Source organism: Macaca thibetana, chromosome 2 (assembly GCF_024542745.1).
Source record: "Macaca thibetana thibetana isolate TM-01 chromosome 2, ASM2454274v1, whole genome shotgun sequence".
In the NCBI taxonomy this organism is placed as follows: Eukaryota; Metazoa; Chordata; class Mammalia; order Primates; family Cercopithecidae; genus Macaca; species Macaca thibetana.
Window position 1 is genome coordinate 76819993 of NC_065579.1, and position 144179 is coordinate 76964171.

Sequence of the window (144179 nt, forward strand, 5' to 3'; positions counted from 1 at the left end):
CTATAAGAAGCAACTCCTCACTTATCCAAGTTTTATCATGAGATTGCAGCAATTCATTCACATCTTCGGGCTCCACTTTCAATTCTAGTTCTCTTGCTATTTTTACCAGATTTGCAGTTACTTCCTCCTTGAAAGTCTTGAACTTCTGAAAATTATCCATGAGGGTTTGAATCAACTTTTTCCAAACTCTTGTTAATGTTAATATTTTAGCCCCTTCCCATGAATCACAAATGTTCTTATTGGCATGCAGAATGATGAATTCTTTCCAGAAGGTTTTCAATTTACTTTTTCCAGATCCATCAGACAAATCACTATCTATGACACCCCCATAGCCTTATGAATTATACTTTTTAAATAATGAGACTTGGCCAGGGGCAGTGGCTTATGCCTGTAATCCCTATATTTTGGAGGCCAAGGTAGGAGGATCACTTAAGCCAAAGAATTAGAGAACATCCTGGGCAACATAGTGAGACCCTGTCTACACAAAAATAATAAAATGCAACAAATAGTAAGACTTGAAAGTTGAAATTAGTTCGTGATCCATGGGCTGCAAAATGGATATTGTGCGAGCAGACATGGAAACGTTAACCTTGTGCATCCCCATCAGAGCTCGTAAGTGTCTAGGGCATTGTCAATTAACAACAATATTTTGAAGGAATTTTTGTCTGAGAGTTAGGTCTTAGTAGTAGGCTTTACATATTCTGTAAACCATGCTGTCAACAAACGTGTTGTCATTCAGGTTTTCTTATTCCATTTATAGAGCACAAATAGAGTAGATTCAGCATAATTCTTAAAGGCCCTAGGCTTTTTGGAAGTTAACTGAGCATTGGGTTTGACTTAAAGTCACCAGCTGCATTAGCCTCTAGCAAGAGAGTCCATCTGTCCTTTGAAGCTTTGAAGCCAAGCATTGACTTCTCCTCTCTAGCTATGAAAGTCCTAGATGGCATCTTTTTCCAATAGAAGTCAGTTTCATATATGTTGAAAGTCTGTTATTTAGTGTAGCCACCTTTATTCATGATCTTAGCTAGATCTTCTGGGTAACTTGCTGCAGCTTTTACATCACCGCTTGCTGCTTCACTTTGCACTTTTATGTTAAAGAGATTGTTTCTTTTTTTAGCCTCATGAACCAACCTCTACTAGTTTCCAATTTTTCTTCTGCAGCTTCCCCGTCTGCCTCAGCCTGCATAGGATGAAGAGAGCTAGGACCTTGCTCTGGATTAGGCTTTGGCTTAAGGGAATGTTGTGGCAGGTTTGATCTTCTCTTCATACCATTAAAACTTTCTCCATATCAGCAATAAAGTTGTTTTCCTTTTTTTTTTTTTTTTTAATAATTTGTGTATTCACTGGCCTAACACTAAATTTCCTTTAAGAACTTTTCCTTTGTATTGACAACTTAGTTAACTGGCACAAGAGGACTAGCTTTTGGACTGTCTCAGCTTTCAACATGACTTCTTCATTAAGCTTAATCATTTCTAGCTTTTGATTTAAAGTAAGAGACATGTGACTCTTTTTTTTTTTTTTTTCACTTGAACACTTAGAGATCATTGTAGGGTTATTAATGAAGCTAATTTCTAAACCTATTCTTTTTTTTTTTTTTTTATTTTTTTGAGACGGAGTCCCGCGCTGTCACCCAGGCTGGAGTGCAGTGGCCGGATCTCAGCTCACTGCAAGCTCCGCCGCCCGGGTTCACGCCATTCTCCTGCCTCCGCCTCCCGAGTAGCTGGGACTACAGGCGCCCGCCACCTCGGCCGGCTAGTTTTTTTGTATTTTTTAGTAGAGACGGGGTTTCGCCGTGTTAACCAGGATGGTCTCGATCTCCTGACCTCGTGATCCGCCCGTCTCGGCCTCCCAAAGTGCTGGGATTACAGGCTTGAGCCACCGCGCCCGGCCCAATGAAGCTAATTTCAATATTGTTATATCTCATGGAATAGGGAGGCCTGAAAGAGGAAGAGAGGAAGGGAATGATCAGTGGAGGAATCAGAACACACACAACTTTCATCAGTTAAGTTTACTGTCTCATAATGGTACAGTTTGTGCAGTTCCAAAACACAATAGTAACATCAGAAATCAATCATCATAGACCACTGATTATAGACTACCATAACAGATATAATCATTTCAAACAGTTGGAAATATTGCAAGAATTACCAAAATGGGATAAAGAAACACAAAGTGAATACATGGTATTGAGAAAATGTCCTCAGTAGACTTGCTGAATGCAGGGTTGCCACAGACCTTCCATTTGTAAAACATGCAGTATCTGCAAAGTGCAATGAAGCAGAATGCAAAAAAAAATGAGGTATTCTTGTATTTAGATAGGATAACCAGGGAGAAAACATAGAAAGACTTTTTGTTCTTTGGCAACATGTAAGTTGATTTTTATATAATCATTTTTGTTCTAAAGAGGTTATCATCAATGCATATGTAAACATATTTCATATTCATGCTTAAATGAATATTTAAAAGGAAATAGTGGGACTTGTATATTGTGTTACCAAAATTTTTCTCAAATGCAAGTAAGCACTTTGATTTCAATTTAGTATTTTACTTTTACTTTTTAAAAAAGAGTGGGTAATGTTATGTACCAGTAAGTGATTGATAAATGACAGAATGTCCCACTCTATACTTGGAAATAGGGTCAAGGGCATAGCTGCACAGCGGTGTCAGGGGAGGCCACAGATCAGCCTCCAAAATGAGCATTACATTGAAGAAATTGTTCCTATGATCCAGAAATCTTAGTGAATATGATAGAAAATATTATAGTTGTATGTCACTTAACAATAGGGATACATCCTGAGAAATGTGTCATTAGGTGATTTCATTATTGTGCAAATATTATACATTTTCTTACACAAGTCTAGGTGGTATAGCCTCCTGCATACCTGGGCTGGATGGCACAGCCTATTGCTCCTAGACTCTAAACCTGTACAGCATGTTACTATACTGAACACTGTAGGCAGTTGTAAGACAATGGTAAGTATTTGTGTATTTAAACATAGAACATGTACAGTAAAATATGGTATAAAAGATTAAAAATGGTATACCTGCATAGGGCACTTACTGTGAATGGAGCATACAGGACCAGAAGTTGTTCTGGGTGAGTCAGTGAGTGGATGGTAAGTGAGTGTGAAGGCCTCAAACCTAACTGTACACTAATATAGCCTTTATAAACATGTACACTTAGGTGACACTAAATGTATAGAAAATATTTTTATTTAATAATAAGTAAAGCTTAATTTACTATAACCCTCTTATTCTATAAACTTTTAGATTATCTTAAAGTTTTTGACTCATAATAGCACTTAAAGCAAACACATTGTACAACCATACAACAAAAGTGTGTTCTTTCTTGATATCCTTACTCTATAAGCTCTATTTAAAACTTTTTTATTTTCTATTGTATTTTACATTAAACATTTTTGTTACAAAGTAAGGCACAGAGGCATACATTAGCCTAGGCCTATACAGAATCAGATCAAGACGTCAGGAAGCAATTATAATCTTACGAGACCACTGTTGTATATGTGGAGTGTCAATGACCAAAGTGTTGTATTTCTTTATAATGTAGTATTTTTCTGTTAAGTTGCATAAACAATAAATTTTCAAGCAAAATGTTGGTGATTTCAGAAAAAAAGTGAACTGGTCATTGGTTTAAATTGAGGGACATCACTGCTAGGGACTGAATAAAATCAATTTTTTGAAAAAATAATTTACTTTCTCCATGAAGAGAAATAATTAAAAGCAGACATGAGAAATAAGTTGGATAATAAAATTTATAATGAAAAGATTACTTTGATTTCCCTCAGCTTTTCTTAAGGATGAGTTTTCAAAATGCAAACTGAAAATAGAAGTGATTTTGAATTTTGTTTGTGGAATCCATCTTTTACATACTCAAAATATCTATTTTGGTCTCTAATAATTAAAGGAAATCATATTGATTGCATGGATTGCTGTAAGATCTCAACAGTCATTTAGACTTGGTGTACTTGGCTGCAGTTCTTTATGCATGGGATGTTTTTTAAGTAACAGTCATCATGATCTTAACTTCTTTTTCCTCAGTTCCTTTTGAAGTTCAATTATGAATTTTATTCCCCTTCCACCACCAAGGAATTCTAACCTTCAGTTTTATGTTCTCTTTATAGTCACACATTTCTAGGTATGTTTGGAGTTCTTTTTTGATATCTTTTTAATTTCTGGACCACATCAGTTTTATTCTGACAGATGCAGTCTCTAAAATAAGCTGTGTGATGCACTCAAACCTAAAATAAACCATTATTTCAGGGTTAGGTGCGTCATACCTGCAAATAACCTCATTTATCTAGAGAAATGTATTTAATGCTTATTGTATAAATACCAGTGTTTCAGTGTGATCTATAATACCATCTGTCACTTCTTTTTGTCCAATACATAATTCAATCCCTTTTTCCAGTTTTTGAGAGGGGGAGCTCTTGCATATATCTATACATACTGTGACAAGAACGCAGGCATATTATGAAAACATATTAAATATTAGCCAAGATAAAATTTTAATGCAAGTTGAATGAAGTGCTATCTTTGTTGCTAAGATATGCATTAAAGTAAGCTTATATCATTGGCATCTTTCACGAACTTCATTTAAAGTATATTTTAAACACAATGTTCTGGAAAATAGGAGAGTAACTGCTATTTCTATTAGAGGACTTGTGTCTGGTTATGACACAGAATGCTCTATTGCAGAAAGAGAGGAAAATAAAAACATAAAGTGGTAGCATGTTGCTGAAAAAGCAGCATTTTTTTTTTTCCTCGCAGCTTGCCTGAAAAACTTTCTGCCTGGATTAGAATAGAGCCTTAGATTGATATTTGTAGGGATGCAGATCCACAATATATGTCAGAAAAAATTTAGATTATCGAATATTTGTTGAGTGAATATGAGGTGCTTGACATGATGACAGGTTGAGGACTCTGAAAAAGATCAGACTCCAGGTGTTCATCTTCTAATGAGGAGAGAGACACAACAAGGACTGTTACGGAGGACTAGGGTCAGTGCCCTAGCGGAAGAGATCCTGGAGGCCACTGAGAGATGTGCCTAATGCAGCTGCTAGAAAGGAGGTTCCCGGGAAAGCTTTCCAAGGAGGTTTTACTAGCATTCCATTTTGAAGAATGAGTAGGAGTTAATTGTTTAGGTTGTTTTTGAATTGCTTATCTTCTAAGTAGTTTTAAGAAGAATGATATTTTGAAATTATCTTGTCACACACAATTCTGTAGGTTTGATCAAAGAAGACAGTTCATATTTCTCCTCTTTCCATCGAATATACATGCATTCACACTCACAAGTTTGTTTTTTTAAATGTGTGGCTTTACCATCAGATTTATTGGTAAAACTATATTGATGTGTATGTATGTGTGAGAATAGATGGAAGGGATTATATATTAGATCATCACTTCAAGGTAAATATAATTTACCTTCTAGGTCGGTCGCGGTGGCTCACGCCTGTAATCCCAACACTTTGGGAGGCAGAGGCGGGCGGATTCAGAGGTGGAGGCAGGAGGATCATGAGGTCAAGAGATCAAGACCACCCTGGCCAACATGGTGAAAACCCGTCTCTACTAAAAATACAAAAATTAGCTGGGCGTGGTGGCAGGCGCCTGTAGTCCCAGCTACTCGGGAGACTGAGGCAGGAGAATTGCTTGAACCTGGGAGGCGGAGGTTGCAGTGAGCCTAGATCAAGCCTCTGCACTGCAGCCTGGCGACAGAGTGATACTCCATCTCAAAAATGAAAAATAAAAAATGAAAAAATACAATTTACTTTCTAAAGCATAATCATATGTTTTTTTCTTTCATATATATATATATATATATATTTACTTATTTATTTTGAGACCAGATCTTGCTCTGTGGACCAGGCTGGAGTTCAGTGGTGCAATCATGGCTCACCGTAAACTTGAACTCCTGGGCACAAAAATCCTCCTTCCTCAGCTTTCCAAATAGGTGGGATTACATGTGTGTGCCACCATGCTGGACTAGTTTTTCTTTTTCCTTTTTGGAAGAGATGAGGTCTCACTGTGTTTCCCAGACTATTAGTGCACTTCTGGCTTCAAGCAGTACTCCTTCCTTGCTTCCCAAAGTGCAGGAATTATAGGTGTGAGTCACCATGCCCTGACCCTAGAGCATAATTACATATTTCTCATCACACATTGTCTCTAAACACAAAGAACACATGCTCTTAAACATGATCCAGAAACAGGCAATTCTACTGGCTGTATATCTGTATTTATTTTGAACACATGATCTCATTATATGGCAGATTCTTCATTGTATCAAACATCCCTAAAGTGGAATGAAGAAAATGAATGCTTGCGTGCTCCACAGGGTATTTTCTAGGGGAGAAATAACTTTATATTCTAGCTTGGAAACATTTCTGTTCTACAGTTTTGGAGAGAAGGTAATTGATACCTTTGCACACGTATCTTTTTGTCTGATAATGGGAAACATATTTTATAAATATTCATGTTGCTATAAACCAGATTGGTTTTAGATGGAATAGGCAAGACCTAACTTTGGATATTAATTTAATTTCATCACACATAGAAGAAAGTACCTTAAGAGATTGTTTTAATAAAGATGGTACATAATCCTAGAGGAAAAGACCCCTTTAGTGAGCTGTATGATTGTCTTCTTTGAGAAGGGCCTCTGGCTGGTTAGTAGATATAGGCAAAGATCTATGACTAGTGACTACACTTTCTCCCATTTATTCCAGAAGGACTTTCTATTGATTCTTCTAAGATCTATCTTTCTAAGCTCTAAGTAAGCCAACGTGATCACCTTAGGCTATAATGTTCAATACTTTTCTTCATGGTGTTTTATTTATTTTGCTTATTTATATTATGATACACTTCACACTTACACAAATACTTTTTTAAAGACTTCTTTTCTGCATCACTATGCAGTCTAACAAAGAAAGCATTAAAAATACAGATGAAGCTCTTTCATGCATGGTACAATAATTTCATTGCATTAGATCATGCCTCAAAGTAACTACTATTTTTAATTTGCTGTTTAACCTCCTATATATTTTCATACTTTTCCCACTTAAATGTGTATTGCTAAATAATATATAATATCATTTTGCATATTTTAGTAATATACTATATGTACATATGTCTGTATGTGTATATATATATCCTGGCAACTTACTTTTTTTTTTTTTTTACCTAACATTGTGTTTTTGATTATTTTTCCCATATTGATAAATGCAGTTCTACTTTATTTTCATTGCTGTATAATATTCCATTGCATGACTTTACCACAGTTTGTCCATTCTCACATCAATAGACTTCGTTTTCTAGTTTTTCTATTGCAAACAAAGCTACTATGAACATTTTTGTATTTGTCCCCTTATGTATGTACATAAGACTTTTCTAGGTCATATATAACATAACAGTGAAATTGTTAGTTTTGGAACTATGTGGTTTTAAAATTTTATAAAATGTTGGCTGATCAACCTCTAAAATCTCATATAACAATTTACACTTCCACCAGCAGTCTCCACACTATCATCAACTCTTGGTAAGACTTTTTTACTTTTTGTCAGTCTTGAGGGTTTAAAATGCTATATCAGTTATGAGTTGCTTTACCTGGTAGAATCCAAGAGAGAAGAAGTTGTGCAAGTTTTGTGCCAAGTTCTGTCTTAAGAAGACCTGGCATATTTGACTTTTTTTTTTTTTTGAAATTTATTTATTATTATTATACTTTAAGTTGTAGGGTACATGTGCATAACGTGCAGGTTTGTTACATATGTATACTTGTGCCATGTTGGTGTGCTGCACCCATCAACTCGTCATTTACATCAGGTTTTGTACTTGAGAGTCCTGAGCCACCATGGAAGAAACCACTGCTAGACAGACCATGTAAAGAAGTCACATAGTGGGCTGACACCCAGAATCACTTAAAGAGGTACAGCAGGCCAGCTATGTCAGCATCCTAACTGATCCAGCCCTCGTTAACCCAGCAGAAGATTGCAGCCACATGAATGACGACTGACAATACCAGCAAAAGGCTCAGCTGAGCCCAGCTCACATTGCATATTCCTGAGCAAATAAAATGATTGCTGTTTTTAAGCTAGCTCCTAAATTTTGGAGTATTTTTTAAACATAGGAATCAATACCTGAAACATTAATTAAAAACATATCTTGATGGACAGGTTTTTCTTTAATTTTAATGTTGTCATATGGATCAATTTATTTTTCCCTATAGCTTGTAGTTTTTGTCTTGTGTACAAAAACTTTCCAACTCAAAGATTATTAGGATATTCTAATAAGTGTTTTAAATTTTTACCTTTCACATGTTGGTCTTTGATGCAACAGGAATGTGTAATGCATATGGTATGAAGTGGAGCCCATTTTTTTTTCCTAGATGGCTAATCAATTTCCCTAGGACTATTAATGATATAATTCATTCATTCTTCATTGTCTTGCAATGGCACTTTGTGGCGTTTTTAAGTATACTGGGGTCTTCTTTGAGCTTCTTTAGTTCCACTAGTTTATTGGTCTATTCTTGTGCCAAGACCAAATACAATGTTAATTTTAGGTTTAAAATAATCTAGATATCTGTTAGGAAACTTCTCTCTAACACTACTTTTTACTTATTCTGACTTCTGTTTGTTTTTGGTATCCTGGCCCTTAATACTTTTATGTACATTTTGAAATAAGCTTAAGTTACAAAAAATAAAACTGTTAGGTTTGACTGCAATTGCACTTAATTTATAGCTTAATTGAGGAGAAATTGCATCTTCACTATAGTCTGCCTTTCTATTAATAAACATAGTATATACATCTATTTATGTGGATCTTTTTAAATAACTTCAAATTTTGATTTTTTTTCTTTTACCAAGTTCTTGCATATGGTTTGTTAATGTTATTGCTAGGTACCCTACATTTTTGTGGCAACTGTAATTATTTTCTCTGAAGTCAGCTTTAATAATATAAATTAATATAATATAACCAGAACCTATCATGTGTGTAATTTGATGAGTTTTGAAAAAGTATCACTCACATAATCACCACCACAGTCAAGATAAAGAATTATTATTATTATTATTATTATTATTTGAGGTGGAGTCTCGCTCTGTCTCCCAGGCTGGAGTGCAGTGGCCTGATCTCAGCTCACTGCAAGCTCTGCCTCCCAGGTTCATGCCATTCTCCTGCCTCAGCCTCCCGAGTAGCTGGGACCACAGGCACCTGCCACCACGCCTGGCTACTTTTTTGTATTTTCAGTAGAGATGGGGTTTCACCGTAGCCAGAATGGTCTTGATCTCCTGACCTCGTGATCCACCTGCCTCAGCCTCCCAAAGTGCTGGGATTACAGGCATGAGCCACCGCACCTGGCCAATAATTTTTATTATTAAGAACAATTACCCATGGGTAATCAATGATATGTCTTCTGTAAGAATAGATCAAATTTTTTTCCAATGTTTTATACAAACAGAATCATATCGTATACATTGTTTATGTCTCACTTCTGTCACACAGCATAATGTTTTGTGAGATTTAATCATGATTTTGTATATATCAATAATTTGATTCTAGTTCTTTCCAAATTATTTGTCTATTCAACTGCTCATGAAAACTTCAGTTATTTCCAGGTTTAGGCTATTATCTTTTAAAATGCTGTAAACACTTATGCACAAGTCTTTAGATTAACTACATTTTCATCTTTTTGGGGTACATATATAGTAGTGGAATAGTAATGTGACATGTGAAATATATGCTTAGCATTTTAAGAAACTCCAGAACTGTTTTTCAAAGTGGCTGTACAATTTTTCATTTCCACCAGCAAAAGATGAGGCTTTTTGCTCTATAACTTCAACAATGTGTAAAGTTGTTAGTGTTTTGAATTTTAGTCGTTTTTATATGTATTTGTTGATATCAAAATGTGGTTTTAATGTCCATTTTTGTATTTCTAGTGATGTAAAGCATCTTTCCATGTGCTTATTGCCTCTGTGTGTATGTTGTCCTATGAAATTCTTATAAAACTTGTTTTTACTTAAAAAATTGGGTTGTGTGTCTCTTATAGTTCAGATCTACAAGCCCTTGATATATTCTGGATAAAAGTCTCTTGTTAGACATGTAAATCACAAATATTTTTTTTCAAGTCAGTAGTCTATCTTTAGGTATTCTTAAGCACCTTTTTAAACATAGATTTTTAAAATTTTAGTAAACTCCAATAAACTTTTTAAACTTAGATTTTCTGATTTTTGTGTCCTAGCTAAGATATATTTGCCTATCCCAAATATTTTACTGTTTTCATTTAGAAAAAAATGCTATTTGTATTTTTATAATTTTCTAGAAGTCTTTTGGTGTTAAATTTGATATTTAAGTCTATTAATCATTCAAGTTAATTTTTATGTATGGTATGAGATAAGGGTTAGTGTTCATTATTTTCCATATAGATATCCAATTTGTTTTAGTCCAATTGTTGAAATGACTGTCAAATTATTTTGACATCTTTGTCAAAAATTCATTGAGCATATATGTTTGGATTTATTTCTGAACTTTCTATTCTTTTCTATAATTCTATCTCAATCAAAATGCCAGTTTTACATTATCTTGATTATTGTACCATTATAGTTAATTTTAAATACAAGTAATATACAATTCTCCAGCTTTGTTTTTCTTTTTCAAAATTGTTTGGGCTTTTTTATGTCCTTGGTATTTTTCAAAAATTAGGATCAGGTTGTCAATTAAAAAAATTTGATGGGATTTTGATTGGTAATGCTTTGAATCTGTAGATCAACTGGAAGAGAATTGAAATACTGACATTTTTGAGACTTCTAATTCATGAAATACACTACATTTTCCAATTTATTTAGTTTTCCTTTCCCTCATAAATTTTTTGCAAATGTCTTGCTAAATATAACCCTAAATGTTTTCTGGTTGGCAAGGTATTATAAATAATACGTTTTAAAAGTCAAGTTCCAATTGTTTGTGCTGGAATGTAGAACAACTGATATTTGTCTATTTGTTAAAGCCACTTATAATTTTCCATAGTTTTTAAAAGTTCCATTAGAATTTACTACATACATTAATACTATAAGTAAAAACAATTTTTTTTTCCCTTCAGGATGTGTATCTTTTCATTAACTTTTGAATGAAGCAAGGAGAACTAAGATCCTTTTCTTGTACTGCAGATTGAAGGAAGCATATGTATTTTTCAACCTGAACTATATGTTAGTTGCAGTATTTAACAGATGTTCATTATCAGGTTGATGAAATTACTTTTAATCATAGTTTGATGAGATTTTATGGAACTTACTGTTTTACTTGTAAGTCATAATTTCTTGCTTCTTGGCGTTCTTGTTTTTTTTTATTGGTTGCTAGTAATTGCGATTTTATGCTGTGGAGTACTTGGATTTTGTAATCTTTCTTTAAAGATTGTTAGACATTTTCTGAAAGACAGTTTAATTATTATAGATTAATGTGATCTTTTCAAGGCTTATCTTTAAACATCAATAGGGTAGATATTGACTAGTTTTTAGGGCTAATTTAGTTCCTGTACTAATGTGTGGCTCTCTGAGTCTCTACTCTGCCCTGGTGATCATCAAGAACCATCCGCTTCAGTTGGTCAGAAGTTCAAATGGCTCCCTTCCCGGTGTGACCGCTTGGAATTATGCAGTTATACATATAATCCTGGTCACTCTTAGCCTCATGCAGTTTTACTGTATACATGTACAGTTTAGTATTTAGCAACAGATTCAAGGGATTCATATGCAGATTTTTGGAGCTCTTTTTTGGAATTGTTTCTCCATCTCTGGAACTTTGCCTTGCAACTTCTATCTACCTTAGACTCCCTAAACTCAAATATTTTTCTCTTTGATCAGTGAGACTGCCATGCTCTGTTTGTGATGCTTCTCATTCCACCATAGTCCAGACTGTGCCTTCTGGAGGAAAGCTATGGTGTTTGTAAGGCTCATTTCCTTCATTTTCTCTTACAGGGATCACAGCTTAATACTGTATACTTTGCAATATCTGAAAACAGGTGTTTGATCTATTTTTTCGATTTTCTAGTTGTTTACAGTAAGCAGTTATTTTAGAAATTGTTACTTCATCATAGTTGGAAGCAGAGGTCTTACTGTTACTTTTTAAAACTCATGTTTTACAGCTGTGGGAATATAAAAATACAATTGAGTTTTTAATATTTATCTTCTATCCAATAGTCTTATTGAATTCCTTTTATTGATTGTAATAATTTGCCTGTACATCTATTCAATATTTTATGAATACTGCAATTTTTCTGTGAAAATTACAGTTCAAATTTTTCCTTTCAAAATCTCATACACTTTAGTTCTTGTTCTTGTCATCCTAGACTGACAAGACAAGTCAGATAATGACAAATAAAAGCATTAATGATAGACATCCATTTCTTAATTTTTAAAGGCAATGTTGCTAGAAATTCAACATTAATTAAGGAAATCATTGTATGTCTTTGTCAGATAATCTGTGTTTTTTATTAATGTGTTTAGTTGCAGGTAATGGAAAGTGTGACAAGAGTCTAGTGTCTCAAACACATAAAAGCTTACTTTTCTCATGTGAAATAAGTCTATATATAGGCCTTTCTTAATGTTCCCCAAATGGCTGCTGGAGATCCCGCTACCCAGAGCAGTAACTGGAAAAATTCCCTTTGAAAACTGGCACAAGACAGGGATGCCCTCTCTCACCACTCCTATTCAACATAGTGTTGGAAGTTCTGGCTAGGGCAATTAGGCAAGAGAAAGAAATCAAGGGTATTCAGTTAGGAAAAGAAGAAGTCAAATTGTCCCTGTTTGCAGATGACATGATTGTATATTTAGAAAACACCATTGTCTCAGCCCAAAATCTCCTTCAGCTGATAAGCAACTTCAGCAAAGTCTCAGGATACAAAATTAATGTGCAAAAATCACAAGCATTCTTATACACCAGTAACAGACAAACAGAGAGCCAAATCATGAATGAACTTCCATTCACAATTGCCTCAAAGAGAATAAAATACCTAGGAATCCAACTTACAAGGGATGTAAAGGACCTCTTCAAGGAGAACTACAAACCACTGCTCAGTGAAATAAAAGAGGACACAAACAAATGGAAGAACATACCATGCTCATGGATAGGAAGAATCAATATCGTGAAAATGGCCATACTGCCCAAGGTAATTTATAGATTCAATGCCATCCCCATCAAGCTACCAATGAGTTTCTTCACAGAATTGGAAAAAACTGCTTTAAAGTTCATATGGAACCAAAAAAGAGCCTGCATCTCCAAGACAATCCTAAGTCAAAAGAACAAAGCTGGAGGCATCACGCCACCTGACTTCAAACTATACTACAAGGCTACAGTAACCAAAAGAGCATGGTACTGGTACCAAAACAGAGATATAGACCAATGGAACAGAACAGAGTCCTCAGAAATAATACCACACATCTGCAGCCATCTGATCTTTGACAAACCTGAGAGAAACAAGAAATGGAGAAAGGATTCCCTATTTAATAAATGGTGCTGGGAAAATAGGCTAGCCATAAGTAGAAAGCTGAAACTGGATCCTTTCCTTACTCCTTATACGAAAATTAATTCAAGATGGATTAGAGACTTAAATGTTAGACCTAATACCATAAAAATCCTAGAGGAAAACCTAGGTAGTACCATTCAGGACATAGGCATGGGCAAAGACTTCATGTCTAAAACACCAAAAGCAACGGCAGCAAAAGCCAAAATTGACAAATGGGATCTCATTAAACTAAAGAGCTTCTGCACAGCAAAAGAAACTACCATCAGAGTGAACAGGCAACCTACAGAATGGGAGAAAATTTTTGCAATCTACTCATCTGACAAAGGGCTAATATCCAGAACCTACAAAGAACTCAAACAAATTTACAAGAAAAAAACAAACAACCCCATCAAAAAGTGGGCAAAGGATATGAACAGACATTTCTCAAAAGAAGACATTCATACAGCCAACAGACACATGAAAAAATGCTCATCATCACTGGCCATCAGAGAAATGCAAATCAAAACCACAATGAGATACCATCTCACACCAGTTAGAATGGCGATCATTAAAAAGTCAGGAAACAACAGGTGCTGGAGAGGATGTGGAGAAATAGGAACACTTTTACACTGTTGGTGGGATTGTAAACTAGTTCAACCATTATGGAAAACAGTATGGCGATTCCTCAAGGATCTAGAACTAGACGTACCATATGACCCAGCCATCCCATTACTGGGTATATACCCAAAGGATTATAAATTATGCTGCTATAAAGACACATGCACACGTATGTTTATTGCGGCACTATTCACAATAGCAAAGACTTGGAATCAACCCAAATGTCCATCAGTGACAGATTGGATTAAGAAAATGTGGCACATATACACCATGGAATACTATGCAGCCATCAAAAAGGATGAGTTTGTGTCCTTTGTAGGGACATGGATGCAGCTGGAAACCATCATTCTTAGCAAACTATCACAAGAACAGGAAACCAAACACCGCATGTTCTCACTCATAGGTGGGAACTGAACAATGAGATCACTTGGACACAGGAAGGGGAACATCACACACCGGGGCCTATCATGGGGGAGGGGGGAGGGGGGAGGGATTGCATTCGGAGTTACACCTGATGTAAATGACGAGTTGATGGGTGCAGCACAGCAACATGGCACAAGTATACATATGTAACAAACCTGCACGTTATGCACATGTACCCTACAACTTAAAGTATAATAATAATAATTAAAAAAAAAAAAAAGAAAAAAAATTGTGAAAGAGACCATCTCCTAATGCTCAGAGTCATCACGAATTCTCAGAAAATGAATAAAATTCTGCCCTGTGGGAAGATATGCCCAAAAGGGTAGCAGAATGGTATTAACTTTCCAAGGCCAATTACTTCTTAACAATCTCTTAAAGGATATGAAAAAGTTCTATTTTTCATGGAATGCCCAGTAATTGCTTATCCAGCTGGTAGCAGATGCAAACTTCATCTCAGGAGGAAAGTTTAACATACAAATTTGTGAAGACCTGATAAAGAGTGAAAAGAACTCTCAGGAGTCTCAGGAAATGAATCAGCTCATGCCTGTGATGAAGACAGAACTGAGACGTGATCACTATACCTGAGGTCTAATACATCTACCTTCAAACATAAAACTGTGTACTGTATACAAGTATACAAATAAAAGGGCAATACAGGTACACCTCAAAAAAAAAAAAAAAAAAAAAAAAAAGAAAAGTTGGGAAAGTAAGCCATAAGCTTTTCAACTACATAATGAAAAAAAGTATTGGGAAAGGGATTGGAAATGAGTGTTAGATTTACCAAACCATAAAGCCTCCATAGTTCATTATGTTTCAGTTAAGAAAAATCTCTCCTATTTCTAGTTTGCTAAGGAATCTTTTATGACTCTTAAATTAGAGTTAATTGTATAGATGTCGTTATTTCTGCATGTACCAAAATTATGCTCTTTCTTCTTTACTCTATTAATGTAATGTTTTACAGTATTAGAGCTTTTTATATTGCATCATCCCTACACTCCTACAATATATCAAATCTGGTCATGATTTACTTATTAAATACATTGCAGATTTCAATTTGTGGATATGCATCTTTAGACTTTGTCGATTTGTAGTAGGCTGTGTTCATGCCTACTGTGGATGCAAAAATGCATTAAGAAACACAATGCAGTAATGGCACAAAATTGTGTCATTGTACTATAGAAAAGAATTGCATTATACAATTGTAGATAGACCTTTAAAGGCTAGTGTGACCCCTCTTTTTTCCTAATGCAGAAATAGAAGTATGCCAGTGGCTTGGGCTCCTCTGATGTGGTGAGTTTCTTACTCTGCCCTCTCTGCGTTGAAAACCAAGCTTAACAAGCACCTCTCTGAGGAACTAAGCAGGAAGTACAAAGCTGTATCCACTTTCTCAGTCTTTATATTTTTTGCGTTTTAGTTGTTTACTGCTTTAACATAAATTTGAAATGAAGGTCACCATGAATTCGATTTCAGTCATCATTCTTGGCAGCATTTGAATTTAGATCAAACTTTTCTAGTCTGGCCTTACTCTGTATCAAAGTGAAATTAACTTATAATTGTTTCTTATACTGTCATTCTCTGATTTTGACTTAAACTTATATTAATCTTATACAATTACTTGAGATTTTTTCTTTCTTTTACTTTTTTTTTTTGAAATTTGGAATAAGTTGCCAGTAAAACTATGCGGGTTTGTCCTTTTGTTACTTTTCTTTCTGTTTTGGTGGGTTGGAAAGTAGATTTTTATTTACTGAATAATCTCTTTAATGATCATAGTTGGTTTTAGGAATTTTCTCTTTCTTCTTAAGTTATTTTTGGTAAGTTATATTTTTCTAAAAAATAATTTATTTCTTTAAGTTTTCAAATGTTGTGGCCTAAATGTATTTTATAGTGTTATTTTATTTGTATGTCTTTGCTATAATTCTACCTTTATAGTTCTTAAATTTATTATGGGTTTTTATTACATTTTTCTTGATCAATCCTAAAATAACTTTGCTCCTTTTAGTTGTTTTTTCAAAAACCAGTGTTTTAGGTTTATTGATTCTTTTCTTGTTTTTTTCATTTCTTTGAATTTGCCTTTTTTCTTCATTATTGTCTTCTTTCAATGTTCTTTGGATTTATTTATCTTTTTCTAGCTTCCCAAGATGAATACTGTGATGGTCTTTGATTTATTGCCTCTAAGCTCCAAATTCACACTTTAAAAAAAGAGAAAAGGAGTTGGCCTTATAAATATTTCTTTTTTGCCTACTGAGACATCTTAAGGGACATTGAACGAGAAAGATTTTTCTTCCTGCTTCTGGAGAGGGTTGCTCATCGACTCCTATAGAATATGCCTTTTTATCCACTACGTGGCCTGCACGGAATCTTCAATGCTAGGTGCTAATAGGGATCAGCTTTATACAGTGTTTGGCTACTGTGTGCTTTTTGCAGCCATTGACTTAAGCAGCAGCAACACAGTCCAAAGTCTTACATAGCATGGGCTAGAGCTTTGGTCAAGATCCCTACGCCCTGCATCCTCCCCTCAGTCTCACATGCACCAAGCTTGGGGCCCCAGTGGATTGGCCATTTAATGGGATTGCTTCCCAATCTTCATTCCTAAAAGCTGTCCCAGAATCACTCGGCCCATACTGTACAAAGGAAGAACGCTAGGTTCCTGTAGAGGAAGGCTTCTCCAGCTCCTGGTTTCACTAGCAACCATTGCAGTGACTTCCTCCTTCCCTCCACTCTCTAGTCTCCCTACTCACTCACTCTTCATTTCAGTACTGCCCAAAACCCCACTCTTCCCTAATGCTTCTCAGTGCCTATTTGTCATTCTAGCTTGTTTGTGTCTTGAAGGTTTATTTTCATCCTGATACAAACACAGCACTATTCTTCATATTCCCAGTGATGCCTCAATTCTATCTGGTATCTGCCCACAGCTTTAACTTCTCTGCACTCCAGAGAGTTGTTCCTGCTTGTCTAGCCACTGAGGACCAGCTTTGGTTTAGCAATCCAGCAAAATCTTTCCTTAACTAACTGAACCACAACCATATTTTCCTCTACAAGGTTTGAACGATCTTTTCAAATTTATCTTTCCTTGGACACTCTCTCTCAGGTCTTGGATCAATTTCCATTAGAGTTCTCTGTCTATCATTATGGCAACTCTTCTATCATAATCAATAATTCTTTATGTCAAAATGATTTCAAACTTCCCCTGATTTCTTTCTCCTGATTAGATTCAGCCTATATAAATACCAACTAAGTTTCAGTGTTTTTTCTAATAAAAACATTTAAGGCTATTAATTCCTGTCTAGTAGTAAATTGTTATATATGATAAGACTTCTGCTAATGTTAGTGTTCTGTAACAAGAATTAGCTCATATAAGATTGGTCAATAAGAGAATAATGATTACATAATGCCTATATTGTTTTGGTTCATACATTTTTTAAGAAAACCAACATGTTAATATTACATCTTACCAAAAGTAATAGCAGTAAAATGGAAAGTGCACTAGAATAGAATGTGGACTAATAATGCTGGATACTGCCAGCTGTGGGTGAACACTGTGCTGTAAATGATATTTATTCATTCCATGGCCTTCTCTTTGGCTTAATTTAGTCATGTGCTTTCTCATGAAATTGCTATTGTGGTTTTTTTTTCCCCTTATTTTTGTGCATTTCACCCTTCCTGTAATTCAGCACGCTCTAAGCTTTCTAACCTAACCTTATGTTCGGGGAGATTTTAGAAAATGAAGTTTTATATTTACTATAGTGTTAATTTATTAAAGAGTAAACATGTATTTTTAATTATGCTATTGTTTTACTGGGATTGCTATTATTTTTAGTAGTGCTCTAGTTACAAAGTTGTGTAGATTTTAGGTGTTGTACTCTAGACCTATCCTTCCAATATACCCTCTTATTTTCAGTGGGGAGTTTTGCAGAATCAAGGTTTCGTAGGAGATATCCATATCATATTACACAGAAGGCCCATATTTTCATTCTCTTTCAAGTTCCAATCTTTCCTAATTTCCTTTTGCATGATGAGTAATGCTAAAACATGTTATTTTAAAACACAAAAAAAGTCATGTGAGCACAGCAAGGTGGCAGCAGCCTAAAAGTCAAGAGGAGGCCTCAGAATAAAACTTATCTTTCTGACACTTTGATCTTGGACTTCTCAGCCTGCAGTTTTTTGAGAAATAAACTTCTGTTTTTTAAGCCACCTAGTCTGTGGCATTATGTTATAGCAGCCTGAACAGACTAATAGAGCAAGCTTGTTAATTTGTTCAAATCTTTATTGATTTTATATATATTCATAAAATAGCTGAGCTCTCAGTTAACAAAAAAAAAATGTGTATTGAACTTTCACAAATGATTTGTGGATTTGGCTTCTGTAAAATTTGATCAAGTTTTGCATTAATAGTTGTGAGAGATACTATCAAGTACATACATATTTAGAATTGTAATAGATTCTTGGGGAAATGCACCTTTTAAGATTATGAAGTAAATATCTTCATGCAAATGCTTTTGACCTCATAATCCATTTTGTAAGACATCTTTAAAGTCACACCAGCTTACTTTTTCCAGTAATTTTCTTGTATATGATATTCAACATCTTAATCGCATTCTACCTTCCATCGAATTTTACAATTTTGTGTGTACATCTTGTAGGCAATTTTATTTTAAAAATCCTTTATTGCAGTTTCTGTACATACTGTCAACCCTGATACATTGTGAGTCTTCTATTTGTCCTACTCTTTCTGTGAGTTGTTTTTCTATTCTATCTTTTGATATTTCAAGTTTTATTTTGTTTTCATTTCATTTTCCTACCTTACAGGTTTTCAAATTTATATACTTTCTTTATAATTTTTAATGACGGTCCTTAAAATTTTAACATGTATGCATATGACACTTAACAAACTCTAAAATTAAACAGCATATTTAAGGGCATCTAATAGCACACCAAAAACATAGAACACTTCATTTCTAGTTTCTTCCCGTCTTATATGTTACCGGTGTCAGCTTTTAGTTCCATCTAACTTTGTAAGTCTTAGAGTAAGTCATGTTTTTATTACTTTTTCATTCAATTTATTGTTGTATATATGCACCATTGCCACATTTTTCTCACCTTTATTTTTGTAATTTCAGCCCTAATTCAATTTCTATCATTGTGAAATATTTTCTTTAGATGTTTCACCAGATATAAAACTCTAGGTTGATTGTTATTTTCACTCAATACCTTCAGATGTCATTCAGGTCTTCTCTTTTTCTTGCATCTTGTGAAGTTTGCCTTTGGCTTACCTGTCTTTTTTTTTTTTTTGTAGGTTATCTATCTTTCACTTAGCACTACTAGGATTTGCTGCTTCTCTTTGGTATATTCAAGTATATCATACTATGTCCAGGTTTTTATTTATTTTTGCTTATTCCAGTCATGTGTTTTCTGAACAGGTGATTCATAACTTATCATTTCTAGGAAAAAATTCTAACTCATTATCACTTCTAATTTTGCCTCTTACCCATTCTTTGTATTTACTCTTACTTTAACATCACTTAGATATACGTTGGGTCTTACTCTATTTTCCTGATCTCTCACTTTTGTTTATATTTTCCATCTCTTTATTTTGTATTCTTTATTCCAGTTAAACTCTTCAGATCTACATTCCAGCTTATTTATCTATTTACCTACGTCTACTCTTCTGCTTAATCTATTGATTGAATTTTTAAGTTGGATGGTAATTTGGTTTCTGAAATTTCTATTGTGTTGTTTTCCTTCAATTCTGCCACATATTATTTAATGGTAAGCTATTACCAATGGTAATAATTTACAATAATAAAGAATTTAAAATAATATATTAAAAATAATTTAAAATATTAAAAATAAAATAATAAAATAGTTTAAATTCTTTATACATCTTAAATATACTTATTTATTATAAAACTGATAATTTTATTATATATTTTTAGAGGTCTATGTCGGCTATTTGTTGGCTCTGTAGGTTCTCATTTATAATGGCCTATTTCCTCATGAGTTATGTAATTTTGAAGGTGAGTTTATTTTTGGTGAGATATTATCTATGAGAATCCTCTGATGTTTTCTCTCTTTTTGGAAATATATTTTTAAAGGCAGAATTAATTTTTACCAACATGGGATTTCTTTATGTTATGAGGTTATCTGGATCATGTGACTCAAATTCATGTCCGTGTAAAAGGAAATAATCATTTTCTCCTATCTCTGTTAAGTCCGTTAAACCTAAGCCTACTGGTTAGTGAAATCAGCTAATTTAGCTTCCATTCTTGTTGCTACCTTTAGAATCTTCCTTACTCCCTTATCCCCTTACCCCTAACGTTTTGTTTGTTTGTTTTTGTTATTTTTTCCTCCTACTTGAATTGCATTGATTTATTATGTGCTCAGTTATAAATTTAAAGGATGGTTGTTATATTAGATCCAACATATCTAGATTTTTATATTAGAAGTTCTTTCAGGTTACTTAGTTCATTATGTTTTTTAAGCCACTCTGCTATTTTATTTTAAAATAGATCTGACACTTAGATCTGACTTGAAATATTGGGTTCACTCTGCTATTTAAGTATTCTAAAAATGATGGGGCGTCCCTTCAGCTCCTCTACCCTCTGTTCAATTATTAAGAGTTACTTTTACTCAGTAATGAAAATCAGTCTTTGTCTAAATTTTCTAGCTAAGAAATTTCTTAAATGAGAACTTTGTTTTCTCTGTGTTAGACTGCTAGCTTCATCTGGCAGAAGGCATGTCTTTTCTTCTTCTTCTTTAAATTCACCTTTGTTATTATGTACCCGGCAAAATACTGGAACATAATAAGCACTGAATAAGTGTTTCTTGAATGGAAGAATAAGTGAATCTCTCTGTTACAGAGCTTTCAGAACTGGAGGATCTTGCTTTTAAGATGGACACCAGCAAGAGATTTTTTTTCAGTGAAGCTGAAAGGAGGAGAGTTGACAGTGACATGGTCATAATAAGTCTCTGGATATTATGACTATAATAGATTAATGATTTGGGAAAAGGCAGAGAAAGTTCTGCATATTGTTTTGAATTAGTCTGGGGATTTTATTCATAAAACATACAAGGTGTAAACCATTCATTGGTCATGAACCAAGTGGTGCAATTGAAAGAACATGACTGTTAGAATCAAACAGACTTTGCAAAATCACAATGTTAATTTATTACCACAAAATAAATTATTTTATTTTGCTCCAGGAGAACTCTACTGTAGAAAAACCATCTTAAACATCATATAGAATATCTTCTGTCTTCATAGATTTCTCATGAAGATTGTTTTGAATGAATAATTCTTATTTTTATCCTTACTTTGAAAAAAAATACTTATTTTTATTCCAGTTCAGAGTATACCACACTTTCTATACTGAGTTAGAAAACTGAATAGGAAGAATCAGCAGAGCTATCATTGTACCTCCATAATCAGGTAGGATTCTTTTGTTGGCAAGAGAGAAGAAAAAGTTGATTAAGCCAAAAGGGAATGTATTGTCTAATGTAACTGAACCACACTTAGATCTGGCTTGAAATATTGTGTTCACACAATGTCACTGGGGCCAAGTTCTCTCCATTTATTGGTACTACTTAGCTCTGTTATTATACTACTTTTGACTTAATTCTGTGGCATGCTGTTTCATCTTCACCACAAAATGGCTGCTATGCTGCCATTACTTACATTTTTCATAACTTCAGGCCAAAGGGTAAAAAACGCAAATCTCTTGCAGTAGCTTTTATAAAATCTTGAGATTATTTCTAGTTGGCTTAACTTAGGTCACATTCTCACTCAATCATAAGAATTAAGGAAATATGATACCCTGATTGGATTAGTACTAAGTCATGTGCTCTAGTCCAAAGATGGAGACAGAATTGACTCTTACAGGAGAACATAAACTGAGTGGTAAAGATGAAAATGTAGAAAGATTTTGGTATCTGGAAACAACATATTTCTATTACTAGCTGTGTTACTCTGTTTTCACACTGCTATAAAGATACTACCTGAAACTGGGTAATCTATTTATTTTAAATTTTGAAGAAATTTAATTTCCTTAATCATTCTGCTATACCTGACTATATGGAAAAATAGTGCATTTTCTCAAAGGTTATAACTCCTATCTTAGAGAAATTTTTATTTTTGCTTATGTATTTAAAAAAAATTCCTGGTCTAGTTTCTATGCAGTTGAGCGGTTTTGAGTGAGTTTCTTAATCCTGAGTTCTAGTTTGATTTCACTGTGGTCTGAGAGGCAGTTTGTTATCATTTCTGTTCTTTTACATTTGCTGAGTACTGCTTTACTTCAAACTACGTGGTCAATTTTAGAGTAAGTGTGATGTGGTGCTAAGAAGAACAACCTGCTCCTGAATGACTACTGGGTACATAACGAGATGAAGGCAGAAATAAAGATGTTCTTTGAAACCAATGAGAACAAAGATACAACATATCATAATCTCTGGGACACATTTAAAGCAGTGTGTAGAGGGAAATTTATAGCACTAAATGCCCACAAGAGAAAGCAGGAAAGATCTAAAATTGACACCCTAACATCACAATTAAAAGAACTAGAGAAGCAAGAGCAAACACATTCAAAAGCTAGCAGAAGGCAAGAAATAACTAAGATCAGAACAGAACTGAAGGAGTTAGAGACACAAAAAAACCTTCAAAAAATCAATGAATCCAGGAGCTGTTTTTTTGAAAAAAATCAACAAAATTGATACACAATAGCAAGACTAATAAAGAAGCAAACAGAGAAGAATCAAACAGATGCAATAAAATATGATAAAGGGGATATCACCACCAATCCCACAGAAATACAGACTACCATCAGAGAATACGATAAGCACCTCCACACAAATAAACTAGAAAATCTAGAAGAAATGGATAAATTCCTGGACACATACACCCTCCCAAGACTAAACCAGGAAGAAGTTGAATCTCTGAACAGACCAATAACAGGCTCTGAAATTGAGGCAATAATTAATAGCTTACCAATCAAAAAAAGATCAGATGGATTCACAGCTGAATTCTATCAGAGATACAAGGAGGAGCTGATACCATTCCTTCTGAAACTATTCCAATCAATAGAAAAAGAGGGAATCCTCTAACTCATTTTATGAGGCCAACATCATCCTGATACCAAAGCCTGGCAGAGACACAACCAAAAAAGAGAATTTTAGACCAATATCCCTGAAGAACATTGATGCAAAATCCTCAGTAAAATACTGGCAAACCGAATCCAGCAGCACATTAAAAAGCTTATCCAACATGATCAAGTGGGCTTCATCCGTGGGATACAAGCTTGGTTCAACATATGCAAATCAATAAATATAATCCATCATATAAACAGAACCAAAGACAAAAAACCACATGATTATCTCAATAAATGCAGAAAAGCCCTTTGATAAAATTCAACAGCCCTTCATGCCAGAAACTCTCAATAAATTCGGTGTTAATGGAACATATCTCAAAATAATAAGAGCTATTTATGACAAACCCACAGCCAATATCATACTGAATGGGCAAAAACTGGAAGCATTTCCTTTGAAAACTGGCACAAGACAGGGATGCCCTCTCTCACCACTCCTATTCAACATAGTGTTGGAAGTTCTGGCTAGGGCAATCAGGCAAGAGAAAGAAATAAAGGGTATTCAGTTGGGAAAAGAAGAAGTCAAATTGTCCCTGTTTGCAGATGACATGATTGTATATTTAGAAAACACCATTGTCTCAGTCCAAATCTCCTTAAGCTGATAAGAAACTCCAGCAAAGTCTCAGAATACAAAATCAATGTGCAAAAATCCCAAGCATTCTTATACATTCTTATAACAGACAAACAGAGAGCCAAATCCTGAGTGAACTCCCATTCACAATTGCTTCAAAGAGAATAAAATACCTGGGAATTCAGCTTACAAGCGATATGAAGGACCTCTTCAAGGAGAACTACAAACCACTGCTCAATGAAATAAAGGAGGACACAAACAAATGGAAGAACATACCATGCTCATGGATAGGAAGAATCAATATTGTGAAAATGGCCATACTGCCCAAGGTAATTTATAGATTCAATGCCATCCCCATCAAGCTACCAATGACTTTCTTCACAGAATTGGAAAAAACTACTTTAAAGTTCATATGGAACCAAAAAAGAGCCTGCATTGCTAAGACAATCCTATGCTGAAAGAACAAACCTGGAGGCATCATGCTACCTGACTTCAAACTATACTACAAGGCTACAGTAACCAAAAGAGCATGGTACTTGTACCAAAACAGAGATATAGACCAATGGAACAGAACAGAGTCCTCAGAAATAATACCACACATCTGCAGCCATCTGATCTTTGACAAACCTGAGAGAAACAAGAAATGGGGAAAGGATTACCTCCTTAATAAATGGTGCTAGGAAAACTGGCTAGCCATATGTAGAAAGCTGAAACTGGATCCCTTCCTTACACCTTATACAAAAATTAATTCAAGGTGGATTAAAGACTTAATTAAATGTTAGACCTAACACCATGAAAACCCCAGAAGAAAACCTAGGTAATACCATTCAGGACATATGCTTGGGCAAGGACTTCATGTCTAAAACACCAAAAGCAATGGTAACAAAAGCCAAAATTGACAAATGAGATCTAATTAAACTAAAGAGCTTCTGCACAGCAAAAGAAACTACCATCAGAGTGAACAGGCAACCTACAGAATGGGGAAAAAAATTTGCAACCTACTCATCTGATAAAGGACTAATATCCAGAACCTACAAAGAACTCAAACAAATTTACATGAAAAAAGCAAACAACCCCATCAAAAAGTGGGCAAAGGATATGAACAGACACTTCTCAAAAGAAGACATTTATGCAGCCAACAGACACATGAAGAAATGCTCATCATCACTGGCCATCAGAGAAATGCAAATCAAAACCACGATGAGATACCATTTCACACCAGTTAGAATGACAATCATTAAAAAGTCAGGAAACAACAGGTGCTGGAGAGGATGTGGAGAAATGGGAACACTTTTACACTGTTGGTGGGACTGTAAACTAGTTCAACCATCGTGGAAAACAGTGTGGCGATTCCTCAAGGCTCTAGAACTAGAAATACAAAAACAAACACTGCATGTTCTCAATCATAGGTGGGAATTGCACAATGAGAACACTTGGTCACAGGAAGGGGAACATCACACACTGGGGCCTGTTGTGGGGTGGGGGGCAGAAGGAGGGATAGCATTAGGAGATATACCTAATGTAAATGATGAGTTAATGGGTGCAGTGCACCAACATAGCATATGTACACATATGTAACAAACCAGCACATTGTGCACATGTACCCTATAACTTAAAGTATAATTTAAAAAAATTCTTGGTCTAATAATTCCAAAATCTCTGCTATAGCTCAGTCTGATCCTTTTTCCTTTTGTATTTCAATGGTTTAGGGGGAAGGAGTGGCATTTGGTTACGTGAATTAGTTCTTTACTAGTAATTTCTTAGACTTTGGTGCCCCGATCATCCAAGCGGTGTACACTGTACCCAATGTGTAATCTTTTATCCCTCACCTACCTACCACCCTTTCCCCCAAATCCCCAAAGTCCATTGTATCATTCTTATGCTCTTGCCTCCTCATAGCTTAGCCCCCAATTTTGAGTGAGAACGTATGATGTTTGGTTTGCCATTCTTGAGTTACTTCACTTAGAATAATGGTTTCCAATTCCATCCAGGTTGCTGCAAATGCCATTATGTTGTTCCTTTTTATGGCTGAGTAGTATTCCATGGTGTGTGTGTGTGTGTGTAACCCATTTTCTTTATCCACTCAATTGATGGGCATTTGGGCTGGTTCTATGTTTTTGCATTTGTGAATTGTGCTACTATAAACATGTGTGTGCAAGTATATTTTTTGTATAATGACTTATTTTCCTTTGGGTGGCTACCAAGGAGTGGGGTTGTTGGACTAAATGGTAGATCCACTTTTAGTTATTTAAGGAATTTCCATACTGTTTTCCATTGTGGTTGTACTAGTTTACATTCCACCAATAGTGTAAAAGTGTTCCCTTTTCACTGTATCAATGCCAACATCTTTTATTTTTTGATTTTTTTTATTATAGCCATCTTGCAGGAGTGAGGTGGTATTGCATTGTGGTTTTGATATATATTTACCTAATAATTAGTGATGTTGAATATTTTTTCATGTGTTTGTTGGTCATTTGTATATCTTCTTTTAAGAATTGTCTATTCATGTCCTTAGCCTACTTTTCAATGGTACTGTTTTTTTTCTTCTTGGTGATTTGTTTGAGTTATTTGTAGACTCTGATAGGATACTCAGCATTTCAAGCAACAAGACTTAATGAAGACAGCATGAGGCCAACTGAATATGCATCTTCTCTCTCCTCTCCCCTCCCCCCACTTTTTTGTAGTTTACTTGAAAGGCAAACAAAAATCTTTCATTGTGTCAATGTTACATAAAAATCTTTTTCAAAAGGGAAAACCAAATTTCGTGTTTGCATTAGTGCATCTTTAATAATAACACTTCATTTTCATAAAATTTTAGAAATCTGTTCGATTTTAATTCATTTGACCATAATGTAAGATTTTCATAAACCTTTTAGAACCCTTTACAATTTTCTGTTAAACAGCAGATGAGTTTTCTAAGAAAACCCTGTTATTCAGACACGTGGGCCCAGATTCTGGTCCCGCATCAGTGTGCTTTTATTTAAATGTTTAACCTACAGAAAAAAGAAACTAAATAATCCCCTTCCAATCTTAGCCAACTTGCTTATACCCACAGACTTCATTTTTTTACAAGATCAAACCGTCAAAACACTTTTCAACTTGCTTAAACTTTCAGTTTTGTCCCGTTACTCTTTCAGGTTAAGACAATCTTTAAAACCCTCTGAATTAGGCAAAATTACATTCCCTTTAACAAAAACCATATTCCCATGCCTTCTTACAATCACCTACCAAAACCATATTCTACTTTCTCTCTATACTTTGCAATCTTGCATGTAAAACTGTTTCTCTACTAGTCTCAATTACATGTTAAAATGGTCACTCTTAGCAACTTTTATTTTGGTGAAAAACTTGATAAGTTAGCAATTTTAATTATGTACTAGGTTTGGAGCCTAGTACATCAGACAGAAGTGCAGATAAGGTCTGACTTTTTCCAGCATAACCAGGGATCATGGCTAACTCCACATATCCCCAGGCCTTATCTAGAATCTAATGCTACAATGTAGGTAAATTAAACAATTTTCAAAAGTCAAAGAAGCAGTTTATGACCTTAAAACACATAGAAATCTGATATCTGGCCTTAATTCAGACCAAATGTCTAAATTTTGAAGATGTTTTTGTTTTACCAATAGGCTTTAAAACTGTCTTTATTCCCAAAAGATTACTAAAGTCATGTGAACAAACAGGCATTAAAGTTTCTATTTTTCTGCTGAAATATGATTTAAGTGCTTATCTTTCCAAGACAATTAATCAGAGCTCTTTTATATATAAACACCACACAGACAATACATATAAATACACAGACAGACAGAAGATCCAGTAGTTGTGAGATTTTTCATTTGAATGTTTCTTAATTGCATTACTGGCTTCAGGGTGGAGCCCTTGGAGGAACAGGGCCAGGAAAGCTTGCAGTTTCTAGGACCTAATAAGCAGGCACAGCTGGAAGGCAAAAACAGATCCCCCAAATTAAGGGTGTCATTTAATGATGACTCCTGGATCTTGCAAAACGGGAGGAATATTATGGGAGAAGATAGTGTAATGCTTCTATGGTGCATTTCATTGCAAGGCATCCCAAAGCCAATCAGCCCATTTTGTAATCAGACAATCTCCCATGGGGGTCTCACCTCTCAATGGGTGGTGGGGATGTTTCCATGTCTTCCGGGTGGCCAAGAGCATACTTCTCTAATCCAACCAAGCAAAGAGCCAAGTATTCCTCCATAACTGCCATTAGCCATCCCTTAAAGTGTATTTCCTATTTCCTACCTAGTTGTTACACACCAAGGCTAAAAGTTCTCCCATAATGCAAAATTATTTCTGATATCCCCCAAAAGTTAAAGAAGTCAGCTAACACAGTGTGAAACAGAACAAAGCCTTAGATTTTAGAGGGTTTTTTTTTCTCTCATTACCTGGGGTTCCATGAGGAAAACAGAGGTTTTTTTTTTTCCTAAAATGGGGTTTATGGCACCTTCTCTGCTTTTCCCCAGGAGTCCCAGGCTGTTAGAGTTTATCTTAAGTTCTCTCATGTTGACATGAAGAGTGGCAAGAAGACTAAATGGAGAAAAACAATTCAGTCAACTGAAAAGAAAAATCTTTTCTTTCCTTCAGAAAAATAAGATCCAAGAAGAGAAAAAACATAAAGGTCTTTTAAATATGTATACAACTTGGATATCTTATTTTAATTAAGCTGATTTTAACCACAGTGCTTTTTTTTCTTAAAAATTTCTTATTGCCAGACTCTAGCCAGAACAGCCAATATTTCTGGCTTTTGAATTCTGCCACAGAAAACCCTCCACATAAAATTAATAAGTTTTAACTAAGGTTATAACTTAACCATGGATGCTAAGGTGTCTCAAAGAGTTGTTAAGTAGTTTCTTTCTTCTTTATCTTTTCTTTCTTTCTTTTCTTTTTCCTCTTCTTCTTCTTTTTTTTTTTTTTTTTTTAACAAGAATTAGAATCTCTTCAAAGGTTAGAAAGAGGAAGGAGAAAGGAAAATAAAGACAGGAAATCAGAAGTGGACAATGAGGGAAAAGAATCAATACATGGCAAAAAATTACTCAAATAGCAAACTAGAAAGTACTCACTCCCTAAGCCAAGAATTGAACCTAGGCTACCATTGTCAAAAGACAAAGTCTTAGCTACTAAGTTACAGCATTGAGCAGTTTCTATTGCTCTTCTGAGAAGTAGCCTAGAAGCCAATTTCGAGCTTGCAAAGGCTCTTAAAAGCTCAAGATAATTTTTAGGGATAACTATGACATGAACCCCCAAATTTCTGTCCTTTGGATGACAGAAACCAAGGGAAAATATCCCCACATGTCCACAAGCTTAATTTCTTAAGGACACAAAATAAGACAGAATTTCATCCGGTATTGGTTTCAGGGACCTGTAGCAAAGTTTGTAACTGACCAGCCTGCTGAGCTGGCTTCAGCAGGCTTATAGGGATTCTAAATCCACATTCTATCCTGTGACACTCCTCTCTCCATTACAGAATGACACAAAAAGACAAATTCTTAGTACAAATCACACCAGATTTGCTACAGCTTAAGACCAGTCTCACAAATCCTTTCTTCTATTAATCAAATGCTTGCAAAGGAGACAAATAGTGATGTTTGCCATTTACACATGCGTACACAAATAGAGAGTGTGAGACACCAGAAACTTGGTTGGTAAGAATTTTTTACCCTTTTTGCTAACATACACGGTTTCCAGGTTCCCTTTTTCTGCAGCTTCCAGAAGAATGGAGTGGCTTTTGATGGCATTGCTTGCTGCGCCATAGCTGTGGGGTCAAGCCACTTTACAAAGAAAGTCACCCTTATCTGTTTTATGGAACTATAGGTAAAATATTTCAATTTTGCAAGATGCTCTCAGCAGGCTGCATGGGGAACCAAATTAACATTTTCCATCCCAGCCAAAGCAAAATACACATAATAAAACAGACATTAATCACCTCATTCAGCAACCAATACTGATCCAGCAAGGCTCAAACTTTCTTCTATTGGTCCCTGTTGTCTTTGATCCATTCCAAGTAGGGAGGGATGACCTCCAACCGGTAATTCAATGGGTGGTCTCTGGGCAAGATGAAGAGTGAATACGTACCCCAAATCAGCCCTGCTGAGCTTTCTTCGGGGGTCACCCAATGTGACCAGAAAAATAAGGAGGGTTCTTTGAGTTAGGCCTCCTAGACTTCCATCAGCAATTCCTTCTGACACACGCAAAGACAAGATGGACAGAAAGCCTTCCAAATCAAGATCCCTAACCAAGAACTCCAAAAGTACCCTTTCAAACTATCTTCCTATTCTCCATCTAAGAAATCTCCCCAAAATCATACTGATTGGAGACAAGTCTCCCAAACCAAGACTCTTTCTACTAATTAGGGAGAGTCAATCAAAACTCCCAAAGGAGCTGAACCAAGACAGAGACCCTGCAGAGAGGCTACAGACAGGCACCCCGCCATGGGACTACAGAAAAACTGAGACCCCTGAAGGAGTCAAACCAATTGGGAGCAGAAAGGAGGCATTGGCAGCACCTAGGATACTCACCAAACTAGACACCTCATAATGGGGCTATACCTACAGACACTCCATGACTGGAATACAGACAGACACCCTATTTTAGGGCTATAGTTCCAGCACCCTATGACAGGGCTAGTTATGGGATGTCTCCCCAGGACTCTTTCTCTATTGCAATTAAATTCATGCACATTGGATTGGCAGCACCCCACCAGTAGAGACAGTACCAGAGTCAGCCTCCAGTCCAAGAGAACTATGTGGCCACTTGGGTTGGCCTCTGGATCCATTGCTGGAGGGGAGCTACTAAATCACAGGCAGGTAGCCACAGGGGCAATCCCAGATGAGCCCCCAAATTTGTAACCACCTAATGGGTTCATCTTGCCTACTGCCTGGACAGAGCCAGTTTATCAAGACAGAGGAATTGCAATAGAGAAATAGTAACTGTGAAAGAGAAAGAGTAATTCTCTATCTCTCATGTGTGAGGAAGACTTGAGTTTTATTATTACTCAAATCAGTCTCCAAACTGGGTAATTTATTAAAAAAAAAAAAAAAAAAAAAATGTTTAATTGGCTCACAGTTCTGCATGGCTGGGGAGGCCTCTGAAAACTTACAATCATGATAGAAGGTGGAGGAGAAGCAAGTTTCTTCACAAGGCAGCAACAGAATGAGGGCATGCAGGGGAAACTGCCACTTTTAAAACCATGAGATCTCATGAGACGTCCCTCACTATCACTGGAAGAGCATGGGGAAAACCACCCCCATGATCCAATCCCCTCCCACCCACTCCCTCCCTCAACACATGGGAATTACAGTCTGAGATGAGATTTGGTTGGGGACACAGAGGCAAATATCACTACCTGACCAATTGACTGCTCCACATCTACTATACATCTATTTCTCTTAATCTATGTCACAAATGTTTATGTATATATTAGATGTCCCAACTCTGTCCAGAAAGGGAGACAAGTGAACTCTTAGTTAATGGTAAAGTCAAGATCTCTGGATGATGTGTAAGTCATCTTAGTCAATTCCAATTTTAGATCCTCCTAGTTTTCTATGTATGGATAATTGATATATGTATCTATTCTCCAAACAATATAAAATTAAGAAAAAAGAACAAGACTACTGCAATAAAATTGGGACTGGAAGACAAAATATAGGGATTATTACAGGGTTATATGATATGTAGTGTTCTTCTAGGAAGGAATCACAAGGAATCACTGCCCTGGGAAAGGACTGCATTACTGGGTCAGCTAGTTTGGGCAGTCTCCAGGTCTATTCATCCATGGTCTTCTATTGCTGCATTTGAGGCAATTATTGGGCATGCTCTAAGTAGACAGAGGTCATAAATGAGAACCTTTCAACCCATTTTGTAACCTTTCTGATACTTCATCATATAGCTCACGTGACCGTTTCCCTCTATTTGACTTCAAGCTCTTTGAGGGGAGAGACTATGTTTTGCTTACCATTTGTTTCCAGCAGAAAGTACTGCCATGGTTATAAAATTAACACTTAATAAATATGGAAAGAATCAATTAGTGAATGGACTGATAAACTGATTAACAGAACTAGACAGTCTCCAGGGAAATGACCTGGTACTTTCAGAAAAATAATTATCTAAATGAGAATAATAGTAGGCCAAAATAATTATTTATTTTATGCAATACGAAGTTTGTTATGTTTTATTTCACATCAGATTGAATTTTCTTGTGGGATAACTATGTTTATTAAATAGAAAAACCTTGCAGAAGAGTCTAAATCAGATTCCTATATAAAAAATATTGACAATTTTTAACTACTTCTTTGGAAATATATGTACTTTTTATTCCCAAGTCAATCAAACATCTGAAATCATATAAAGATTTAATCACCTACACCTCCATGGGGCTATTAAATTTAGTTGGTGTTTTTGAAATCACTTTTTCTCCCTTGATTGTAATAATTTGCAAAGCAATTGCCCATTTATAAATTCTATTATATATATTGCTTATTTATTTTTTATTCTTTCTACAAATGCCAGAGCAAACTGAATAAGATAGTTATCTTCTTCATTATTTTAATATCTCTAAACCTGAGAGAGGAGGCTGGATGTTGGCAAGAATGGCCTCTGGACAATGGCCAATTTAATCTGGTCCTCTCTGGACTTGTTAACAATTACAAGACCCACTAGGATATCACTAAAGTTCTGGAAATATTTATAAATCTTTTGTGTAACTGATTTCATAACTTTTATTATTTTTTGAGTAATTCCTTGCCTTTGAAACAAACTTTATTCTAAAGTGGTGTTTCACAAACTTCAGTAGTTTATGAATTATCTTCATGGTTTTGCAAAATTCTGAAGACCATCATGTCTTTATTTTTTTAAACCCAATTCACATTTTTACTTAAATATTATTTAAGAAATATGTTTCTTATTACCAAAATGTGAAAACATTTTTTTATAGATATCTTCTTTCATAAACAGACTGTAATCACAAATTCAATATAAGCAAATAAAAATCATTAAACCATAACTAGGTATTTGTATTAGTACATTCTTGCATTGCTGAAAAGAAATACCTGAGACTGGGTAATTTACAAAGGAAAGAGCTTTAATTGGCTAATGGTTCTGCAGGTTGTACAGGAAGCACAGCAGCATCTGCTTCTAGGGAGACCTCAGGAAGCTTCTAATCATGGCAGAAAGCAACAGGGGAGCAAGCATGTTACCTGGCAAAAGCAGGAGCAAAGAGTGGGGGACAGTGTGACACAGTTTTATACCACCAGATCTCATGATAACCCACTCACTATTATGAGGACAGCACCAAGGGATGGTGTTAAACCATTCACGATAACTCCACCCCCATGAGCCAATCATCACCCACCAGGCCCCACCTCAAACATTAGGGATTACATTTCAACATGAGATTTGGATGGGAACACACATCTAAACATGTAACTCCATTTCTGGCCCCTCCCAAACCTAATGTTCTTCTCATATTTCAAAATACAATCATGCTTTCCAGTAATTCCCCCAAATCTTAATTCATTCCAGTGTTAACTCAAAAACACAAAGCCAAGTCTTAGCCAAGACAAGGTCAATTCTTTCTTCCCATGAGCCTGTAAAATAAAAAAAACAAGTTAGTTACTTCTAAGATACAACGGGAGTACAAACAGGTAAACATTCCCATTCCAAAAGGAAGAAATTGGGCAAAAAAAGGGCTACAGGACCCATGCAAGTTCAAAACCCAGCAAGGCAGTCATTAAATCTTAAGGCCCCCAAACAATCCCACTTGACTCCATGTCCCACATCCAGGCCACTCTGATGCAAGGTGTGGGCTCCCAAGGCCTTGGGCATCTCTGCTCCTGTGGCGTTGCAGGGTTCAATCCCTGCAACTGCTCTCATGAACTGGCATTGGGTGCCTGCAGCTTTTCCAGGAACAGAGTACAAGCTGCTGGTGGAGCCACCATTCTGGGGTCTTGTGGATGGTGGCCCTCTTCTCACAACTCCACTAGGAAGTAATGCACTGGGGACTTTGTGTGGGACTTCCAACCCCACATTTCTCCTGTCCACACTGCCCTAGTAGAGGTTCTTCATGAGGGCTCTGACCCTGCAGCAGGCTTCTGCCTGGACATCCAGGCTTTTCTATACATCCTCTGAAATCTAGGCAGAGGCTCCCAAGCCTCAACTCCTGTACTCTGTGCACTCACAGACTTAACACCATGAGGAAACCACCAAGGCTTACAGCTTGTACCCTCTGAAGCAGCTGTTCAAACTATACATGAGCCCTTTTAAGCAGTGACCAGAGCTACAGTGACCAGGATATGTGGAGAAGTGCCCCAAGGCTGTGTGGGGCAGCAGATCCCTGGGCCTGGCTCATGAAACCATCTTTTCCTCTTAGGGCCCTGGGTCTGTAATGGGAGGAGCTGCCTCAAAGTTCTCCAAAATGCCTTTAAAGCCTTCCCTGCCTCTCCCATTGTCTTAGCTATCAGCACTTGGCTTCTTTTTAGTTATGCAAATATCTCTAGCAAGTGGTTGCTCCACAGCCTACTTGAATTCCCCTCCCAAAAACCTTTTTTTTTTCTCTGCCACATGGCCAGGTTGCAAATTTTCTGAACCTTTATGCTCTGCAACCCTTTTAAATATAAGTTCCACCTTTAAGTAATTTATTTGCTCCTGCATATGAGTGTAGGATGTTAGAAGCATCCAGACCCATCTTGAACACTTTGCTACTTAAAAATTTCTTCTGCCAGATATCTTAGGTCATCACTCTCAAGTTCAAACTTCCACAGATCCCTGGGGCACGGACACAATGTAGTCAAGTTCTTTTCTAATGCATAACAGAAGTGGCCTTTGCTCTAGTTTCCAATACATTCCTCATTTCTATCTGAGACACCATCAGCGTTGCCTTCACTGTCCATATCAAATATCAGCATTTGGTCAGAACCATTCAACCAGTCTCAAAGAAATTTCAAACTTTCCTAATCTTCTTTGTTTTCTTCTGAGACCTCCAAACTCTTCCAACCTCTGCCCATTACCCAGTTCTAAAGTCACTTCTACATTTTCAGGAATCTTTATAGTGATTCCACAATCCTCAGTACTCATTTTCTGTATTAGTTCATTCTTGCATTGCTAAAATAAAATATGTGAGACTGAATAAATTGTAAAGAGGTTAAATTGACTCATGGTTTCACAGGCTATACAGCAAACAGCAACATCTGCTTCTGGCAAGGCGTCAGGAAGCTTCCAATCATGGCAGAAGGCAAAGGGGGAGCGGGCACATCACATGACAAAAGGAGGAGCGAGAGAGAGTGGGGAGTTGCCACACACTTTTAAACAACCAGCTCTCACAATAACTCACTCGCTATCATGAGGACAGCATCAGGGGATGATGTTAAACCATTTGTTGAAATGTGCCCACATGATTCAATTACCTCCCACCAGGCCCTACCTTCAACATTGCGGGTTACATTTCAACATGAGATTAGGGCAGGGAAACACATCCAAACTGTATCAGTATTGTTTACTGCTAAAGTATAGGAGCTTGAGATCAATTAAAAAATAAAGATTAGCTCATGTTAGACGGATGTTAAATAATATTTAGCTTTATTTTTTATTTTATTTATTTATTTTTTTGAGACGGAGTCTCGCTCTGTCACCCAGGCTGGAGTGCAGTGGCCGGATCTCAGCTCACTGCAAGCTCCGCCTCCCGGGTTCACGCCATTCTCCTGCCTCTCAGCCTCCCGAGTAGCTGGGACTACAGGCGCCCGCCACCGTGCCCGGCTAATTTTTTGTATTTTTAGTAGAGACAGGGTTTCACTATGGTCTCGATCTCCTGACCTCGTGATCCGCCCACCTCAGCCTCCCAAAGTGCTGGGATTACAGGCGTGAGCCACCGCGCCCGGCCAATATTTAGCTTTAAATTGAAACTTCCTCTTTGACATTGTTGGGCTTGAAAGAAAAGAAAAGAAAGTTCTCACTATCAAATTAATGTTATTTTTTACCATGCCCTTTGATATGGTTTGGATCTGTGAACCCACACAAATCTCATGTTTAATTGCAATCCCCAGTGTTGGAGGGGAGACCTGGTCAGAGGTGATTGAATCATAGGGGCAGTTTCTCATGAATGATTAAGCACCATCCCCTAGGTGATATTTTCAAGATAGTGAGTGAGTGAGTGAGTGAGTGAGTGAGTGAGTGATTGTGAGATCTGGCTGTTTAAAAGTGTGTAGCACCTCCCCCATCTCTCTTCCTCCTGCGCTAGTCATGTAAAGTGTTTAACTCCCGCTTTGCCTTCTGCCTTGCTTGAAAGTTTCCTGAGGCCCCCCCCAGAAACCTCTTTTCTTTATAAATTACCCGATCTCAGGTATTTCTTTATAGCAATATGAGAATGGACCAATACATCCTGTTATCAAATATCATGTCCAATGTTACCTAAAGCCCTTTCTAATGCCAATATCGTTCCTGTTTCCAAATTTTGGGAAATAGCATTCTAAAGAGGTATTTTTGTATACATTGTACACTTAAAAAATTGTATGCGTATGTGTGTATGTATGTACGTGTGTGTGTGTATATATACACATTGTGTTTGTACCATAGGGATGTAAGACATCTAAAGCTTATAGCTTGTATAAATGTAAAAATATTCTTTCAGAGTTAGACCAACACCCTCAAATAAAATGTTATGTAAACTATATTTTGTATAAATATGTTCCTCAGCTTTCTGACTTAACTGATTTGTTTTTACTGAAATAACTTTATAGTCTCATATCAGGAATAATAGGATTTTCTCATTTTCTTATTATCAAAAAAAAAAAAACATAACAAATGCTGGTGGCGGAGAAAAGAAATCTCTTTTACAATGTTAGTGGAAATGTAAATTACTACAGCCATTGTGGAAAACAGTATATAGTTTTCTTTAAAAATTAAAAATAGAACTGTCATACAATCTAGCAATTTCATTATTGAGTATTTGTTTCAAAGGACAGAAAAAATATATATCTGAGGGATATATGCACCCCTGTGTTTATTGCAACACTATTCACAATAGCCAAGATACGGAATCAACCTAAGTGTCCATGAAGTGATGAATGGAGAAACGAAGTATGATCTATATAATAATGGAGTACTATTTGGACGTAAAAAAAGAATGAAATCTTGTCATTTGCAGTAACTTTGATGGAACTGGAGGCCATTATGTTAAATGGAATAAGGAAGGCACAGAAAGACAAATATTGCATATTCTCACTCATAGATGGGAGCTAAACAATTTGATCTCATGGAGATAGAGAGTAGAATGATGGTTGCTAGAGGCTAAAAAGGGTAGTGGGGAGCAGGGGATAAAGGGGGGATGGTTAATGAGCACAAAAATAGAGTTAGATAGAAGGAGCAAGATCCAGTCTTTGGTAGCATAATAGAGAGACTACAGTTACTACATAATAGAGAGACTACAATACATTACAATAATGTATTATATATTTCCAAATAGCTAAAAGAGATTTCAAATGTTCCCAATACAAATAAATGATAAATGTTCGAGGTGATGAATATCCTAAATACCCTCATTTAATCATTGCACCCTTTATGAATGTATCAAAACATCAAATGTTCTTTATAAATATATACAATTATTTGTATCAATAAAAAGTGAAAAATAAAAAGGAAAGATTTCCCCATGTTCAATTGAGACAACAAACTTTAAGTTAATTCTGATTTTTGTTTTATTAACTTCCGCCCCTGGGCCTCTCCTTTATTTTCTTCTTCCCCTTTGACTCAGACCCTAATGTATTCTCCATTTAACTGTCAGAGTGATCTTTTATGAAATCAGATAAAAATCTTGGCTCTGCTTTAAAACTTTCCATGAGTTTCCTGTGCAGATCAGAATAATATTCCACTTGAAGCTCTTCCATGGTTGGGCTTCTTCTTATCTCCACTGAGTCTCCTCTGGCTCACAAGTGTAGTCACAATAGCTTCTGTTTTGTTTTTCATACATGCCAGGCTTTTTCCTGCTTTAGATCTTTTCCACTTACTGGTTTTTTTTCCCCCTGGAATTCTCTTCCTCTGAGGTTTTACTTAGCTGATTCTTTATCTTCCTCAAGTCTTGAGTTAAATGTCTTTTAGGTTGTCCCTGTACATCCTTTTTAAGTGGATCATCCCCTTATGTGGTATTCTCTATCTATTTCCTCCTTATGCTTAGTAGGTTGGGATTATATATGTGTCTTGTTTATTTTCTACTTCCCTATAAGACTCTAAGTTCTATGAGGGCAAGGCTTATGGTTATTTGCATGCACTTTCTCAATATTACCCTTGGGGTATAGAAGTACTCAGTAAATATACATACACACACACACACACACACACACACACACACACGTATATACAGATATAGATATAATAAATGAATCCTCTTCAAAGCGTTGTTTTATTTATTTCATTGGTTTCCCTGATTATAAACTCAGTTAATAAGCTTTTAAATAATTAATTTGTTAAAATGGGAGTGCGTGCCGTGTTTAGCATTCAGAAAGATTTGAGTAAGCAATTGAATAAACAACTTCCCCTAGTTTGTAATAAACCTTAAAACCTTGCAGTGACTGAGCATAAGGGGCACCATAAGCAACAAAGAGAGATGAATTTGTAGCATTAAAGGCAAGCCAGCAATACTGTTTTAAATCTTCTTTTCATGACCTTCTTATAATTATGAATCCCTAAGAAGAAATTCAGCTGCTTTCTATGTCTGAAAGTCTGCTTAACTATGCTTAATTCTTTTGCTTTGGCTCATCTCCAAACTCTGTAACTTTCTTTGCCTAACTAGAATTGCATTTGGACTTTGGGAGGAAACAGTTATTGTTATACATTTGTAGGTGTGAGCACCAGCTGCTTGTGGAAATTCCAATTCATTATACATTTAATTTTATAAAAGAATAAGCAAAACTTGGAATGTATGACTTTAGTCCTTACAGTTGAAACTTAACTGTACTATTGATTTATTGTGGAAATATTATACAATTGGCCAAAATTTTGATGTGTCCATTACTTCATTAATAAAGTAAACACATTCACTTATTCTTTCTTTTTTTTTTGAAAAGGAGTTTTGCTCTCGTTGCCCAGGCTGGAGTGCAGTGGCACAATCTCGGCTCACTGCAACCTCTGCCTCCCAGGTTCAAGTGATTCTCCTTCCTCAGCCTCCCAAGTAGCTCGGATTACAGGCATGCACCACCATGCCAGGCTAATTTTTATATTTTTAGCAGAGATGGGGTTTCACCATGTTGGTCAGGCTAGTCTCGAACTCCTGACCTCAGGTGATCCACCTGCCTCGGCTTCCCAAAGTTTTGGGATTACAGGCATGAGCCACTGCACCTGGCCTCATTTATTCTTATCCAGTTTCCACAGGGGCCTTACTTAATATTTCTGAAAACCATCTCCAAATACACATAATAAATATTTTTGTAGAACACATACATACACACTGGAGACTTTTTCCACATTTTGCATTTACAATTGTGGCACATACTGCCAGCTGACCACAGATAATTTCTTCATCCCTTCCATAGTGTGGAGTTGTTGCTGGACAATGGCTACCCACTTAAGGACTATTATTTCCCAGCCTCTCCATGTTGCATCCAGGTAGACCCTGTGACCAATGGATGTCTACATTACCTCTAGGAGAAGGTAAGCTTGTGATATGTAATCCTCAGTGTTCTCTTCCCTCAGGACTGCTGGTTGGATAACACTGATGTGTCTTTGCTCGAGCCAAACAATGTAATATGGGGTTCCTGAATCACAGCCTGAGAACAAGATGCTCTGGAGAACAACCCACCAGGAACATCCGCTTTGGACTTCACGTAAATGAGAAATACACTTTCATTTTGTTATGCAACTAAGATTCTAAAGTTTGTCTGCTACAACAGTTGCAATATTTACTCTGATGAATGTAATATAAATTTACCAAATAAACTCTGTAAATATATAAGTGTAATGTATCTGCATACATTATTACAGAGCTAGTTTAGCACTCATTTTACACATGAGAAACCTGAAGAAAAAGAGACCTTGAAGAGTTAAGCAAACTCACTCAGATTATAAAATACATTACTTAACAGCTAAACTAATTCTAGTGTTTACTCCATTATAGCAGGAGTGGACACAGTATGGCCCTCAGGCCAAATCTTGTCCACGGCCTATTATTTAGAAAAAATAAATGTTTACTGGAACACAGTCACAATCATTCATTTACATATTGTAAGACTGCCTTTTTTGCAACAATAGCAGAGTTAAGTAGTTGCAACAGAGGTCATATGAACAGTAAAGCTTAAAATATTTACGGTCTGGATCTTTACTAAAAAAGGTGGCTGACCCATGCATTGTACTATATGCCCATGGACTCTCAATTCTGAATACAGGACATAATAAAAAGGTAGGCTCTAATTTTATATTGTAATCACCTGGTGGGTTCTTGCCTGCTGTACAAATAAAACCAATTCACTGAGACTGTGGTATTGCAATAAAGAAAGAATTAAGTAATGCTAGATTAGCCATGCAGAAGAAAGAGTTATTACTTCAGTCTCTTTGAAGGCTTGGAGGTTTGGGTTTTTGAAGGATGGTGTGATGAGTAGGGAAGTAGGGAATGAGCACTGCTGATTAGTTGGGGATGCAATCACATGGTTGTAGAACAGTCCTCATGTGCTGAGTCCACCTTTGGGTGGGGACCACAGAAGAATTGAGTTGTGAATCATAGTCCAGATGTGATCAGTCAATTGCCAGAATGCAAACATTTGAAAAGCATCTTGAAATATCAATCTTAGGTTCTACAATGGTCATGTTATATATAGGAAAAACTGGAGAAGTCACAAATCTTATGATCTTTGGCCACATGTCTCTTATCAGTTAGGGATTGTAGAAACTATGCCTACATTTTAGCAGAGTTCAGGCCCATCCCATAATCCTAATCTCATGGCCTTTTATTAGTTTTCAACCTTTTAACAAGAACGGGGGTAGCTTTCGGGGGGGATTATTACCATCTTTGCTTCCAGGTTAAACTAAAAACTGAATTCCTCCCATGTTTAGCTGGGCCTATGCCCAGAAATGAGCAAAGACGGTCAGACTGTGAGGCTAGAACAAGATGGAATCAGCCATGTTAGATTTCTCTCACTGTCATAATCTTTGCAAAGGTAGTTTTTGTATCCCTCCTATTTTAGTGGAAACAATCCTTCAATTTTATGTTTTCTTCTCACTTTCTCTACTTTGTGCGCTAACCTCCTTCTTAACTAATATTTGGAAATAGTATGATGGATCCAACTTCCTCTTATGCTTCTGATATTATCTAAGATAGGGTCCTATGAGGCAGAACTTTAAAATGAAATGGTAAAAGACTAAGATATGCTTTCCCATCTGTCCTTCATTGCCGTCCCAATGCTGAGACTGAGCACATGCTAATTAGTGCATTCCCTTAGACTCTACCCAAAGGCCTCTAATAAAATGCCCAGGAAAACAAGATCCTGACATTTCTATTAAACTCAGAAAAGGTTTTTTCTTTTTCCAGTTCTTTCTGTCTACAAAGATTCCATCTTTCTCTACAGGGGTGTTTCTCTACATTTTTTATACATTGTCACTCAAGACATATGATCATGTTTGCATTGATAAAGTAGGCCTGTAGGCACTGTCGAATTCCCAATTTACATATAAACAATTCCAGCACTTTCTCTCTCACTTTTCAAAAACACATCAGACTGCAAGAAAGAGGTCATTTATTATAGAACTAACCTTAAATCCATTATAAGTTATTTTTTAAACATTACATTAAAACATTGATAATTAAACTATCATTAATCAAAAGTAGTTGCTGTATCTCTCATAGCTGGTTCTGACAAACAAGCTTACTGTATTACTAACATGAAGATAACTGATTCTATATGAGAAGGAAGAATTTGAGAGGCTCATAAGAAATTCTGTTTGTTTCCTCATTGTAAGTTGCAGTAAAAATTGATTTAAGCAGATAAAACTCAAAGAAAGCAAAACACCTCAGATAGTCCTTTTTGGTTTATTTTAGAAAAAGTGAAATAGGAAAAAAGAAACTGTTTCTAATTAGATCTGAGAGGGAACAAACCCAGATCATAATTCAAAGATAATGCTATCAGAAATCTTACATTCATTTTTTTTTTTTTTTTTTTTTTTTTTTGAGACGGAGTCTCGCTGTGTCTCCCAGGCTGGAGTGCAGTGGCGTGATGGCTCACTGCAAGCTCCGCCTCCGGGGTTCACGCCATTCTCCCGCCTCAGCCTCCCAAGTAGCTGAGACTACAGGTGCCCGCCACCACGCCCGGCTAGTTTTTTGTATTTTTAGTAGAGACGGGGTTTCACCATGTTAGCCAGGATAGTCTCGATCTCCTGACCTCGTGATCCACCCGCCTCGGCCTCCCAAAGTGCTGGGATTACAGGCTTGAGCCACCGCGCCCGGCCAAACAAAAGGGATATGTGGCAAATGGCTACTGATGTGTTTTTAAGGCCCTATTACACCAGACACCCTCAGTTTGTAGCAATCATGCCTTTCAACTTTTCTTCCTCAACTCTAACTCTCACAACTTTTGCATTAACTTAAAGCTGATAAACTCTTTGTTCTAACTGCCTATTAAGCAGAGATAGAGTTGGAATGGAAATTTCTAATCCAGCTGCAGCAAACATGGGATGTGTTCCTGGCATTTTTAGAAAAATCAATAACTGTAGTTTCTAGAGAATTCTTGTTATACACAGTACATACTTCTTATAATTTATTCTATAATATTGGTATATTATGGGTTAAATTTATTTCTCTGGTTGACCCCCGAGTATGGCACCATGGAAATCATTGTGAGTCTGACAAACAGCCACCTGCAAAATATATTTTAGAATACAACTCACTGCAAGTTAGAAATTGCCTCGACATTTTTGTTTCATAAAGAAAACTTGTTTTGCAAAGTGGTGAAGACTGGGTAGTCAGTCTTGGATGCAATCCAAGTGCATTTATTTGCTGACATAATGGCAACTACCATAACAAAAGCCTTTTATAGGTAGTTTCTTCTATAAATTAGTCCTAAGTTGTGGCATTAGTGAGAAAAACACTCTTCGTTTTATCAGTTTTAATATGAATTCAAAAATTTAGAACCACATGCACATCATGGCAAATGCTCCTAATGATGAAGCTAATTGTCTCTGCAATACATTTTACTATTTTATTTTATTCAAAAGCTTTTTCTTGGGTCCATCAAAGACATCTAAAATTATGCACTCTTATGCATGTCATGATATTGGCAGTATATCATTCTTTATTAAGTTTTTATCTTTATTTTGACAACTAGTTTTAAATATTGGCCAAGTGATGACTTTTGCAATTAATGTGAAACAGTTGCTGTGAGATTTTTTAATTTGACAAGCTCATGTCTAAAATGTTAATAACTTTTCCAGATAGTGGAAAGTAAATAAAATTGTATGCTATCATAAGAAGTATTCATATGTGGATAGTGACACAAGGGGATAATTTTTTTTTTTTAAATTTATTTATTATTATTATACTTTAAGTTGTAGGGTACATGTGCATAACGTGCAGGTTTGTTACATATGTATACTTGTGCCATGTTGGTGTGCTGCACCCATCAACTCATCATTTACATCAGGTATAACTCCCAATGCAATCCCTCCCCCCTCCCCCCTCCCCATGAAAGGCCCCTGTGTGTGACGTTCCCCTTCCCGAGTCCAAGTGATCTTATTGTTCAGTTCCCACCTATGAGTGAGAACATGCGGTGCTTGGTTTTCTGTTCTTGTGATAGTTTGCTATGAATGATGGTTTCCAGCTGCATCCATGTCCCTACAAAGGACGCAAACTCATCCTTTTTGATGGCTGCATAGTATTCCATGGTGTATATGTGCCACATTTTCTTAATGCAATCTGTCACTGATGGACATTTGGGTTGATTCCAAGTCTTTGCTATTGTGAATAGTGCTGCAATAAACATACGTGTGCATGTGTCTTTATAGCAGCATAATTTATAATCCTTTGGGTATATACCCAGTAATGGGATGGCTGGGTCATATGGTACGTCTAGTTCTAGATCCTTGAGGAATCGCCATACTGTTTTCCATAATGGTTGAACTAGTTTACAATCCCACCAACAGTGTAAAAGTGTTCCTATTTCTCCACATCCTCTCCAGCACCTGTTGTTTCCTGACTTTTGAATGATCGCCATTCTAACTGGTGTGAGATGGTATCTCATTGTGGTTTTGATTTGCATTTCTCTGATGGCCAGTGATGATGAGCATTTTTTCATGTGTCTGTTGGCTGTATGAATGTCTTCTTTTGAGAAATGTCTGTTCATATCCTTTGCCCACTTTTTGATGGGGTTGTTTGTTTTTTTCTTGTAAATTTGTTTGAGTTCTTTGTAGGTTCTGGATATTAGCCCTTTGTCAGATGAGTAGGTGCAGTCTTAAGGTAGATAGGGGAATATCAGAGTAGTGTCTGTTCCAGCATCTTCTGACCTTTAAGGGTCTTTAATTTAAAACAATCATCATACTACGGTGCCATATTTAGGAGTGAGGTTCCCTGGTCTCCTTCAATTGTATATTTCTATCTATTGGTTTTTTGGGGACTATAAAAAAGGAGTGTATATCTAAATACCTTGTTCATGTTGTGCTTAATAGCAATTCTATATCAGTTAGATTTCTTCTTTCTTCTTCCACTTTTTACCTTCAGCATCTTTCTAAGTCAACATGTGATTCAAGCAAAAAAGTCATCCTGGAAGATTTTAATTAATTAAATTTATATTGTATAGGTTACTTTGTATGTTCACGTACACTCTCCTAATTTATCTTCTTACTGATGTAATGAGGTTAGCTGAGGAATCAGAGAAGGTACCAACCAAAATGGGTGCACACTCGCGTGCACATATGCACACACACACATAAACACATACAAACACACACATTTAGACATGTTGGTGTGCTCTAGATAGTTATTATCCAATTTTTATAGATAAAAAAACTGGGGTCCCAAAATTGAAGTTACTTACAAAAGCTGACATGTCCCTTCTCTTAACACCCTGTTTTTCACCTGTTTAACTCCTGTTTGTTCTGTTTGTCCTTCAAGGGTCACTCATGACAGTTTCTTCCCCTTTCCTGTCACTACCACCTCTGCCAGCCTGGGTGAGGTACCCCTTGTCTGTGCTCCCATTGTTTTCTGTATATCTTTATCATAGCCATTATCACACTGTGAACACTTGTCCTCCTATTCACTGTATACTCCTTTATGAAAAAGAACATTATTTATTCATGGTCTTTTTGCACAGTGTTTTATATGCAATATGTTAAAAATTGCCTGTTGAATGAAAGAACAAAAATGAATGGTGACTGGGAAATTGAAATTATTCAGCAGCATGTGTTTAAAAATCTAAGGATTCTTTAGATGGAAAGAACCAGGGTCTATTAATTTTTGTTTGTGGAGTAAGAGGTGTGTGTGTGTGTGTATGTGTGCAAACATGTATGTAAAGACAAAGACTACTGTTTCATTATTGATGTTACCAAACAAGGCTTGGATCTGTGTGCCTGGTACACAAAAAAAGGCAAACACACCAGGATTTTCAGCAAAAGAAAGTGAGTCATTTATTGTAGGTCACAAAGCAAGGAAGATGGGCAGCTAATGCTGAAGATCTGAACTCCCCAATGACTTTCAAGCAATGGTTCTTAAGACAAGAGTACATTTTAAGAAAGCAGAAGTTACAGGCAAAATCATAAATCAACATAAAGAGTATATACATTTGCTTGGCCCAAAAAGATGGGATGTCTTGAAGTAGGGGCTCACAAGTCATAGGCGAATTTAGAGATTTGTTTTTAATTTGCAATAGGCTAAAGAAGCAATGCTTTGTTTAAAAGCTTGGGGTTCAACAGAAAGGAATATTAAGGTTTAGCCTGTGTGCAAGATGCTCCCCAGGACCCCCAGGAAGAAATTTAGGGCAAAGAAAGGTGATCAGATACTAGTTCTTAGTTTTCTCTTATCTGAGGTCTGTGCGACAATGTTTGGCGTTTTTCTTTCTTCTTCTTTTTTTTTTTTTTTGAGATGAAGTCTCACTCTGTCGCCCAGGCTGGAGTGCAGTGGCATGATCTCAGCTCACTGCAACCTCTGCCTCCCAGATTCAAGTGATTCTCCTCCCTCAGCCTCCTCAGTAGCTGGGATTACAGGCACCTGCCACCATGCCCAGCTACTTTTTGTATTTTTAGTAGAGATGGGGTTTCACCATGTTGGTCAGGCTGGTCTCGAGCTCCTGACTTTGTGATCTGCCTGCCTCAGCCTCCCAAAGTGCTGGGATTACAAACATGAGCCACCATGCCAGACTGTTTGGCATTTGTCATTTGGGGAGTCCAGATTTCCGAAAAACAACTCAAGTCCATATGTTCAGATGTAATCTTTTAGTTTTCAGGGGCAACCAAAACACCATGTGACTCTGACTTGCTTGGGAGGCTATTGTTGTAGTTATTGCATCTTCTTGGTTATCAGGTTGTTCATTTATTTTTGCTAACTAGGTGCCTAGAATTTTTTTAAAGGGACTTGCAATACGTATTATTTAGATTTTATGCTTGGGGAGAGGTCCCAGCAGGCCCCTAAGAGGGGTCTTTGCCCTATCTCATTGATACGGGAAACTGTATCAATTCTTTATAGTACTTCTAAGCTAGTTTAATAGGTGTATACAGAATATGTCATGCTAAAATAGACATTGTGTAGGAACCAAGGCCTTTGGCCCTGTGAAGTTTCCCTGAAAAATCAATTAACCAAAGACTGATTAATTAAAGAAAAGGCATAAAAACTTACTTACTGTGTACACACAGGAGGCTTCAGAATGAAGACTCAACTTCCCAAGGAGATACAGAAGCTTATATGCCATCTCGAGGTTACAGAAAGAATAGGGGCTTGGATTTTCACAAAACCGGTTATGGGAAGTGGGAGAAGAGGTATTCTCTTGAGGGACAATAAATGATTATTAGAAAGAATGAATGGATAGAGAACAGAGGTTAAATGATAAACAGTTCTCTTTGGAAACTGAATAACCTTGTGAGACATTATGTTGTAAGAGTTTGGTCAGGTATGATTACATTCTTTGTCTTGCCTCTGCCATAGATAATGAGATTACAGGGAGGAGGAAAAAAGATTGTTCTCCTTGGTGGGCAGAGACTTAAGGCAGATAGCGGAACTTCAGACAACCACCTTACCCTATGCTTTGGGAGAAACAGTAGGAACAGTAGGAACATGTCAAGGGGACCTTGAGGCTTCTTCAATTTTTCTGAGCAACAACAATTATAATCCTTGAAGTAAAATAAAAGTCACAAAAATGTTATTTGTGGAAAGGGGAAGAGTCAAACTTATCCTTTTGCTCTTCTAATGGTGCTTGACAAGAATGAATCATAGTAACAGCAAGGTAGGCTCATTCTTCCTAAGCCATCAACAGAAAGGTGGCTTCTTCCTCTTCCACAAGCGATTTTGCTTCAAAGAAGACAGGAAGGGAGTGGCTTTTTATATGGATATGGGGAAACTTTGATAAATGAATCTGATTCTAAGTGTGGGGAAGGGAGAAAAGTAGAGGAAGGTTAAGTTCATATCCAAAATGACTCCTTATTTTTCTTGCGTTTCTGTAGGCACTTCTAGAGAGAGAGCTGGGCACTCTGTGGAGTTTTTTTTTACATGACCTGAGGCCTTACTGTAGTGGCACGGTTATACGGGTGAGAATCACAATAGACTATATTTGCATTCATTCTGGGGACAGCTTTGAATTCACCCACACGTTATAATAAGTAGAACATTTGCCCACAGATTTCACGTTGCTCTAGTGTCTTAATGATCTTCCCCCAGTGCCTGTGATAGACTTAAACATAATAGAAGCCAATTTTGACTCGAATTCAATGTTCTCTGTAGGAGAGGATGACTGAAGTTTAATTATAATTCCTTTATACCAAATGTGTGTGCATTCTCCAGCATTTGATGGGATTCCTCCAAAATTTCCATCTCAAAATCAGCCCATCAGTAGAACAGTCACATGCTGCCCAGTTAATTATAATGGAATGTGATGGTTTGGGGCTGTATTCCAAACAGAGCACCATGACATCTATAAAAACAAGCTTCTGGAAAGCTAATAAGACAAGGGCCTTTGTGCTATTTCAAATGTTTTTATTTTGTTTTGTTTTTTTCTCCTTACGTAAATATGCCAAAGATGGACTAACAAAAAATGTTGCTTGTGTAGTTTTTGTTACATATGTAGGCCATTTCATTGCCCCTCATCTTCTCTGTCTACGTACAGCTAGGAATAAAACTCACAGTTCTTATAAGACACAGAAGTTTAAAACATATTTTAGCACATGGTGCATTTAAAACGTATTCATTGTTACTTTTAAAAATTAAATTTTCCCAATATAAGTACCTTTTAGAAGAGTGCATAATGGACTGTGTAGTAAAGGCAATAATCAGTCTTCATGTTTATTTTGTGCCTCCTAAGTCACAGACCTGAATAATAGATGCTAAATAGAAAACCGTATTTCATAGATTAAATTGATACTTTGTGGATTACTATGTATGTTTCATATACATGTATGTGGAAGGGGATGGTTGAAGCTGTATTCCCCAAATAATACAACACAGGGACTTCAACAGAGAAGGCAGGAGAAGTATCAGTCTGAATAGACACTATAACAAATGTTGCTGGGCAACTTCCAGAGATGCAGCAAGGAAGGAAACACTTTTAAAGCACTAGGAATATTATAATATTATAAAATGAGCAAAAGTATATTTGTGATCTGGTACAGGTAGAATACAAACATATGAAAATATTTTGATGAGCCACTTGGAGCTGAAGGTGAGATTGCAAGAGATGGGCGTGATAGCAATAGATAATCCATACACTGCCTCTAAGGAAAGTGGGCCTGGTTAGCCAAAGAGGTTTTATTTTCTTTAATGAATGATGATTTGAGACTTTTTCACCAAAGCTGTATTTTTCAGGGAAATAGAAGGCAAACTAAGCATTACTGTTAGAGTAGGCAGACAGACATGAGCAGGAAAGGGAGCTCCCAGGGAACGAGGCTCTAGAAAGTCTTGCATCCCAGAGACCACCTCGAACATGCATGCTAACTGAGCAGAGAGGAAGGGAAATACCTATGCAGAACAGAACACTCCTTAAGACACCCAGTAATTATTCTGTGATTGAGCTGTCAGAATATAGCTAGCTATATGCTGATAAGAAGGGACAAGGGACAAAAGGAAAATTCCTGAAATATGTACAGGTACAATAAGTACAGATTTGACCACTATATGACCTTCCTGGGGTGGCAGTAATTAGCAACACTACCATTAGGTATGATTCATATTGATCATCAGTCCCCACACATGCACATCTACTGACAGCAAGGGAGAATCCAACAAACCTGGGCAGGAACTAGAGGATAACAAAGGCAGAAACTTAAGACAGAAGCAGGAAACAAGAAAAAGGCAGAGACTTAAGGCAGAGGTGGGAACTTAAAGAAAAAGTCTAACATAATAAAAACTTCAACACAGAACTCTCAGGACTGTTCCTAGCCATGTGAGCCTGATCCTCTCTTGGAGTGTACCTTTATTTCCTTAATAAACCTTTTTGGCTCCTTTACTAGTCTCTTGACTGAATTATTTCCTTCAAGAAGACAAGAAGCAAGGATCTTTCACTTCCTGGTAACACTAAGAAAGTGCTCTTTCCTCTATATCCCTTTCTATCATTGTGCTCAGCATTATTTCCAAATAAGTGTTAAAATACCTAAATCATTCAAGTTTGTTGGGGTTCAATATTATGCACTGGACTTACATGCTCACAAGCACATTTTTCTACCCCAGTGTATGCAACAGTTTCAGCCAATTAAGGACTTAGGTTCTAGTTGCAAAGTGACACAGAATCAAATTATTTTCTCTTCAAATGAGTGTGCTTGTATAAAGAGATTCAGAATCAGAATTGTAAATAAATCCAACAGAAACCTTAATATCCTCTTCTACTTCTGTACAGCTATTACAGGCACAGTCTGGTGAATTGTTGCCTTGGCTTATTAGTTTCAAAAGGCTTAAAAAATCTAATCTGAGATTCCTTATGAAAAGGTTCTAGCAAAGCCAATTTAAAAGGAGCCTATATGGGCAATCACTATTTTCGCTGAACTTTATGCAAATAATCAGACTAAGTATCATAAGTCTAGAACTTATTTCACCAATAAATTGGTCTTACTCTGATTTCTCTTTTGGTAAAAAAGGGACATGTGAGACAGAAGAAAAGTAGGTTTCAGAAGACAACTATACTACACCTGTTGTTAAATTGTAGCCCTGACCATTGTTTTTGAGTTTTCATTATTTTCTTACAATTTGGACTGAATCCTGAATTATTTCCTGCCATAGCAAGTCTATAAAGAAGGGTCTCAGTGTAATTATAGTTTTTAGTTGACTTCTCAAAGGAATAGGTTTTTATCTGTCATTGTTTTATTTCTTCCAAGAAAACAAAAATTGTGAAATTTTGTAGACTAGAGATGATTAAAAAATGATAACTGTTAAAAAATTCAGTGACTGTGGACTATTGAAGAATGAGACTCCCCAGAACTGAGGGATGAAAAGTATCTATTACTCTAATCTCAGCAGAGGGTGATCATCAATGCTTCTATGGGAAGATTTTTTAACCAACACAGGGTCATGAAAAAGAAAACTAGCTCAGAACAATCTGAGAGTTATGTGAGATATCCAAAATTTATCAGACCCAGAGAAACATGAGTATGGGACTTTAGTTATGCCCTCTACACTCATGCCTGGGGACAATTGTTTAAAAACATTTCATTCCTAACTAGTTGCCTCAGCCATTATCTTTATATTTCCAGAATTTGTGATACAAAGAATAATGTATAGCCAATCAATAGCTTGTTGTTTTAATGTAAATTCTTAGTAAACAATGTAGGAACTGCCTCTTCCTTTCCTTTAAAAATCCACTTGTCTAGGCCAGGGTCCAAAAGAGTTTTTCTCAGGTTTTCTTCTAGGATTTTCATAGTTTCAGGTTTTACATTTAGGTCTTTAATTCATCTTGAGTTAATTTTTAAGTTAATTTTTATGTTAATTTTTATGTATTGTGAGAGGTGTGGGTTCAGTTTCATTCTTCTGCATGTGGCTATCCAATTTTCCCAGCACCATTTATTGAATAGGGTGCCACTTCCCCAGTGTATATTTTTATTGACTTTGTTAAAAATCAGTTGGTTGTAGGTATGCGACTTTATGTCTGGGTTCTCTATTTTGTTCCGTTCATCTATGTGTCTACTTTTATATTAGTATCATCTGGTTTGGGTTACTGTAGCCTTGTAATGTAATTTGAAGTCAGGTAATGTGATGCCTCCAGCTTTGTTCTTTTTGCTGAGAACTGCTTTGGCTATTTAGGCTCTTTTTGGTTCTATATGAATTTTAGAAATGCTTTTTCTAATTCTGTAAAAAATGACATTCGTAATTTGACAGAGATTGCATTGAATCTTAGATTGCTTTGGGCAATATGGTCATTTTAATGATATTGATTCTTCCAATCATGAGCATGGGATTCTTTTTTTTTAATTTGTGTCATCTATGATTTCTTTATTCAGTGTTTTATAGGTCTTATAGAGACCGTTCACCTTCTTGGTTAAATATATTCCTAGGCATTTTACTTTTTTGGTAGCTTTGTAAATTGCCTTCTTGATTTGGTCCTCAGCTAGATTATTATTGGTGCATAAAAATGCTACTGATTTCTGATGTTAATTTTATATCATGAAACTTTACTGAATTCATTTATCAAATCTGAGAGTTTTTTGGTGGAGTCTTTAGGGTTTTCTAGATATGGGATCATATTGTCAATGAACAGAGAAAATTTGACTTTCTTTTTCCAATTTGGATGTTTCTTTTTTTCTTTTGCTTGATTTCTCTGGTCAGGACTCTGAACAAGAGTGGAGAAAATAGGCATCCTTCTTTTGTTCCAATTCTTAGGGGGAATGCTTTCAGCTTTTTCCATTAAGCATAATGTTGGCTGTGGGTTTGTCATATATGGTGTTTATTATGTTGAGGCATGTTCCTTCTATGCCTAGTTTCTTGAGGATTTTTATCATGAAGAAATGCTGAATTTTATTGAATGCTTTTTCTGCATCTGTTGAGAAGATCATACAGTTTTTATGCCTCATTCTGTTTACGTTATGTGTCATGCTTATTGATTTGTGTATGTTGAGCCATCCTTGTATACCTGGGATAAATCCCACCTGATCATAGTGTGTTATCTTTTTGATGTTCCATTGAATTATGTTTGCTAATATTTTGTTGAGGATTTTTGCATTCTCAAAAGTAAAAACAACAAAAATAGACAAATGAGACTTAATTAAATGAAAACCTTCTGCACAGCATAAGAAATAATCAACAGAGTAAACAGACAGTCTACATAATGGGAAAAAGTATTTGCAATTGATGCATCCAACAAGGGCTAATATACAGAATTCACAAGGAAGTCAAACAACTTAACAGGAAAAGAACAAATAACCCCATTAAGAACAAGCAAAGAACATAAACAGACATTTTTCAGAAGGAGACATACAATCGGCCAACAAATGCATGAAAAGTGCTTAACATCAATAAACATCAGAGAAATGCAAATTAAAACCAAAATTTGAGCCATCTTACACCAGTCAGAATGGCTATCATTAAAAAGTCTAAAAATAACAGATGTTGGTAAGGATGTGCAGAAAAGGGAATGCTTATACAGTGTTGACGGGAATGTAAATTAGTATAACATTTATGGAGAATACTGAAAGATTCTTCCCAGGGCCTGAAAGCTTGAAGGGATGAGTAATTCCTCCATTCTTAGGGCCCAGTCCCAAGGTTCAAGGCTACTTGTGCCAGCAGCATGTGCCAGCAAGATAGCAGAAGCAGGAAGTGAGCTGGCCAGAAGACACCTACTCTTGCCGGAAGACATGTACCCCTGAAGATTGAGAAAGAGGCCTTCTGCGTACTAAGTAGCAGTCACGTCAGACTGGGACACTTCCTGTTTACAGGAGACCACCCTAAAACCCCTACTCCCTCCTCATTTGGTGCTGGCTCCATTTTAGGCCTCAGCCCCCCTGCACCCAGGTGCTCATTAAAACAACGTGTTGCTGGGCTGGGGGTGTTGGCTCATGCCTGTAATCTCAGCACTTTGGGAGGCCAAGGCAGGAGGATCATGAGGTCAGGAGATTGAGACCATCCTGGCTAACACGGTGAAACATCATCTCTACTAAAAATACAAAAAATAGCCAGGCATGGTGGCACACACCTGTAATCCCAGCTACTCAGGAGGCTGAGGCAGGAGAATTACCTGAACCCTGGAGGCGGAGGTTGCAGTGAGTTGAGATCATGACACTGCACTCCAGCCTGAGAGACAGAGTGAGACTCTTGTCCCCCTCTCCAAAAAAAAAATGTTGCTCCACACTGCCTCATGTTGTCTGTTTGTGCACTCGTGGGGTTTGAACCTATATGACAACCTTACATCTGGTGCAGAAACCCAGGAGGGGCTCAGGTCTGCATCCCCTGTGGACCTACCCCTCCATCCTGTAGAGCAGGCCACAGCAGCCAGACAATGGAAGCTCCTCAGCCTCCAGTCGCTTTTTTGTGCATGCACATGGGTCACTGATCTCGCCTACTGGTAAGTTTCCCAGGAACCCCGTTAACAGGGAAAAATCCACATGGCCTCCCTTGGTTTCTCGTGTGAAAATCCAACGTTGGTTCAAGAAGGCTCCAGCATGTGCCAGGCACTTGCTAATCATCTGGTCTTAGGGGGACGCCTCTAAGCCATTGATCCCATTCCAGGAACGAAAAAGACAGCAGTGACAATCACTCCTTTTATCATCTCCCTCCGGCGTCCAGGATGGTCTCGGTTTCCCTGTTCTCCTGAGTCTACCCTACCATTATGGGAAATTCCCAGTCTTCCATTCCAAAGGACAGCCTTCTAGGCTGCCTCATAAAAACCTGCAAACCTGCAAACCTTAGGCTTCAGGCAAGATATCCACCCTAAGCGCTTTGTCTGTTTTTGCAATTCAGTCTGGCCACAATACAAATTGGATAATGGGTCCAAATGGCCCGCAAATGGAACATTCGACTTTACAATTTTAACGGACTTAAGCAATTATTGCTGATGAATGGAGAAATGGGGAGAAACTCCTTATGTCCAGGCTTTTTGTAGTCAGATCACAGCCCAACCTCTGCAATTCTTGCTCACCTGTTCTAATCATTCCCCTGCATTCTCGCCGCCCTGATCGCCTTTCTCCTCCCAACCCTACCTACCTTTTTTTCCTCCTTGGATCCAGTAGACTGCTGTCCAGCCCTCCCAGCCCCTACATCTCCCTCTCAACTGTCTTCCTTAACCCCCCAAGCCTTCTCTTTATCTTCTCAGCTGCCATCTTCTCAGCCGTCTTCCCAGTTGCTATCTTCTCAGTTGCCATCTTTCCAGCCGCCATCTTCCCAGTCAGCAGTATCCATCTCTTTTCCTACACTGTCCTCTCCTCAGGACAATTCTAATATTGTCTGTACCCATTCTCCTCCCCCACCACCCTCTCCTGTGGCTTGTAAACCCATCCCACCACCTTACACCCCTATCTATCCTCCACTGCTTGTTAACCCCTCTTCCCCCATCAAACCCTCAGCAGCAACCACTTCTGGCTTCTTCTCTCCCACCCATACTCTTTCATGCGCCATCTTTGGCCCATGCCCCACCCTTACTTTCAGCACCCGTGCTAGAGTGCCCCCTTCAGGAAGTAGCAGGAGTTGAAGGTATTGTTAGAGTTCATATTCCCTTCTCCCTCATTTACCTCTCTCAAATTAACAAAAGATTCAGTTCATATCCAGAAGACCCTACCTCTTATATTAGGGAGTTTCAGTACCTTACCCAGTCTTATGAACTAACCTGGCATGACCTCTATGTTATCCTGTCTTCCACCCTCATCCCAGAAGACCAGGATTGTATCTGGACTCTAGCTCAGGCACATGCTGACATAATTCATCACCAAACTCCTGCCCAGCCTACTGGCACAGAGGCTGTCCCCAACCAGGACCGCCACTGGGATTATCAAGACAGGGCCTCTGGATGCCACCTTGAGACCACATGATTGTGTATCTCCTTGCAGGACTCAAAAAGGGTGCCCATAAAGCAGTAAACGATGAAAAACTTTCAGAAATCATTCAAGGTCCTGACAAAAACCCAGCCCTTTTTCTCTCTCATTTAACTGAAGTCTTTATAAAGTATACCAACCTAGACCCAGCCAGCTCAGAAGGAACCACTATCTTAAACCTTTGGTTCATCTTCCAACTCACCCCCGATATCTGGCGCAAGCTTCAGATGCTTGACAACAGCCCTCAAACCCCACAACGAGACCTTCTTAATTTAGCCTTCAAAGTCTTTAACAATCATGATGATGAAAGTAAAAGGCAAAAACAGGCAGAGTTTCAAATGCTTGCCTCCGCCATCAGGGGCCCTGCAGGCCCATGGGGCCGCAGCTCCACACAGAAGCCTCCTAGCAATCCACCTCCACCTGGCACCTGTTTCAAGTGTGGCAATGAAGGCCACTGGTCCAGACAATGCCCAAACCAAGGTAAGCCCATCAGGCCATGACCCCCTCTGTGGAGAACCCCACTGGAAGTCAGACTGTGAGTGGCCCCCTCAAGGACTGCCCCCATCCCTTCCTGAGCTGGCCAAAACTTCCTACTTGGATCTCATCGGACTTGCTGCTGAAGACTGATGGTGCCCTGGGATGGATGCCCCAGCAACTACTATCTCTTCATCCGAGCCAAGGGTAACTCTGATGGTGGCAGGTAGGCCAGTATACTTTTTAATTAATACCAGGGAAAACTACTCTACTTTACCTAATTTTTCGGGACCCATCCTGTCCTCCCAAGTCTCTGTTGTGGGAATTGATGGACAAGTCTCCTAACCCCGAGCCACCCCTCTAGTTTTCTGCTCCCTTCACACCTTTTCCTTCACTCACTCTTTCTTAGTCCTGCCCTCATTACCAACTCCACTCCTAGGCAGAGACATCCTTTCAAAACTCCAAACTATTCTCCACTTCCATGTTCCCCATAGTACCCTACGCATCAACCCAGACCCCTCCAGGCATCTAACTTTCTTCTACTCCTCCAACCTCCCACCTTAAAACATGCAACTTTTCCTTATCCCCCATCCATAGTTAACCCCACTGTTTAGGGTACTTTCACACCCTCAGTCGCAGAACACCACACCCCCATCTGCATTAACCTTAAAGAGCCCACCCAGTTCCTATCACAGAAGCAGTATCCCATCCCCCAAGCTGCTCTCACAGACCTAAAGCCTATCATTTTTCGCCTCCCTGCCAGTCACCTACTCTGCCCAACAAACTCCCCTTTTAACATACCGGTTCTACATGTTAAAAAGCCAGATGGAACTTACTTAGTCCAGGACCTCAGGCTCATTAACCAAACTATACTCCCAGTATGTCAGTGGTTCCTAACCCATATACTTTCCTTTCCACAATTCCCTCCAGTACCACCCGTTATTCTATTCTAAACCTAAAGGATGCTTTTTTTTTCACAATTCCTTTACACCCTGATTCTAAAGACCTCCTTGTCTTTACATGGGAAAACTCTGATACCCACCTTTCACGTTAGCTCACCTGGTGTGTACTACCTCAAGGTTTCAGAGACAGCTCCCACCCTTTTGGGAAGGCCCTTGCTCATGACCTCTGTACCTTATCCCTAAAACTGTCCACTCTCCTTCAATATGTTGATGATTTGCTCCTGTGTAGCCCCTCTGAAAGAGACTGCAACACCCATACTGTCTCTCTTTTAAATTTCTTGGCAGAATGGGGGTATTGGATCTCCCCTAAGAAAGCACAAATATTCACTCCCTCAGTCACCTCAGTCCCCTATCTAGGCCTAGCTCTTACCCCGCAAACCCAAGGGCACACAACCAACCACATATCCCTCCTCCAGTCCCTCCTGCCTCTTCAAACTAAACAAGAAATTCTCTTTTTAAGCTCTGGGTTCCCTCCTTCGCTCTACTTGCCGAACCATTATACGAAGCTGCTAAAGGCCCTCTCTGTGAGCCTTTAAAACCTGCACAGCCCATTACCCAACTTTTCTATCTACTCCAAAAGGCTCTCATCTCAGCCCCCCTCCTCACTCTCTCAGGCCTCACCAAACCTTTCTCTCTATATACCTACAAATGGCATGGAGTGGCACTAGGTGTTCTAACCCAGTGTAAGGGACCCATCCTCCAGGTTGTTGCCTACTTCTCTAAAGAGCTGGAAGCCACAGTTCTTGGATGGCCTGCCAGGCTCTGAGCATTGGCAGCAGCTGCTGTCTTCACCCTTGAAGCCTAAAACTATCTCTGCATGACAACCTAGCAGTTTATTCAACCCATAACATCAAAGACATGCTAACTCACCACAGTGTACTAAGTCTCTTCTCTGCCCCATGGTTCCTCCAGCTGTATACTCTATTCATAGAAATTCCCCACACCACCATGCTAACCAGCTCCTGTCTAAACCCAGCCATGCTCTTACGTGAAGCTACAACCACCCAAGACCCTACACACTTCTGTGTGAACACTGTTCAAACCTTTCTTATACATTTTCCAAACCTAACCTTCCAGATGTCTCCTTTACTTGTTTGTAGATGGCAGGTCCATCCTACATCAAGGACACTGACATGCTGGCTATGCTATAGTGTCACTCCCCCACACTATTGAAGCCAATATGCTCCTCCTAGGCACCACCTCCAAAAAAGCTGAACTCACTGCCCTCACTTGAGCTCTCACTTTAGCAGCCAGACAACAGATCAACATATATTCAAATTCTCATTATGCATTCCATGTAGTGCACTCACACTCATCCATCCTGAAAGAACGGGGTTTCCTAACTGCAAAAGACACTCGTGTCATAAATGGCTCTCTCATTAGCAAGCTCCTTCAAACTGCCAGGCTCCCACAGAAAGTTGCCATCATTCATTGCAGGGACCACCAAACCCCAGACCATTCTATATTGGCTGGAAATGCACTAGCAGATCAGGTAGCCAAACAAGTAGCCCTACAACCCATGCAAGGCCAGTTTCTGTCTCTGTCCTTGTTCTCTCTGCTTTACTCCTCAGAAGAAAAGGAGGACTTCCGAGCCCAAAACCTTTAAAGGCAGGGACCATGTTATGTCAAGGAATGGTGCTTCATTCTTCCTCACTCTCAAACGATCTCTATCCTCCAAAGCCTTCACAACTCTTTCCATGTCAGTTACAAATCTCTCCTGCAACTTCTCTGTCCTATTCTCACTTGTCCTCACTTTTCCAGCCATTTTTTCGAGAAATTACCCAGTCCTGCTCTATCTGCCACTCAGTGTCACCCCAGGGCTTCCTCCAGCTTCAGCCTTTTCCTACCCACCAAGCCCAAGGCCAGGTACCTGTGCAAGATTGGCAAGTAGATTTCACTTCCACACTGCCCGATAAACAGCTCTGCTGTCTTCTAGTCTTTGTCTGTACTTTCTTCGGGTCGGTAGAAGCATTCCCAACAACTTCAGAAGGTGCAAATATCCTCACACAAACTCTCATCATGCATATAATTCCCCATTTTGGACTCCCAGCATCCATCATGTCCAATAAAGGGACCACCTTTATCAGCCAAATTACCCAAGGCGTCTCTACATCCTTAGGGATAAAATGGGTTTTCCACACACCCTACAGACCTCAGTCTTCAGGCAAAGTTGAACAAATTAACTCTCTCTTTAAAGCACAACTCACCAAGCTGGCTGGCTCTAGAAACCCGTCAGTCATGGACAAAACGTCTCCTTTTCACCCTCATAAGACTCCGTGCAACACCAAAAGCACGGTCTTTTTATAGTCCCTTTAAAATCATGTATGGCTGAACTTTTGTCTTAGGGCCTCCACCCTTACCAGACTCCGAGCCACTCGGGAATTACCTCCCCTCCTTAATCCAGACACGGTCTTTCATTTGTGAAGCAGCAAATGAGGCCATGCCTCTCCTTGTCGACACCTCCTTGTCCTCTCAACATAACTGTCTTGCAGGCACAGACTTGTTTATCTGCCAACCCGACCCTCACCAAAAACTACAACCAAAGTGGACAGGTCCCTACACTGTGATACTTAGCACGCCAACTGCAGTGAGAGTCCACGGACTCCCCAACTGGGTCCATTGCACCAGGGGTCAAGCTCACCCCCAAGGCTACTACTTCCTCCAAAACATGAACAGCAGGCAACACCCTCGGAGTCCCTGCATATAATAACCTAAACAAAGAAAAATGATCCTTAAAGGTAGGAGGAAGCCAAAGATGGCAAGAGGACAAATGGCCTCTGCAATGGATCATTGAATATTACGGTCCTGTCTCTTGGGCTGAGGATGGTTCATGGGGTTATCACCTTCCTATAAATATGCTAAATAGAATAATTAGACTACAGGCTGTTCTAGAGATAATCACTAACCAAACCACCTTAGCCCTGGAAATGCTCACACAACAACAAAACCAAATGCGTGCAGCAATTTTATCAAAACAGGCTAGCACTAGGCTGCTTATTAGCAGAAGAGGGTGGGGCCTGTGTCAAGTTTAGTATCTCCAATTGTTGTCTTAACATAGATAATAACGGAGAAGCAGTACTGGAAATCGCTTCAAACATCAGAAAAGTAGCCCATATACCAGTCCAAATCTGGAAGGGATGGGACCCAACAAACCTTCTAGGATGGGGGTTCTTTAATTTAGGAGAATTTAAAACCCTGGTAAGGATGGTAATTTTCATCATTGGGTTCCTTCTATTTCTCCCCTGTATTATTCCACTAATAACAAAAGTCATTAAAACTCTTGTTGAAACTACGGTTAACTGCCAGACAATCCAGACGATGCTCCTACTACAGTGACACAATGAATACCAACCCATCTCTCAAGAATACCCCCCAAAATTAAAGTTTTCTTCTTCCAAGGTACCCACATCACCCCTATGTCACGTCCGAAGTAGTTATTAAGAAAGTCGCCCCTTTTCCCTTTTTTCTATAACCAAATAGACAGGAGTGGAAGATTCTCCCCAGGGCTGAAAGCTTGAAGGGATGAGTAACTCCTCCCTTCTCAGACTCAGTCCCAATGTGCAAGGCCACTTGTGCCAGCAAGACAGCAGAAGCAGGAAGAGAGCCGGCCGGAAGACACCTACTCTTGCCGGAAGACACGTACCCCTGAAGATTGAGAAAGAGGCTGTCTGGGTACTGTTTAGCAGTCACGTCAGACTGGGACACTTCCTGTTTACAGGAGACCTTAAAACCCCTGCCCTGTCCTCATTTGGTGCTGACGTCATTTTAGGCCTCAGCCCATCTGCACTCAGGTGCTCATTAAAATAGCATGTTGCTCCACACTGCCTCATGTTTTCTGTTGGCACACTCTCGGGGTTTGAACCTATACAAGAACCTTACAAATACTATGGAGATTTCTCTAATAAATGAAAAATAGAATTAATAATCAATTCAGAAATCTCACTACTGGGTATATATTCAAAGAGAAAGAAATCATTATATCAAAAACATACCTGCAGTCATGTATTTATCACAGCACTATTCACAATAGCAAAGATGCGGAATCAACCTAGTTGTCTATCAATCAAGGACTGGGTGAAGAAGATGTAATACATATTTATACCATTTATACTGCTCAGCCATAGAAAAGAATGAAATCATGTATTTTGCAGCTACATGGAGGAAATGCAGGCCATTATCCTAAGTGAAATAACTCAGAAAGAGAAAGTCAAAAACCTTATGTTCTTACTTATAAGTGGGAACTAAACAATGGGTAGGCATGCACATGCAGAGTGAAGTACTAGACACTGGAAATTACAGATAGGGTGGGATGGGAGTGAGAGTTGGAAAGCTACTTATGGGGTACAATGTTCACTCTTTGGTTGATGGGCACAGAAAAAGGCCAGACTTCACCACTATGCAGTACGTGCATGTAGGAAACCTGCACTTGTACTCCCTAAATATACAAAAATAAAAGATAAAATAAAATGTATTGGTAAACATCAATGAAAATTTTAAAACAGAAAAACAAATACAAAATAATAACAATTTACTTGTAACTTCTGCTTATCAAAAAACTTGAATTTTCGCTGCTTGGTTGTAAATCTCAAACATTACCCAAATAAATTCTAATTTTTTAAGTTTGCTTCAGTTTTTTCCTTTAGGTCAACAGGTAGCAAGCAGCTAAGGATACCACTCCAACCCAAATAAATTCTCTAATTTTTTAAGTTTGTTTCAGTTTTTTCCTTTATGTCAACAGGTAGCAAGCAGCTAAGGTTACCACTCCAATGAAACTAGTTCTGTATGAGTATAATTAGAACACGGGTATGAGGATAACAACAAAACAAAATCTAATGATGCAAAAGTGAGGATTATTGATAGAAATGATTTAATGATTATATGTTGGAGATGTTGGATAGGTGTGCAGGTCAAATTACTTAGAAGGCTCATGGCAGTTTTCAGATATAGTAAAATCCCAAGTTCACCCTATGATTGAGTTTTTCTAAATTTTTGCTTTGTGAATGTTTATGACTTTGTCAACTCTATATGCTGAAATTATAATAAAAATCTTAATTTTAATGGAGATGTGGTGTATTTGTATAATCCTTTACATTTTATATAAAATAAACTATATATTGAAATATGTACATATACACAATACATACTTATGTGGGATTTAAAGTGGTATAATATGAGAGCTTTTTGTGTGTGTGTGTGAGATGGTGTTATTTTTTATTTTGAATTTTTCTTCACCCCACAGTACCATGAAGAGATAATGTAATATCCTTTCCTGGTTTTATTTGTTTATTTATTTTTTTGTTATAATTTAAGTTCTAGGGTGCATGTGCACAACGTGCAGGTTTGCTACATATGTATACATGTGCCATGTTGGTGTGCTGCACTCATTAACTCGTCATTTACATTACGTATATCTCTTAATGCTATCCCTCCCCCCTTCCCTCTTCTCCCTCCCCACAATAGGCCCCGGTGTGTGATGTTCCCCTTCCTGTGTCCAAGTGATCTCATTGTTCAATTCCCACCTATGAGTGAGAACATGCAGTGTTTCGTTTTCTGTTCTTGCGATAGTTTGCTGAGAATGATGGTTTCCAGCTGCATCCATGTCCCTACAAAGGACACAAACTCATCATTTTTTATAGCTGCATAGTATTCCATGGTGTATATGTGTCACATTCTCTTAATCCAATCTGTCACTGATGGACATTTGGGTTGATTCCAAGTCTTTGCTATTGTGAATAGTGCTGCAATAAACATACGTGTGCATGTGCCTTTATAGTAGTATGATTTAGTATCCTTTGGGTATATACCCAGTAATGGGATTGGGTCAAATGGTATTTCTAGTTCTAGATCCTTGAGGGCAATGGTTGAACTAGTTTACAGTCCCATCAACAGTGTAAAAGTTTTCCTATTTTCCTTCATGTTGTTTCCTGACTTTTTAATGTTGGCTGTGAGATGATTGTGGTTTTGATTTGCATTTTCTTTTGAGATTTTTTCATGTGTCTGTTGGCTGTATGAGTGTCTTCTTTTGAGAAGTGTCTGTTCATACCCTTTGCTCACTTTTTGATGGGGTTATTTGCTTTTTTCTTGTAAATTTGTTTGAGTTCTTTGTAGGTTCTGGATATTAGCCTTCTGTCAGATAAGCAGATTGCAAAAATTTTCTCCCATTCTGTAGGTTGCCTGTTCACTCTGATGGTAGTTTCTTTTGCTGTGCAGAGGCTCTTTGCTTTAATTAGATCCCATTTGTCAATTTTGGCTTTTGTTAGCATTGCTTTTGGTGTTGTAGATATGAAGTCCTTGCCCATGCCTATGTCCTGAATGGTATTACCCAGGTTTTCTTCTGGGGTTTTTATGGTTTTAGGTCTAACATTTAAGTCTCTAATCCATCTTGAATTTCACATAAGAAGTAAGGAAAGGATCCAGTTTCTGCCTTCTACTTATGGCTAGCCAATTTTCCCAGCACCATTTATTAAAGAGGTAATCCTTTCCCCATTTCTTGTTTTTGTCAGGTTTGTCAAAGATCAGATGGTTTTAGATGTGTGGTATTATTTCTGAGGGCTCTGTTCTGTTCCATTGGTCTATATCTCTGTTTTGGTACAAGTACCATGCTGTTTTGGTTACTGTAGCCTTATAGTATAGTTTGAAGTCAGGTAGTGTGATGCCTCCAGCTTTGCTCTTTTGGCTTAGCATTGTCTTGGCAATGCGGGGTCTTTTTTGGTTCCATATGAACTTTAAAGCAGTTTTTTCCAATTCTGTGAAGAAACTCATTGGTAGCTTAATGGGGATGGCATTGAATCTATAAATTACCTTGGGCAGTATGGCCATTTTCACAATATTGATTCTTTCTATCCATGAGCATGGTATGTTCTTCAACTTGTTTGTGTCCTCTTTTATTTCACTGAGCAGTGGTTTGTGGTTCTCCTTGAAGAGGTCCTTTACATCCCTTGTAATTTGAATTCCTAGGTATTTTATTCTCTTTGAAGCAATTGTGAATGGAAGTTCACTCAGGATTTGGCTCTCTGTTTGTCTGTTGCTGGTGTATAAGCATGCTTGTGATTTTTGCACATTGATTTTGTATCCTGAGACTGCTGAAGTTGCTTATCAGCTTAAGGAGATTTTGGGCTGAGATGATGGGGTTTTTAAAATATACAGTCATGTCATTTGAAAACAGGGGCAATTTTACTTCTTCTTTTCCTAACTGAATACCCTTTACTTCTTTCTCTTGCCCGTTTCCCCTAGCCAGAACTTCCAACACTATGTTGAATAGGAGTGGTGAGAGAGGGCATCCCTGTCTTGTGCCAGTTTTCAAAGGGAATGCTTCCAGTTTTGGCCCATTCAGTATGATATTGGCTGTGGGTTTGTCATAAATAGCTCTCACTATTTTGAGATAGATCCCATTAATACAGAATTTATTGAGAGTTTTTAGCAAGAAGGGCTGTTGAATTTTGTCAAAGGTCTTTTCTGCATCTATTGAGATAATCATGTGGTTTTTGTCTTTGGTTCTGTTTATATGCTGGATTATGTTTGTCGATTTCTGTATGTTGAACCAGCCTTGCATTCCAGGTTTGAAGCCCACTTGATCATGGTGGATAAACTTTTTGATGTGTTGCTGGATTCAGTTTGCAGTATTTTATTGAGGATTTTTGCATCGATGTTTATCAAGGATATTGGTCTAAAATCTCTTTTTTTGTTGTGTCTCTGCCAGGCTTTGTTATCAGGATGATGTTGGCCTCATAAAATGATTTAGGGAGGATTCTCTCTTTTTCTATTCATTGGAATAGTTTCAGAAGGAATGGTACCAGCTGCTCCTTGTACCTCTGGTAGAATTCATCTGTGAACCTGTCTGGCCCTGGAGTTTTTTTGGTTGGTAAGCTATTAATTATTGCCTCAATTTCAGAGCCTACTATTGGTCTATTTGGGGATTCAACTTCTTCCTGGTTTAGTCTTGGGAGAGTGTAAGTGTCCAGGAAATTATCCATTTCAGAAAACTAGGTTTTCTAGTTTATTTGCGTAGAGGTGTTTATACTATTCACTGATGGTAGTTTGTATTTCTGTGGGGTAGGTGGTGATATCCCCTTTATCATGTTTTATTGCATCTGTTTGATTCTTCACTGTTTGCTTCTTTATTAGTCTTGCTAGCGGTCTATCCATTTTGTTGATCTTTTCAAAAAACCAACTCCTGCATTCATTGATTTTTTGGAGGGTTTTTTGTGTCTCTATCTCCTTCAGGTCTGCTCTGATCTTAGTTATTTCTTGCCTTCTGCTAGCTTTTGAATGTGTTTGCTCTTGCTTCTCTAGTTCTTTAAATTGTGATGTTAGGGTGTCAGTTTTAGATCTTTCCTGCTTTCTCTTGTGGGCATTTAGTGCTATAAATTTCCCTCTACACACTGCTTTAAATGTGTCCCAGAGATTCTGGTATGTTGTATCTTTGTTCTCATTGGTTTCAAAGAACATCTTTATTTCTGCCTTCATTTCGTTATGTACCCAGTAGTCATTCAGGAGCAGGTTATTCAGTTTCCATGTGGTTGAGCGGTTTTGATTGATTTTCTTAGTCCTGAGTTCTAGTTTGATTGCACTGTGGTCTGAGAGACAGTTTGTTATAATTTCTGTTATTTTATATTTGCTGAGTGCTTTACTTCCAACTATGTGGTCAATTTTGGAATAAGTGTGATGTGGTGCTGAGAAGAATGTGTATTCTGTTGATTTGGGTGGAGAGTTCTGTAGATGTCTATTAGATCTGCTTAGTGCAGAGTTGAGTTCAATTCCTGGATATCCTTGTTAACTTTCTCTTATGTAATGGTCTTCTTTGTCTCTTTTGATCTTTGATGGTTTAAAGTCTGTTTTATCAGAGAGACTAGGATTGCAAACCCTGCTTTTTTTTTTTTTTTTCCATTTGCTTAGTAGATCTTCCTCCATCCCTTCATTTTGAGCCTATGTGTGTCTGTGCATGTGAAATGAGTTTCCTGAATACAGCAAACTGATTGGTCTTGACTCTTTATCCAATTTGCCAGTCTGTGTCTTTTAATTGGACCATTTAATCCATTTACATTTAAGGTTAATATTGTTATGTGTGAACTTGATCCTGTCATTATATCAGCTGGTTATTTTGCTTGCTAGTTGATGCAGTTTTTTCCTAGCATCAATGGTCTTTACATTTTGGCATGTTTTTGCAATGGCTGGTACCATTTGTTCCTTTCCATGGTTAGTGCTTCCTTCAGGGTCTCTTGTAGGGCAGGCCTAGTGGTGTGACTGTAAAGGATTTTAAAATCTCTAAGCATTTGCTTGTCTGTAAAGGATTTTTTTCTCCTTCACGTATGAAACTTAGTTTGGCTGCCTTATATGGGGAAGTTCTCCTGGATGATATCCTGCAGAATGTTTTCCACCTTGGTTCCATTTTCCCTGTCGCTTTCAGGCACACCAATCAGACGTAGATTTGGTCTTTTCACATAATCCCATATTTCTTGGAGGCTTTGTTCATTTCTTTTTCCTCCTTTTTCTGTACACTTCTCTTCTCACTTCATTTCATTCATTTGATCTTCAGTCACTGATATTCTTTCTTCCAGTTGATCAACAAGGTTTTTAATTTCTTTGTGCTGGGTATGTAGTTCCTCCTTTAGTTGCTCTGGAATCTTCGTCTCAGGGGTGTACCCAGCTGTGTGAGGTGTGAGGTGTCAGTCTGCACCTCAGTTGAAAATGCAGAAATCACCTGTCTTCTGTGTCACTCACGCCGGGACCTGGAGGCTGGAGCTTTTCCTATTCCGCCATCTTCATGGGAGAGCTTTAAAAAATGGATTGCACACTGGCAAATGCATATATTAAATTTTGGCCCTTGTTTTACAAGGTACTCTATTTTTTTCAAGAAATAACCTTAAATTTGATCTGCCAATTTGTATATAGGAAAATTATATAATATATTCATATTAAACAGAATTCATTGATTATATTAAATAATTGCAAATGTAGATAGAAACATGTAGGTTCATTGTGTTATACTTTAAGTACTTTTCCAGAATGCTCACATTTAGTTTACAGTTCACACTGTTGCAGTTATAGTTAATGAAGTAATAAAATAATATGCAAATGTCTTCACATTTTCACCTATGTATATGAAAAAAAATTGATTGAGTAATAACTTTTAGGAAAGATATCTAGAAACACCACGTGTAACTTGTACTTGCATTTGTGTTTTTCCTTATTTGTTTTTTTAATTTCATTCCCATGTGAGATGAATGAAAGGATTTCCCTGAAAAGAGCAGGTATACAGGAGAGCATAAAGGGCTTATACAACTAAATGCTTCACCCCTTGACCTGCCATTTTCATCATTAAAGACTTATTCCTTTGGGTCTCGAAGATTTAAACTACAAGGGAAACTTATTGAAATGCAAATATTCCTGGGAGAAATAACATCTTAAAATGTAATCTGCTGATTTTTTAAGCAATTAGTTAACTGCAGGTGAGAGAAGAAGAGAAGCACAGAATAGACGTTACAGGTAGAAGGTGAGAACAATGGACAGAAGAAAAGAATGCTAGAGGCACCAAATGTAAAATATACCCAAATTTTATTTAAGGTCAATCATCTCGTTTAAAAATTTTAGATTTTTCCTAATATGTGAAAACTGCAAATTACAAAGGCTAGCATATAATTGTATATATGTCCATTACCTGGTATTCTCATTATGAAACGTTTGCCATTCAAGTGAATACTAAAAGGGTTTTCTTATTATGAAAACTTTCAGATACTAAAAGTATTAATTTCTTGAGAATTTTTTTGGTAACCTGTGTCTTATGCCTCTGTACCCTGGCTTAGAATTTCTTCAGCCTAAAATATAATTGAACATCCAGCTTTGAGGAAAAAGCACAAAAAAGGGGAGCTTTAGGGAACTGGAAAGTGCAGCAGAGATAATGGAGTAGAAGGAGCTGGGGAAAGTAACTTTACAAATTTGTTTATGATCCCCTGGGCTCAAAAGCATGCCAAAGACTTTGAGAACTGATCTCATGGAGAGAGTATTGTTAGTCCCAGACAGGCAACTGAGTGGTATTCACATAGGATAGTTTTTAATAGCATTGCAATGACGTTAAACCTGAACTGATATTAAAATCACAGCACACACATGAAGGATCTGAACATAATCGTATTAATTGCCAACCCAATTGAAAATGTCAACATTTCCCCTGTTTAACAAGATATAAACAAGACACAAGGGCTCAAACAAAATATTGAAAATGTCTAAGATAGAGTACAAAGTTACTCAGCATTTGAAGAATCAGGAATATCTTAGCTCACAATGAAAAAGGCTATAAACAGATGCCAACTGTAACACAAAACAGATTTTGAAATTATTTGACAAAAAATGTAAAGGACCTATTATCAAAATGAATGCTGCACCAAGTAATTGTGAGCACTCTGGAAATAAGTGGATAGGTAGAAAATCTCAACAGATAAATAGAAAATATAAAGAAAAACTCAATGAAAAATTTAGATCTAAAATATATAATAACTGAAAATAAAAACTTAACAGTAGAATGGAAATAACAGTGAGGCTAGTGAATTTGAAGATAGATTAATAAATATTATCTATATTTCTAATTAATTCAAGGTCAAAAAAGTCTCAAGAAAAATAAGAAAAAAATTTGGACTAAGTGAAAATGAAAATACAATATATTAAAACTTGTTGGATGCAGCCAAATCAGTGTTTAGGGGGAAATTTATAGCATTCAGTACTTAATCCTAAAACAAAATCTCAAATCAATACTGTAGATTTCCACATTAAGAAACTGAAGACAAACGACAACAACCAAATAAAACCAGTTTAGCAAAAGGAAGGAGATAATAAAGAATAGAAATAAAATTTAAATCAATAAAAATATAGAAAGTTAAAATATAGTCATTGGAAAGTCAGTAAAATTGGTGCAACTTCATCAAGACTGCAGAATAATAAAAAAGGGGAAGATACAAATGACAGCATCAGAAATAAAAGAGGTAGATGGCCAGTTGCAGTGGCTCACACCTGTAATCTCAGCACTTTGGGAGGTCAAGGCTGGAGAATCACTTGATCCCAGGAGTTCAAGACCACTTCCAGCAATATCATGAGACCCAGTCTTCACAATAAAATAAAATAAAATAAAATAAAATAAAATAAAATAATAAAAAATAATAGGCAGAGCACGATGGCTCACGCCTGTAATCCCAGCACTTTGGGAGGCCAAGGCAGGAGGATCACAAGGTCAGGAGATTGAGATCATCCTGGCTAACACGGTGAAACCCCGACTCTATTAAAAATACAAAAAAAATTAGTCAGGTATGGTGGCAGGCACCTGTAGTCCCAGCTACTTGGGGGGCTGAGGCAGGAGAATGGCGTGAACCTGGGGGGCAGAACTTGCAGTGAGCCCAGATTGCACCACTGCACTCCAGCCTGGGTGACAGAGTGAGATTCCGTCTCAGAAAAAAAAAAAAAAAAAAAAAAAAAGGAAGAAACCAATGCAGTGAGTCATACACAATTTAAAATTTATTCCTCTCTTATTTGCCAGCAGAACATGTAAGCATTTTCTCTCCATGTCATCCAGGGACCCAGGTTCTCTTTTTCTTCTTGTTCGACGGTTCTCTAGGGTTTTGGAACGGCCATTTTCTGCTGGTAAGATTTTGGAGACTAGGGATTTGCTTTAGGGCTTATTTAAAGGTAAAACACACACACACACACACAGACACACACACACGCGCGCGCACACACACACACACACACAGGTTTTGGTAGGCCAGGCTGTGTTTCTTTTGAAAGTGTAATCCCTTCAGAACCTCTTTGCTTCTAGTAAATTTCATATTAGTGCCCCAAACCAAAGATTCAATCTAGACAGATTTTTAAGCCTTTCAACTCACATTTATTAAATGATCTCCACAAAATTAACTTAGCTAACCAACTCCTTTTGTTAAAGATGATACCTAAAAGTTATATATATATAAATTCTAACATCCCTCAACATGGTGACATCTAACTCTAAAGAAGCTGGGACACATATTCTCTAGTAAGGTGCTTGCATGTCAGATAAATATGGGAATTTCTACATCACTAAAAGGAAGAAGGAGAGAATTTTTATCAGGATACAGAAGTCTCTGCCACAGTCCCCACCTGATTCTTGAGTTTTTCTCCACCTGATTGCAGTAGGAATAGAAGTGCAAGATCTCAGAAAGGAATGGCTGCCCCTATTCAGACAGGTTGCAGAATGCCTGACCCTCCAGTTCCCAGAGGGAGGTTCCTGAACCCTAAGCATGGCAAGGGAGTAGCAGAGCCAGAAGACATCAATGGACTGTTCTGGCTTTGACTGTGAGCATTTAACAGCAAACACTATGGAGTAAAGTATGGAGGGCTCGATGGGAATAAATACCTTAAAATGACTGCTACTGAAACCCAGCTGGGAGTGATCTAATCAAATTTAGGTTAATTTTTTAAATTAACAATTATAAAATTGAATAGGGCTGAAAAGTTGACTTTTGGCTTTTTCTTTTCTTTTGCTGTGACTGCTTAAAATTCTACTCAATCATCAACTACCCCTACACTGAAAATTAAGAATATAATGTTATAATTCTATCCCTTTTTCTATACTCTCCTCAATTTTTTTTTTTATCAAGCTTTTCACCATTTTCCCTCTTTTTAAAAATTTCCCCCATGTGTTCTCTAAGAAAGATTTTGTGATCCTAAGGCTTGTGAGCTCACAATTAGAATTAAGATTAACTTTGCTGTTTTTGGATCATGATATACTCTTCTCAGCCATTAACCCTGAACCTCTTAGTGTTAAACTCTGATGACTCTAATGTTGCATATACTTAAAATATGTTCAGCTCTGGAGAGGTCTTTGAGAGCTCCCCATAGGCTATCAACTAGGCTTAAGAGGGAGATTCATTTCATGAGGAATGATGCTGCCTACAACCTAGGAAACCCTAATAAATATTTGCTGACTACATAATGGGAGCTACATATGTATTTATGAGATTGATTAACTATTATTTTACTTTCCTGACTTTAATGAGGGCTTGTTTGTACAAGGCCTCATTCTATCAATAAGTGCTTTACATGCTTTGACGTATTTAACCTTCAAAACAATCAAACAAACTAGGTGTTATCATTTTCTTCATTTTCCTAATGAAGCAGAGAGAGATTATGTAATTAACCTCAGGTCACAAGTGGCAGACCTGGGATTCAATCCAGCAGTCTGACTCGAGTCTGTACAGTTAACCATGACATTCACCCAAAGAACTCTACAAACACAAAATCTATACTCTTTAAGAAAAAATAAAAGACAATTCTGTTATAACATATTTTGCAGAGTATTCTACCATATCAGGCAAATAGTTCAACATTTATTCTATAGTGTGGCATTTGTTAAGTTACTAGTCTCACAACAGACTATTAAATGTATGCATTTGTATTGAGGGACAATTAAAGAACTGACTTGTGTAGGGAATTTTTATTCCTTTTGGAAAATCCTTTGTTAAAAGACCTCTAAGTGATTGATTTTTTAATTTGCATAACACAGATTTACAAAATAAATTGGGTTAATTTTCAGGTGTGAAAACCCTCTGGGAATTGGTGGTTTTTCTTGGTGTAGCAAATATCTTGATCACAGAGACTAACATTTCAAATAACATCCCTGCTTTCACAATCATGGGGCCTTATTTTATAAAGCCAATAGGATGTAATTACATTAGAGGTATTATTTTTAAAAATACCAACAAAATTAATTTATGCTTCAGAGGGCTATGGGGAATTTCACATTTATGTGTATCCACACACAGAACTTTAAACAGTAGTATGAAACCATTCTAAATGTTGGATACTACCCAAACCTTACAAAATGATAGTAAGAACTAGTTTTGACACATATTTTAAGAAATCCAACAAAGAAAGCATTCCACCTTTGCCTTTGTAATCCAGCCTTTAGAGCTTTTTACTAGATACTGTATAAGCCCTTATGGAATGCATTTTAGATCCTGCATTAGTTTTTTATTGCTGTGATAACAAATTCCCACACATTTGGTGACTTAAAACAACACAAACATATCTTAGAGATTTAGGGATCAAAGTTTAAAATCAGACTGACTTGGGCAGGACTGGTTGGCAGGTCTGGTTTTTTTCCAGAGGTTTTAAGGAAAATTCGTTCTTTGCTTCTTCCAGCTTCTACAGGCTACCAGTATTCTTTGATTCATGGCTTCGTTACTCCAACCTCTGCTTCCATCACTGACTTTTCTCGCTTGGAGCCTCTTGCCTCCCTGCTATATGGACCCTTGTGATTATGTTGAGCACGCTAAGATAATCCAGAATAATCTCCTCATCTCAAGATCCTTAATTTAATCACATCAACAAAATGTATTCTGCCATATAAAGAAACACATTCACAGGCTCTAGAGATTAGAATGTTGACACCTTTGCCAGATCATTATTTTGTCTACCACAACAAATGCTAACTATTTTTTGTATTTTATTATATGCTATTATATGCTACCCTCATTTTATCCAATCCTTCATTTTTATCTGTTGAATAGTACTATTTTAAGTAACATAAAAACAATATTTTTGAAATATAAATTAATTAGTTAAAGCAGTCCATCTATTTGTGCATAATTATTATGGTCTGGTAAGTTTACTGGGTGTCGTCCACTTTACTGTCTTGTCATCCTGAAACCATTTTCTACAGCCAAGAGTTGGATTAATTGCCTCTTTATAATTTTAAAAACAGTAGAAAACACTTATCTTTAGTTGTTTTGCATTCATCTCTTTCACTCTCTCTTCTTTTGTTTTAAGATATGGGGTCTCCCTCTGTTCTCCAGACTGGAGTGCAGTGTTACAGTCATAGCTCACTGAAGCCTTGAACTCCTAGTCTCAAGAACTCCTCTTGCCTGAGCCTCCTCAGTAGCTGGGACAACAGGCAATAGCCACTGTTCCCACCTAAACAAATATTATTATTATTATTATTCTTTGTAGAGATAGGTCTCTCTATGTTGCTCAGGCTGGTCTCAAACTCCTGGACTCTAGACATTTCCCCTGTCTCAGCCTCCCAAGTAGCTGGGATTATAGGCGCGGGCACTGCCTCTGGTTCATCTCTTCTTTTCTAGAGACTTTATGTTTATACATTTAGTTAATTTTATCAAGACTTCTTAGTTAATATATTGATTTTAAATGCATATAAGAAAGCAATGTCTTTAAAAGCTGCCAGAGAGAAAATGTAACATACACTTCAGAGCTAAATAAAAAGTAGGTTTTAAAAGATGTCAACAAATACATTTCCAAAATGACAGAATGGTTTGAGGCTGTGGGATAACAAATCTGGGTTGAATAACAAATGGCAGAGGCATTGTGTTGGTGCTCGTATCAGGGGTGAGTGTGACTCTAGGTTCATGTCATTTGTAAGTCCATTAGTGAAACTTTAAGATTTTCTTTAAATTCCCAAAAACCTACATAGAAAAAGAACAAGTAGTTTTGTTAGTTTACAGTGGATCATCCTATGATAACAATTAATGCTTCATAAAGAGACACTGTGGTACAGATTAGGAGCAGGATCTTGTTTCTTGTTTTGTCAAGGAAGAAATTTTTACAAAAATAAAGGAATTGGCTGTTCTTACAATGTTTAGCTGCTGAAGGTATTTTTATTTGTTTTGGGAGGTGGTGATGGTGTGAATTTTAAGAGATCTTTCTGAGAAGAATAAAAGGATGTGACTATAATTACCAAGCGAGTGGAAGGATACCTGATACATTAGTGAGCCTTTGAACACTACTTTATATCCATTGGGCTGAGAAATGAACAGTTTGGAAAAAGCCTGAGAAAATGCAAGATTTTAGTTCAGCAAATGTTGAAATGATATCAGAAATAATTGGATAATGCATGAAATTATGAACTGTTTACCTGACGTTTAAGCATATGGTAATACACATGGTGGGTGAAGAGTCTAGATTTTGATTAAATTAATAACTTTTTGGTGTTCCCCCATCTGTTTTCTCATTATACCTAAAACAATCACTCTAAAAAGAATTTACTGAGTGTTTATCATGTGTCAGACACTCTGCCAGTGCCTAAGTCAACTAAAATAATAACCTGCCTTTCTGGGGTTTATAATAAATTAGAAAAAGACAGATGTATAAATGAATAACTGCTGTTTCAGGTTAAAATGGGTTGAAATTCCACCCTAGAATTTTCCCCCTTCCTCTACACCTCACAATATGGAACATGTAAACTGCAACAACAGCAACAAAAATAATCAACAGAAACCAAATAAGGAAATTAGCATAAACTAGTGCAATAACTGAAAACTGGCCCTGATGAAAGAAAAGAAGATTCTGGAGTGGAACAGGAAGACTTAATATAGCCTTAAATAATAAAGGTAAACCAACAAAATGCTATATTGTGGATTTTCACTAATGCCCCCAAAGTTGGGAAAAAGCAAATAAGTGGATATCTGCATCTTTTTATTCTTCTTACTGGAAAGCCATAAAAACAACAGTTGGAAAGAAATAAGTAAAATTGAGAGACTGGGCTTGACTGGATATTTCTTAAGAAAATGAAGTCTCCACAGCTGCATAACCAGTTGGAGGAATAATCCAAAGTACAGGATACTCTCTGACCTGAGTAGATGGAGTGAGTTCTAGGATAGTGTATTTAACAAAATCTGAGAGAAGATAAAGTCCAAGCATTCCGACAAGAGTACAAAGTTACCTCAACTGACCTTTATTCTCCTCTCCCCTCAGACTGCAAAATTTTAGATGGAATAAGAACCATCCAGTAGAGAAGGCTACCTAGTTGATACCAACAAGTTGATACACAACAGATTGAGAATTACTGGTCTCAGGAAAAGAAAATGTAATCGCCCCCCAAGCCACCCTACCGAACCCAAACACAGCCAAGGTATTAATCTCACAAATGAGAAAACTCAGGGAAACTTATCCATTCCTGAATCAAAAGAAAGATAATAGAGAGGCAAAAATTTGGAAAATCTTCTGTGCACCCATTAACATACAGAACTACTGCTGGGAGAGGCCACAAAATTACTGACCTGTGAGCTTCCAAAAGATAATGGTTATGAAAGACAAAGACTAAGAATCTGTTAACATTTAAAGAAGAATAAAATTCCATAACAACCGAATTAAATGAAGGATCCTAGATTGCCCTGGAACAGAAAAAGACATTGGTGAGATAATTGATGAAATCTGAATGAAGTCTTAACTATTGCATCAATGTTAATTTTCTCATTTTGATAATTGCACTGTGCTTACATAAGAAAGCATCTCTGCTTTTCGGATGTATACACTGAAAAATTTAGAAGTAAAGGGAGCTTATGTTTGCATGAGGGCTTACTCTCACGTATTTCAGAAAAAAACTAGAGAGATAAAATTATTTTTAAAAAAAGTATAGTAAAATGTGACATTTGAAGAATCTATATAATAGGGTAAATTGGAATTCCTGGTACTTCTTTGTAGGTCTGAAATTATATCAAAATAAAAGTTAAAAAAGAAAAGTAAATATTAAAACTTGGACAATATTAAATTAATAATATAATTTAAAAAATAGATAGGTAGGTCAAGCGTGGTGGCTTACACATTGATCCCAGTACTTTGAGAGGCTGTAGTGAGAGGACGACTTGAGGCCAGGAGTCTGAGACCAGCCTAGGCAACATAGTGAGACCCCATCCCTACAAAAAATAGAAAAAGAAAGGTAGAGTGGAAAAATAGATTGAAGTATAAAGATATTGAGGTCTTCATATTCCATAGCAGGAAGATAAAGCCATTTAAAATTTAAATGTACTTGTGAAAGAACCAGTCTGAGTCCAGTGTCTTAATGCTTTTTGTAAACTTGTTTTGTAAATGTAGAAGTCTTTTAAATGAAATTATTCTCATCTTGAGGAACAACTCACTGGAAGTTAAGTAGTTCCTTCAGGTGTTCTTTAGCTTCTTTTCTTCTGTTAAAATCACGTAAATAATATGTAAAATATGATCCCATTTTAATTAAATGTCAGCCTACTTAGCTTCCTCATCCTATCTAGATATGTACTTTGTATGATAGGGCTCATTTCCATGTAATAAAATTTTGAATTTTTTTAAAACATTCATCTCCATGATGTTCAGCACTATTTGAAATATTTACAATAAGTAGAATTTATTTTTACACAAAAGCAATTTTCTTTAAAAAAGATTAAAAACAAAAAGATTAAAACAAATAAATTAAAAATTCAAATGTGATGAATTGTGGATGAAAGGAATATAGATGCTTGTTATTTGCTTCTTTATATATTGTGTAGTTAAAATTTATCATATTTTAAATAAACTAGTTATTAATAAATACATAATACAATTTTACAGACATTGCCTTGGAAGGATGTAGAGGACTACGTGCTCACAAACAGGGTGTTCCCCATAAGTCCTGCTCTCGCAAACGAAGCAGGGCGTTCCCGACAAGTCCTGCTCTTGCAAACGAAGCAGGGCGTTCCCAATAAGTCCTGCTCTTGCAAACGAAGCAGGGCGTTGGGGGCCTGTTTATATGTAAACATCTTGAAAATCCAGAAAGTCAGGGAAAGGTCAGAAAAACAACGATGTGTCTTGTGACTTGTCAACATTCCACAAACGACTGTATAAAATAAAGTGGAGCGCGCCATTCGGGGCGGCCGCCATGTTTGTCTTGTCTTGTGTTGTCTTGTGTGTTCATTCCTTTGTTTAGGAAACACGCGGACCCCAACAGAAGGATGTGTAGTGTCTAGTACAGTGTGATAAGTTACTGCACAATTCTTTTTTTTTCCTCCTTCATAGGTTATTCGAGAACAATAACCTATGTTATTGTTTGGTTATGTGTTACTTTATGTGTTTGGTTATATAAGTAAGCTCTTTAGTGGTGATGTGTGAGATTTTGGTGTACCCATCACCTGAGCAGTATGCACTGCACTCTATTTGTAGTTTTTCATCCCTCACCCCCTTTCTTTCCTTTCCCCCTGAGTCCCCAAAATCCATTGTGTCATTCTTATGCCTTTGCATTCTCATAGCTTAGCTCCCACTTATGAGTGAGAACATACAATATTTGGTTTTCTACTCCTGAGTTCCTTCACTTAGAATATTAGTCTCTAATCTCACATCCAGGTTACTGGGAATGCCATTAATTTACTCCTTTTTATGACTGAGTAGTATTCCATCATATGCATATACATATATATATATATATATGTAAACACACATACACACACCACGATTTCTTTATCCACTTGTTGATTGATGAGCATATGGGTTGGTTCCACATGTGTGTAATTATGAATAGTACTGCTATAAACATGTATGCAAGTATCTTTTTCATATAATGACTTTTCCTCTGGGTATCTATCCAGTAGTGGGATTGCTGGATCAAATGGTAATTCTACTTCTAGTTCTTTAAGGAATCTCTACACTGTTTCTTATAGTGGTTGTTCTAGTTTATGTTCCTTCCCACCAGCAGTGTAGAAGTGTTTCCTGTTCACTGCATCCACACCAACATCTACTATTTTTTGATTATGGCCATTCTACCAGGTGTAGGCTAGTATAGCATTGTGGTTTTCATTTGCATTTCCCTGATCATTAGTGATGTTGAGCATTTTTTCATATGTTTGTTGATCATTTGTATATCTTCTTTTGAGAACTGTCTATTCATGACCTTAGACCACTTTTTGATGGAATTGTTTGTTTTTTTTCTGATTGATTTGTTTGAGTTCATTGTAGATTCTGGATATTAGTCCTTTGTCATACGTAGAGATTGTGAAGATATGTTTCCACTCTGTGGGTTGCCTGTTTACTCTGCTGACAGTTCCTTTTGCCATGCAAAAATGCCTTAGTTTAATTAAGTCCCAACACTTTATCCTCTTTTTGAAGGCATTTGCTTTTGGGTTCTCAGTCATGAAATCCTTTCTTAAGTCAATGTCTAGAAGGGTTTTTCCAATGTTATTTTCTAGAATTTTTATAGTTTCATGTCTTAGATTTAAGTTCTTAATCCATCTTGAGTTAATTTTTGTATAATGTGAGAGATGAGGATCCAGTTTCATTCTTCTATGTGTGGCTAGCCAATTATTCCAGCACCATTTGTTGAATAGGATGTCCTTTCCCATTTTAAATTTTTGTTTGCTTTGTCAAAGATCAGTTGGATGTAGGTATTTGGGTTTATTTCTGGGTTGTCTATTCTGTTCCATTGGTCTCTGCACCTATTTTTATACCTTTACCATGCTGTTTGGGTGACTATGGCCTTATAGTATAGTTTGAAATCAAGTAATGTGATGCCTCCAGATTTGTTCTTCTTGGTTAGTCTTGCTTTTTTTTTTTTTTTTTTTTTTTTTTTTTGCTCCATATGAATTTTAGAATTCTTTTTTTCTAATTCCTTGAAGAATGATAGTGGTATTTTGATGAGAATTGCATTGAATTTGTAGATTGCTTTTGGCAGTGTGTTCATTTTCACAATGTTGATTCTACCCATCCATGAGCATGGGATGTGTTTCCATTTGTTTGTGTCTTTTATGATTTCTTTCAGTAGTGTTTTGTGGTTTTCCTTGTAGAGATCTTTCACCTCCTTGGTTATATATATTCCTAAGTATTTTATTTTATTTTTTGCAGCTATTGTAAAAGGGCTTGAGTTTTCTATTTGATTCTCAGTTCAGTTGCTGTTGGCATATAGAAGGACTACTGATTTGTGTACATTAATTTTATATCTGGAAACTTTGCTGAATTCTTTTTATCAGTCCTAGGAGCTTTCTGGAAGAGTCTTTAGGGTTTTCTAGGTAAATAATCATATCATCAGCAAACAGTGACAGTTTGACTTTCTATTTACCAATTTGGATGCTCTTTCTTTCTCTTGTCTGATTGCTCTGGCTAGGACTTCCAGTACTATGTTGAAGAGGGGTGGTGACAGTGGGCATCCTTGTCTTGCTCTAGTTCTGAGAGGGAATGCTTTCAACTTTTCTCCATTCAGTATTATATTGGCTGTGGGTTTGTAATAGATGGCTTTTATTGTGTTGAGGTATATCCCTTCTATGCCAATTTCGCTGAGAGTTTTAATCATAAAGGGATGCTGGGTTTTGTCAATGCTTTTTCCGCATCTATTGAAATGATCATGTGATTTCTGTTTTTAATTCTGTTTATGTGATGTATCACATTTATTCACTTGCATATGTTAAACCATCCCTGCATCCTGTGTAATGAAGCCCACTTGATCATGGTAAATTATCTTTTTATATGTTGTTGGATTGGATTAGCTAGTATTTTGTTAAGGATTTTAACATCTATGTTCATTAGCGATATTAGTCTGTAGTTTTCCTTTTTGGTTATGTCCTTTCCTGGTTTGGGTATTAGGGTGACACTAGCTTCATAGAACGATTTAGGGAGAGTTCACTTTTTCTCTATCTTGTGGAATAGTGCTGTTAGGGTTGGTACCAATTCTCTTTGACTGTCTAGTAGAATTCTGCTGTGAATCCATTTGGTCCTGAACTTTTTGTTGTAGGTAATTTTTTAATTACCATACAACCTCACTGACCGTTATTGGTCTGTTCAGGGTAACTAATTCTTCCTGATTTAAGCTAGGAGGGTTGTAGCTTTCCAGGAATTTATTCATCTCTTCTAGATTTTCTAGTTTATAAGTGTAAAGGTGTTCATGGTAGCCTTGAATGATCTTTTTTATTTCTATGGTGTCAGTTGTAATATCTCCTGTTTCATTTCTTATTGAACTTATTTAGATTTTCTCTCTTCTTTTCTTGGTTAATCTTGTTAATGGTCTGTCAGTTGTATTTACCTTGTGAAAGAACCAGCTTTTTGTTTTATTCATCTTTTGTATCTTTTTGTTTCAATTTCATTTAGTTCTTTTCTAATCTTGGTTATTTCCTTTCTTCTGCTGGGTTTGGGTTTGGTTTGTTCTTGTTTCTCTAGTTCCTTGAGGTATGACCTTAGATTGTTTGTGCTCTCTCAGACTTTTTGATGATGTAGGCATTTAGGGCTATGAACTTTCCTCTTAGCACACCGCCTTTGCTGTGTCCCAAAGGTTTTGATAGGTTGCGTCACTTATTGCCATTCAGTTCAAAGAATTTTTTAATTTCCATCTTGCTTTCATTTTTGACCCAATGATCATTCATGAGCAGGTTATTTAATTTCCATGTATTTGCCTGGTTTTATAGGTTCCTTATGGAGTTGATTTCCAGTTTTATTCCACTGTGGTCTGAGAGAGTGCTTGATAAAATGTCAGTTTTCTTGAATTTGTTGAGGCTCATCCTGTGGCCTATCATATGGTCTATCTTGCAGAAAGTTCCATGTGCTGTTGAATAGAATGTATATTCTGTGGTTGTTGGATAGAAAGTTCTGTATATATCTGTTAACTCCATTTGTTCCTGGGCACAGTTTAAATTCATTGTTTGTTTGTTGACTTTCTGGGTTGATGACCTGTCTAGTGCTGTCAGTGGAGTATTAAAGTCCCCCACTATTATTGTGTTGCTGTCTATCTCATATCTTAGGTCTATTAGTAATTGTTTTATACATTTGGAAATTCCAGTGTTAGGTGCATACATATTTAGCATTGTGATATTTTCCTGTTGGACAAGCCTTTTATCATTATATAATGTCCCTCTTTATTTTTTTGTTTACTGCTATTGCTTTAAAGCTTGTTTTGTCTGATATAAAAATAGCTACTCCTGCTCACTTTTGGTGTCCATTTACCTGAAATGTATTCCACTCCTTTACCTTAAGTTTCTGTGAGTCCTTATGTTTTAGGTGAGTCTCTTGAATGCAGGAGATGGTTAGTGATTTCTTATCCATTCTGCAATTCTGTGTATTATAAGTGGACCATTTAGGCCATTTACATTCAATGTTAGTATTGACAGTTGAGGTACAATTCAATTCATCCTACTATTTGTTGCTTGTATACCTTGGTTTTTTGTTTTCCTTTTTTTAAATTGTATTTAAATTGTTTTATAGGTCCGGTGACATTTATGCTTTAAAGGGGTTCGTTTTAATGTATTGGCACGATTTGTTTCAAGATTTAGAACTCCTTTTAGCAGTTCTTGTAGTGGTGGCTTGGTAGTGGTGGATTCTCTCAGTATTTGTTTGTCTGAAAAAGACTGCATCTTTTCTTTATATATTAAGCTTAGTTTCACTGGATACAAAATTCTTAGTTGATAATTGTTTTGTTTGAAGAGGGTGAAGATAGGACCCCAATCCCTTCTAGCTTGTAGGGTTTCTGCTGAGAAATCTGCTGTTAGTCTGATAGGTTTTCTTTTATAGGTTACCTGGTGCTTTTGTCCCACAGCTCTTAAGATTCTTTCCTTTCTCTTAACTTTAGATAACATGATGATAGTGTGCTGAGGTGATGATCTTTTTGTGATGAATTTCCCAGGTGTTCTTTGTGCTTCTTGTATTTGGATGTCTAGGTCTCTAGCAAGGCCAGGGAAGTTTTTCTCGATTATTCCCCCAAATATGTTTTCTAAACTTACAGATTTCTCTTCTTTCTCAGTAATACCAAACATTTTTAGGTTTGGTCATTTAACATAATCCTAGAATTCTTGGAGGCTTTGTTCATATTTTCTTATTTTTTTTTCTTTGTCTTTGTTGGACTGGGTTAATTTGAAGACTTTGTCTTCAACCTCTGAATTTCTTTCTTCCATTTGTTTAATTCTATTGCTGAGACTTTGCAGGGCATTTTGCATTTCTATAAGTGTGTCCATTGTTTCCTGAAATTTTGATTGTTTTTTATTTATGCTATCTATTTCCTTGAACAGTTCTACCTTCACTTCTTGTATCATTTTTTGGATTTTCTTACATTGGGCTTTGCCTTTCTCTTGTGCCTCTGTGTTTAGCTTAATACCTAACCTCCCGAATTATTTTTCAGGTAAATCAGGGATTTCTTCTTGGTTTGGGTTCATTGCTAGTGAGCCGGTATGATTTTTTGGAGGTGCTAGATAACATTGTTTTGTCACATTACCAGAGTTGAATTTCTGGTTCCTCCTCATTTGGGTAGGCTCTGTCAGAGGGAAAGGTCTAGGACTGCAGGTTGTTCAGATTCTTTTGTCCCATGGGATGTTCCCTTGGTGTCATACTCTCCCCATTTTCCCACGGTTGTGGCTTCCTGAGAGCTAAACTGTAGTGCTTGCTATCTCTATACTGGATCTCACCACCCAGCAAGTCTCTCCAGCTCCGGGCTGGTACTGGAGGTTGTCTGCATAGAGTCCTGTGATGTGAACTGTCTGTGCATCTCTCAGCCATGGATACCAGCACCTGTTCTGGTGGAGGTGGCAGAGGGGTGAAATGAACTCTGTGAGGTTCTTAGCTTTCATGGTTTAATGCCCTATTTTTGTGTTGGTTGGCCTCCTGCCTGGAGGTGGCACTTTCCAGAGAACATCAGCTGTGGTAGTATGGGGAGGAACAGGCAGTGGGCAGGTCCCTAGAACTCCCAAGAGTATCTGCCCTTTGTCGTCAGTTACCAGGCTGGGTGGGGAAAGACCACTGGGTGAGGGCAGAGCTAGGCATGACTAAGCTCAGATTCTCCTTGGGTAGGTCTTACTGAGGCTGTTGTGGGAGATGGGGGTGAGGTTCCCAGGTCAATGGAGTTATGTTCCTAGGAAGATTATGACTGTCTCTACTGTGTCATGCAGGTTGTCAGGGGGAAAGCTGGCAGTCACAGGCCTCACCCAGCTCCCATGCAATCCGAAGGGTCAGTCTCACTCTCACCATGCCACCCCCAACAGCATCAAATCTATTTCCAGGTAGTGGGTGAGCAGGGCTGACAATTTGCCCCAGGCTACCTGCCTTCCAGCTGCAAAAGCAAATATGGCTTTCCTTCTTCCCCCACCTGTGGAGTCTGCACACTGGATTCACGCCCTCCCCCAAGTTCTGGCCAGGAGACTTCTCAGTCAGTTCAAATTGTTACAAAGTTCACCAGGAAACTGCCTTTGCCCTTTGGCCTTTTCTCAGACCCTCTGGCCGCCCTCTCAAAGGACCCCTGTGAGGTCAGGCAAAACCCGCTTGATAGGGAACACAGAGAGCTCCCAGGACTTTTCCTGCTCCTTCTTCTAACCCCTGTATTTCTCTCAGCCCTCCAAACGGACTCAGCTCCAGGTAAGGTCAAAATTTTCTCCTGTAATCTAGGCCTTCAGTTTTCCCAGTGGGTGTATGGGTTCAGCAATGGATGCTCTCCCTTTCCCACTTCCACAGTATGGGTACTCACAGTATTTGGGGTGTCTCCTGGGTCCTGCAGTAGCAATAGCCTTCCTTCAGGGGGTCTGTGAGCCTTCTCAGGTTTTCTGATTTATTCCTACAGTTGCTCTGGAGCAAAAATTCAAGATATGAGCCTCCACACGCTGCTCTGCCCATCTGAGTGGGAGATGCAATCTAGTCCTGCATCCTGTCCGCCAAGATCCCTGAAACCTCAGCACTGCACAATTCTAATTGAGGGGCCAGGAAACACTTCCAATAGATGGTGATCTCTTAGCTAAGCCTTGCAACATGAGAGGTGATGGGTGGGTGGAGGTAAGAGGGCATGGAGAATAGAGAAAGAAACCTGTGAGTGAAAGACATTCTCTTGAAGTAACCTCATGTGCAAGCAGTGGGCTGGTTCACTGATTGTATTGGGGTGTAAGAATGTGTAAAAGTGGAGGCAGGTTAAACTGGTGGCTGGGAGGGTGGTACAAAGGAATTGATGAAAATAGAAAATTAGAAACGGGACTCTGGAGGCCTTGGTATGCCATATTAAAAGGTACAGACATTGTTCCACAGGCTAATGTGTTTATGATCAGGATTTTCTAGAAGAAAACTGCAGCTGGAGAGGCCTCAGGAGATCAGTGGAGATGAGGACAGGCAGAGGGGTAAGCAAGGCTCCAATGCCTTATCCAGCTTCAACAGGAGTAACTCCAAACTTATCTATGTGGCATACTGAAGTTATATTTTAAGAATGGTTTTAGATCAACATGCTCCAGAATCCATACCCCCATGACCTCTAAGCTCTTGGGATAATTGAGACAGGCGGTATTTGGTTTTAGGTTTCTTAGAATATATTATAGAACAGATTATATTCCCTGTGCCATGTTGTCGCAGGGCTAAATCTGACATGAAGAGAGTTTTTAACAAACATTTTGAAAGTGTTACACTATAACATTATTTTATGTCAATTCCATTTTCCTCTTACCACACTATTTCAGTCACTTGCATCAAAATAAAAGGAGAGATATCACTTAGGTGGTGGACAGAATCTTACGAGAGTACGATAGTGGGAATATTCTGCTGATTCAGCCACCTTTACTTTTTGTCCTGAGAGCTTTGATATTCCAAATATGTTGTTTTCAAACTCCTCATTGTCCCTTGGTAATTTTTAGAAAAAACTTAAATATGTGTGCCAGATATATGAATATATGTCCTCATCTTTCCTTAATTAGTATGGGAGGAAAGGAACAAAGGAAGAAACTGATTTTTGCTGTTATCTGGCCATTCCAAGCTATTTGGACTTTGGTAGCATGGAGGAAGAGTAGCAGATCTGACATTTATGTCTGATTTTATACCAATTCCACTTTAGAATTAGGCCCTAAAAGATTATTAATATTTTAGTAGTTTCCTGACAACTTCTTTCCCTTTTCCCTCAATATGTGAACACCACATTTTATGACCATGAAAAATCAAAGAAGGACTTTTCAGTAGAGAAGAAACAGGACCAGATTTGTATTTTAGAATCATTATTCTGGCAGAATTGAGGAAGGTTTCTATGTTTTACAGAAATGATACTAAAGGCACAAAACACATTGCAACAAGATAATGAAAGCCTGAAATGGAAAAGCCTCTTCAGAAACATTTGCCAAATAAATGAACGAATAGGTGGGCAAATGAAAGCCTGAACTGAGGCAATGGGAAAGCAATATATTCAGATGCAAGGCTGCAAGGTACAACAAAGAGGCAGGCTACAGGGGCACACAGACTGGATAGTGAAAGAAAGACATGGGAGGGATCTGGGTAACCCCTAGGTTTCTGGCCAGGGTCACAGGACAATATGATTTTATATATACATTTAAGATAGGTAAATAGAGGAGGAAGGGAAAGAAAGGTGACAAATTCTGTTCTTGCTAAGTTGCTTTTGAAGCCTGGGGCATGGGGTATCTAGGTAGTGGTGTTTAGTAGACTCTGGGGAGATAATTGAAAGAGCCATCTGGACTGAAAAAAAATATCTAGGACTTACAAGAATAGAACGGATAATTGAAGCCAATTATAGAGAAAGAAATTGCCCAGGGATAATGCGTAGTGAGAAGAGGAGAAAAGAATGCCAAAGAACACCAATTTTAAGGAGAGGATGAGGAGTCAACAGAGACTGAGCAGAGAGGCAGCAAATTCTACTCCACCCTTATCACTGTGTTTTCTTGTGCATGCATCTGTCTTCCTTTTGAGATTATGTCCTTTAAAGGGGCATTTCGGATTTTATTCCAAAAATCTAAAATAGTACATGATAAATACATTGTGGTTGCCTAAGTTAAACGTATATTTTCAATATAATACACATATTTTGATAACTTTATACAAGCTATTTTCCTACGTAATTGGTGGACATACACATTTATAACTTTATAAAGTTATCCAATTTTGTGCAACACTGCAGTAATTATAGTTATTACCCTTAAATAATTACGGCTAGAGAAATTCTAGCCTAACAGGGCTGAATTTTAGGAACATTGGCTCAAACAGCATGTGCAAATATCTTGAGACGCCATGCATGCAATACCAAATAATCTCACAGGTTTTTTTTTCTGCTTTTATAAATCACCAGGAAGCTGAGACATCTCACCAACAGCAACCTGACTACAGATGTAAAATACTCCTGCAGAGAATAGGAAAAGTATATGCTTTTCTTCTGTAAAGTTATTTAACATTCTGCACCACTCTTATAAACTAATTTGCGGTTGAAGTAATAGCATTTCTACATATGTATTTTGCATTAATGCAAATGTAGATTCTAATGTTCAGGAAAATCATTTTATACTATTAATATTATTTCTAGCTATAAACTATTCTGACTGACACCAGCTGCCTATTGGGGTGATTTCGGGAGCATTCAAAGAGCCCTCTGCCCTCTCAAATATAGTTCTCACCTGTTCTCTGACTCTTCTGATTTTCTTATCCTGTAAGATGTTATTAGATTTAAGGATTGCACTCTAAACACCCATTATAAAGAGGGCTTAGAGGCTTAATTTTTCAATAACAAGTTATGTGCAAATGTGAAATTTGGAAAATAGAACAACCTTACATTTGAGCACTGTTTGTAGCAAAAATTATTAGGTCTTATAATTAATCCTTTTCAATTATACAGGAAAATATATTTGATCAGTTGTTGTAGCCTTTTGCAATTAATTCTCTAGATCACCCAAAAAGCAGGTTCTGACCGTAGACTTGTAAGTTCTTCCAGGATAGAAACTACATCTTGATCGCCTTTATTTCCTGTCCCTGTCACTGGCATTTAAAAGGGACTTGCATAGAGAGCAGAAAGAGGGAGGTAGATACACACACCACTGCCCTGAAGGACATGATCTAGAGTAGGAAATTGGTAAAGACAAAGGAAGGAAGGAGAATCCAAAACTAATGAACTGTAAAAAATATTTGATTGTATGAAACAAGATGATGATGGAAAAAAAAATAGAATAGGAAGGTTCCTCTCTTTGAGAGACTGTTTCCAAGATTCTTCACCGGGAAGGAGGCTTTGTCACAGCCACGACATTTGCTCCACAAGACGTAGGGAACAGCAGATAAAGAAGTTGAAAGCTCCAGGGAACCCTATAACTGAGGTGTGCTGTTTTGAGAACAAAATACCATCTCTTTTGAGTTCTGGCTTTAGAGGAAATTGATAGAACTAAAAGTACATTTGACATGTTCATTACTCAGGGAAATTAATTCATTATGGCAATTAGTGCACTCTTTTTGCACACTAAGGTCTAAATACCAACAGAAGGAAGTTATAAAGACATGATGTTCATGAGCATTGTAAGGTTGTCTCTTCTCAAAGAAAACTGAGTACAAGAATTTAATAAGAATATTTGGCTCCCCCAAAAGTAGAAAGAAAATGTCTGAACAAGACCAGGCCATTATCCCATCAAAAAAGGATCACATACAACCAAGTTTCACTAAACCTTTTTAAATGACTATAATTTTTAGTGCAGCAGACGTGGATAGCAGAACAATATGCTTTTGAAATGAGGATTAAGTCATCTCAATATATTGTAAACCAAATATATAAAGTAATGTTTCAAATACATAAAGTAGAATTTGATTATATAAAGGAGCATTTTATTTAAAGAAAAATTTAAAACACTTATTAAAATGTAAATGTGATTTCACAAGTCAAGGTATATAAACTATAAAGTAATATACGTTGCAATATTTCTCTTCCTGAGGGGGGCGGAGCAAGATGGCCGAATAGGAGCAGCTCCAGTCTCCAACTCCCAGCGCGAGCGACACAGAAGACCGGTGATTTCTGCATTTTCAACTGAGGTACTGGGTTCATCTCACTGGGGAGTGCCGGACAATCGGTGCTGGTCAGCTGCTGCAGCCCGACCAGGGAGAGCTGAAGCAGGGCGAGGCATTGCCTCACCTGGGAAGCGCAAGGGGGAAGGGAGTCCCTTTTCCTAGCCAGGGGAACTGAGACACACAACACCTGGAAAATCGGGTAACTCCCACCCCAATACTGCGCTTTAGGAAACAGGCACACCAGGAGATCGTATCCCACACCTGGCCGGGAAGGTCCCACACCCACGGAGCCTCCCTCGTTGCTAGCGCAGCAGTCTGTGATCTACCGGCAAGGCAGCAGCGAGGCTGGGGGAGGGGCGCCCGCCATTGCTGAGGCTTAAGTAGGTAAACAAAGCTGCTGGGAAGCTCGAACTGGGTGGAGCTCACAGCAGCTCAAGGAAACCTGCCTGTCTCTGTAGACTCCACCTCTGGGGACAGGGCACAGTAAACTAAGACACACAGACACCTCTGCACAGACGCAAACTACTCTGTCTGACAGCTTTGAAGAGAGCAGTGGATCTCCCAACACGGAGGTTGAGATCTGAGAAGGGACAGACTCCCTGCTCAAGCGGGTCCCTGACCCCTGAGTAGCCTAACTGGGAGACATCCCCCACTAGGGGCAGTCTGACACCCCACACCTCACAGGGAGGAGTACACCCCTGAGAGGAAGCTTCCAAAGCAAGAATCAGACAGGTACACTTGCTGTTCAGAAATATTCTATCTTCTGCAGCCTCTGCTGCTGATACCCAGGCAAACAGGGTCCGGAGTGGACCTCAAGCAATCTCCAACAGACCTACAGCTGAGGGTCCTGACTGTTAGAAGGAAAACTATCAAACAGGAAGGACACCTACACCAAAACCCCATCAGTACATCACCATCATCAAAGACCAGAGGCAGATAAAACCACAAAGATGGGGAAAAAGCAGGGCAGAAAAGCTGGAAATTCAAAAAATAAGAGCGCATCTCCCCCGGCAAAGGAGCGCAGCTCATCGCCAGCAACGGATCAAAGCTGGACGGAGAATGACTTTGACGAGATGAGAGAAGAAGGCTTCAGTCCATCAAATTTCTCAGAGCTAAAGGAGGAATTACGTACCCAGCACAAAGAAACTAAAAATCTTGAAAAAAAAGTGGAAGAATTGATGGCTAGAGTAATTAATGCAGAGAAGGTCCTAAACGAAATGAAAGAGATGAAAACCATGACACGAGAAATACGTGACAAATGCACAAGCTTCAGTAACCGACTCGATCAACTAGAAGAAAGAGTATCAGCGATTGAGGATCAAATGAATGAAATGAAGCAAGAAGAGAAACCAAAAGAAAAAAGAAGAAAAAGAAATGAACAAAGCCTGCAAGAAGTATGGGATTATGTAAAAAGACCAAATCTACGTCTGATTGGGGTGCCTGAAAGTGAGGGGGAAAATGGAACCAAGTTGGAAAACACTCTTCAGGATATCATCCAGGAGAACTTCCCCAACCTAGTAGGGCAGGCCAACATTCAAATCCAGGAAATACAGAGAACGCCACAAAGATACTCCTCGAGAAGAGCAACTCCAAGACACATAATTGCCAGATTCACCAAAGTTGAAATGAAGGAAAAAACCTTAAGGGCAGCCAGAGAGAAAGGTCGGGTTACCCACAAAGGGAAGCCCATCAGACTAACAGCAGATCTTTCAGCAGAAACTCTACAAGCCAGAAGAGAGTGGGGGCCAATATTCAACATTCTTAAAGAAAAGAATTTTAAACCCAGAATTTCATATCCAGCCAAACTAAGTTTCATAAGTGAAGGAGAAATAAAATCCTTTACAGATAAGCAAATGCTTAGAGATTTTGTCACCACTAGGCCTGCCTTACAAGAGATCCTGAAGGAAGCACTAAACATGGAAAGAAACAACCGGTACCAGCCATTGCAAAAACATGCCAAAATGTAAAGACCATTGAGGCTAGGAAGAAACTGCATCAACTAATGAGCAAAATAACCAGTTAATATCATAATGGCAGGATCAAGTTCACACATAACAATCTTAACCTTAAATGTAAATGGACTAAATGCTCCAATTAAAAGACACAGACTGGCAAACTGGATAAAGAGTCAAGACCCATCAGTCTGCTGTATTCAGGAGACCCATCTCACACGCAGAGACATACATAGGCTCAAAATAAAGGGATGGAGGAAGATTTACCAAGCAAATGGAGAACAAAAAAAAGCAGGGGTTGCAATACTAGTCTCTGATAAAACAGACTTTAAACCATCAAAGATCAAAAGAGACAAAGAAGGCCATTACATAATGGTAAAGGGATCAATTCAACAGGAAGAGCTAACTATCCTAAATATATATGCACCCAATACAGGAGCACCCAGATTCATCAAGCAAGTCCTTAGAGACTTACAAAGAGACTTAGACTCCCATACAATAATAATGGGAGACTTCAACACTCCACTGTCAACATTAGACAGATCAACGAGACAGAAAGTTAACAAGGATATCCAGGAATTGAACTCATCTCTGCAGCAAGCAGACCTAATAGACATCTATAGAACTCTCCACCCCAAATCAACAGAATATACATTCTTCTCAGCACCACATCATACTTACTCCAAAATTGACCACGTAATTGGAAGTAAAGCACTCCTCAGCAAATGTACAAGAACAGAAATTATAACAAACTGTGTCTCAGACCACAGTGCAATCAAACTAGAACTCAGGACTAAGAAACTCACTCAAAACTGCTCAACTACATGGAAACTGAACAACCTGCTCCTGAATGACTACTGGGTACATAACAAAATGAAGGCAGAAATAAAGATGTTCTTTGAAACCAATGAGAACAAAGATACAACATACCAGAATCTCTGGGACACATTTAAAGCAGTGTGTAGAGGGAAATTTATAGCACTAAATGCCCACAAGAGAAAGCAGGAAAGATGTAAAATTGACACTCTAACATCGCAATTAAAAGAACTAGAGAAGCAAGAGCAAACACATTCGAAAGCTAGCAGAAGGCAAGAAATAACTAAGATCAGAGCAGAACTGAAGGAGATAGAGACACAAAAAACCCTCCAAAAAATCAATGAATCCAGGAGTTGGTTTTTTGAAAAGATCAACAAAATTGACAGACCACTAGCCAGACTAATAAAGAAGAAAAGAGAGAAGAATCAAATCGACGCAATTAAAAATGATCAAGGGGATATCACCACCGACCCCACAGAGATACAAACTACCATCAGAGAATACTATAAACACCTCTACGCAAATAAACTGGAAAATCTAGAAGAAATGGAAAATTTCCTGGACACTTACACTCTTCCAAGACTAAACCAGGAAGAAGTTGAATCCCTGAATAGACCAATAGCAGGCTCTGAAATTGAGGCAACAATTAATAGCCTACCAACCAAAAAAAAGTCCACGACCAGATGGATTCACAGCTGAATTCTACCAGAGGTACAAAGAGGAGTTGGTACCATTCCTTCTGAAACTATTCCAATCAATAGAAAAAGAGGGAATCCTCCCTAACTCATTTTATGAGGCCAACATCATCCTGATACCAAAGCCTGGCAGAGACACAACAAAAAAAGAGAATTTTAGACCAATATCCCTGATGAACATCGATGCAAAAATCCTCAATAAAATACTGGCAAACCGGATTCAGCAACACATCAAAAAGCTTATCCACCATGATCAAGTGGGCTTCATCCCTGGGATGCAAGGCTGGTTCAACATTCACAAATCAATAAACATAATCCAGCATATAAACAGAACCAAAGACAAGAACCACATGATTATCTCAATAGATGCAGAAAAGGCTTTTGACAAAATTCAACAGCCCTTCATGCTAAAAACGCTCAATAAATTCGGTATTGATGGAATGTACCTCAAAATAATAAGAGGTATTTATGACAAACCCACAGCCAATATCATACTGAATGGGCAAAAACTGGAAAAATTCCCTTTGAAAACTGGCACAAGACAGGGATGCCCTCTCTCACCACTCCTATTCAACATAGTGTTGGAAGTTCTGGCTAGGGCAATCAGGCAAGAGAAAGAAATCAAGGGTATTCAGTTAGGAAAAGAAGAAGTCAAATTGTCCCTGTTTGCAGATGACATGATTGTATATTTAGAAAACCCCATTGTCTCAGCCCAAAATCTCCTTAAGCTGATAAGCAACTTCAGCAAAGTCTCAGGATACAAAATTAATGTGCAAAAATCACAAGCATTCTTATACACCAGTAACAGACAAACAGAGAGCCAAATCAGGAATGAACTTCCATTCACAATTGCTTCAAAGAGAATAAAATACCTAGGAATCCAACTTACAAGGGATGTAAAGGACCTCTTCAAGGAGAACTACAAACCATGCTCAGTGAAATCAAAGAGGACACAAACAAATGGAAGAACATACCATGCTCATGGATAGGAAGAATCAATATTGTGAAAAATGGCCATACTGCCCAAGGTAATTTATAGATTCAATGCCATCCCCATCAAGCTACCAATGAGTTTCTTCACAGAATTGGAAAAAACTGCTTGAAAGTTCATATGGACACCAAAAAAGAGCCCGCATCTCCAAGACAATCCTAAGTCAAAAGAACAAAGCTGGAGGCATCACGCTACCTGACTTCAAACTATACTACAAGGCTACAGTAACCAAAACAGCATGGTACTGGTACCAAAACAGAGATATAGACCAATGGAACAGAACAGAGTCCTCAGAAATAATACCACACATCTACAGCCATTTGATCTTTAACAAACCTGAGAGAAACAAGAAATGGGGAAAGGATTCCCTATTTCATAAATGGTGCTGGGAAAATTGGCTAGCCATAAGTAGAAAGCTGAAACTGGATCCTTTCCTTACTCCTTATACGAAAATTAATTCAAGATGGATAGAGACTTAAATGTTAGACCTAATACCATAAAAATCCTAGAGGAAAACCTAGGTAGTACCATTCAGGACATAGGCATGGGCAAAGATTTCATGTCTAAAACACCAAAAGCAACGGCAGCAAAAGCCAAAATTGACAAATGGGATCTCATTAAACTAAAGAGCTTCTGCACAGCAAAAGACACTACCATCAGAGTGAACAGGCAGCCTACAGAGTGGGAGAAAATCTTTGCAATCTACTCATCTGACAAAGGGCTAATATCCAGAACCTACAAAGAACTCAAACAAATTTACAAGAAAAAAACAAACAACCCCATCAAAAAGTGGGCAAAGGACATGAACAGACATTTCTCAAAAGAAGACATTCATACAGCCAACAGACACATGAAAAAATGCTCATCATCACTGGCCATCAGAGAAATGCAAATCAAAACCACAATGAGATACCATCTCACACCAGTTAGAATGGCAATCATTAAAAAGTCAGGAAACAACAGGTGCTGGAGAGGATGTGGAGAAATAGGAACACTTTTACACTGTTGGTGGGATTGTAAACTAGTTCAACCATTATGGAAAACAGTATGGCGATTCCTCAAGGATCTAGAACTAGATGTACCATATGACCCAGCCATCCCATTACTGGGTATATACCCAAAGGATTATAAATTATGCTGCTATAAAGACACATGCACACGTATGTTTATTGCAGCACTATTCACAATAGCAAAGACTTGGAATCAACCCAAATGTCCATCAGTGACAGATTGGATTAAGAAAATGTGGCACATATACACCATGGAATACTATGCAGCCATAAAAAAGGATGAGTTTGAGTCCTTTGTAGGGACTTGGATGCAGCTGGAATCCATCATTCTTAGCAAACTATCACAAGAACAGAAAACCAAACACCGCATGTTCTCACTCATAGGTGGGAACTGAACAATGAGATCACTCGGACTCAGGAAGGGGAACATCACACACCGGGGCCTATCATGGGGAGGGGGGAAGGGGGAGGGATTGCATTGGGAGTTATACCTGATGTAAATGACGAGTTGATGGGTGCAGCACAGCAACATGGCACAAGTAAACATATGTAACAAACCTGCACGTTATGCACATGTACCCTACAACTTAAAGTATAATAATAATAAATAAATTTAAAAATAAATAAATAAAAATAAAAAAAAAGAATAGAGAAAAAAAAAATATATATATATATTTCTCTTCCTAAAGTTTTACATACCATATACCTACAGTGGGTCACCAGTCGGTGGCAATGCATTTGTTTACTATGTCCAGAAATGAGTTGAGGGGGCACATGAAAACATTACATATAAATGTACATTACATATATACATGTATGCAATGGAGATAAAAAAGACTTTACTAATTCAACTTTTTATAAGCAAAATATTAGAAAATCGCTATGTGAATTATACATTTATATATTGTAAGCAAATAGCAAATAGAGAATTCTCTCCTAGCATAAGGTTATGCTTAAAACATTAACATTTAAATTGTGTGAATTTTAATAATGTCTCCAAACAATGTGTTTTCTGGCATTTATTCAGAAACTGAGTAATATACACCAAAACTTGTTCTGGTCTAAACCTTTTTGAGGACTCTCTTGCCTGGTGTACTGATGGCTTCTGAAGTGCATGTGATAAAGGACCAAATAATATGCTAAAGTCAAACACTGAATATTAGCCCACTGTAATTTCTTAATTTTTAAAATTGAGTATAATAAACATAGAGGAAGGTGCAAATATAAATATAGGGCTTAGTGAATTTTTGCAAATTTAATAAACTTGTACAACTGTACGCAGGTCAAACAATAGAAAATTACCTGCATCATAAAAATCCCATTCTTGCCTCCAGTCCCTATGTCCTAACTCTCAAGGGTAACCTCTATCCTGACTTCTAATGACATGGTTTACCTTTCTTGGTTTTGTTTTTCCTTTTTATATATCTTATAGAAATAGAATTCCACAATATGTGGTCTTTTGTGTTTGTTTTATTTTGCTTAACATGATGTGAGTGAGTGTCAACCATATTATTAAATTTAATTCTAGGCCATTCATCGTTATTGTTAAATTCTTTTGTGTGAATATACTATATTTTATCTAGTCAACTATTGATGATCTTTTGTGTAGTTTCCAGTTTGAAGCTGTTTTGAATCGTGCTGCTATGAACATTCTAGTACACATCTTTTGGTGAACATGGGTATGCATTTTTTTTTTCTATACCTCAAAGTGAAATAACTGGGTCATAGGACATACCTTCAGCTTTAGTACAACAGATACTACCAAACCACTTTCCAAAGTGGTCGTGCTCCACCCTAATTAAAAAAAATATTGCATATATTTATTTAAGAGACTGGGTTCTCACTATGTTGCCCAGGCTGTTCTTAAACCCCTGGGCTCAAATGGTCCTCCTGTGTTGTCCTCCCTAAGGAATGGGATTACAGGTATGAGCCACGATTTCTGGTTCCACCTTCATTTTAACTAACCTCTAGGTTATTATTATTCCAGGAGGTTTGTTATCTACATGGGCTTTTCTGATTTAGCATATATCTGCTCAAACCTGAAATCATAGGCAAATTCTCAATTGTTTCAGACCTAATTCTTTGCAACCAATTATTTCAGACCAAATGATAGTCTTATAGAAAAAGAAAGAAATTATGTAATCTAGTTTGTGTAGCTCCAAATCAATAATTGTTACCTCCTAATTTTGGTGTTTTTTTCTTGTTCAAAACAGTTGGAATGGGAATCTAGGGAAATGATTATTGCAGTTGCCACTACTCTTAGTGTATATTACATTTTCTCAGTACTTTCACAAGAATTTCAGGTATTACTATCCTCATTTGAAGTGTAAGGAAACTGTCTCAGAGGTGTTGAGTGACTGTTCAAAGTAGAATAGCTAGTGAGGGGTGGTGCAGGGATCCAAACTAGGTCTTTTCTGAGTCCAAAGCCTGGCATCTTTCACTCTGCCGAGCATCTCACACAGCACCATGCCACCTAGTGACTCTTTTTCATGCTGTGTGGCTTAACCTGTCTCTCTGACACCTAGAGGGAGCTCACTGTGATTGGGTTTAGCCATGTTAATTTAGTGTGATTGGTTTCTGATTGTTTTCCATTGACTTTCATAATGAAAACATATTCAATATAAAATATAATTTAAAATGTTGCACAGTCTTTTCTCCATATCAGTTCATGCATAGGGATGTGGTTCTCTAGACGAAGACACGGAAACAGTGCTGTTCAATTTATTCTTGGTGTTTTTCATAATGGTCATAATTTTGATTTAAATATTACAAATACAAATGCTAATTCTGTGTCTTTGACACCTCTTCCTCTACTTTAAAGATATGAGCAAAAGCAGCTGCTATGCACTGAAACTGTGTATTGGTTTACAACTGGAGTCACTAGTCACAAAAAGCTTTGCAGATTGCCATTCTATTTCTTCCCTCATAGCTTCAACATTTGAATCAAAATGTACCATTTTACTTGTACTGGCCATATTCCAAGCAGCCTGTATATTTTAAATGTTTCTACTGCACATTGGTTCCACTTCATCTCATCGTGCAGCTACTGCCCAAATGTCCATTGTCTGCACACATCAAACCTGGTGGAGTTTGTTGAAGCAAGTAACATGAGTAGTCTCCAATGTCAATACTCTGGCTTCATTCCATGACCTCTGAGTTGGTGATCCTCTCTTGCTATTTAGTGCTAATTATGACTTTAAATGATGTTGGTGAGATGTTCAAAGAATTAGATGTGATTAATATAAGAGGTTCAAATCTCTCATGGACATAGAGTACATCACACAGTATCTTCATTCTATATGCCTTTACTTTGGTCTGAAATAATTTCTTTTACTTTTTCACCTTGATCATAATTAAGAAATTATGCTGATTGGCCACATTTGCACTAAGAATGAATTGAATTAATTTGCTGTGCTGTCAACCCCCCTAAAGAACAAATCTTTGTCCTTGAAGAGGTATCTATTGAGCGCCATCGTGTTCTGTCCTTGGCCCTATGCAAGTCACTATTGTCAGCAATGTTTATATAAAAGGATTGCTTATTAAATTTTCAAGAGAAGTGTAGTAAATTTCAGTGTTTCAGGATTAAGACTTAAAATTATTCCAGAAGACTAGAATACTTCACCAAAACACATGGAATAGTATTTAAAACAGAATCAAGGAGAGTAATGAATTTAAACAAAAAGGATTAATTGTACCTGTAGTAGATATGAACAGCTGCCCTGAAAGAAATTCCTGTAAAACTTTGGAGGATTTAGTTTTCTTGGTGTTAAGTATTAGTTAACAATATGATACAAGTATAATTCCTCTCAATTTTATTTACTGTTATCAAGATTTACCATGTATCTGGTATTATAATAGGCAATTTTGCATGTCATCTGCAGGAGATAAATAAAAGCATTTCATGTGGTAAGTCCTTAAACTTTGTTTAAAACTCTGTGCATAACACATAAGCAATTAATTGAAGGTTTTTTTATTTAGGGAGTTAAATAAATGTATCTTAGGGACATTTCTTTCTGAACATCTAAATTAATATAATAATAAAATAAAGAAATATGTGTTCTTAATGTTTTCATTGACTACACCCTCTTAAATTTAATTTGTTGCAGCCACAGTTTTAGCAGCCTTAATTTACATTAGCATTTTCTGACATCTAATTTGCCAAAGGTTTATGGTTTATATTATTGAAGAAATATTCCTGTTTTATACTTAATTAATAGGTTGCTACAGATATAGTCAGGGTAAGTCTTTCCTCAAAAAAGTATTTTTTTTGCTGCTGTTTTCTTTTTTGTTTTTGTTTGTTTGTTTGTTTGTTTTTAATACAGAAGCTGTTCGCCAACTGTGTGATCGAAACTCCAGGGTTATGTGCTAAAAAGAATGAAATAGATGATTCTAACCAAAAAATGTTGTTAATGGCTAATTCTCATTGGCTCCTTCATCTTTGAAAGAAGCAGACTGTTGTCTCCATCATACTTTAAAGTGAAGTATAACTGCTCCTGATGAATGTGAGCATGAGATTGCATCAAAATACACACCCCAAGATAGGTATAAATAAATTTTCCATGGCAAACTGAAGAGACTCATTCAAATGTAGCCGAGACTACTCTCAATGAGGAAAATTGTAGAAGTGATTTTAATGCTGGGTCTCAGATTGTACATGTTGAGTCTCAGAGAGGCTTAAATTCATGGCTGTTTCTGTGCCATTTCTGAACATGATTAAAAGTTAGTTACTTAAGTGCCGCATAATAGTATTAATACTGTTCTGATCTCCATTCACATGTATGAATCCAACAAAACATAAAATGAGTCTTTCCAGTGGTGTATTTAAGCATTTGATCCAGTGGCATATTTAAACATTTGAGTGAAATGGCGTTGGGATGATTACTAAATGTGAAAAAGAATGAATTCTTAGCATGAGAAAATTAATAATCAGTAAACATTTTAAGGCCTATCTTGTATTCTCATTCAAGGCAATGGGATTTTTGTATGCACTTTATGAACAGTAAGGGGATGGCCCTTAGGGTCTAGTAAATGTGAACCATTTTTGGAGAGTTTCTAAGAAGTTTTCACGAAGCGACCAAAAGTATTCAAAATTGATTTTCTGCGCTGTAACATGGACATCTATGAGAATAAGACTGGAAATAAATTTTTATTGAGTTACATCCCTCTTGAATATTTTCAAATTACATACAGCAACTGTATTCTCCTCTGGACTGTATAGATAAGAAGGGTCACAATTCCCATCTCTTTGGAATCTACAATGAGCTTCTATAAAGCAATAGCGAGTGAATTTAAAGAGACCATGTAGCCTAAGAGTCTGTAGGTCAGAGATTGAGTCTACCTTCACTTCAGGAGACAAAAGCAAACGATGGCTACATACTGAAGGTGGGTTTGAAAATATGCTGTGACAAGCCAGTTTGAGTTTGGAAACCATAAGAAAAGAAGCAGTTTGTGAGATCCTAGGCACATATTGGACATTTTAAAATACCGAGAACATAGCATTCTTCTGGGAGCACTCTGCTTTCCCTTACAAAAAAAGCATACATTTCTTTTTTTTTCTCCTCCTACATGAGCTGCACATTAAAAACAAATCTATATACTTTCGGAAATTCTACCTGAAATGCTCACTTTAAATTTTAAAATTTTTGTTGTTGTTATTACTTTTTCTTTCTTCAAATTTAAGTCTCTGAGTTCCTTTGTAAAAAAAATCACAGATCAGAAAACAATGATATTTTTTTTCCGGTACACTTCCACCTATCTTTTGGCCCTCTTTTGATTTGGAAAATAATTTCCCTACAAAATTTGTCATATTGAGATTTTTGGAGTTATGTGTTAAATTGAACCTTTTTCACGGTTACTCACATTCCTTATTATGAAAACAAATAGCTTTACTTTCTCTTAGCTAAATGTACACTTGAACATCGTAGAATCGAGGTCCGTCAGACTTGGAAGGAACATTAAACATTATATAACTCAATTACTCTTGTATTACTAAATCTGTGGCTTTTCTGCTTGATAGCTGTGTTGTCTGAATATTTCAGTGAATGGGAACATATTACCTTTTGAGGTGGTTTATTCTTTCTTTGAAGAGTCTGACCTTTCAGAAAGTTTTTATTATTGCCAAAATCTCTCTCTGTAAAAAAAAAAAAAAGGGAGCCATAAAGCAAGTGCGGTTTCTTTTTCCTTCTCTTCAATTGTTTGCACTTTCCCGTCACAATCTTTCACTTGCCTGTTGAATCTTTTCTTCTCTGTCTCCTTCTAGCATCTACAGGTCATTCCACTGAATATTGTTTTGAATTCCTTTATCATCTTGGTTGCTCTCCTGTGATCATGCTTATTGATAAATATATTATGTCAAGTGTGGCATCTATATCTGATCACCATTGTTCAGGAGTGTTTTGTCCAGAGCAAACAAAAAGAAACTGCCACTTATCTGTTTCTATTAGTATAGCTTGGTATACTATAAGACTTTTGATGGGCATATTTATTGCTGCCATATATCAAGCTTAGTATTTGCTAACCACCCTGCAACTCACCCCTGGCCTTTATATTACTGTTCTAAAGTCACAGCTCTCAACCTCTGCTTGTGAGGTATTTAAGCAAAACTCTGCCACAAATTGCTATACAATAGGCAATTTGTGATAGCAATTTGTGGCTACCAAACAATCTTTTTCCCCCTTAATTTTGTGTACTTACTCTTACAAGTCAATGTGTTCATGTTTAAGATCGAAAGCTCAGAAAAAATATTTGATTTTTAATTTGTTGCTCTTTCGATTTTTATTTCTCAGATTTTGGTTTTCTGTAGTGGGCTAGAAAACGTTAAAGAAAAGCCAAAAGGATTATTTGAAATAGAAATAAAATACACTATTCATTTGAAAGAGCACCTTTAACAAGGTATATACGTCTTGTCTGGACTAAAATTATAGCTTCTTTGACATTTCTATCAGGTACCAGTTTTGAGGAACTGTTACTTCTTTTACTTTGTATTTACTTGAAGATTCAGGCAAAGATGGCCTTAAAAATAGTGACTGTCATAGGGCAAATGCAACTTTTGAGGTTTTAGTACTAGTACTAGCACTAGTTTAGTACCACTTCTCTCTCATTCTGGGTTCTAACTGACTGAAAGTCTGTGGTTTTTTTTAATCTGTTTATTTCTGCTCTTTTTTATAATTAAAGAGCTCTCAATCAAATCCTTTTAACTTTCTCTTTTATTTGTTCTATTCATTGGCTAAGCTGCAAACTAAGGATAATTTTCATGTTCATGTATGCTGATTTGGTCTTTATATGTATAATCAAAATAAAATTAATTAATATTTTAAAAGTAATTGGGACAATCAAGTGATAGGAATCACTTCAGGTGGTTCCATCCTTCCAAAATTTTAATTTTGGAGGTAGTTTTAGTATCTGAACTTATGTAAAACATTGCCTGTATTGACTCAGAAATACAACAACCATTCAACATAAAGCACAATTCAAATCACATAGTGACTGCTCTGGTCCACTGGAATCAACAGTAGCTGGCAACAAATATAGTGCATATTAATTATTACTGTGAAGGGCACAACTGAAAGAAAACCTAGGTAAAGAGCATGTATTTATGAAGACAAAGTTAAAAAGTAAAAATAATAGCCAGCTGTAAGAGAAGTTTTCTATTACATGTAATATATACATGCCATTCCTTAAAGCCACATTTAAGTAATAAAGAGCATCATTAATAATCCTGAAGTACATTTTTATATCTCTGTATATAATATGCCTAGTGGACATCTCTGAGATACCCAATTATTATGTGCCATACTAACACATTTTCTCTTAAACTAGGTATTTATTCTTCTAACCAATAAGAATTGTTTCAGCACAAAATATGTACTTTTGGCAACTCAAAAGACATCTAAATTAGTTTTGAAAACAAAAGAGTAAATATAATCACAACATATCAGCATTTTAACCTCAATGTATACTATTCTTATTATTTAATAGAAATTAATGACGGCACTCATCTTTTGAGTAAAATATTGCTTTGTTTTGACAACACAGGTATTTTGCAAAGGTACAAGGCATCCTACATGCATTAAATTTTGACAAGATCTACTATAGTGACCAGAAAAGGAGAGGGAGGGAGATTTAAATCGTGGCAAGACTTAACATTTCACTCGGTGAAAGTAAGCTCTGAGGTTTCACTCCATTGTAGCTCAAAGATAGGTCATATTTAAGTGTTGCCATATATGAGTACATAGTTTTCAAAAGCCTGTTAATATATTTTTTGTTTTATGTTGTTATAAGCAAGAAGTAAGGCAGTAGAGCACTTCCATTTTCCCTATAAGATTATCTCATACTTACATAGCACTGTGTGCTAAATGCTGTTTTCAGATTTAAGTATTGTTATTATCATCTTGTTTTCAAGATGAAAAATCTGATGTATAGAAGATGTATAGGTCACAGCGCTCATGTGAAAGTTGGCCATAAACAACTTGGTTCAATAGGTTCACATGTACAGGTATACATAAAAATAAAAATGGACCATAATTTCTTGATCTTTGCATCCACATAACTCCTACAGTGGGGCTTTGCATATTTTGTGCTCAGTGAGGACAGGGGTTGCTTATAAATAACTGATGACTGTAATCAACATTAGTTTTTATCTCATTTTTCCTGACTCCAATGTTATGAAATATATTTTAATGTCACTATATAATTTATTGACCCAACTGAAAAACTTTTGAGAGAAAAAGTGGGTGTTATTAAAAATTATATTAGGACAACAAGGAAAAACAAGGACCGTCCCAGGCCAACCAGGATTGAGAGTCAGTCTATGTATGTGAGGGTAGGAAACTAAGCTCAAAAGTTTGTACAAATTGAAAAAGTTGAATAGGTTCTCTGCCTGCAAAGACTATGCTTTTGTAATTTTATAATGTATAATCAAATAATTATAACACTTTAGAAACTGCGTCATTATCTATTAGTGTTGCAAGCCACCCAAAACTTAGTGGCTTCATAACATGTATTTGTTTATTTTAGAATTTTGCTCAAGTTCTTTTTTTTTTTTTGAGACAGAGTTTTGCTCTGTCACCCAGGCTGGAGTGCAGTGGCATGATCTCGGCTCACTGCAACCTCTGCCTCCTGGGTTCAAGCGATTCTCGTGCCTCAGCTTCCCGAGTAGCTGGGATTATAGGCCCACACTACCGCATCTGGCTAATTTTTGTATTTTTAGAAGAGAGGGGGTTTCACCATCTTGGCCAGGCTGGTCTCGAACTCCTGACCTCAGGTGATCCGCCTGCCTCGACCTCCCAAAGTGCTGGGATTACAGGCATGATCCACTGTGTGCGGCCTTGCCCAAGTTCTTGTAGTGTGATCTGGGCTTGACTAATTTCATTTGAGTTTACCCATGTGCCTGCAGTTAGCAGGCTGGACTGGAAACTGGATGATCCCATATGATCTAACCAAAAACAGATGGTCTGGTGATGGGCTGGCTGTTGACTAGTACAATGATCATGTGGGTGATTGGCTGACATGTCTGTCATCCTCCAGTAGGCTTCCTTGAGCTTATTCCTATGTCAGGTTTCCAAGTGCAGCAGGAGAAGAGCAGCCTATATAGGCAAGCACTTTTCATGTCTGATTATATTATGTTTGCTAATTGTCCCACTGGCCAAAGCAGCATACATAGGTAAGCCTAGAGTCAATGAGGAAAGAGCTAATCCCGGGCATGAATACAGGGGGACTTGGCTTGAAAAACTACTTTATTTACACTTCAAATATGTCTATCACCCGGTAACTACTGTGGCACTTTATGGTGTTGAGAACTCAGAATTAGCTGAGTGGCTCTACCATGTGTGGCCTTAACCTCATGCTTCAAGGTATCAGCATCTGCTCCACTCAATGGGAGAAACAAAAGTAAGGGGAGGCACATGGTCCAATTGCATTGTCTCTTAAGGAATATCCCCCAAAACTCTTAAAAGATACATTTTCTCACATTCTCATTAGCCAAATATAGTCACAGCACCCCAACTAATTGCAATGGAGGCTGAGAAATGTAGTTTTATACAAAGTAGCCGTGTGCCTAGCTAAATATTCTGTTAATATGGATGGAGATATGAAATGGATATTGGGAAGTGACAAGGACACTCTGCTACATATGACTCCTGTGATTCATACATATGCACCAATATAAGAAAATTACGTTTTTATATATAGTAAATTATAAAACAATACATTTTTTCCTCAAACATTGCCAACTTTCTCTCTTTCAAAAAATGGTCAGAAGCCAGTTAAAATTTACTAAGCACTTTAATGAAATGCTTGAGGAAAAAATAATCATATTTAGAAACAGACACTTCCATTTGTTTAAGACCAGAAACTGATTTATGATTCCTGTTTTATGTTTCGAGAATTCTAGGTAGCATCTGCATTCCGGTGGTTGAGGACATTCTTTCAGATTTTAGCATTACTTAGTTACCCAGAGCACCATGCGTGTTATCAATCTTAAGTGGAGAAAGAGAGATTTTCTTCAAGTTAGGAATAAATAAAAATCTGGAAACTTATTTATTCATCCAAAGTCATTTTACCGAGAGAGTGGCAATCTCTTGTTATCTAGTTTAAAGCCATTTATATCTGTGATTTGGGTCATATAAGCAACATAGGGAATCCAAGATGAGTCACATCAACGTTTTAATATGTACTGTGGCCTGATATAACTGAGTTTTACAGTAACACTTTGACAGTGTGAATTTTTAAAAGCATCTTTTACAAAAAAGTCTCAAAGCACTTTACACTTGAAACATAAAAGCTCAAAAGAAAAAAGTTAGAAATATGAAGCAGTAGGAAGCGTAGATTAATTTGGGAGTAATTACTTCAATTATTTCTAATAAAATCATTTTGTATTAAGTGAAAATAGTTTTAAGTTTTAAATATTCATTGAGGTTTAAGAGTGGCAGGCTCAAGCCTTTATCTTTCCTTAAAAAAATGAATCCCATTATTCTATATTGAGTTAAATGACTTTTATAATTTTTTTTTTAGATAAAGTATATAATTGCTTAGACTAATCAAGAGGGACAGTCAAATCTATTTATCTTAAGTGCAGTCACATTGCAATAACCAAAAACTAAGACTACGGATGGCAAATTCCTTCCAATAGTCAAAAATTTTGTATGTGATTGCAATCCAGTATTTTTACCTTTATTGTGATACTTTCTACCTTTATTTGCTTGGGAATGATCCTCGGACTTATTGTGGTTAAGAACACAGATTCTGGAGCCAGATTCAAACCCCAACTCAAAAATCATTAAGCTGTGTAACCTAGGGCAAGTCACTTAAGCTTTCTGTGCCTCAATTTTAATCTCTATACAATGGAAATAACAATACCTGCCAGTTGTTTTGGTGTTGAGATCAATTAAATTAATATAATTAAAGAACATAGAACAATGTCTGTCACATAGTAAGTGTTACTTGAGTTTAGCAATTTTTGCAATTATCTCTAAGGTTTCTTCCTGCTCTAATGTTTCAAGATTCTATTATCTTCTCTGTGATACTGCTTATATGGATATATAAACTGTCAATGAATTCTTTATATTATAGTAAATTGTACAAGCATCAATGTCATGATGCAGATAATGTAACAGCTTATGCTTAGTAACATGCTATATACTGTAAGAAATTAGTTTTAATGGAGAACCTTCTGGAAAGGGTGCCCCTTAACTGAAAAGCCTGTTTTGAACTTGCAGTAGTCAGGTAGAACCACATGTCTAGGTATTTTTTCTCAACTTCCAATATGTATGCGTGTGGGGGCGGGGTGGGTTGGTGAGATGATGGGTGTGTATGTTGTTTGATGATATGTAGATTAAAATTTCTAATTCCTCCTCAGTGAGGAAGAACTGGCAAAAATCCTTAGCCATAAGAGAACAGGAGAAATGTTTCTTCTGGAACAGCCCAGGTGTATTTCTCTCTTGGACAGTTTTCTCTTTGTGAGCAGTTCAGTTTCTAGTAATAACTTACTATTTCTTCCCAAAGTATCCTTGTGCAAGTGAAAGTTGAATATCTATGTAATTGTAGAACAATTTAATCCTAAATACAAAAAATTTTTAGCTACTCAGTCCAACATTATTCAGTGCTAAAAATTTAATGCAGAGATTTTTATTAATTTTGTTTCTGTTATTCTGAATATTTCTGTATTAAAGAAGGCTTTTTGTTTTTAACTTAATGTGCCCTCTAAAGTACTGGATAAACACTGTTATTCTCGTGGTTAGAATATCTGATTGCAGAATATGTTAACTCTTAACTCTGTCTCATATAGTCTTGAATTTGAACCATGCAAATGTATTACTCATTCAAAAACATTTTAATCAATAATTAAAAATACAAAAATAAATAAAAAGATATTTTCAAAATTAAGGACTTAATGTATAACGCAGTTTTAAGAAAATAAAAATATTAAATGAAGTTTTAACAAAAACCTCTCCCTGCACTGAGCTTTATTTTTAATTGTTATTTTCACTCTCATGTAGTCTATATTATCTTCAGCATGTTCCCAAATTAAAAACAATTAAATTCCATTGTGTATGATAAATCTTCTCCACTTTTAGAAAAATATTATCTTATAAATCAACTGGGTACTCAGGCTACAGAGTAGAAACATGCCTTTATCTTCCATTCTGTGCTAGCAAAATTTGAAGGATGCTAAATTCCCTCACAATGAAAAATAGATCTCCATGAGGCTGACACAATGTATGAAATTTCCACCATTAACGTTGTTCCTTCAGGGCTTTGTGGAGACATGCATTTTAATTAATTTAAGACATTATATTTCCAGGGTAAACCATTTGCTACCCAAACACAATAGCATGTATTTTTCCATCTTATTAAAACTCATTAAGACACAGCAGAACCCTGAGGAAATGACATGAAATAGAAAACAAGTGTATATTTGAAAAATGAAGATGTAGAGAATGGTCAGACTCATGAGAGTTGCCAGGCTCCAGTGGGCATTTCTGGACACAAAAGAAACATCACAGGGTTTCAGGAATCTCTGGTGGTTTCTCATAAACTCTTCACCATATTATTTTGGTGGGAACTTTTGCTTTGCTTTGTTTTCCATTTTTGTGTGTTTTTGTTTTGTTTTGTTCCTTTTAATAACTAGAACTCTAAGACAAGAGCCACTACACTGGATGCAACCTTGTTTTGCCTGTACTTTGGTAAGCCATAATCTCAAATAATTGACATTTTATCCTAGTACTGCTACAGGAACCTGCATTTTCCACACATATCTACAAATTTCCATTGACTCTTTACTAAAAAAAAAAAAAAAAAAAAAAAAAAAACTGCAGGCAAGATGGTAATAACACAGCAATTTATGAAACCTTAAGATAAATGGAAAATAAATCAATGTTATGTTTTTAAAATGAATATGGAGGTAATAGAGACTCCCATTTTTGTCATATATTTCATTAAATATTCTGAAAAGCTCCCCCAAACAAATAAAATAAAATAAAGCCATAAAATACCTAAGGGCTCAATAAATTATGGAACAACAAAAGAAAACAAAACGAAGTGCGCGTGCGCACACACACAGACCTGACTTTGTGTATATGTATTTGTGTATATGTACCACATAATAATTGAACAGCCGAAATCCAGAGGAATAAATTCATTCTGGAGTGGCAAAACTCTTGAGAGCATTTTGTAACCTCTAAAGCAAGAGGTTTTCATTTTATGAACTAGGCAGAATAGGACACAAGTCTTTGGTTTTAAGTAAAGTGACAGTTGGAGTTAACTTATCTGTATAAAGTGGAATTTTGATACATTTCAACCTCAGTAAAAGGGTCGAATAGCAAAATCGAACCCACCAACAAAGAAGACAAAAAAATTTTCTATCTTTCCTTGAGGTCTATGTAAAAAAAAAAATTGTCTTGAGAAATGTTAACCACAAGCCAGATTTCAACTCACACACAGGTTTGAGATTCAACATTATATTATCTACATCCTACATTTTCGGACCCAGAAAATTCCCGACTGAGAAATTAACAGGAAACAATGCCATACTTATGGCATTCTGAAAAACTGCGCAGAATATAACAAATTCTCTCTGGAGAAATCACACTACGCTCAATGGGTTTTATCCCATGAATGTAAGGACAATTCAGTTTTTGAAAATCAATCAAGATAACTCACTATGTTGAGAAAACATGATCATATTAATTGATAAAAAAAATTCATTTGACAAATTCCAACATCCCCTCATAATTACAGTCTTTGAAAACCTAGACTGGAAAGATACTTTCTAAGCATCGTAAAGGGCATGTACAAAACACCCTAAAGCTAACACAATACCTAATGGTGAAACACTGAACTCTCTTCCCCTCAGATCACTTAGTGCTAGTTTGCTTACAGAAGAAGACAAGGACATCCATTATCTCTGCTCCTGTCCAGCCAGTGCAATAAGGAAAAAGAAAGAAAGAAATAGCATATGTATTGGAAAAAAATAAATAAAAGTCTCCCTATTCACAAACAAGAAGATTGTACATTTATAGAATTCCAAGGAGACTGCAAAACAAAACTCCCACTACTAAGAAGTGAGTTTTTAATGTCACAAGATACAGAATAAACACATGAAATCAATTATAATTCTTCTTTTTCCAGCTTTTATGTTAGATTTAGGGGCACACGTGCAGGTGTGTTAAAGTGGTATATTGTATAATGCTGAGGTCTGGAGTGTGATTGACCCCATCACCTAGGCACTGAGCTTAGTACCCAATACGTAGTTTCTCAACTCTTAAACCTGCTCTCTCCCTTCCTTCTGTAATAGTTCCCAGTGCCAATTGTTTCCATCATTGTGTCCATGTGTACCCAACGTTTAGTTCACACTTGTAAGTGAGAACATGCAGTATTTGGTTTTCAGTTCCTGAATTAATTCACTGAGGATAATGACTTGGCTTCCAGCTGCATCCTTGTTGCTGCAAAGGACCAAATTTCATTCTTTTTTATGGATGTATAGTATTTGTGTATATGTATTTGTGTATATGTACCACACAAATAGCTGAAATCCACAGGAATAAATTGATTCTGTACCACATATTCTTTATCCACTTCCCCATGGATGGTCGCCCAGGTTGATTACATGACTTTGCTATTGTGAATAGTGCTGCAATGAACATGAGAGTGCCTGTGTCTCTGTGTCTTTTTGGTAGAATAAGTTATTTTCTTTGGGGTATACACCTGACAATGCGTGGGTGCCATGAAAAATCTGCATGTTATAATTCTTCTTTCTAGCAATGGGCAATAGAAAACAAATGTTCAGGCTGGGCATGGTGGCTCACATTTGTAATCCCAGCACTTCAGGAGGCCAAATCGGGAGAGTTCGAGACTAGCCTGGCCAACATGATGAAACCTGTCTCTACTACAAATACAAAAATTAGCTGGGCATGGTGGCACATGCCTGTAATCTCAGCTACTCTGGTGACTGAGGCAGAGAATCACTTGAACCTGGGAGGTGGAGGTTGCAGCAAGCTGAGATCACGCCACTGTATTCCAACTTGGAAGACAGAATGAGACTCTGCCTCAAAATAAATAAATAAATAAATAAATAAAATAAATAAATAAATAATAAAACACAATTTGCAATAGCTCCCCTCAAAAGTATAACTTTAGGTAAGTATACAGTCAACATCTAGAGGATTTGTATGCTGAAAATTATAAAATGCTGAGGACAGAAATAAAATACCTAAATAAATGAGGAGACATAATTTTCATGGGTTAGGAGACACAGCACAGTAAAGATATCAATGTTTTTGGATATAATTGGGAGCAGATTAGATGCTACAGAAGAAGATACTGACTTGAAGATATAGTAATACAATCAATACAAAATGAAGAAGAAAAAAACAAAGACTGCAAAAGACTGATTGGAATCTGAGTAATCAGTGAAGAAACAAAAAGTGATAGACATGTAACTGAAATTCTAGAACAGAGGAAAAATTGTGGGAAAGGAAAAAAATATTTGAAAAAGGTAGATCTGGAAAAAAGATGAGAACAAAATATACCCGTGAATCCACACTCACAAAATCCATGTCAGAATAGATCATAATCAAATGGATGACTACTAGTAATAAAGAAAATTACTTATAGCAACTAGACGAGAAAAGGTACACTACACGCAAAGGATCAAAAATGAGAATGACTGTAGATTTCTCTTCAGAAACTATGCAAATCAAGAAACAAAGGAATATTTAAAGTGCTAAAAGGTGGAGAAATACTTAGGATTTTTACTAGAGAAAATGTATTTCAAAAACAAGAGTGAGGCCGGGCGCAGTGGCTCATGCCTGTAATCCCAGCACTTTGGGAGGCCGAGGCAGGAGGATCATGAGGTCAGGAGATCAAGACCATCCTGGCTAACACGGTGAAACCCTGTCTCTACTAAAAATACAAAAAAAATTAGCTGAGTGTGGTGGCGGGCGCCTGTAGTCCCAGCCACTTGGGAGGCTGAGGCAGGAGAAAGGCGTGAACCCGGGAGGCGGAGCTTGCAGTGAGCCGAGATCGTGCCACTGCACTCCAGCCTGGGAGACAGAGCGAGACTCTGTCTCAAAAAAAAAAAAAAAAAAACCAAGGGTGAATTAAATTGTTTTTTCAGCAAAACACTATGTGCTATGTGAGAATTTACTGCAATATGCCCTCACTACAAGAAATGTCAAAAGAGTTCTTCATAATACCAGAAGGAAACTTGGATGTACATACAGGAATGAAGGAAAACTTTTTGCATTTTAAAATTTCTACAAAATCTAATTGACTAAAGCAAAAACATGAATAATATTGTAGTCTAACATATGTAGAAGTAAAATATATTATATTACATGTGAAATGCTATGATATTATTTGAAGATAGGTTTGGCTAAGCTAAAGATACATATTACAAGCCCTGAAGAAAATCTTAATAGAATAATAAAAGGAGTCTTGGCCAAATAGCCAATAGTAGAGATAAAATGGGATGTTGAAAAATATTCTATCCAAAAGGAGGATTAAAAAAAGAAAAAAAGAGAGAGAGGATTAGAGAACATATGGGACAAATAGAAAACGAGTGTCAAAATAGTAGATTTAAACTTAACCATGTCAATGATGACATTAAATGTAAACAGTCTTAATACACCAATTAAAAGACAGATTATCAGACTGGCTAAGAACACAAACCAAATATTTGTAGTCTATGATAAATTAATTTCATATATAAAGAAGGAAATATATTCAAAGGAAAATGATGTAACAATATATACTATGAAAATATCAAGCATATGAAAAGATAGATTGGTTATGTTGACATCACAAAGCTAACTTCAAAACAAAATATGTTATTAAGGATAAAGAGAGAACATAAATGTTCACAGCAGAATTATTTATAATAACTGAAAACTGCAAATATTATAAATGTTCATCAACAGTGAAATGGATTAAAAATTTTGATATACCTATACAATGTATCAATACAATAAAAAGTAACAAGTTACTGATGCTGGCAAAAACATGTATGCATCTCATAAATATACTTAGATAAAAATGACAGATACGGCCGGGCGCGGTGGCTCACGCCTGTAATTCCAGCACTTTGGGAGGCTGAGACTGGTGGATCACGAGGTCAGGAGATCAAAGACCATCCTGGCTAACACGGTGAAACCTGGTCTCTACTAAAAATACAAAAAAGTAGCCGGACTTGGTGGCGGGCGCCTGTAGTCCCAGCTACTTAGGAGACTGAGGCAGGAGAATGGCGTGAATCCGGGAGGCGGAGCTTGCAGTGAGCCGAGATCGCATCACTGCACTCCAGCCTGGGCAACAGAGCAAGACTCAGTCTCATTAAAAAAAAAAAAAAAAAAAAAAAAAAAAAAAAAAGTCAGATACAAAAAAAGTCGACATGGTGTAATTCCATCTATATAAAACTCTAAAAACATCAAATACTCTATATTGTGACAGAAAGAAAATTAGTGGTTTCTTTGGTCCACAAATTAGAGTAGGGAGGAAGTTGACTGAAAAATGCACAAAGAAACTTTTACAAGGTGATGGAAATGTTCTCACATCTTGATTTTGGAGGTAATTGCATGAGTATATACCCCCCACATGTACATTTAAAAGTGATTTATTTTATTGCATTTAACCATAGTTATATAAGTCCATTAAAAATGAATGAATGATTATAGGAGTGAATAAAAAACCTGAAGCAGTAAAATTTTTGAGGGTGTATAACTGAAAACAACTTCTTCCCTTTTCTTTCTCTTTCTTTCTTTTTTTATTTTTTAAAAATATTTTTCGAGAGGGAGTTTTGCTCTTTTTGCCCAGGCTGGAGTGCAATGTCAGGTTCTCCACTCACTGCAACCTCCACCTGCTGGGTTCAAGCGATTCTCCTACCTCAGCCTCCCAAGTAGATGGGATTACAGTCATGTGCCACCACGGTCAGCTAATTTTTTGTATTTTTAGTAGAGATAAGGTTTCACCATGTTGGTCAGCTGGTCTTCAACTCCAGAGCTCAGGTGATTCACCTGCCTCAGCCTCCCAAAGTGCTGGGATTACAGGCGTGAGCCACTGTGCCCAGTCAATGGAAAGCAATTTCTAAGCATAAAAAGGACCAGAGCAAACTCATTATTTAACAATATATTCAAAATTTAAATAAAAAATTTAGTGTTTTGGGAGCATAGAGTTCATAATACTATTCAGAATAGCAAAGGTTGATAACTGAAAGTTAAACAATGGTGGTTAGATTGTATGGGTGAAATGAGCAGAAGAGAAAACCTTTGATTGGAAAAAGGTGTGTTCAGACTTCTAGCATACTGCAGGACTTCTATTTTTTGACCTGGGTGGTGTTTATTTGACATTCCCTTTTCACTAATTTAAGCTGTTGGCTTTATTCATTCTTCTGTGTATGAATTATTTTTACAGTACAAATGAGAAAAGCCAACTCTGGCTGCCCCCACACCAGGCTACCATCACAAACAGTGTCACACAATTCATGATAACTTTGGTTTCCCCAGATTTACCTTATATTTTTAATAACTATAAAGTGCACTTTTCCCTTAAACTTTTTGTTTTTGAGATGGAGTCTGGGCTCACTGCAACCTCCCAGGTTCAAGAGATTCTCCTGCCTCAGCCTCCCGAGTAGCTGGGATTACAGGCGCATGCCACCATGCTCGGCTAATTTTTGTACTTTTAGTAGGGACTGGATTTCGCCATGTTGGCCAGGGGACTTTGAACTCTTGACCTCGTGATCCACCCGCCTCGGCCTCCCAAACTGCTGGGGTTGCAGGCGTGAGCCACCGCGCCCAGTCCCCTTACTCTTTTATAGGTTGTCTCCAGGTGATCTGGGAAGAGAACTATCATCCTGGCTAACTGGCCATCTTGGCAAGAAGCAGAATCCCTATCATTTTGTTATTTTTGAGTTGTCATTTGAATTAACATTCTTGATTACTTGATTATCAGTTCTGAATGAGTTTTATCAGAAATCCTCTGATATATACATATGGATATATATATATCAGCTATATATTTGTATATATTGATGTACTTTTAGTATATAATTTAAAATATATATTAAATAATTATATGTAATTTAAAACATGTATGTTATTATGTGTACATATTATAATGAAGTGTAAATATACTACATATTTATATATGTTAAGTGGTGTCATAGTATACATTTTAATGTTTTATTCTATTTCTCATTTAATATGTCATGAATATTTTTCATATTATCAACTATTTAAATATCTATAATTTGAATGACCAAATAATATGAAAACTCATGAACACACATGCTATATTTTACCATTTTTGCATTTATCATTAGATAATTTGATTGTCTCTAAATTTACATTGCTCGTAATTTCACATTAATGTATTTTCACATCAAATTCTGATAATATTCTTAGAGTGAAATCTTAAATGTGAAATTAATTATTGAATTAAAAGCCAATTAGGAGCTACTGGATTAAAGATAGAAATACTTGTGAAGTTTTTGATACTTAGTACTACATTTCTTTTCAGACAACTTTCAGTAATTTAAACCCTTAGCAACAGTATGTGAAAATAACTATTTCAGTATACATAACAGGTGCAATAATTTTTAAAACTTTGCCAATTTGGTGTTCTAAAAATTTCTAGTGATTTGCATATTTTACTGCTGTCAAAGTTGACATTGTTTATATTTTGCCTATTTGCTTTATTTCTTATGTAAGTTGTCTGTTTATCATTATTTGTACCCTTTTCATATGAAGTCCCATTTTTTATTGAAAAGATACCTTTTATTTATTAAAAAAAATATTTTGTAGTAACTATTATACGTATACACTTGTCTTATTGTAAATCTTTTTTTAGTGTGTGTTTTACATTTTAATATTTGCTTTTAGAAAATTTGGCTGGTAAACTGCAGATTTTTAAACCTATGTGGCATTGACCCTTTTTTATATTGTTCTTTTAGAAAAAAAAATTATTTTGAGATTTTTAGGTATTCAACTAAGACTTATTCTATATTTGGAGGAGAGCTTAAAATTATATATATACACACACATATATGCATATATAAACATAATACACATGCACACACATACATACACATAAGATTCAAAACAGGAATCTAACATTTTTTAGTTATTTATATGTCATGTATTATTAAATATAGTTTTCATTTGTTTGAAATGACATGTAAAATTACATCTTAATTTTTATACAAAATAGGATATCTTTGAGGATTTTCTATTCTTTAGATATTTTTATACCCATAAACATAAAAAATACTTGTCATCTTTAATACTGAATATTTTTAGAAAGATGTATATAAATAAGAAATCATTTAAAATATTTAGAAGAAGAAATGAAAAAAATTATTGTACCCAAAATTTTGGGCAAGATTATAAGTGTAATTCAGAAGAAAACTTAGATGTGAAAATTAAGGCAGGAGGAAAAATGTATGGAGTTATATACTGATAGTAAACATAAAAGATAATATAAATTGAATTCACTGTATACAAGATATTATAAAATGTATCTCATGTCTAGTCTCATTGAATTCCCCCTACCACCAAAAAACAACATAAATGAAAACAGGGTCTCCTTTTTACAAATGAAAAAGCAAGACTTAAAAAAACTACATGATTTCCCTAGTCAGAAAAAGTTAGGACTAGGCCTCAAACCCAAATCTATCTGACTCCAAAGCCATCATCTTAACTAGTGTGCTATATACTACTTTTGTCAGATTACAGAAAACATAAAAGTTTATCTAGTGAGACAAATACTTTCCTGTCCCTAAATTCTAGAGGAAATTTATGGTGTGGCTGTTGAGTAACAATAATGGATAATGTCTTCAACTCACATTTTACAGAAAATAGAGTAACATTTTTTAAATGGCCATTTCTTATATCAGCCTTTGATAGCAACCCAGTTCGTAACACTGAATCATAACTTAGTGCAGGCATTTCTATAGACAGCTAGGCTAAGATAGCTCTGATATGTTGCTATCTCTGATAAAGTTGGTTAAGGAATGTATTTGTCATATACCCACCCTGGGTGGGGTGGGGCACAGAAATTCAGAAGTCAGGGCTTAATTATGAAGAAATATCAGGCAAATGTCATATTCTATAACAGAGGAAAATAAGTCATGCAGAAAAGTCATGTCAGTTAGCAGTTACCTGTTCTTAAAATAAGTAAGATAGTATCTTAAAGGAAGGGCAGAGTTGAGAACTGAAGATGGGTTGATAACTTGTTCTTTGCATCTGAAACTTTTAAGAGTCATGTAGAGTTAAACTCAATGGAAAGTCAAAAAATGGCAGAAGGACATGAAGAGCTTCAGAAGCCTACATGATTTGTCACTTTATCCCAGTGTTTAGTTAAATGTTGAACATAGAGCAGGTGTTAGATAAATACTTTTGTGTTAAATAAATGAACAATCGAATGAAAGAATAAGTGTATAGTTTTCTAAGAACATAATTTTATTGGTGCATTTTAAAAAAGAGCTGTATGTCTTTCTTCATGGTTACTTTTAGGACCACATAAAACAGTTTTAAAGATTTATTTCTGTACCTCTCCTGGCCTCATGAGAAAAAAAAAGATTTGATTTTGGCTTAATTTTTGTTAATTACTTTTGTTGACAAGAGTTTTTCTATCAATTAATAATGGCAACAGTTATATTCAGGAACCATATAAATATATATACTTTTATATTTATATTTTATTTTTATATATTATATATCTATACATAAAATATAAAATATATAGAATAATTTTGTATATTAATTTATATATTAGATTAAATACATATACACTATATATGTGTGTATATAGAATAATTTAATGCATATATAGTATATATTTAGTGTATATATACTATATATGCACTAAATTTTTCTTTGTACATCATTTAAACAAATATTTATCAAAATTATTATACATTAGATGTTATTATTTTTTTCTTTCTGCTGAAAAGAAAACTAAAGAGTCTTAGAGGTTAAGTATCTCTAAGTCTAAGGTTGCACAGCTGGTAAGTAGAGTAGTTAGGATTTTTGTCCTGTCTATATCTTATCAAACCCACACACTTTATAATTCTGTAAACCAACTATAGAGCTGCATTTTCTTCATTTGAGAAATACTCATTATAAAAGTTTCAAACAATCCTAAAGCTTAAAGTAAAAATTGCTTTCATTTAGCATATATTTATGTATGAAAGAAAAAGAGATACTAAGGCCAAGGAGAGAGAGTGAGAGATTTACTTTTGTTCTTTCTCTTCTTTCCTTGGGTAGCAATGGACTAGCACAACTCAGATACTATGTAAACCAAACTTATTTTTTATGGAGTAAATCACACAGCCCAGCAGAAAGATATTGCTGTATCTATATTTGATCCCTGATCTCAAATGAACAGCTAACTCAACTTAGCATTCTATGTTTCTCTTTCATGCTCACTACTCTATTCTCAGATATTCTGTGTATATTTTTAAATTTTCTAATTATTTCAGTTTCTGCCGAGGTACTAAGCCATTAGTACACCAAGATCAGCTTATATTTTATAGAGAGTATAAAAGTACTTCGATGGGAACACTCTCCTATTCCCACCACTAAATCTACCAACTAACCTGTTTCTACTCACATACCAGTGTTGCTGGGATTCCACAGAGAACAGCACGATATTATGACTTCTGATTTTAAAATTGATGAAAATATTTTCATGGGCCCTAAAAGCATCTGGAGGCCTTACAACTGCTCCTACTGAGCCTAATGGGTAAGTAGACTCTGAGGAAGAGCCTTTCTCAATGTCAAATATTATCCCTCTCCGTACCCTAGATTGCATTTCCTCTCACCAGCTCGAGGAATTTTACTTCGGTTCTCTTTTCTCATTATATTGACTCCTTTTTTTGTACTAGATTTTTACCCCCAGTATGAAAACAAGCTTTAGTGTCTTTTCATTTTAAAACAAAAAAAGAACAAACAACACATTTATTCATAATCTTCTGCCTCCTGCCCACCACCGTCTCCACTCCCATCTAAAGATAAACTCTTCTCATTCTGTTTTTGAGATTGGTAATTTTTATTAATAATTATTTTTCTCTATTAATTTTTAATAATATATTATTCTTTTGATTGTTATCCAAGAGAGTTGCACTGCCCGTGGCCTCCACTATAAAGTTGAATACGAATGGCAATAGCAGACATCCTTGCATTTTTCACAATCTTAGGGAGAAAACATTCAATTTTCACTATTACAAATGGTGTTAGCTATAGGATTATTGGTAGATACCCTTTAACCAAGTCTGGGAAGCTCCTTCTATTCCCAGTTTGCTGAGAGTGTTTATCGGAAATTTATGTTGAATTTTGTCAAATATTTGTTCCATATTTGAGATGATCATATATTTTTTTTTCCTTCAAGTTGTTGATAGGTGAATTGCATTGATTGTTTTTTTCCCCATTTTTTTTAATCGTGGTACCATATGCACAAGATGAAATTGACTAACCATTTTAAGTGTACTATTCAGTAGAATTAAGTACATTCACATTGTTGCACAATGATTACCACCATCCATCTGCGAAACTTCATCTTGCAAAATTGAAATTCTAGTCTATTAAACAATAACTCCCTACCTTCTCCCCAATCCTGCCTTGCCTCAGACCCTAGCAACCACCATTCAACTTTCTGTTTCTGTAATTTTGACTGCTCTAAATACCCCCGTATAAGAGGAATCATATAGTATTTTTTTTCCTTGTGACTGTCTTATTTCACTTAACCTAATGTCCTCCAGGTTTATCCACGTTGTAGCATTATGTCAGAATTTCTTTACTTTTTAAGGCTGAATAATATTCCACTATATGTATATACCACATTTTGCTTCTTCATTCTTCCATCAGTGGACAGTCGGATTACATCCACATTTTAGTTCTGTGAATAATACTTCTATGGTCATGGTCATAGAATGAAATGAAAAGACACTAAAGCTTGTTTTCAAGACCCTGCTGTTAATTCTTTCAGGCTCCACTCACAGGTGGAATTGTTGGATCATATGGTAATTGTATTTAATTTTTTTATTTTCTTAAAATTTTTTTTTTGTGGGTACATAGTAGGTGTAGGTATTTATGTGATATATTTGATACTTTGATACAGGCATGTAATAAGCAATAATCACATTATGGAAAATAGGGTACTCATCCCCTGAATCATATATCCTTTGTGATATTACAGTCTTCTAGTTATTTTAAAATGTGCAATTAAATTACTATTGACTATAGTCACCCTGTTGTGCTATCAAATACTAGGTCTTATTCATTTTATTTTAAAGTTTTTCAGGAAAAGCTGTACTATTTTTCACAGTGGCTGTGCCATTTTACACTTGCACCAGTGGTGCACAAGGGATGCAATTTCTCTGCATCATAGACAAGACTTGTTTCCTTTTTTTTTTTTTTTTTTTTTATTGTTCTTGTTGTCATTTTGTTTTTCTAATACTAACCATCCTAATGGGTGTGAGGGGCTATCATTATAGTTTTGATTTGTATTTCCCTAGTGATCAGTGATGTTGAGCATTTTTTAATATACTTATTGGCCATTTGTATATCTTATTTGGAGAAATGTCCATTCAAGTCCTTTGCCCATTTTCAATCAAGTTGTTTGGTTTGAGTTGTTGAATTTTAGGAGTTCTATATATTCTAGATAATAATAGTTTGTCAAATACATGATTTCCAAATATTTTCCCCAATTCTGTGGTTTGATTTTTTACTCTCTTCATACTGTCTTTTGATGCACACAATTTTTAAATTTTCCGGAAGAGTAATTTGTCTTTTTAGCTGTTGTGACCTGTGCTTTGATGTCATATCCAAGAAATCATTCCCAAATTCAATGCTGTGAAGCTTTTGCCCTATATTTCCTTCCAACAATTTTATAGTTTTGGGTCGTGCACTTAGGGCACAAATTTATTTTGAGTTATTTTTTACATGGTGTTAGATAAGTGTCTAATTTCATTTGTTTTGTGGACATCCAGTTTACCCAGCATCAATTGTTGAACAGACTGTCTTTTCCCCCATTGAATGGTTTTGGTATTTTTGTCGAAAATAATCTGATCATATGTGTGAAGCTTTATGTCTGGACTCTCTGTGCTATTCCACTGTTCTATATGTCTGTCTTTATGCCAGAACCATGGTTTTGATTACTGTAACTTTGTAGCAAGTTTTTAATTCTGGAAATGTGATGCCTCCAGTTTTGTTCTTCTTTCTCAGAACTGTTTTGATTAGTGAGTCCCTTGAGATTCCATCCGAATTTTAGGATGGGTTTTTCTATTTGTGAAAAAATATGTCATTGGGATTTTGATGGGGATTGCAGTAATTCTATACATTGCTTTAGGTAGTATTTACATCTTAACAATTTCAAGTTTTCCAATACTTGAACACTGGGTGTTTTTCCACTTATTTATGTTTTCTTTAATTTCCTGCAGCAATTCTTTTTGTTATTGTTGTTTATAGTACACAAGACCTTTATCTCCTTGGTTAATTCTTAAGTATTTTTTCTCTTTGATGCTGTTATATATGTAGTTGTTTTCTTAATTTTTTTCCTGAATTGTTCATTAATAGTTTATGGAAATGCAACCAATTTTTGCGTGTTGACTTTGTATTCTGCTACCTTGTCAACTTTATTAGTTCTAACAGATGTTTGTGTGTGAAATATTTAGGGTTTTCTACATAAAAGATCATATCATCTGCAAATAGAGATAATTTTACTTGTTCCTTTCCAATTTGGATGCCTTTTATTCCTTTTTCTTGCCTAATTACTCTGGCTAGGTCTTCTAGTACTATGTTGAATAAAAGTGGTAAAAAGAGGTATCCTTTACTTGTTTCTGATCTGAGAGGAACAGCTTTCAGTCTTTCTCCAGGGAGCATGGTTTTCGGTTTTTCATATATGAATGTTATGCATTGACCAATTTTTAAAATTTTTTTCAGACACAGGGTCATGTTATGTTGCCCAGGCTGGACTCCTGGGCTCAACTGACCCTCCCATTTCAGCCTCCCAAGTAGCTGAGACTATAGGCACTGTTGTACCTGGCTACATGAACTGATTTTGTATGTTGAACCATCTTTATATCTAAGGAATAAACTCCAACTGGTCATAATGTGTTATGCTTTATATATATTTATATTTACATAAAGCTGGATTGCATCTGGTTTATTGATGAGACTTACTGTGTCTTTTTTCACATCAAGGTAATTCTGCTGTTAAGAAAAAAAATGGAAAATATTCTTTCTTGTTTTACATTCTGGAAAAGCTTGATATTATTGATGTTATTTCTTCTTTAAATACTTGATACAATCTACCAGTAAAGCCATCTAGGCTTGGAGTTTTGTTTGTTGGAAAGTTTTTCATAGCAAAATAGATTTCTTTAATAGCTATAGAGCAATTCTAGTTATCTCGTTGTTTTGGCTGAGTTTTCACCATTTGAGCTTTGTAAGGAATCTGTTCATCTGTTAATCCAACTTGTTCAATTTATGGGCATATAATTGTTCTTAGTATTTCTTTACTATCTTTCTGGTGCTTGTAATATTTGTCCTGATGTTACTTCTTTAATTTCTGATATTTCTAATTTGAGTCTTTTCTCTTTTCTTAATTAGTGAACTTGAAGTTGGTCAGTTGGGCCAAAGATTGTTAATTTAGCTAATCTTTACAAAAGAACCAACTTTTGGTGTTATCGATTTTCCAGCATTGTTTTCTGTTCTCAAGTTCATTGATTTCTACTATTATGTTTATTATATTCTTTCTTCCACTTTACTTAGACTTAATTTGCTCCTTCTTCTAATTTCATGTGATGGAAACTTTGATATTATTTTGTAATTTTAAACTTTCTGATTTATATCTGAAATTGGTTCTGTTAATAATTTTGTCTTTACAGTGTACTGTTTTTCCTTTTGTGTGTATGTGTATGTATCATGTAAATTTTTGTTTGAAAGTCTGTTATCTTTAGTAGAACTGTAGAAACTGAGATAAATAATAAATATTACAGTATATAAGTATATATGGTATGCTAATATATAGTATTCTATATTATCATTCGTATTATAATAAAAAATAAATCATTTATTTTATGCCTAGAAGTAGACTTGCCTTTATTTACTTATGTTTGTTTGTTTATTTATTTATTTATTTTTGCTATGCTTCCAGTGTGAGAGGTTGAATCAATATAGTTATAACTTAAACTAGGTTTGGATATTTCCTATTGCTGTGGTTATTGTCAGTGCACCATTGTCTCAGTTCTAGAATTACCTTGTGCTTAATGTGACGAATGCTTTATCAGAAGACTTTCCTCAATTTATGATTCTATCTTCAACTTAAAGTTTTTTCTTTCTACCTGCACTCAGAGAGTCTTTATGTACTTGCCTCTCTCTCCCAGCAGTAGATTGCTTTTATTTATTTACTCTACACTTGTTAGCCTCGTGACGGAGGGTAGGGGTGTCTTCTGCTGTTCTAGTTCAGCCTTAGTATTGGGTAGATGATCTGTCCCCAGATTAAGGGTCTTCTCAGTGATCCTGCCCCTTTCTCAGTGGCAGCGGCTCTCTAAATATCTGGGCCAGGGTGTTTTCTTGCTTCTTTCTTTGGGATAGAGGGATATTTATTCTATTTCTTTCATCCAGTTGTAAAGAATCTTCCCTTGTTGCTTGGAGTGACAAAGTATCTGCTCCCCTCTCAGAGTCTTAAAGCTTTTGCACCATAGGAGAGATGGGAGAAAAGAACCTGGGTGGGTCTTTGTCTTAATCAGTTTAAGCTGCTATAACAGAATACTATAGATTGGGTGGGTTAAGCAACAAGCATTTATTTCTCACAGTTCCGGAGGCTGGGAAGTCCAAGATCAAAGTGCCAGCAGGTCTGGTGTTTGGTAAGAGCATTCTTCCTGGTTTGTAGGTGTCTACCTTTTATTCTCTCACAGCGAAGATAGAGGAAGCAAGCACTTTACAGTCTCTTTCTTTAAGGGCACTAATCTTATCATCAAGTCTCTGTCATCATGACCTAATTGCCTCCCAAAGACTCTACCTCCTAATAACATCATATGGGAAGGTGGAGGCACAAACACGCAGTCTATAACAGCCTTTCTGCCATTTCTGTAGTGACTGATGTTCCCCTTCCCAAAGCTGGCACAATGATGGATGGATGCATTCTCAGGTTTCTCACCATATTCTCAGTCTTTCTTAGGAATGCCCAGGAATAGTCTGATGAAAAGCTTGCAGTAGGCACAAATGTCTTTGGTGTATGTGGCTCCCAGTGGTGATAAGCTCTTAAACTAGCCCAAACTTAGATTTGGGCCATTTATTTAAAATTTTAGCTGAATGTCTTCTCCCTGGTTTATATAGAATCTGATACCTATCCCAGGTAAGCAGGTACTTGTATTCTTTCTTTTCTCTTTCATTGAGGTGACACATTTTGAACGTCATAGAATCAGCTGGGCATCCCAGTTTTAAAATCCATGCTTTTTATATTCCAAAGGCATGGATTTTAAAACTGCGATGCCCAACTGAATCTCTTATTCCTCATGCAACTGAATCAAGGTTCTGTATTATCAAAATCAGCCACAAATTCAGCGACAACTCACAGCATTGGCTTCCTGAACCTTCTTTGCTTTTAGCCACTGGAGATTTCCTATTTTTTTTTTCTTCAGCTGAAACAATTATTTAAAGAACATTCACTTTGTTGAACCCAAGACTTTTAGATATTTTATGTTAAACATCATTTATTTTGTTAATTCATTCATTCATTTATCTTTAATCTTCTATATTGCTCAAATGTCAGAGGCTTCAAGTATTGCCCATGGTGCCATTTGCAGTTCTCCTGAGATAAAACCTTATTTTCATTTTAACATTTATTTATTCTTAAATTTTAGACTTGCCTCCATAAATACTATTTATACTTATACTAGCCATATGTGTGTGATATTTGTATGAAACATATAAATCTAATGTATATATAAACAATCAAATGTAATCTATTTTAAAAGATGAATTAGCTCATTTTACAATTATTAATATTTCTGATGAATTTATTTGAAGCAATTTAACTTGTACTTTCTACTCATAATGTTTCCCCTATTTGCTTTCTCTTTGATTTATTTAATTGCTATTATCTCCCTCCTTGTCTTAATTGTTTGAAAGTGTTATATAATAATCCTATTTTATTACTGTTTGCCTTTGCATTTTTAGCATACATATTTGTCTTAATATTCTCTGAAAATAAACAACATATTTACCCTACACTAAAACAATATACAAATGTTTGAATGTCTTATTTTTGCCCTTCATGTTCCATTTAATATGCATTGTTGTCTACTAGTTAACTCCACTCACTTTACTTTTTCAACCTCTTTAAAATGTCATTATAACTGTTTTATTATCGTTACATTTCACATTTATTTAGTTTTGCCCAAAAGCTTGCTCACCATAGCTTTTGACATTTTATAAAGCATAGAGAGAATTTATTAATAATAAACTCTCATTTCAGCTTTTATCTAAAACTGTTCTTATTTTCCTCTTAATATTGAGTCATAGTTTTACAGATATAGAATTCTAAGTTTATATTTATTTTCTCTCAACCTTTAAAGATATGATTCCACTCTCTTTTGGATTCTTTTATTGGTAGAGGAGGTGTATGGTAACTCTAATGTAGATTATTTCTCTTTTCTGTCTTGGATTCTATAACCTCACACTTTCCTTATTTCCCTCCTATCTCTGTTTATACCCTGCTGTAGTCACTGGTAGCTGATCTTTCAGTTTTAGAGTTATTCAGGGATATAACCTGATTATAGTCTCTCCTTAAGAAATGTTACCATTCCCAGGTATTTAAATATTACTTAACTCACCAACTGGTATTTTATTACACTCTTTTTTTTCCCATTTCCACTTGAATGTATGCAGCCACTTCAGTGTTAACATGTCAAATACAGAACTCTCGAGCTTCTTCTCTTTTTTTTTTTTTTTTTTTTTTTTTTTTTGAGGCAGAGTCTTCACTCTGTCGCCCAGGCTGGAGTGCAGTGGCACTATCTCGGCTCACTGCAAGCTCCGCCTCCCGGGTTCGCGCCATTCTCCTGCCTCAGCCTCCCGAGTAGCTGGGACTACAGGCGCCCGCCACCTCGCCCGGCTAATTTTTTGTATTTTAGTAGAGACGGGGTTTCACCGTGTTAGCCAGGATGGTCTCGATCTCCTGACCTCGTGATCCACCCGCCTCGGCCTCCCAAAGTGCAGGGATTACAGGCGTGAGCCACCGCGCCCGGCCCCACGAGCTTCTTCTCTACAACTATTACTCTAACAATTCTCTGTACTACAGCAAATGACACATCTACCATTCAGTTGCCTGCGTCAGAAATTTTAGAGTCATTCTCAGTTTGCCCTCACCTTCCTAATCTTTCCCATCACCAAATTCGGTTAAATATACATTCACATTTATTCAAACTCTCTTTTTTATATCTTTCACCAATGTAATGCTGGTCTCTATCTTCTCTTGCTTTGACCACTGAAAGATCGCTTTCATTGGTTTTCTTGATTTCATTCCTGCTTCCTCTGCAATAATCTTCTAATCAACAGTGATACTCATATTTTAAAAGCATAAAATATCACTTCTCCGCATGAAATTCCTCACTGAATTCCTTTATTTAAAACAAAATGCAAAATCCTTTAAGTGAACTATAGGTTCTAAGAAAATCAGCTCTCTAACTACTTCCAGGTTAAGTGTTTACTCTGCCAGGAAAACACTCCTATTTATACCGTCCAACTCCTAATTGACTTTTAGGATGTGACTTTCTTAAACAGACCTCTCCATTTGTTCCAAAAACTATTACACTGCTGCAAAAGGAAGAAGAGATGATCAATTTTGGTAATCCGGATTTTGACTATATCAGTATTCGTTGTGTCTTAGGATAACATCAAAGCTAGAGGTAACACAACAATAATATTAAATAATAATAATAATGCTAATACAAACTAACATTTACTGCCCGGCATTGTTCAGTTTATCAAAACATATTGAGAGTCTCATTATAGGCCAAAAACTGCTTTAAGACCTACCAATAAAGCTGTAAACTAAACAGACAAAGTCTCTGTCCTCATGGAGTACATAGTCTAATGGATCTGTCATGCTAGGATTCTCACAAATAGCTAGACAATTGGGATAATTTGAAAAAGACGATTAAAAATAAGCTATTTGCAAAGTTTTTGGCAAAGTATAGGCAAAGCACAAGGAATAGTACAACAAATTGGCCTTTGAAAATGCCTGTCAATGAAATGAAGAAACTACAGGAACCCAGAAAAGCAGTGATTCTCAAACTTTACCATGCCTATGAATCACGTGGAGCTCATGTTGAACTGTAGACTTTTGAATCAGTAAATCTGAGTTGGGGCCTGAGAGTCTATTTATCTACTCAGCTCCCAGACGATGCCAATGCTGAAGTTCCTTGGATCATGGTTTAAGTAGCACAGATGCAGAAGAAATCATTCTTAAGAAGAGAAATGATCTTCGCTAAAAGAAAACAACGAGCCTGAAGTGAATCAGTTATTAAAATGATCCAAGTAAGATACATAACCTTACTTCACTCTTCTCCTTCCTCCTTTATGCTGCTGGGGTGCTCCATTAGTCAAACCTAACAAGGTGCCAGAAAAGAAGAGAATTTCTTCATACTGTCAATACAGATAAGTGTCCTGGGCAAAAATCAGGCTACAGAAGAGTGGAGGTTTCTCTGGAAAGCCAAACAGAAGCTATCTAACAAAGAAGATAGACAATAAACAAAAAAGATAAGTCAGTACATGGTCTGCAAAATAGTGACAAATGTTATAGAAGAAAAATAAACTAGATTAAGAAGCTAGAAAAGATTAAGGAATAGGAATGGCACTCTCTTGGTTTTAGAAGGGCTCTCAAATAAAGTGGTCCCTCCTAAGAGCTAAATGGGAAGAGAGAGAAAGTCGTGTGTATATCTGAGCAAGAGCATTTCCAGATGAGAGAATAAGAGAAAAGGTTGATGAAGAACACAATGTGACTGGAACAGAGTGTGTCGGGGCTAAAGTGGCAGAAACTGATGCCAGGGGCCGGGCATAGTGGCCCATGCCTATAATAATTCCAGCACTTTGGGAGTCCTAGGCGGGCGGATCACGAGGTCAGGAGGTCGAGACCTTCCTGGCTAACACGTTGAAACTCCGTCTCGACTTAAAAAAAAAAAAAAAAATTAGCCGAGCGTGGTGGCGGGCGCCTGTAGTCCCAGCTACTCGGGAGGCTGAGGCAGGAGAACGGCGTGAACCCTGGAGGCGGAGCTTGCAGTGAGCCAAGATCGCACCGCTGCACTTCAGCCTGGGCGACAAAGCGAGATTCTGTCTCAAAGAAAAAAAAAAGAAAAAAGAAAAGAAAAGAAAAAGAAAATGAGGCTAGGTTAGAGGGACTAGGCCATGAGGAGAGTGGAAGAAATAGGGAGAACAGGCAGGCAGTTTTGCAATGGTCTCAGGAGAAAATTATAGCTTGTATCATGGTAATAGGTGAGGGGATGATGAGTCTTGTTCTAGGTGCTTTACATTTATAAAACCATTTAATCTTCATAACTACCCAGTAAAGTGGATGTTATGATTTTGTCTCAATTTCACAGATAAGAAACCTCTAGAAAGTATAGCAAAATCAATAATTTAATCTTAGATAATCTGTATTGGGAAAAACATTCATTTTGAATACCAGAACTAATTTTTGAATACTGTCTTCTCTCTAAGACATTAAGTTCATGAATACCATTATAAGTCATTTCCTTGTAAGCCAATTTAACTGCAAAATATTGTGAATATGATTTTTAAATTTCCACTTCAACCGTATGTATATCCTTTTAGTATCCATCTTTGCATCTTTGATTAACCCCCCCTTTTTTTTTTTTTTTTTTTTTTTTGAGGCGGAGTTTTGCTCTTGTTGCCCAGGCTGGAATGCAATGGCGCCATCTCGGCTCGCTGCAACCTCCACTTCCCAGATTCAAGCGATTCTCGTGCCTCAGCCTCCCAAGTAGCTGGGATTACAGGCGCCCGCCACCACACCCAGCTAATTTTTTGTATTTTGAGTAGAGATGGGATTTCACCATGTTGGCCAGGCTGGTCGCAAACTCCTGACCTCAGGTGATCCACCCGCCTCGGCTTCCCAAAGTGCTGGGATTACAAGCTTGAGGCACCGTGACCGGCCTGATTAACTTTTAAAAATCATTCATTCTTCATCTATGTCTATGGCTTCCTTTCCACAACCAGTAAGAGTTTGAATTACTCTTTAGATATTTTTTAGAGCTGCTCTTGACTACCAATAAGATGATAAATTTTTATCTGGAACTCTTTTCTTTCACCTCAAAGTTGGAGGACTTCATTGATGATGCAATAGTATAATGGACATAAGTCTAGTTGTTCACGTCTCTGTTATTGACTTTTATCTTCATAATTTATAACTTTTCTTTAACTTTTAGCACTATTGCCAATTCATGCTCTGAAACTTCCCATGAATGTAACTTTGGTATGTATTTATATTTCTGTAATATATCTGTTTCAATTATTGATATATCTTTCTGTACTCACATCTTTATTTGCAATTGTTGTGGCAAATATAGTTATAATGGTGGTATTGATTTTGTTTTAGTGGCAAATATAGTTATAATGGTGGTATTGATTTTGTTTTAGAAACAGATTAAGGATCTTTGAGAAATGGTGTCTCTTTCCTGTAATCCCAGCGCTTTAGGAGTCTGAGGTGGGAGGATCACTTGAGGCCAGAAGTTTGAGACTAACCTGGGAAACATAGTGAGACCTTGTCTCTACAAAAAATAAAATAAATTAGCCAGTCATCCTAGCTACTAGAGAGGCTAAGGCAAGAGTATTGCTTGAGCCCAGGAGTTCAAGGCCGCTTTGAGCTATGATGATGCTACAGCTTGTGTTACAGAGCAAGATTCTCTCTCTTAAAAAAGAAAAAGAAATAGATGAAAATCAAGGACTATGATGTTTTTATTTGGCTAAATAAAATATACTCAGCATGATACTGAGTTATATATACTGTATTCTTTCATGTATGACTATATATTAAGCTAAATAAGTTATTCTAATTATTCAAATACTCTTAATACAATTTAATAAAGATCCATGTCTGCATCAGGCATCCATTGACACAGATATTAAAAACTAGAAGCAAAAATTTTCGAAACTGTTTTCTTTTGTTACTAATTATATTACATAAATCATCACCAATTTTCAATTGTTTATGTTAAAGTATACATTTCCATTTATCATAATCACATTTCATGGATTCTTTCTTTAATGTTTCTTAAATGTACAGCAGTTCAAAAAATATAAGTAGACAAGGGCTACAATGCTAGATTTCTTCCTTTGTCTCTCATCTATTTGCATATTATAATGTATATTTCTAAATCTTTAAGCTGCTTTATTATTTTTAGCTGATATGAAATTTGCCAATGCATAGGGTATGGTATAAATATTGCTATAATATTTAGAAATTAGAAATCCAGGAGGTGATAGGTATTCAGCAAACTATAGAGAAAATGCCTATTGCTAAAAAGACTCTTTTACATCTATTTTGAAATATTGGTCCTCTTTTGGTATTTGATCCTAGTCTTTTAGTATGCAGATTAACATTTCAAATCATTAAAATTTAAAAAAACTCTCAAGAATTATTCAAATTTCCTTGAAATTCTCCTCATTGTATACCACTTTATTTATTGTATGGTAACACATCATATGCTATTGCATTATACACTTTTCTAAAAATAGTCTTAAATTCACTTTGAACCCTTTGACTTACTGTTAATAAAATTTTTCAAAACTTATCTTCCTAAACATTCATCTATAAAAACAGAACTATACTTCACCCAATGAGAAGAATCTGCAGTTTGAAGGATTTCTAAAACATACTGGTGCACAGACTTTTTAAAAGCCACATATACCTTCTCATCCAGTGTCATTAATTATAATTTTTAACATGATATACAAGTCAAATCACTAAATAACCTCATATATTGAATGCACAACATATCTGCAAATTTTATTTCCATACTTATGGATGTAAAGTCAAGATAATTTGTTTACCAAACAACAACAAAATATTTAAAGTTATTATTTCATCCTCTCTTTGCTTTATACTTCTAGATGTCTCAAGACAAAGACTATGATAGGAACATTTATAATTCACGTTATAAGTCTTGGGTGACTTCCAATGACAAGTTCATTGAGTGATCAAAAATTATAGAAAATGAGTTACACAAGAGCTCTAAGTGAATTGACAATGGAATATTATTAGCAGAGGATATAAAAATATTTAATAATGTACCCATTAGCTGAAAGTAAAGTGACTTCTTAAAATCACTCAAAGGTTGTGTTGTATCACAAACATTTTTAAATCACTATATTTAGTCATAATTTTTCACATTCATGAAATTTCAAGAAACAGTTCCCTGTGGTAAATACATGAAACTTAATACATTTAGTCATTGCACTTAATGCATTTTAGTGAATGTAAATTTGTCTATGTCACTTCATTTCTTTCTTAATGGTCTTCAGTTTCTAGACATATATTAATTAAATATCATCAGTTTTAGATAAATATTATGTACTCTACCTAGTAACAGAAAAGAATTTTAATTTAAATCTTGTTGAGAAAGTGTTTTTACTAGAATTTCTGAAATGAAATTTTTTGTATTAATTCGGATTGATTTTTTTTCCTAGACATATCTTTTTTACTATGCATTTTATGTTTTTTAGTTCAGTCAGGAATTTGATTTTTTGCTTTATGAGATCAAGTTATCCTTTTACACTGATCTAACTACTTAAGTATTTATAGGCGCATTTTGTTTCTTTTCTAATGTCTCAATGTAAGCATCTTGTTTCAGCACCAATCGGATTAGTTGCTACTTTTTCACTTTTACGGAATTGTTATCATAGATATTTCTATGTAGCATACGCTCCTATCCTTGGTTTTCCCTTTTCAGTGTCTTACATTAAATTTTCCCCTCAACAGTGAAGCTGCTTGGCTCTAGGTTAAGTTAATAATAATCACCAGTTTTACTGAATCTTCTAACATATTAGACCGATGCTACTTTTTGTTTATTACTCATTGTTGCCTTATCAGCAAGCCTTAATCAACCACAGGAGTTGAAACATAGTGCTTGTTGTTGAGATAATATTCTTTTGGCATCTGACAATATTTGGCTATAAAATTGTGTTCATTCATTAATGCTGAGAAGCAATTTGATAAGCTGCTTATATTTTCTCTATTGAATAAAACTAAACTTTTCAACTTTTGTTTTAATCTGTAAAATGCTTTCTTTGAATGCATTTTTACATGGAACCCCAATATTTGAAATACATAAAATTTATATTGTGTGGCTTAAACAGGGTTGGTTGCTTTTTTTCAACCTTAGCTAACTCTAAAGGGAGTCCACAGAAAGGAAGAGAGAGAAGTAGAGACAGAGATGGAGATAGAGATGCAGATAGAATTGGAGAGGGTAAAGAGAATGAAGATGTGTGTGATTCTTCTTTGAATGACTCAAATTTATATCAGTCTTGTCTGTGTATATATGGAATCACTATTTATCATATATTTATTAACACAGAAATATGTCATTAAGTGAGAAGAGCAATATATTATGAGGCTATCTATGCACATACACAAAAATTCAGACACCAATAATATTTTTGGTATACAATACTGAGCAAGTTATTTGCCCCATCTCTTCTTTAGTCTCTCATCTATAAAACAGGAAGAATAATAACAACTTCATAAAACTTATTATATGCACATATATTTAGAATAAGGCTTGACAGCATCTACAAAGGGTTCTGAAAATATAGGTCTTTATTTTTCTGTCTGTAGGTGCTATTCTTTAATTTCTGATTTTTCTACATTATTATGTATTACTTCTGTGATATAAAAACTTATTTAAAAAGTGAAAAATACTAGAAAGCATGTAGAATGTGTAAAAATACTTTGTAAAAATATAAATGTTCCTGCATTATGAATAATCCTCAAATGCTGAAGTTATGAAGTAGTGTGGCTACAATTATACATTCACAACAGACTGAAAATGGAATTTGTGCCCAAGGCTCTGTGTGAAACTTGTTGCTTTGCCTTCGACATTTTCAATTTGAATGTTATAAGGTACTGGGAGTTCTAATGAGGTGCTTCTAGGGTTGGGGCAAGGAATGAAGCGAGGATGAGTGGATGGGGCCCAAGACAAATCTCCTTTTCTTCATTTTAAGCAACTTCAATTATTTTCTGTTTGATATAGCAGACTTCTGAAAAATGTGTATAGCATACTTCTGAAAAATGAAAAAATATCTTGAAAACAACATAAGGGATCAAGTAGAACATGTGCCACTACTGCTTGAAGCCCATCAATCCTAGGAATAGGACTCATTTGGACAATGAGAAATATATGTGCAATGAGCAGAACATACTTTCCTTGGAATAAACACTACTTGTCAATTTTATGAGAGTGATTAATTAGGCCATTCTTTAGTAAGATAGGATACCATGATGACCCAAGATCTATTAATTATTGTAGAAAACGTTTGAATTTTACAGTGACTCTCATCAATTTTCTGAGTCTATAGAGAAAAGTTATTATAGATCGCCCCTCATGTTCTTAGAATTTTGAGGTCCAAGAAACCCTAAGCCTGTCAGTCTCCACTTTCACAAAGCAACTCAATTTCAAAAGAACTTGTAGAATTTGCTGGCTCAACAGGAGAGGCTTTTCCAGACATGACTGAAATTCATTTGCCAGCTCAAGTTGGAGTCTCAGAGCCTCTCTGCAATACTGAGATTATAAGCCAGATGCCTCTAATCAAGATGAATTCCAGGAAATGCTGGCCCAGTTATACTTTCAAAAAATGCTCAGAACTTTTTGGACTACACTCATCTATTCATGGTGAGTTAAAAATAGAAGGAAAAGAATCTTTCCTTAGAAATTCTTCAGTGTTTCTCAAAAATCTATTTGTGACATGAAGCATGTTTATTTATCCAGCATGTTTGAAGAACGAAAAGTATAGTTATAGAGTTTGCAGGGTGCCTGATTTCAATGGGAGTTGAAAAGTGGCAGGTGCTTTATCATGAAGGCTAACAGGCATATTACAGAAATGGTGTATTTTCTCACCTGTATCTAGTACCTTTCTGATGATACAGCCTAGAAACTTGTCACTTCAAATCACAATGATGGAATTTTCTAAATGGCAGATAAATAGCCCTTTTAGTCTTTCAAATTATTAATACAAAAACAAACCATAGAGAGAAAGATCCTGATGGAAGTTCTGGAGCTTGTCTTTAGAGACATGTCAACAGCAATATGGGTAAACAATGGCATTAAGGGAAGCAATGGTAGCATGAACACAGAAAGTTCAGAGTAATTAGATAGAGGAAGAGTCACCAGCAAAGAAACATAAAAAGAAAAAAAGTACAAAGAGAAATAAATCTAATAAGAAATTGTACACATTAGACATTCTTGTTTACCTAAAGTTATGTAACTTGCAGAGGAACAGCACGATTTGCTGTAAAGGTAATGATGTAAGAGGAGATGTGAAATATCTTAGGAGGAGTTAGCAAGGTCAATGACAACATTAGGCTTAATGTGAGGAAGATGGACCAAGAAGTGAAGGGATAGACTGAGACAAAGATCTGGTCTTCATACCCCAAACAAAACTCTTTCAATCTCTCTAGGGTAGAAGGAATGATGGTTATAAATGACTCAATGTTGTATAATTGTCTTGTCTACGTTAAGAATGATGTTGAGTACATTTGATTTGATTGTAATTCCTCCATACTTGAGTTACTAAGGAATTCTCAAACCATTTATTTTTGTCTAAGTCTTTGTTTAAGAACTAAAATGAGTGTTTGTTTTTAAGGATCCTGCCAATAACATTTCTACTTGCAATGAAAACAAATGAATACAGTTGGGTCCAAGTTCTTTCCTATACTCTAGAATGGTGACCATTTGTTTTTTTCTAGAAGTAACTTATACCCCATTCTATTGATGTTAAGTATGATATTTTATGTAGTTATTTTCTTTGTTAGTCCCTGGCATATATTTGATGCTCAGTAATTGCATTCATTGAAGGAATGACAAATTCATTTCTTAAACACCTTTTCTAAATTTTCAGAACTACATGTGAAAAACTATTACTAATGAGATTGCCAAAAGATTACTAAATTTAAATGTGTTTTCCCTCTTGATTAGGTTTTCTAAATTAAATAAAATTTTAAAAAATCTTATTTTTGCACTTTTATAATTTCTAAGTACTTCTAAAATTCATTTTGATTAAACTGAGTAGCCAAAAGCAAATTTATACGTGACCTTATTTAACACAATATGATACATATATATGTGTGTGTATATATATGTATGTGTGTATGTGTGTGTATATATATATATAGTCAAAATAGTACAGTTGATTGTAACCATAGGCAAAACTGCAATATTTTTAAGGGCTAAACTCAAATTCATAAATGATTTAGAGCAAAAATGGAAAAGGCATTAGTTTGTTTTTAAAAGTATTGCAATTCATGGAATATTAATCTACCTATCTATTTAGATGATGAAGAAATAGTGAACCTCTTATTATGTTAGATATCAAGATAACTTCTGGTAAATATAGCTTTCTATGACCTCAGAGCAGTGTAACAAGTTGATATAATCATTTCAGAATCTCAATAAAATTGTTTTCCTTAAAGATAAGTCTAAAGGAGGCATCTGCAATTTAGATAGTGCCTTCAATTCAGCCAAAACAAAGAGAGAATCCTGCATGTAACTCAACTACTCCCATAGGAGATATATTGCCATCAAGATCTTATCACTTCTCAACCATCAACACAGTGCCCTTACCTATACCCTCACACATTATTGCATTGCATTTGGCTGCTCCTTCACCCCTGGGCAAAGAACTTCCCCCACATAAGCATGTGTGCCATTCAGCAGCCATATTGTCACGCTGTTTCCCCAACCACTCCCTGTCATGCTATCATGACCCTAGTTATGATCCAGCCTCCTGAAATATCATTAATATATGGTAGAAATGGCTCTACTTTGAACTAAGTTCAGCCTGGCACTAGTGCCTTTGTTAATGCATTTCTCAGACTTTAGCATTCATAGCTATTTTAACCAGAGGCACAAACATAAGTGCAAAAAACTTAATGCAAAATTTAAACTATCTAGCATTATTGTAGCCCCTTCTACCTAGTGTAGGCTACATAAAGCTTTTAACAGATCCTGAGGTCCCCATATAATAATGTATTAATATTTTATCAATACCTAACATATTGGTATTTTATGATGATGTTAAATTTAAAGATAGTTAAAATCACATTGGTGTGCTTAATTATGACCAGAGGCTCATGAACTGGCTTATAATTTTGTATTGAAAAATGAATTAGTTCCAACAAATAGTATAAATGTCCCAGGTTATACAAGTAACATTGTGTCTGCAATATTAAATTAATTATCAGTACCAACTTGATGTCATTTTTATCAAACAATCTGTAGTGAATCATTCTAAAAATACATCTGGTTTATCGAGTGTGCTCCCAGTATTATGTTAAAGGAGATTTTTTAAAAAGTATGATTAACGTATGTTCTACAGCCTGAGGGCACTTTCAATCTAGTAAGTAGATGTGTCAAACAAACTAACAGAATACAAACACTTAACAGAGATACAATCAAAAAGGGACATTACAAGAATAAATTATATCTGCTTCAAATTTTCAACTACCTGTGACTCAAAGAATTAAGCATTAACAAAAACAGACATGTCAATAGGAGGAATTGATTTGGTGGGAGCAGAGGATGAGTTCAGGCCTGAACAGTCAAAATTCAGTTCCAAATGACACACCAAGATGGAAGTATTCAGCTGAAAAGCTAGCACTGTTTCCATGAATCAAAAAGTGACAACATTTGAATTGTCCTTTAAAGCAATGGTTCTCGAACTTTTTGAACTTAGGACTCCTTTGTCCACTTAAAAATTACTAAAATATCCAACGGGAAACTTTCTTTTTATGGGCTCTATTTATCAATATTTATAGTGTTAGAAATTAAAACTGAGAATTTTTTAAAATTTGTATTAAGTAATCTAAAATAATTAAAAAGTCTTGTATATTAACAATCAATACATTTTAGGGCATATTACCACATTCTCCAAAACATATTAATGAGAAGAGCATTATTGTTTAAATTTTTTTGAAAATAATAGTGTCTGGCTTAACAAAAGACAATAGGAATCTTAAAGCTACTTCTGTATTCAATTTGTTGCAATATCGCGTATCATGTAGATTCTTGAAAACTTCATTGTAAACTTGTGAGAGAATGAGAGTGAAAATAGACTAATAATGCCTGCATATTATTATGAAAATAGCTTGACTTTAGAGAACATGCTTTATGTAACATGAATCCTTTAAATATGTTTATACTGTTTTATTGCTCAGAATATGGTATATCTTGTTAAATGATCCATATGCATTTGAAAAGAATGTGTATTCTTTTATATTTGTGTGAAATTTTCCATAAATGCCCATTAGGTAAAGATAGTTAATAATGTTATTCAAGTTTTCTATATCCTTCCTTTTCTACTAATTTCATGTCTACTTATTCTATCAATTAATCCTATTCATTATGATGAGATTATTGAAATCTCCAACTATAATTGTGGATTTTTCTACCTCTCTTTGCAATTTTCTCACTTTTTGCCTTGGGAATTTTGAAGCTTTCTTGTTAAGTGCATAAAAATTCAGAATTATTAAGTCCTCTTGAGTAATGGAACCCTTTATTATTATGAAATGACCTCATTTACCGCTGCCATTCTTTGCTTTTCAATATATTTTAATATTAGTATAACTACTGCAGACTTCTTTTAGTTAGTGTTATCATGGTATATTTTTTTCCTCTCTAATTTTAACCCATTTCTCTTATATTTAAAGTGTCTTTTTTTTTTTTTTTTTTTTTCAGAATTACCATTTGACCCAGTAATCCATTATTGGTTATATATCCAAAGGAATAAAAATTATTCTAGCATAAAGACACATGCATGTGTATGCTCATTGCAGCACTATTCACAGTTGCAAAGGCATGGAATCAACCTAAATGCCTATCAATGGTAGACTGGATTTTTAAAATGTAGTACATATACATAATGGAATACTATGCAGCCATAAAAAGGAATGAGATCATGTCCTTTGCAACAACATGGATGGGGCTAGAGGTCATGATCTTATGCAAAATAACCCAGGAACAGAAAATCAGATACTACACGTTCTCACTTATAAATGGGAGCTAAACTTTGAGTACATATGGATACAAAGAAGGGAAAAGCAGACACCAGGGCCTACTTGAAGGTAAAGGTTGGGAGGAGGGTAAGGATTGAAAACATACCTATCAGGTACTAGGCTTATTACCTGGGTGACAAAATAATCTGTACATCAGACACAGACAACACACAATTTAGCTATATAAAAAAAAACCCTGCACATGTACCCTGAATCTAAAATAAATGTTAAAAATGATATATAAAGAATGCTTTTTGTAGGCAACATATATTGAGGATTTACTTCATATTTAAACTAGAAATATTTCCTTCTTATTTGGGGCATATAGACCACTTGCTTTAAATGTAATTACTGATGCTGTTAGGCTTAAATCTATCATTTGCTATTTGTTTTCTATTTGTCTCATCAGTTCTTTGCTCCCTTTATCCACAGTTTTAGAGATTAATTGCATATCCCTATGATTCTTTTCTATCTCATTTGTTGAAGGATTAACTATATAATTCTTTGTGGTTTTTAAAAATATTAAGTGATATTAACGTTCATAGTATATAACTTTAACTTTTCAGTCTACTTTTAAGTAATATTATACCACTTAATGTATAATATTAAAACCTTGTAATGGTATACTTCCACTTCTTCCCTCCTGATATTTATGCTATTGTTTTCCTACCTTTTAGCTTTACATATGTTCTGAACCACATACTAATACATTATTATGTTTAAATGATTTTATTTTAAAGATAGTTACATAAAACAATATATAATTATTTATTTATCTATGTAGTCACCATGCTCAGTGCTTCTCATTTATTTGTGTAGACCCAGATTTCTGACTTTTATTTTACTTTTATCTAAAGACTACCTAAATATTTCTTGTAGTATGGATGCACCTGGAGGACACTATGGTGACTGAAATAAGCCAAGTGCTGAAGAACATTTATGATGTCAATTGTGAGTGGAAAAAGTCAGGTGCATAAACGGATAGTATAATTATGGTTAGCAGAGGTTGGGGGATGGGGAGATTGGGGAGATTTTCATCAAAAGACTCAAAATTTCAGTTAAACAATAGAAATAAGTTTAAGAGGCCTATTGCATATTATGGTGACTATTAATAATGACATTATGTACTTGAAAATTGCTAATAGAGTAGATATTAAGTATTTTCACCACACAAAAATGATAAGCATGTGAAGTAATGCTTAAGTTAAATAGCTTGATTTGGCCATTTCACAATGTATACATATATCAAAACTTCATGTTGTACACCATAAATATAGACAATTTTTATTTGTCAATTTGAAAAATAAATTGAAATGTTTTTTACTCTGATCTCCCTTCAATAAGTTCAATATTATTAATGGTGTAGCTTCTAGTGCCTTGACTCTACAGATTCTTAATCATCTCAAAGCTGATGACTTTCTTCCCTAAGGGTCACTTTTGTGTATACCTAGGGCCTGACTGCCTCAGGTTTCTTCTCCTTTCTCATTGCACATGGTATAATACAATGGCAATCATCATACTAAATTGTAATTAATGATATTAGTTTCCACTATTAAGTTGTTACCAATTAGAACTATTTAACTTTTAAAATACAAAATATAGACTTGTCCGTTTTTCAATTTTCTCACCCCAGGTTTGCTTTTCATACTCAGGGTTACAGTCTTTCCCTATTCTTTACAGTAATATCCTAATTTTATTACTGTTACCTAACTTCAACATAATTACGATTAAAGGGAAGGAGAAAATAAGATATAGAAAGTTTCACCTACAGAACAGGTCCCCAAGTGGTAATATTGTCTTGGTGAATTTATTATAATTTAGGCACTGATTCTCAGTGGTTTAGTTTCAGAAACATCTTTTCATGTTTCATAAGCCAGTCCTACCCAAATTAATATTTATATCCATTACAAATCCATATTTGCAACAATGACTATACCTAATCTTGTATCTTGAACTATGGGGCCCAATATTGTGGACCGGATAAAAATTCTCATCTCCTACTAATGGATTTGTTTGTACCAAAAGGGCTGTAATGGTAGGATCCCTTGATGATGCTGCTGATATTAATGACAATCATCATCATAATAAAATGATCCCTAACACTTATCTAGGACTTTTATGTACCAGCTTCTATATAACCTGATATAATAGGCACTAATACTTTCTCTATTTTACTTGATGAGGTTTCAGTTTTAATTTGTTGGCTTCTTTTGTGGCCCGACGTGTAATCTGTCTCAGAGAACATTCTGTGAGTGCTTGACAAGAATGTGTATTTTGCTGCTGTTATATGAAATGTTCTGTATTTGTCTGTTAGAAGTGTAGCACTCATTCTATGTTTCCTTACTGGTTTTCTGTCTGGATGATCTGTCAATTGTTAACAATGGAAGATTGAAGTTCCCCAATTATAGTCTCTCTCTCTTTATTTATTAATATTTATTTATTAATATTTATTTTCTGCACTTAGGCGCTGCGATACTGTGCATCTATAGACTTACAAGTATATCTTCTTAATGAATTTATCTCTTTATCACTACAGTTGGCCCTTGAACAACATGGGGGTTGAGGGCATCAACTTCCTATGCAGTCAAAAATCTATCTATAGCTTTTGACTACCCAAGATCTTAACTACTAATGTCCTACTCCTAACAGGAAACCTTACCAACAATATAAACACTTTATTATTACGTATTTTGTATGCTATATGTGTAATGTGCTATATTCTTACAATAAAGTAAGCCAGAGAAAAGAAAATGCTATTGGGAGTAGCGTAAGACAGAAAATATATTTACTATTCATTAAGTGGAAGTGGATCATCATGAAGGTCTTCATGTGGCCTTTGCAGTGTGAGTAGGCTGAGGAGAAAGAAGATGAAGAACTGGTCTTGCTGTCTCAGCAGTGGCAGAGGCAGAAGAAAATCTATGTATAAGTGAATCTGTGCAATTTAAACCCTTGTTGTTCAGAGGTCCACTGTATATAATAGCCTTCTTTTTCTTGAATTACAGTTTTGTACTTTTTCTTTTTGAGATGGAGGTTCTCACTGTCACCCAGGCTGGAGTGCAATGGCGCGATCTCAGCTCACTGCGATCTCTGCCTCACAGGTTCAAGTGATTCTCCTGCCTCAACCTCCCGAGTAGCTGGGATTACAGGCGGCTGCCACCACGCCCGGCTAATTTTTTGTATCTTTAGTAGAGACAGGGTTTCACTATATTGGCCAGGTTGGTCTTGAACTCCTGACCTCAGATGATCTGCCCACCCTGGCCTTCCAAAGTGCTGGGATTACAGGCATGAACCACTGCACCTGGCCTTAAATTGTATTTTATGAATTATAGGTATAGTTACCCCTTCTCTGTTTTAGTTTTTATTTGTTTTCTCACTCTTGGTTTTGTTTGCATGGAATACCTTTTTCCATTCTTTCACTTTCAAGGGTGTCCTTAAACGTGAAGTAAGTTACTTGTGTATAGTTTGCTCTCCTGTTATCCATTCAGCCAGTCTATGTCTTTTGACTGGAAAATTTAATTTATTTACATTTGCAGTATTTACTGATAGGTAAGAATTGACTACTGCCATTTGTTAATTGTTTTTTTTGTTTTGTTTTGTTTTGTTTTGTTGATCCTTTGTTTCTTTCTTACTCTCTTGCTGGAATTCTTTGTGACTAAATAATTTTCTCCAGTGGTATGCTTTTATTCCTTACTTTTTAAGCTTTTGTATATTTACTATAGATTTTTGCCTTGCAGTAACCATGAAGCTTAACAAAATATCTTATAATAATAACAGGCTATTTAAGTTTATAGAAATATTACTTCGATGACATAAAAATGATCCCATTTTAGTTCATCTCCTTCTCATTTTTTTGATATCACAATTTTAATCACTTTATATTGTATATCCCTTAACAGATTATTGTAGCTTTTATTATCTTTAATGTTTTTGTCTTTTAACCTTTATACTAAACAACATACAACATTACAGTATTAAGGTATTCTTAATTTGACTGTGTACGTAATTTTATCAGTGAGTTTTATACTTTCTTTTTTTTTTTTCATAGTTTCAACCACCTTTATTTTTGATGCATTAAAAAAAAAAACCTGTGAGTGCATTTTGTCTTTTGAGTGTTTTCTTTTGACATGTATGTAAGCAGTGGTTAAACAAACAGTATCTCTGAATGACCTTAACTTTAACCAAAAAACATTCACAGTGATTCCATCTCTACCATGTTCTCTCCCAAACCCCAATCAAATTTTTAAAAATCAGAATGGAAAAAAAAAAATTTTTTTAAGCTGACTATAGTATTGCATACTTTTATTCTTAGCTTCATAACAATATTTTGAAATACATGTTGTCCCTAGTTGCCTGTCCAGTTAACTTCAGACCTAGGCCATAGACATTCTTTGCTAGTTTTCTTTTCACATTTTGTGGAATGTAATACTCCATTTCTCAGTATTCACAGTGATAGAGCGTACATTCTTCACTCAAAAACATTTGATAATGGCACTTTATAGCAAAAAAATCTACCTTTTCTACCATTGTGTCTATACCTCTTCACTATGTACCCTCAGCTACGTAAGCAGAGCTTGCCCTAGTCCTGAACTCATCACAACTCTATACATTTTCTCTGCTTGCAATACTTTATGTTTCCTGCATGGCAAAGCTATTCATCCTTAAAGGCTTCTTCAAAGAGTCTTACCTACCCCTCAAACCCCACCCAAAACTACACAGAAAGTTTATTTATTTATTTATTTATTTATTTATTTATTTATCATTATTATTATACTTTAAGTTCTAGGGTACATGTGCATAACGTGCAGGTTTGTTACATATGTATACTTGTGCCATGTTGCTGTGCTGCACCCATCAACTCATCAGCATCCATCAACTCGTCATTTACATCAGGTATAACTCCCAATGCAATCCCTCCCCCCTCCCCCCCCCCCCATGATAGGCCCCGGTGTGTGATGTCCCCCTTCCCGAGTCCAAGTGATCTCATTGTTCAGTTTCCACCTATGAGTGAGAACATGCGGTGTTTGGTTTTCTGTTCTTGTGATAGTTTGCTAAGAATGATGGTTTCCAGCTGCATCCATGTCCCTACAAAGGACACAAACTCATCCTTTTTTATGGCTGCATAGTATTCCATGGTGTATATGTGCCACATTTTCTTAATCCAGTCTGTCACTGATGGACATTTGGGTTGATTCCAAGTCTTTGCTATTGTGAATAGTGCCGCAATAAACATACGTGTGCATGTGTCTTTATAGCAGCATGATTTATAATCCTTTGGGTATATACCCAGTAATGGGATGGCTGGGTCATATGGTATATCTAGTTCTAGATCCTTGAGGAATCGCCATACTGTTTTCTATAATGGTTGAACTAGTTTACAATCCCACCAACAGTGTAAAAGTGTTCCTATTTCTCCACATCCTCTCCAGCACCTGTTGTTTCCTGACTTTTTAATGATCGCCATTCTAACTGGTGTGAGATGGTATCTCATTGTGGTTTTGATTTGCATTTCTCTGATGGCCAGTGATGATGAGCATTTTTTCATGTGTCTGTTGGCTGTATGAATGTCTTCTTTTGAGAAATGTCTGTTCATATCCTTTGCCCACTTTTTGATGGGGTTGTTTGTTTTTTTCTTGTAAATTTGTTTGAGTTATTTGTAGGTTCTGGATATTAGCCCTTTGTCAGATGAGTAGATTGCAAAAATTTTCTCCCATTCTGTAGGTTGCCTGTTCACTCGATGGTAGTTTCTTTTGCTGTGCAGAAGCTCTTTAGTTTAATGAGATCCCATTTGTCAATTTTGGCTTTTGCTGCCGTTGCTTTTGGTGTTTTAGACATGAAGTCTTTGCCCATGCCTATGTCCTGAATGGTACTACCTAGGTTTTCCTCTAGAGTTTTTATGGTATTAGGTCTAACATTTAAGTTTCTAATCCATCTTGAATTAATTTTCATATAAGGAGTAAGGAAAGGATCCAGTTTCAGCTTTCTACTTATGGCTAGCCAATTTTCCCAGCACCATTTATTAAATAGGGAATCCTTTCCCCATTTCTTGTTTCTCTCAGGTTTGTCAAAGATCAGATGGCTGTAGATGTGTAGTATTATTTCTGAGGACTCGGTTCTGTTCCATTGGTCTATATCTCTGTTTTAGTACCAGTACCATGCTGTTTTGGTTACTGTAGCCTTGTAGTATAGTTTGAAGTCAGGTAGCATGATGCCTCCAGCTTTGTTCTTTTGACTTAGGATTGTCTTGGAGATGCGGGCTCTTTTTTGGTTCCATATGAACTTTAAAGCAGGTTTTTCCAATTCTGTGAAGAAACTCATTGGTAGCTTGATGGGGAAGGCATTGAATCTATAAATTACCTTGGGCAGTATGGCCATTTTCACGATATTGATTCTTCCTATCCATGAGCATGGTATGTTCTTCCATTTGTTTGTGTCCTCTTTTATTTCACTGAGCAGTGGTTTGTAGTTCTCTTGAAGAGGTCCTTTACATCCCTTGTAAGTTGGATTCCTAGGTATTTTATTCTCTTTGAAGCAATTGTGAATGGAAGTTCATTCTGATTTGGCTCTCTGTTTGTCTGTTACTGGTGTATAAGAATGCTTGTGATTTTTGCACATTAATTTTGTATCCTGAGACTTTGCTGAAGTTGCTTATCAGCTTAAGGAGATTTTGGGCTGAGACAATGGTGTTTTCTAAATATACAATCATGTCATCTGCAAACAGGGACAATTTGACTTCTTCTTTTCCTAACTGAATACCCTTGATTTCTTTCTCTTGCCTGATTGCCCTAGCCAGAACTTCCAACACTATGTTGAATAGGAGTGGTGAGAGAGGGCATCCCTGTCTTGTGCCAGTTTTCAAAGGGAATTTTTCCAGTTTTTGCCCATTCAGTATGATATTGGCTGTGGGTCTGTCATAAATAGCTCTTATTATTTTGAGGTATGTTCCATCAATACCGAATTTATTGAGCATTTTTAGCATGAAGGGCTGTTGAATTTTGTCAAAAGCCTTTTCTGCATCTATTGAGATAATCATGTGGTTCTTGTCTTTGGTTCTGTTTATATGCTGAATTATGTTTATTGATTTGAGAATGTTGAACCAGCCTTGCATCCCAGGGATGAAGCCCACTTGATCATGGTGGATAAGCTTTTTGATGTGCTGCTGAATCTGGTTTGCCAGTATTTTATTGAGGATTTTTGCATCAATGTTCATCAGGGATATTGGTCTAAAATTCCTTTTTTTTGTTGTGTCTCTGCCCGACTTTGGTATCAGGATGATGTTGGCCTCATAAAACGAGTTCGGGAGGATTCCCTCTTTTTCTATTCATTGGAATAGTTTCAGAAGGAATGGTACCAGCTCCTCCTTGTACCTCTGGTAGAATTCAGCTGTGAATCCATCTGGCCCTGGAGTTTTTTTGATTGGTAAGCTATTAATTATTGCCTCAATTTCAGAGCCTGCTTTTGGTCTATTCAGGGATTCAACTTCTTCCTGGTTTAGTCTTGGAAGAGTGTAAGGGTCCAGGAAATTTTCCATTTCTTCTAGATTTTCTAGTTTATTTTCATAGAGGTGTTTATAGTATTCTCTGATGGTAGTTTGTATTTCTGTGGGGTCGGTGGTGATATCCCCTTTATCATTTTTTATTGCGTCTATTTGATTCTTCTCTCTTTTCTTCTTTATTAGTCTTGCTAGTGGTCTGTCAATTTTGTTGATCTTTTCAAAAAACCAACTCCTGGATTTATTGATTTTTTGGAGGGTTTTTTGTGTCTCTATCTCCTTCAGTTCTGCTCTGATCTTAGTTATTTCTTGCCTTCTGCTAGCTTTCGAATGTGTATTGCTCTTGCTTCTCTAGCTCTTTTAATTGCGATGTTAGAGTGTCAATTTTAGATCTTTCCTGCTTTCTCTTGTGGGCATTTAGTGCTATAAATTTCCCTCTACACACTGCTTTAAATGTGTCCCAGAGATTCTGGTATGTTGTATCTTTGTTCTCATTGGTTTCAAGGAACATCTTTATTTCTGCCTTCATTTCGTTATGTACCCAGTAGTCATTCAGGAGCAGGTTGTTCAGTTTCCATGTAGTTGAGCGGTTTTGATTGAGTTTCTTAGTCCTGAGTTCTAGTTTGATTGCACTGTGGTCTGAGAGACAGTTTGTTATAATTTCTGTTCTTGTACATTTGCTGAGGAGTGCTTTACTTCCAATTATGTGGTCAATTTTGGAATAAGTGCGATGTGGTGCTGAGAAGAATGTATATTCTGTTGATTTAGGATGGAGAGTTCTATAGATGTCTATTAGGTCTGCTTGCTGCAGAGATGAGTTCAATTCATGGATATCTTTGTTAACTTTCTGTCTCGTTGATCTGTCTAATGTTGACAGTTGAGTGTTGAAGTCTCCCATTATTATTGTATGGGAGTCTAAGTCTCTTTGTAAGTCTCTAAGGACTTGCTTTATGAATCTGGGTGCTCCTGTATTGGGTGCATATATATTTAGGATAGTTATCTCTTCCTGTTGAATTGATCCCTTTACCATTATGTAATGGCCTTCTTTGTCTCTTTTGGTCTTTGATGGTTTTAAGTCTATTTTATCAGAGACTAGTATTGCAACCCCTGCTTTTTTTTTGTTCTCCATTTGCTTGGTAGATCTTCCTCCATCCCTTTATTTTGAGCCTATGTATGTCTCTGCATGTGAGATGAGTCTCCTGAATACAGCAGACT

General features: G+C 36.3%; 1 pseudogene; it reads left to right on the forward strand.

Moving 5' to 3' along the window:
- Nucleotides 1-53675: 53675 nt before the first annotated feature.
- LOC126948944 (transcription factor NF-E4-like) lies at nucleotides 53676-56045 on the forward strand (annotated as a pseudogene).
- The last annotated feature ends 88134 nt before the right edge of the window (nucleotides 56046-144179 follow it).